Raw genomic sequence first — 121,896 nt, 5'->3', positions numbered from 1 at the left:
TCATGTGCTTCTTAGTAGTAGCAGTAGCACTAGAAGTAGTATGGTAATTCCTAGAGGTCAAAGCTAGATTCTATACTAAGACCTAGAGAAGAGATTATCTCTGTCTTGAAGGCTCAGAGATTTTATGCACAGTGGAGCAAAATATATAATTATATGGCATTTTGTCATAACCATGACAGTTTAAATACAACTAGCATGAAAAACAATAGCAATAATGATGTTCACTATCAATTTCAGCATCTACTAGTAACCTGGGCATGTGTCCAGGATCCTTCTAGAGATTTCACTGAAGCCTGTGCCATCATGCCTGCATTAATATTAGCTGGAGTTTGCCTTACTGTCCACAGGTGATTAAATCAAATGGATATGGAGAATACAAGAGTAAATATTAACTCATCAGCATGATGAAAGCGATCATAGAAAACCTGTTCACTAGATATTCTCATTTTGGTAGACATTTTGGCAGAAGAGTATTTCCGGGAGGGACCTAGGAAGGATAATATAGCAGTGTGATTGCATGCAGCTGGATTTGTTATTCAGACAAAATCTTTTTTTGGACTGTGACTCTCTGTAGGAGCCCTGTATACAACAATATATAAAAAAGAAAGACAACAAAAAAGCTTAAATCATTGAGTATAGAAAAACTAATGTTTTTAACAGTGAAGTTTCAAATTATATCTAAAGCAAAATACATTTTTCCACCTGTTAATGACATAAGGAGTCAGTCCTCTCAGTGTGACATTTGCTCTTGCACAGAGAACCAGAAGAATACATACGCAGTGCTTTAAAATCTTATTCTGGGCATACAATAGAACTAAATGTACATTTCACTGCCAGAAAAGAAATGTCATGATTCACTGGCCCTCATCGTTTCTGAGAAGTACAAATATAAGTCTGATCTCATCAGCTACGTCTCTGAATCAAACATGTTGCTACAGCCTCTGATTTTTTTCTTTCTCTATATTCAGCTTCTTCTGAAATAGATTTGTGCAGTTTGCTTCTACATTTTTAACCAGTCTGGGTATAAAGAAATTCCATCTCAAAATGCTTACAAATTTAGACTATCCCTTAGCAACAATCCATTGAAAGAATTGCTTTTTCCATATCATGATATTTGTTCTCCTAGTACTGTTGTTTACATGTGTTTTCCTCTAGAAACTGTCGAGCAGCCTATTGGAGATTTACCACATCTTCCATATGCAGCGAAAAAGAAATTTGGAGCATGAAGTTGGGCCTATCTTTTATTCGTAGCAGGTGTTGGCTCACTAGCACTTTTAAATTTAGTCCCTCCTGACTATGAGAACAAAATGTTTCTAATTGGCCTGGTTCTGGCTCTAAAAGCACTGTTTACATCTGAGATGGGAGATAAAACTAGGGGATTTTATGACTTTGAAATAAAACGAATGGCTTTCAAAGGTTTCAGGATGATATCTTCTGAGTCAATACTCATATGTCAATGGCACAGTGATGGGCAAATTATTGAGCACAGACAGTCATATTTCTTATCCCATTAAAACTTTCAAGACTTCAAAAATATTCCCATTTCTCATCCAGTTAAAAAAAAAAAAAAAAAAAAGAGGATTTTTATCTCCGTGTTTTCCACAAAGTAGTAGATGCAAACTGAGTCCAAACCTCTATGGTGATGGCATTCTGCATCCCCCATAATTGCTTTTGTCATTAGATTAATTGGTCTTCAGGACTTGGTTTTCCTTCCTCTCTTCTGTCTATCCCTCCCCTACAGCTTTAAACTTTTCCAGTGGAAGCTCGCTTCATTGCAAACATGATGGATTCAGTTTTTGATCAATCACTGTTTTATCAGCAGAAAACCTAGAACAGAAAACACTGAAAGAAATTCCTGGGTGTATGTACGTTGTAAAGCGGGCAGGGCTGGAGCGTGGCTCTGTGCATTGGACGTCGGTCGCCCGACCTGGGCAGGAGTCAGCCTGCTCCCTGGTTTGACTGCATCCCATACCAGTTAGCACTGGCTCAATTTTTTCTGGCAGTCCTGGACAACACTGATTTAGTCAGGGTAGTCCCCTGGTTACAAGGGCTCACATGGGACCCAAACAATCAGTAAAATCTTAGCAAAACAGGTTGGGAAGAAATGTTGTAAGAAAATGACTTGTAAAAGCAGGTCAGCTTTTCCATGTGGATGTGCTCTTATATCTACAGAGATGAATTTAGGTCACACAGTTTGTCATACCTTTTTCACAACATGCAGGCTTGTCTTTCTGGGTGTCAGTCTAATGAAAATGGTAACCAGTTGTGTCACATTAAATTTTGCTGTTTCCTGATTGCCTACTATCACTAGTAAAGTGATGTCTCATTTCAGCCTTTGGTTGGAAAACCTTTGAACAAAGTTAACTTAATAAAGAAAATCTGCTGAAGAGGTACTTGGGGGATGAAGTGGACATAATATCAGATATAAGCACCGCTGATGGTTTCCAGGAATGGGTTGAAACCGGGGCCTTTCTCTTTCTTCCTCTATACATCTCCACTTCTCCTTATTTCTGCCATCATCTTGTAAAGAAGGGCAGTCACTCCCCTACAAAACAGGAGAAATGTTTTAGTTAGATCTCAGAAGGGCAAAAGCCCAACAGCTGTTCTGTAGGCTGGAAAGGTGCCTGTAAAAGACAAGCTGTGATGTGAGCTAAACACTTTTAGGTTTTTCTTGGTTCTGTGGAAATTTGTTTTCAGTGGTTTAAAGTAGTTTAAAGTCTTGTTTAGATCCACTCTCAAAACATTGTAGTGTATTATTATACTATACTGCAATATAATAATACTATGATACTGGTTTATGCTATAAGCTATAGTATATAGTATGATAGCTCTGAATTCAGTGTATTCAGTAGCCTTAATTTTAAATGTCACTGATTCATAGGCTTGCCTATGATCTGTGGGAAGTTAATGTGATCTAGATTCCATGCTGAATTTGTCTTGAAAGCTGATTTTATGTTAGAACATTAAATTCTCCCACAAGGAAATAGCATAGCTCCTGCTAGTCATATAGATTGCCTTTAGACTTACTGACTAACATATATCATAACATACCCTGGAATCATCCTCCCTGACTACAGTAAAAAATATGACGGCTGCTGCTTGAAGAGTGAGATGTGAGATGTTATTGGAGTATCAGTACAGAAACTAGAAAAGGCTCTCACTTCTGTAGTACAGCCCTAATTTAAAACCCCAATATTTGCAGGCTCCTGCATAGCTTGAACATAGCCTCTGGATTTATGCAGATTTACATTTTTACTTAATTTACTTTTCAGATAGCTATAATGTTCTTATTTTAAATCTTAATACGACGTATTAAAATGATGACTAAAAATATAATAGAGAGTCCAAAATGTAAAAACGAAATATATAGATAGAAAAATGAATTGCTTTCATGTTAAACAGCAATACAGACACATACACAATTAGATAATACTGTTCTACAAAATGAAGACTAATGCTTTCAGCCAGGGTGAAAGGTTTAGTCTTGGAAGAGTCCCTTACAATAAATGCATTAACATGAGGAAGGCTAGCAGAATGGAGCCCATGATCAAATTAGACAACACTAGACTTAATAATGTTTGAAAAACCTTTTGAACACATGTGCTTTCTTCTCCTTTATGGACATTTGAAGGCAGTCAAATTAACACTATAATTACAAGTTGTAACTATTTTGTTTCCAAATGTAATTATTAAGCCACCAAACTGATTTTCATACGTCTGTAACTTCATACAATCTGATTTTAGAGGTTGACCTATTTTTGTGTGAAAGTTACATTGAGTCTAATTAAAACATAATGACTCCTTATATTTTATGACACAGTAACTTTAGAAATACCTTTTCTCTCAAAATGAGTCTCGTTGATAACTTTTTAGAGCTGGTTTTTAATGGTAAACTCTTCTGTACTAGAACAGAGATGAGCCATACTTCCAAAAGGAATACAAATGTGGCTTCCTTTGAATTGTGCAAATAAATCAATTTCCCTAAGTTTAATAGTTTTCCAAACACGCAAATAATTCAAACTATTCATGGTTATATCAGATTTATTTTCTCACATTCTGGCAGAACAGACTAAGAAGCAGAACAGTGATTTATCATTGTGAATAAATTTAACATCAGAAGATTTAGTATCAGATTGTTTGAACTTCAATTATACATGAAGTATTAAAAAAAGGAGTGATTCAGAATACAGTTTATTCTTAAACAGCATAAAATCAAAGACTGTAATTTAGATATATAGCAGATTGTCTTCATGTCTGAAAGAGAGGAATATGGCAACAGTTATTTCTTGGAAAATTATAACTGATATCAGATCTAGTTAGTAATTAACATTTTGAATGCACTGTAGCACTGAATATATAAAATTATAGGTAAAAAATTTGGTAAATAGTACTATATCAGCTTGGCTCAGTCACTGTATTGATTGGTCATTGACTTGCATAAATGTAGTATTGATGCAAATATTAGCAGTCCTCACTATTTACATCCACCAAAACATGACTTGCAGAGAAGAGAATTTTTTTATTAGACCAACTGATGCACTTGAAAAAACAAACAAGATATTTTGGCACAAACCCCCTTCTTTGGGTTTGAAATGGAGAAAAAAAAAAAGTCTTTAAATCAATGAAATATTGTCTCTTGTTTAGAACAGATACATTGCAATCATAAGGCTTTCATGTCTATCACAACTTTCTACAAGGCATTTTCAGAAGTAGTTTTGGAAGGTAGGCATGTTATTCTGTAGGCTTTATTCACAGGGTAGTGTAAGGCTCATAATGTTACATGATTTCCTAACATATGTTTTCAAAAGCAAAAGCACTTCTACCACGCTCTGATTCATGTCTCAGGCTCCCTTTACAGTAAACCATATAATATTATTCCTGAAAAAGAAAAGAGGACAATCAAAGGTTATTCAGTTTTGATATTAAAAATAAAACTCTTTCCTGATGGCTCCACAGCAGCTCGTATTTATTTGATCTCTGATTCTCATGTCCTTCCTACACATTCAACTAGTTGAGAGAATAGATTTGGATGAAAGCTAACTCGCTACATTTAGAAAAAAAAACCCTTCAGACTAAAAAAATCCTTTCTCACATTATGGTGAATTTAATCAGCTCATGGAGAGGGTCTAGTGATTGCTAGAGCTACTTCCAGGTGAAGAACAGAGGTTCTCATCTTGGAGATCAGGTGTGGGGAGATGGGATGAAGATCACCATCTCTCATAGAACAATATGCTATGTCAGAGCCATAAAGAACCTTGAAATAGACATGTATGCAAAGGGCCATTCATCATCTTAGCCAAACCATGAGTCCATGACCAAAACACTGTGGAACAGGTTAGACATGTAACAGGCAGATTAGCTATTTAAGCAAAACAGAATAAACTTTTTTTTTTTTTTTTTTAAATTAAACAAGCCCACTGATTGAGGTTTGTTTTGAGAAACACCAGTGGTAACATTCTCCTCTGCCGAAAAAAGCAATGGTTTCCTTCCTGTGGCAATCTTCCAGTGGAGAGCCTCTCATATTTGCTTTGTCTGGATGCCTGTCGTCTCCCAGCTTGGTGAATTGAATACAGCAAATAGAACAAATACTTACCTTCACTTACATGTCTTCACATAACTTGTCTTCTGACAAATAGGTTGCCAAAATGCCTAAAATTTCCCATTGATTTATTGAAATGAGCAAGGTCTAGTTCAAAATCAAAGACTTGATTTAGTTTGTAGCTATCTGTGAGAACAGAAGAGTTGTATTTACTCATAGGAGCTCATAAAATTTATCAGGAGTACCAATTTGAGTCCAGTTTTCAAATCATATCTTCTGAGATTGGATTTGTTTTTTTCTTATTGCAAATCTGTCAGTCCTTTGCCTCTGTAGGATTTAGTTTTAACCAGAGGCAAAATAAACAAAAAGGAAAGAGGTAACAAAATAAGCCTTATAAAGTATATCTTGAAAGAGGGAGCACGATGAAGATGTCTTCTGCAGCATGAATTATTAGTGTCAAAATGACAGCTAAAAACTCATCTGGCAGTAACCCAGACTTCCTAGAAATGTGAAGGCTTAGAGAGCTTCTGGTTGGTAGGAACTCTTACAAAGCATCATAACACATATGCATTGAGCTGACTACTGTGTAAATTATGGCTATTCATTTTTATCCAAAGAAAAAGCACAGAAAATGATGTTGTATTTACTGAAGGAATGCTACAGTAGAATATGTTGGTCACAATAACTGGAATTTCCTCAGGTAAACTATATCATTAAGACAAGAAGACATGGGTGTTGTTAGAATAGCATCCCTCAGTTGTGATATTGATATGGGGGGCAGGTCACTACACCAATCCCTGAAAAATGTCCTTTGACCTTGGCCTTAAAGGTTACCTGCTACAAAATGATAGATCCAGAAAAAAAACAAAACCAACAAACATATTTACATGGAGCTGTGTATGAAGCTGTCTGCTGCTGTGCCTTGTCCTGAAACAGTCTCAGATGACATTAAAAATCAAAGAAGAGTCTCTCTTAACTAACAGAGATCTGCAAGACATGACCAGTGATTGAGCTCATCACTGGATTTCCATGCCTACCTGGATGGAGTGTTGTTTATTTTCCTTTCTTAGAGAAGATTATCAGACTCTATGTTTTGAGTTCTGTTACTTTTAAAATATTCGGGGTTTAAAACTCACAGCAAGTCTATAGTTGAAAATGCTTGCATTTCTCAAGTATGTGTAGACTCAAATAAAATGGCTAAATATATCAAAAGAATTGGTTTTACAGGCTATAATCCATTACCCCTAAGAGTCATCATCTATCACAGCCAAAGGCAATTTATTAGTGTTAGAGAGAAATTGGCATTCCCCTTGTCAGGACAAAATCTGCACAGACTGTTACTCAACGAAAAAGCTATCATACTCCCCTTAATCAGCAGACAACAGTAAAAGAAGACAAAACCCAAAGATGTTTCTTTCTTTAGTCACAATTTCAGGAGAAACAAAAAGGCTACAGAATGTTAATATGGGACTTCAAGGGACACAGCACACAGGTGGATGCCAAATGCAGAGTGCAGCATTTGTTCTGTAGGCCTATGAGATAAAAGACACCACCAGAAATGAAGGACAACCAGTCCAATTGTAAATGGTAATATCTTATAAAGTCAAGAGTTTATCATTAGTATAATTAAAATTTTAACGATCTAATCCAAGAATCATCATTAGTCCAGGAGTAATTGTTGCAGAAAGAGAAAGAATACATCTATGCAGAAAAAGTTCCAGAAATTATAATAATTCAGTTAAACTTGTTATACATGCATTTCTTATTTTCTGTCCTTTTGCCTGATCTTCTGCTCGCTCTTCCTCTACTCCTCAGGGTCTTAAACTTGCTGGTTTCATCTTGGTGGTGGTGGTGGGGATGTTACAGGAAGCTGCCAGCATCTGGAGTCCTTTGCTGGGAGCAGTAGGATGCCCACATTGATGGTTTCTTCTTCCTCACTCTAGGATCCATTCAGGGTCATTTTTATATGTTTGCTAACATGCTTTAACACCACGATCTTTCTTGCCTGGTCTGCAGCTCTCTGTCTCATCTGAATTTATCATGGATGTTGCCTGTCACACATGTTAGATGCTACTTCTTTGATCTCTGTTACCCCCTAAAAACCTGTTTTGTTGAAATCCAATCCTACATTTCTGTAACTGACCACTGGTGAGTTGTTTATAGCCCAAAGGTCTCCAGTGTCAGCCTTTGCCCCGTCTCTTATCATCCCATTCCCCGACTCCCGCACGCTGCATCCTGCGCCTCCACTTCTCAAGGCCTCTGCTGTTGTATCTGGCCTGCATTTCTCCGCGCTGCAGGATGAAAGCCCAGATCTGCAAAAGATCTGGGAAAACCCCAATGATTGATCAATACTGACGCACTGCCAAGTTGCAGCTTAACAGTCAGATATCCGCCTTGGAACAGCCCTGAGCCTGTGCTAGTCGGTGGTGAGAAGAAGCAGTAGGATTAGGTCCCAACAACTTGTGTGTGCCCAGGAGTTCCTTCTGTTAAAGGAAAGGGATGGTGAGGAGGGGGACTCTGTCATCAGAAATCAGAATTACAGGCAGCAACCCCTGCCCCCTCTTTGCTAGCACACACTGATATCACGGGCCAGATGACACCCATGTTGGCAGAGAGGCTGGAGCTTAGGACTGGGACAGAGGAAATAGGAAAGAGATGGCTGCAAAACAGCCCTGCACAGAACCAGCAGAATGCCTCGGGTCAAGATTTTACTGTTTCCACACCCTGGAATTCAACAGAAAATACTCCATGGAGATTAAAAAGCAGAGAGACATCCTAAACGTGCTCTGTTTTGCATGCTTCTATTCCTTGGAGAGGGCAGGAGAGCTGAAAGAAGATAGCATGGAGTGCTGAGATATAAAAAAGCTGCAAAACTTTTTTTTTCTGGAAAAATTCACCATGCCAGTTATTGTGTACAGAGGACACAATACACTGTAAACTACTGACAAGCTTGTGAACCTGACTCTTGTGATGAAGCCCTTGTATTTCAAAGAATAAAAATCAGAGCACAGCAAGCACACAAATATTCGGAGTACTTCAGCAAAGAAACACTTTGTTAAGATTTGTTAAAGGTCATTAAGTAGCAGTGAGAGATTGCCAGGAAAAAGAATCAATTTCATGTTGAGGGGTTTTGGGAGATTAATATAAACTGAGAATTTGAATACACCTTTTTCTTGATTTCAGATCATTCCATAGAAAGAAAAGCAGCTTCGAGAAGGGTGAAAAAATTTGATATGCACCACCAGGTATAGCAGCAAAAATAAAGACTGGGTGTAGCTGAATCTTCTAGAGAGAGATGCTGGAAATTTCTGGTTATCGGTTGTCCTTCCCTTTTGCTCTCCTTTTCTCTACCTTCTTTCCATCCTTGTTCCTTTCTTCTTACTTCTTTGTCAGCAATTTGAAGAAGGCAACATTCGCCTGGAATCGCTGGCTGGTGGAAGCCAAGCATTATGAAAAATTCAGACTGGGACAGGGTTTTAAAAAAATTAATTTAAAGTGAGAAAAAAATCATGAAAAAAATGTTAATCAGCCCAAAGTGGGGACTTCTTTTTTTTTTTTTTCCATCAGAATTTTGTTTCATAAGACATGCTGACTTTATTTGGTCTTGTGCCAGTGTAGAAGAGAAAAAAAAAAAAATCCAATTGAATAATTTCCCACTAAGCTGGGAATCCACTTCTTTCCCATTTCTTCCTTAGGTTCAATTTATATTGGTCTAAAAACCAGCAAATCATCAGCTTGGAAGAACCAGCATTTTTATTCAAGAAGTCTCTTTATTTCTCAACACACCAAGAAATATGGTAGCTATTTTCTTCCTGACACTCTCACTCCTTCTTGTTTCATTATTTGTATTGTGTTGAATTTATGAGTGTTTTTAAGTTAAAGAACTTTGAACCATCTAAAAGCATCTGAGCAAAAACAATTAAAAAAGATCTGTATTGCAGCAGAAGCAGATTTTTTGAGTCCACAGGAATGTAATTTTAAAAAATAATTTTGTCTGAAATTTCATTATTCACCCTCTAGTAGAGGGTGTCCCTGCCTGCAGCAGGGGGGTTGGAACTAGATGATCTTTAAGGTCCCTTCCAACCCAAACCATTCTGTGATTCTATGATTCTATGATTATAAATACTGACATGATTCTCACACCTTCTGAACTCTGTTGCTTTTCAAAGTTTGCATTCTTAGTTTAATTTAAAACTAGTATCTTAAATGTAACAACCCAGGCTGTTTCTAGACAGTACAGGAGAGTTTTGCACAATATATGCATTTTGTATTCAAAAATTCAAATTCGTCTTTTTTTCTCTTTCTATTTAGGTTGCCTGTTAGTTTTTAATGGTGCAGTGGAGAAGTTCTAAGCACAGTATATTTTTTCATCAAAATCTATATGAAAGCTGACAACTAGAACAGGATAAGATTTGGGGAGATGGTTTCAACTTTTTCTATGAATAAATTACGAATTTGAATATAATTTAAACTATAAATGTGTCAGTTTCTCTAATTGTTTTAGCAAAAATAAATTTTTAAATTTTATAGTCAATTTTTTCAGATTCTCATTTCAAAATGGCATATTTTAAAATAAATGTAGTTATATATATTTAGAAAATGCTATGGAAAATATCTTCCTAGGCTCAATTTTAAACAATCATCAGAACTCTTACAAACTTTTTGTTAAATGATCTTTTAATGCTAAAATAATATTTCTTAAAGGATAAAAAAAAATCAATCCTTAGAAAATTATACTTTGTGTGTAATAATAATAATAATAATAATAATAATAGTAATAATATCCAAAGTGGGTACTAGTGGCCTAGGTTTTAGGGAAGGGATTACCATCATCAGCATTACCTGCTGGACTTTTTTTGTCCATGTATTTAAATTTCTAACAAACACCTTTTTTTCCATTTTTACTCATAGGCAACTTGTTTTATACTCTGAAGTTCAAAAACTTTCCCTAAAAGGTTTTTCCAGAATGCAGCTTATTTTGTAGATGAGATCGATTTGTAATAACAGAGCAGCCTAAGGTTACTTTGATCATTTGAGCCTGTTCTGAGAATTGAATGTATAAACTTTTGTCATCTAACAGTCTACACATTCCACTTTTCCAAGTTAATTCCTCAAGCTGTTGAATTTTTGTAAGAAATTGAGTTAACCTTTTAGGCAGAGTTCAAATGTGCCAGTTAAAAATTACAACTGATAAATCTCTGCTGGGTGTACGGTATACCATTTCCAGACCAAATAAAAATCACAAATGTTGACATAAAAATGGTCACTGAGACACAGGAGGATGTGAGTCATAGCAGAAAAGAGACCACTGCCAGGCAGAGGCTTCATCACCTTAAAAGAAAAAGAAGACCCAAGTCCTGATTGCAGTGCTTTGCAATGGGTGATTGTACTAAGGCAAATGGTGCTTTCTGATTACTGTAGCTGTTAAAATAATCTGGGAATAAAACCCTGCTCTTTAACAGTATAAAGATAAGGCAAAGATTCAGTGTGACAGGTTTCATACCTGAATATGCCAGTACAGCAGTGCAGTGACCTCACTAAGAGCACTCGAGCTCTGGCTTATGAAGAGTGGGGACTGCTGACACTGAGACAGCTGAACAACTTCGCTCCTCAGGTCCCCTTGCTGCCTCAGCTATACCGGTCGATTCTTGTGAAAGGGCTTCTCAAATGCCACGGTTTGGAGGGTGGTGTTACAAAATTTGTGCTGTTTAGCTTTAAAAATGGACTGTAAAATTCCACAGTAAAGGAACAGTTTTGGTAACAATCCAACTGTCTTTGTTAGGGTGGCAGAATGTCAGGTTGGAAACCCAAAGTCACCTGTGCTGCTGTGTCAGAACTATTCCCATGTATCTTATGAGTTAGGGACTTGACATTTTGCACTGCTATTTTTATACGTAGCATATTATAGGTCTGACTTTCTTCTATTCTTCAGAAAGTGTATGCGGGGCTTTGGATCATGTACAGTATACAGTAACATGAAAAATTGTGTTCATTAGGAGATTTGGCACACATTGACACTGCTTTGAATCTGGTTCTGTAACAAATCCTATGTAAACTCTCTTGTTCTGATGTTGATTACTTCTTAGTGGTCTTTTCCCTGTAATAGAGATGCACAATATTCCAGTTTGGATGATGTCTTATCATAAAGAAGATATTTAAACAACAAATACTGTTAGCTGCATGTCACAGGGTTTTCAGACACAGCAGGAAAAAAAGAAGAAAAAAAAGAAAAAAAAATACATTTCAAGGAAAATAGATATAATTGTCAAAAGTTAAGAATGTAAAAAATAAACACTGTATAGAGAAAATACAACCTAGTGATTTGTTGCCTCAGCTATTAAAAACTTATTCCAAATATCTACTTAGAAGATATGTGTTGTCCACGGGGACAGACATCCCAAAAAATTGATTGCCCTGCAGAAATGCCCCTAGCTGACCATATCAGTGTAGTGAATTTATTCAGTGTTTATGACTTACAAAGTTAGGGATTGTAGGAAAAAATTCAACTAAATCTATTTTGGCAGAAAATTCTAGTTCATTGAGCCTGAAATGTTTACTTTCTAACATGTCAGGTTGGAAATATTTTTGTCTGGATGCTTGATGATCTACCCTACAAAAAAGTTTGTGTTTTCAATGTTCCTAGATCTGTGGTAAGCAATTTGTCACTTTTGCTTTGGAAATGAAAATTAATTGCTTTAATTCCCTGGAAGCAGTGTGTTCCTAAACCTAAAACAGTCTGCCTGACAGAATGACAGGGTTTGTGACACTGGGATAGCTATGGATTATTCCAGGACCAACAGTTTTAGGATACTGAAGCATGAAGTTGCTCACTTGAAAAACATGGCGGAGTGGGGCGCTGAGCTCCAGCCTCACCTCGGGTCAGAGCCTTCAAGCACTACGGATCCTGGAACTGCTTCAAATTTGGTTTCCCAGGGAAAATTACACTTTTTTTTTTTTCTTTCTTCTTTCAGTTTCAGTGCTGCTATTCTCAGCTGTTAAAGGTGTTCAGTGGATGTGGGTTGTGCAACAAGCCATACATTAGGAATGGATGCAAAGGCACATGCTAAATGGTATTTCTGTTGTTCTTTTTCTTACCTGGTAAAATAAGACACCACCAAAAATAAGATAACACCTTCCATGACAGCAACCTTTTATCTACTTACCCAGTGCTGCTTTTCAGGATAAAAATGTCTGTGAAAGGAAAAACTAGCTATTATTTCACACAGCATGCCATGTTTCCTAGGATGGAAGGTCCTGTTGCTCAGACAAGGGGCTGACACACTCAGGTAACACAACTTGCAGAATGCTAAAGGTGATGGTTCTGGATGCAAAGCCTCGACCCCTGGTTGAATTGAATATTTCTGGATCATTTGAAAGCATTCCTTTGACTAATACGCTTACAAGAAACACCACTAACAAGCAATATGGACTGATACAAACTCTGCTATGGGATGTTCACAATTTGTCTCCTGCACTGTAAGTAATGCTCCCAGAGTCCCAAAAGTCTGATATCTTCTGTAATGCTTTTGTAATATAACAGCTTAGATTGAAGATAAAATAAACAAAGCCAGCAAGTTTCAATTATACTGTGCTAGATTGAAATACCAAAGCACAAGCCCTAAATTATGAAAGCCCTCCTGAACACAATAAAAAATTGCTCAGTGGATTGGATATGGGATAGAGAAAACCAAAAACCTTTCTTTTGCATATTACCCAGCCTGATCAGCCAGATTGGGTTTGCAGGCTGGCTGACACATGAATTTTCCTGTCTCTAGCTTCCTTCTCAGGAAACCTGTGGGTGAATGGTTCTGATTTGAGCCCACTTTTATGGGGGAAGAAACACCCACGCTAGCAAATATTTGGGATGTTTTGAGGTAATGTTTTAATGTACTGAGCAATTATGTTGGCACCACATGAAGAAAGAAACTGAGTAACCCTTTCTGGCTAGGTTACTACATACCTAACAGATTTCAGCCACCTACACCTTTACTGATGCACGGGATGAGAATTTTTAATGTGCCTGTAAAATATGTTGCTATCCCACCTTTCTCTTTTTACACTGTATTTTCTTGCTTAGCTACCCCTTGTTAGGAAGTTAGAAAAAAACCCCTCAAGCTCCTAGAATAGGTGACTTGAATTATCTTTCTAGTTTTTGTCCATGTTAAGTTAGGGAAAATGGCTCATTTTTAAACAAACAAAAAAGAATAAAGCTGAGGTAAAACAAAGGTGCCACAAAGATCCTGTGAAATGCATGATTGCATCTGAGCAGATAGATAATTAGGTTGTATGAGACCTTATTTTTTGAACATCTGAAGTGTAGGTGGATTTGAGGAAACAAAGCATTAAAGCTCAATTTAACATTTATTTTGTTGTCTTTGCACACTTGTCTCTGCTTCCTGTGGTGCCAGCCATCTGTCCAAGCCCATGTGCTTGATAGGACATGTCATGGCATATCACAAGGATCTTAGGTACCACTGTGTTTAATCCAGATCTCAAACTCTGAGTTCTGAATGTAATTCTCTGTTATATTTGTCTTATGCCTGGGCGTGAGTTCAAGTCAAATATAAAACATTAAGGCATGCTCTCCTTCAAGAAATGACAATCCTTTATATTTAAATTAAAGAAAGAGATAGTATCATGATGCCAAGCATTCAGCTAAAAAAAAAATAAAAAATAAATAGATATGTATAGAAAGTAGAAAGTGCTTCTCCATGAGGTTTCACGGGTCATTTTGGAGACTGAGATGCTGGCTGTTGGTATAGTAGAGAATTTTTTGTATGACAAGTATTAGGAAGAGGCTGTACTGCACAAAACAGGATAGCCTGCATGGTAAGCTGTCTTGGCAAGTCTGTAACAAAACTCAGAGCTATAAAGCAAGCAAACTAAAGATTTTGAAGTTAGGTGTAAATAATTAATTTGAGGTAATAACATCCTCACCCCCACCCCAAGTGAGTTAACCATATCATACATAGCATCCAGTGTGGATCAAATTCTGTTTTATCAGCTTAAAATTGATTTGAAAGTGAATCAGAAACAAAGCCTTTTGTAAATGCATTTGTATTTCTGTTGCTTGTTTTCAGAATGGGGACACTGCTGGATCTGAATGATCCCCAAATGGTGAGAAAGAACAGTATATTGAAAGCACTGGAGATCATGAGTTCGTGTCTAATTCTGCTGCACACGTCCTGTATGACCTTGGGCAAGTGACTGATCTTTGGAAGCTAAGAGCTTCTTTTAAACATTTTCAAAACTAAATGTATTCGCATCTATTAGGTCAACTTCATTGATTCACTGTTGTTTGAAAAACTCAGCTGAGGGTTCCCAGAAGAAAACAGTCTGGCTGTGTATAACATCAGCTGTGACATTTCACTGGATTTTTAGTTGAATTACACTTTTAAAAATGAGTATCGCATCCTAGTTTTAAACATTCAGTGTCAGGAAAATGCACTGGGAGCTAGTGTAAATTTTCTCAGTGAGTAATTAGGCTGAAAGCTGTAAAAGTATATCTTTATTTTAGCTTTAATTTGTCTAATCCAACTTCCAGTAGGGATTGGATCTTGTTATAACTTTGGCAGCTGGACTGAAGTACCCATTATCCATGTTTTACTCTCAGTATAGTTACTCAAAGGAGGTCTTTATCACTCTATCACTTATTGATACACTAAATAGCTTCAACTCCCAGGATGCCATTTCAAGGCAAGACTTTTGATTTCTCAGTTTCCAGGTTATCAACAACCCTTATAAATTGTGGCCAGCGTATGTGGATGGGGTGACAGTCACATCTCTGTCAGTACAAAGGAACTGTAGCCACGCAGGTCATACTTGGGACTGTATATTGGTCTTCCAGATATTCTGTAAGAGGTTCAGCTGTTGCTCCTCCATCACTCCAGAGTCTTCTTCAAGAGCATTGCCAACCAGAAGTTCTCCCGTGCTCTCAATAACACCTTTTTTCCAGATGTTTAACTTCCACTGACAGAATAAAAAAACATGTTGTTTGTTTCCATTCAGCAGACAAAGCAATTCATTTGTTCAGCCCTGGGGAACTTACCCTCTCCCTTCATACTTACTATTTTCCAAAAATATGTGCCATCAGCAAACTTTATCAGTGATTTTGCTTTATTCTAAGTTATTGAAAAGAATTGCATGTTTCATAAAGCTAAGAACCAACTCCTGCAGATCCTTCTGCTCTCTCAGAAACACATTGGCTGATTCTCTAATTATCTTTGAGATCTGTCATGGCTATTTTTAATGCATGCATTTGGTGCATCATGTTAATTTCAGATCATTTTAGTTCTTAATCAAAATGTCAAGCAATATTGAGTCATGATCATTACTGAAGTGGAGGTATGCTACACCAGCATCCACTACCTTTATTAACCAAACTAGGATCATTAAAAGAGCAAATTACTTGGAAAAGATCTAATGGTTTTCCATAAATCATTAATCATGCTCTTAATTGTTCATTAACAGAGTCTCAGCCATTAGCGTATTTACTCATGGTGGTCAGATTGGTCTGTTTTTAATCACAGTCTTGGGTTTGCGTGGCAAGGTTTTGGTAGCGGGGGGGCTACAGGGGTGGCTTCTGTGAGAAGCTGCTAGAAGCTTCCCCTGTGTCTGATAAAGCCAATGCCAACCAGCTCCAAGACGGACCCGCCGCTGGCCAAGGCCAAGCCAATCAGCGCCTCTGTGATAACATATTTAAGAAAGAGAAGAACAGCTAGAGAGAGCTTTTGCAGCCGGAGAGAGAGGAGTGAGAAGATGTAAGGAACTCTGCAGACACCAAGGTCAGTGCAGAAGGAGGGGCAGGAGGTGCTCCAGGCACCGGACCAGAGATCCCCCTGCAGCCTGTGGTGAAGACCATGGTGAAGCAGGCTGTCCTCCTGCAGCCCATGGAGGAAGGATGAGGGGGTGTAGAGATTCCACCTGCAGCCCGTGGAGGACCCCAGACCGGAGCAGGTGGAGGTACCTGAAGGAGGCTGTGGCCCTGTGGGAAGCCCAGGCTGGAGCAAGCTCCTGGCAGGACCTGTGGATCCGTGGAGAGAGGAGCCCACGCCGGAGCAGGTTTGCTGGCAGGACTTGTGACCCCGTGGGGGACCCACGCTGGAGCAGTTTGCTCCTGAAGGTCTGCACCCTGTGGGAGAGACTCACGTTGGAGCAGTTCGTGATGGACTGTCTCCCATGAGAGGGACTCCATGCTGGAGCAGGGGAACGATGAGAGGAGTCCTCCCCCTGAGGATGAAGAAGTGGCAGAAACAACGTGTGATGACCTGACCGTAACCCCCATTCCCCGTCCCCCTGTGCTGCTGAGGGAGGCGGAGGTTGAAGCTGGGAGTGAAGTTGAGCCCGGGAAGATGGGAGGCATGGGGGGAGGTCTTTTAAGATTTGATTCTATTTCTCATTCCTCTACTCTGTTTTGCTTAGTAATAAATTAGATAATTTTCTCTCAAAGTTCAGTCTGTTTTGCTCGTGACGATAATTAGTGAGTGATCTCTCCCTGTCCTTATCTCGACCCACAAGTTTTTTGTTATACTTTTTCTCCCCTGTCTAGAGAAGGAGGGGAGTGATAGAGCGGCTCTGGTGAGCACCTGGGCCCCAGCCAGGGTCACCCACCCCTCGCCTCTGTGAATCACATATTAAGAATTATCATTAAAATATACATTCAACACAAAAACTTCACAAACACTAATCACATTGACGAGGAAAAAGAAAAAAGAATTCCCCACACCAAAATCAAAACAACACTATCACAACACCAAACAAGAGCAGACAATCTACACACAAAATCTACCTCTAGTCCCTTCACCACTATTTCACTCTCAAGTTACGTTCAGTCAATGTTTTGCCCGTTACCTCTTCCAATTACTATCCTTATCTCGATTTTCTCGTGCCCCATGTTGGGCGCCAAAAAGGACTGTGGTGGGTTGACCCTGGCTGGGGGCCAGGTGCCCACCAGAGCTGCTCTATCACTCCCCTCCTTCTCTAGACAGGGGAGAAAAGGTATAACGAAAAGCTTGTGGGTCAAGATAAGGACAGGGAGAGATCATTCTCTAATTATCGTCAAGAGCAAAACAGACCGAACTTAGAGAGGGAATTAATCTAATTTATTGCTAAGCAAAACAGAGTAGAGGAATGAGAAATAGAATCAAATCTTAAAACACCTCCCCCCATGCCTCCCATCTTCCCGGGCTCAACTTCACTCCCAGCTTCAACCTCCGCCCCCCTCAGCAGCACAGGGGGACGGGGAATGGGGCTTACGGTCAGTTCATCACACGTTGTTTCTGCCGCTTCTTAATCCTCAGGGGGAGGACTCCTCTCATCATTCCCCTGCTCCAGCATGGAGTCCCTCTCATGGGAGACAGTCCATCACGAACTGCTCCAACGAGAGTCTCTCCCACGGGCTACAGTCCTTCATGAACTGCTCCAGCGTGAGTCTCTCCCACAGGGTGCAGACCTTCAGGAGCAAACTGCTCCAGCGTGGGGTCCCCCACGGGGTCACAAGTCCTGCCAGCAAACCTGCTCTAGCGTGGGCTCCTCTCTCCACGAGTCCACAGGTCCTGCCAGGAGCTTGCTCCAGCGTGGCCTTCTCACGGGCCACAGCCTCCTTCAGGTACCTCCACCTGCTCCGGTCTGGGGTCCTCCACGGGCTGCAGGTGGAATCTCTACACCCCCTCATCCTTCCTCCATGGGCTGCAGGGGGACAGCCTGCTTCACCATGGTCTTCACCACAGGCTGCAGGGGAATCTTGCTCCGGCACCTGGAGCACCTCCTGCCCCTCCTTCTGCACTGACCTTGGTGTCTGCAGAGTTCCTTACATCTTCTCACTCCTCTCTCTCTGGCTGCAAAAGCTCTCTCTAGCTGTTCTTCTCTTTCTTAAATATGTTATCACAGAGGCGCTGATTGGCTTGGCCTTGGCCAGCGGCGGGTCCGTCTTGGAGCTGGTTGGCATTGGCTTTATCAGACACAGAGGAAGCTTCTAGTAGCTTCTCACAGAAGCCACCCCTGTAGCCCCCCCGCTACCAAAACCTTGCCACGCAAAACCAACACAATCACTTTGTTTGAGCAACACTGCAATTGCAAGATTAGCCTATTTCAGTCTTTAGAAACCTTCCTGATACTGCAAGAAATATTTAAAACCAGTATTCAGTGAATAAAGACTACTTAGTCAAATCTTTTAAAATTCATCGGTGGAAATTTAAAATGTTTTTACTACTTGCTGCCTTACATTGTATTGAGTTACAGTTGATGTTTCTGGAAAAATTCTGGAAATGTAGAATTTTATATTTTTTTTTTAAAGAAAATTACTGGAAAAGTTAGAACTTCTTTAACAGCTTAAGGAAACTCCAGACAGAATGAATAAAGCACAAAGGAAGTGGAAACAAATTTTCATGTAGAGAAGAGAGGACAATGAATGATGCTGTCTTATTATATGAGCAATATAACTAATGTCAGTGGAACTGCCCTGTAAGTAACAATGTATGTAGATGAAGTATATTTAGAACTTGTTGTGAATTAAAGTTAAAACTGTAGCATGAATCTAATGATGAAATTGCAGTACTATGAAGAACTGAGTCACGCTGAGACAAAGACTAGTGTTAATTTACCATAACTTCAGCTATGTAAAATTGAGGCATTTATTCTAAACTAGCCATTTATGCCTTCTTTATAATTAATGGGAAGATATAAAATAATCTGGAATACAATTCATCCCATAGATGCTAAACAGCTGAGGATTGCTGAACTGTCTTTTGTGGGTACCCATCTGTCTCCAGGCGATCCAGGGAAATTAGATTAAACTAGATGAGTAACACTTATCTGGCTAAAGACAGGTGAGATGAATTCCATCCAACATGACAGACACAAGGAGATCTGTAGTGGAAAAAAAAATCCCACACCACTCCTCCCATCTTATACAAAAATACAATCATTCCACAATTCTTTCCAACTGAGATCAGAGTTTACTGAAATAGAATAAAAGTGTCAGTTTAAATGCAATTTGCATTTCAGACTTAGGAGTTTTTTATTGCCTTTTCATAGAAAGAAACCCTTAGAGAAATGCCAATTATTGTAAAGTACTTCTCTCTAATTGGAACAAATCCTCTCTCCTAAATAAAATATGGATACATTTATAATCATTGTATGACTCTTTGATTGTATGACTGCATGTCAGCCCTTTTACTGAAAGCAAAGAAGTACTCATTTGAAATTATTAACTGAATAGATTAGGTAGATGTAACTTGTGATTGATACTTTGCTCATACACAAAACAAAATTTTCCAGTTTAGACTTAAGTCTGCATGTGCTCAGTCAGAGACAGATTGTCCCTCAGAAAAAAGCCCGCATCTTTGAAAAGCCAAGTCTTCACTCTGTTCCTTCCTTGTTCCACGGCAAAACAGAAAATGGAGTCCCGCTTCCGAGGCTGACTTGCTTTCTTCCTCCTAGTCTCATGAAACCAAGCACACTGTCTAGCGCTTTGAGAAGAGAGAGAACAGTAAGACTGTGCCCATTTCACACCCAGTAAAGTGGAGAAGGGAGATGACATGCTTGATTAACCATCTCAGTACTGCTATCAACAATATAGAGCACCTGTGGAGAGGAGTGAAGTACCCATTTATGCCTCTCACTTGATGTACAGATTCACTTGATTCACAGATTCAGAATATGATCTGTGACGAGTAACGAGTAATGTTCAGTAATGAGGAGTGAATTTCTCCTCAGCCAAATGTCATCTGTTGACAAGAAATTAAAAAAAACCCAAAACCAAATCACTGAACAATCCCCACCCCCCCATCTTTCTGGCAGAGAAGAAACTGTGGATCTTTAAATAACTCAGTGTTATTAAAAAATTCAAAATCATAGAATCATAGAATGGTGTGGTTGGAAGGGACCTCAAAGATCATCTAGTTCCAATGCCCCTGCTGCGGGCAGGGACACCCTCCACTAGACCACGTTGCCCAAAGCCCCATCCAACCTGGCCTTGAACACTTCCAGGGATGGGGCATCCACAACCTCTCTGGGCAACCTCTTCCAGTGCCTCACCACTCTCACAGAGAAGAGTTTCTTCCTAACGTCTAATCTAAATCTACCCTCCTTCAGCTTAAACCCATTACCCCTTGTCCTGTCACTACACTCCCTGATAAACAGTCCCTCTCCATCTTTCCTGTAGGACCCTTCAGGTACTGGTAAGCCACAATTAGATCTCCCCAGAGCCGCCTTTTCTCCAGGCTGAACAATCCCAGCTCTTTCAGCCTGTCCTCATAGGCAAGGTGCTCCAGCCCTCTGATCAGCTTCGTGGCCTCCTCTGGACTCGCTCCAACAGCTCCATGTCTCTCCTGTACTGGGGCCCCCAGAGCTGGACGCAGTACTCCAGGTGGGGTCTCACAAGAGTGGAGTAGAGGGGCAGGATCACCTCCCTCGACCTGCTGGTCATGGTTGGCTTTCTGGGCTGCAAGCGCACACTGCTGGCTCATGTTGAGCTTCTCATCAATCAATACCCCCAAGTCCTTCTCCTCGGGGCTGCTTTCAATCCATTCCTCGCCCAGCCTATAGTCGTGCTTGGGATTGCACTGACCCATGTGCAGGACCTTGCACTTGGCCTTGTTGAACTTCATGCAGTTCACACAGGCCCACCTCTAAGGCCTGTCAAGGTCCCTCTGGATGGCATCCCTTCCCTCCACCGTGTTGACCACACCACACAGCTTAGTGTCATTGGCAAACTTGGTGAGGGTGCGCTCAATTCCACTGTCCACGTGGCTGACAAAAATGTTGAAGAGCGCTGGTCCCAATACCAGAACACCCTGAGGAACACCACTCATCACTGTTCTCCACTTGGACATCAAGCAGTTGGCTGCAGTTCTTTGAGTGCGACCATCCATCCAATTCTTTATCCACCAAGCGGTCCATCCATCAAATCAATGTCTCGTCAATTTAGAGACAAGGATGTCATGTGGGACAGTGTGAAATGCTTTGCACAAGTCCAGGTAGATGACTTCAGTTGCTCTTCCTTTGTCCACCAACACTGTAACCCCATCATAGAAGGCGATCCAATTTGTCAGGCACCATTTGCCCTTAGTGAAGCCATGTTGGCTGTCACTGATCACCTCCTTATTTTCTATGTGCCTGAGCATAGGTTCCAGGAGGATCTGCTCCATGATCTTGTCATGCCCAGAGACAAGATTGCCATCATCAATTATTGCGATGATTGACAATATTTCAACAACAGGGAAATGGTGACTGAGAACTCATCTGTGAAAACAGATGATGCTTGACACTTCTCTGGAAGAACCCGTCAGCCCCATTAGAAGACCTGGTCATCTAAATTAAAGGAAAAAAAGAGTATATGCTTGTACTAAAATGCTGACTACATAACTTTAAAAAAATAATTACCTGGAGAGCAGGTAACATTGTGCATTAATTGCCTAGGGAAGACTGAAGAGCCAGTTAAGGTGACATGGCAAACATGGCAGTCACGGCAGCCTATGGAAGGTGTAAGTGGTGCAGCAGTGTGGAGAAAGCCTTGTTCTGGACTCAGCTGGCACTTTACTAGATGCGGAGTATTGATGTGTTTTTGTAAGGGTCATTGCATACACATACAGATACACATACAGAAATATAGATGCTTATCTCTTTGACTGTTGGATAATGTACATTCATGTGTACATATTTGTGTACAGGTACGCATAGATAAACACATCAACATGCATATACTTCAGCAAAGAAGATAAGGATTAGCCTGAGTTGTCCTACAGGCATTTAGTGCTGTTTTAAATTTTATCTAAGATAGCTACTTGAAGATGACATATATTTACAGGCAACTTACAACTTTCTGGATCTTCAGCTGGAAGCTGGCAGGCTACCCCCACAGTACCTAAAATGACGGTAGACGCATATGTTTTCATGGCTGGATCCCACCTCACATACTACCGTGAGGAATGTAGACTGTCACTTACTGCTTTATGTATTCACCTTGTGACAGATGTCACGATGACCAAAAATCAGAAAACATAGCATTTTACCTATTCCCAAGTTTTACTTTATTATTGAGATGAGGTTCTCTCTCACTAATTTCATCTGGTCAAAGTGTGTGGCAGTCTGTGACTTTCACTGATGAGTCACCCTGTTTCCACGGCGGCTTGCTCACTCAAAGAAGTGTGTGAAGAGACTTGGCACATGCAGTAAATCCAGCTGGATTCATACACCAGCTTTGGTGTTTGAGGCTGTGAGTGAAAGAAACTCAAATTTATTTTTACTTTTACTTTTACTTTGCGCTTTTACAATGGGAAGGGACTATAAACCACTGTGGAAAACCAGATCTGACACCCCCTAAGGAAAAAAATCCTTCCTCTATTACAAATATGCATACACCTTCCTAAGGAAACACATAAAATAACTAAAGGAGCACTCAATGCTATGCTATAATACTACAGCTGTGATATTTCCTATCACACACGTACAACAAAAAATAAAAAGAGAATCATCTGATACAATTTCTCCATTGAAACAGTACCACTTTTCCCTATATTTTACAAAAAAAAAAAATCTATGCTGTTATGAACTTCCAAAAATAGTAGTATTCTAAATAATTTCCCTCTAGAAGTACCTTTAAAATGCTCAGTGATTGATTTTCTCCAACAGCTCAATCTAATGTATCCTTATAAGCATGTTCTTTATGCTTTGAAAGCTACTATTTTTGCACAGTGGTCCATGTTATCACATTGTCTGATTTGCAGAGGCAAGCATGCATTGTGTCCTTGACTGCAACTCTTTATTTTTCCTGTATAATTGACAATCTTGCTGTGGAAGTTTTTATAGGATCATTTATTAATCTACAGTTTTAAGAGTAACTCATTTTTTTTTCAGGAGTATCCTAGTCAGTCCACAGCTAAATAATGAAAGACTGGGACATGGTAATGTTCCTAGAACTCAGGGATAGGCTTGGTCCATTTTGTGACTTTAAATTTGGGATGAGAACTGGACATGTACTGTATGTTTCCTCTGCCTTGCTTTCCATTAGTTGTGAACTCTGACCATATTATCTGAAATTTCATTTGACCCATTTCAACAGCAGATCTAACTTTTGTCATGACTGTATCTTCAGAAAAGCATTTCTACATTTGCCACTGTCAGAGGTCAATACTTTCTGACTAGAAGAAGGGTTTAATGTTTATTATCGAATTTACTTATTTGGTATATTTGGGGTTTTGGTGTAGCATAGGAATGCAGCAATGTACTGAAAATACAACAGAAAAATAATATACCATTTGCAGTATACTGTTTGAATCACAGTACAAACATGTTTCTCATTACCGGTCTCTGTATGCTCACTGTCACGATGCTGGGCCTCCCCACTCCCACGCTTCTAGGAAGGAGTTGAAGCCAGGTCAAGCTCTCTTCCAAATTTGTTCTATTAGTTGATCAGATTTTATGTTTTATGTTGAGCTAAGCCATGTATATGTCCTTCCATCCCTTGCACGCTTGTCTGGGTAGCTCAGGAAGACATTATTCTATGTTAATTATGTCAGGGAACCTGATAGTTCAATGGTACAGTTGTCTTATCTAAAACCAATATTACCCTCCAATCTCCCTGGTGTTGAGATTAGTTCAGCCTTCTCTACGATACATTCTTCCCTGAGCTCACTGAGGTTTTTTTGCCCTTCTCCTCCGAGCTCTCCTCCACTGCGGAGGTGTGCTGGTTGGTCACAGCCACATGACAGCTGCTTTCTCCTATGTATAAATTCACAATATATTTTCCCAACAAATACATGCATGCAGTAGAAATATTGTACCTCAATGTTTTCTTCTGGAACAAAAGTGCACAGAAGATAGGAACAGTTTAACACAGTGCAAACTGCAGAACACAGTACCTACTCTCACCTGCTGACTCCTTTTAATCAAGTATGACTGTAGCAAGTTATTAGTTATAATTTACCTTCTGAAAAATCTTCTGAAATATACTTTATTGGGGATTATAGTCTACTTTGAAACACAATAATCTAAATACTATGAGAAGGTAGATACCTAAGAACTCATCAGCCCCATGATGCCTAGATTAACACTGAAGGAAGACAGGGAGTCAATACAGATATTTTGCTTGGAAACATCCTGCAAGAACTAATGTTTTTCCATAGTTGAGTCATATAGTGTAGAAAATCATGCAGAGAGGTCATTGCTCAGGTGAATCAAAGGACTAAGCATAAAAATTATGACTCCTCTCTTTTGCCCCTCAGATCAGATTTTTTATTCTTTCTCTTTTAAGTAATGAGTGGGGACAATAAAGGAAGTGTTGTTTTTCTAGTCTTTTTTTCTCAAGAAATCCTTTCTAAAGAAAGCATGCAATTTGAGAATGCAGCATTCTAAATAAGCCACTTCTACAAATTGTTTTTTAATTCATTCACATAATACAGTACAGGTTATGAGATAGGTTACAAGACTAATTCAGTGGAGGTATCGCTAGATTTACTCAAAGTATGTGTCCAGGTTTGCCTTTATGTGTAAGGCAATATCACTGCACTTTCTGAATAAGGCATAAACATACAAAATATGAAATACAGAGGAATTAAGGGACTCACTCAAACACAGTCACAGGTTGTGTCCATATCAGTAAATTGAATATGCCTGAGAATATTTTCAGACAAATCAGTATTTTTAGAATTGATTCAGTGACAGATTAGACAGTAGAGTTAGAGGTATAAAACAGATTTCTTTAGACTAACAGTTGTTCAGGATCCTAGTCTGGAACTGTACATCATATTGCTGAACCCCTGTTTTGACTCTAAGGCTAAACTCCATGACTGTCCACCTCACCCAGCTCTTGGAATGTCTTCCAAAAAGTCCCTTCATGGAAGAGTAGAGTGGGTATCTTGCAAGTACCTGTCTTCCCTGATTCCTTTCAAAACACTTCTACAGGCACTTTCAGAGATTACTAAGGATCATTATATAGGAACTGATTCTGAACCACAAAATCATCTCCCACCTGCTCACTGCTGAGTGACTGCTAATAGCATGATGCTTATTTTGGTTCTGGGTCATTATTGTTGGATCTTTCAAAGCCATTGAATTGGCTATTAAATTCCTATCCTTTTATTAACTAGAGAAATGACTTTAGTTGTCATACTGTTTTAAATTATTCAAACTTCTTGTTTCTATATTAATTTTCTTAATTTGCAGCTTAAAAGGGAGGTAGTGTTATGCTTGTATGTGAGAAATGACAATGATTGATACATCTTGGGGAGAGTTTTAACATTCTAGTTATTCTCTGGTCTTTCATTAATTTCCATAATTTACTTAACCGTAAGAAAAATCAGGTCTATCCTGGTTAGCTGTTCTCTTCATTGTTTATTTTCTCCTTCTAAATCAGGGAATATGTCAACCTACTTCTCTGATTAGATAACTTAAATTCTTTTCCTCTCCTTTCTATTTGGACAGCTAGTGAATCCCTTAGATTTATTTTTCAATCAGTTAAACTAAGGAGTCTTATATATATGTTCTGATGATGATAGTGGAGATGTCTTCAGATAGTATTTTATGTCTATGTTAAATGTAACATGCCAACTTCGATTGTTAGACCTCAGAGAAATACCTATAACTGTGTGATTATGGTATACAATAGTGTGTGAAAACTGGGATTTATTTCTCCTATTTTAGTTGCAGAGATCTATAGCTGGGCTAATCCTCTTATCAATATCCCATACTTGAGAGAAACCGGCACTTCTAAGAAGTGATTCATCTGACCTATTTTAAATGTCCACTTTAGGAAGAAATTAATTATGCCCTGCTAGAACTTATTTCTCTCCACTGACAACATGACTCTATTACTTCAGAGACAGGCATCTGCATGGTAGACATTGGCATTATATCAGACTCTTACTTCATATTATTTCTTAGCTGGAACTATAATATATACATATGTTGTCCAGGCCCAAGGTACCAGTAGATCCCAAAACAGGTTCCACTGTTTGTCTCCAAACTTGTGCTGATCTTGGGGATTTGTCCTGTTGCTATGCTAGCAAGGAAGAGCAAGAATATGATTGTCTAATAGAGAATTACAGTTTCCATATTGTATGTGTGCCTAACGACTGCCTTGTCTCTATTTTGCAGTCTTTTACCTGTCTTTGTAACTACAGGCTCTTGTAAATGTATTCTAAACATGAATATTTCTTAACTCCATATCCTCAATTTCAAAGTGTCTAATCTATGAGTCTGGTGCACAGCAAAAAAATTAAGTCTCCAAAGTGTGTATAAAAATTCTGCAAGAAAGATAAAAGCTTTAATTGTAATGATTTGAGTCAGCCCACATAAACTATCCCTCAAAGAAAAGATAGCACAGGTGCAAATTTGTTGCTTTGAGCAACAGTTTTTTACAGATTTGTTCTGATCAATGGAACAGATAGTTTTAGATGGATTTGTTTTGTTATCAACAATTTGTCACATTCTTATACACTGTGAACTGAAGGTTATCCTTTTTTTACCTCAGATGAGTGTATAACTCTATAATTAAATGCATAGTTATCTAGACTGTATTTTTTTTTAATCCAGATATTGTTTTAAAGATATACTCAGGGCAGTGTAAAGGCCCATTAAAATAAAACACAATTCCCCCTTTCTCTCAACTTCCCCAAGTATTGTGAGATACTTTAATTTAAAAAGATGTAGCTCAGGGTTTTAGTACCTGAAGCTGATTTGGTCATGTTGGGACTTTCTAAACATGCATTTAACTTTCTCTTCACAGGTAAAGCAAATAAATTTCTTATCATCCTTTTTAGAAAGAAAAGAAGACAGAAGAACAAAAGCAAATTCAATGAACAGTCATATTTAATGTTTAGCACCTCATCTGCCTTTTCTTTGTTGTTTTTTTTAATGAAGATTTCTGTCTGAAAGCTTTTATATTCCAAAGTCTTCCAACTTCATTCACAGTTTTGGCAAAATTAGTCTGTATGAAAGGCTGTAAGATTGAGCAGTTTACCAAAGCAGATCTTTTGGATCCTAGTATTTTGCTTAGTGTCCAACTTACTTGAGTTTGTGAAATATATGTTTAATCCAAGGGAAAAGCAAGACATTTTTATGCTGAGGATGACAGGAGAAGAGGTTAGAGTCACAGGAGAGGGGCCAGATGACTTTGTGAAACCCTCTTGACTCACTCCTGTAGAGGTTATTTCTGTAGAGCATAAAAACTATGCTGGATTTTAAGAAATCTCAGAAACTCACCTGCAGTTGCTGGTTCATCCAGGGCTGTCTAATTTCACTGTCATGCAATGGAGATGAACACCAGGATTATCAGGATCCTTCCTGGTTTCAAAAGTAGCAGCTAAATTTACTGCCTACTTACATAAGGGTAGTGCCACTCCTCTGTTTACAAGATGAATGTCTCTAATTGTGGTCAATAACCCTCAAACATGATCAGAAAATTTGTCATTTGAATTCCTTTAATTGTCTGTAGCAAAAAAAAAGCAAGTCTGCCCCTGAAAAACAGTTAGATTTCCGCAGCACATAAAAGGCATACTGTGTTGTATTCAGACCCACTGCTATCAGATGTCATTTATGTCTCATAGTTATTTGTCTCCATTGCTGCCTAGGAGTAAAACCCTAGCAACCAAGGATGAACTGAGTTAGACACTGCAAGTGTCATTATGTTTAAGGTAAATGCCAGGAGAAATAATATATACAAAACATTCAAATGCATCTAAAATGTCTATTGAAAATACAAAAATAGATGCAATGAGTTTACAGAGCTCTGAACTGCGACCTTCGGGAAATTCACTTTTAATGATTCCAGAAATTCCTGCCCCAAGCTGTCCTCGCTACTCTTCTGGTGAATGTTATCATACTTAGAGAATCAGAGAGACAAGTGAACATGTGCTGCTCATGACCCGAAAGAAAAACTTGTGATTAGATTAGATTTCTGCATCCTCTTTGCTAATATAATGATTAGTGAAATGGGAATAAACAGCATCCTGACACCTCAAATGCATCATGGAAGAAAGTCCTTCCTTACTAGATGTAAACATATACTTGGAAATTTCATATTCTTTTTGTTAAGAACTTGTCCTGGTTTTGGCTGAGACAGAGTTAATTTTCTTTCTAGCAGCTGGCATAGTGCTGTGTCTTGGAGTTAGGATGAGAATAATGTTGATAACACACTGATGTTTTAACTGTTGCCAAGCAGTCAAGGACTTTTCAGCTTCTCATATTGCCCTGCCAACGAGAAGGCTGGGGGTGCCCAAGAAGCTGGGAGGAGACACAGCCAGGATGGCTGACCCAAGCTGGCCAAAGGGGTATTCCATACCACATGACAACATGCTCAGTATGTAAGTGGGAAGTGGGATAGGAGGCAGTTCAGCTTGAGAACTGGTTGAGTATTGGCTTTGGTTGCTGTGCATCACTTGTTTTGTATATTATATTTTGTTTATTATCATTATTATTATTATTATTACTACTGCCACTACTCCTCTCTTCCTTTTATGTCCTATTAAACTGTCTTTATCTCAACCCACAAGTTTTACCTTTTTTTTTTTTTTTTTTTCCGATTCTCTCCTCCATCCCACTGCAGGGGGCAGGTAGTGAGTGAATGGCTGTGTGGTTGTTCTAGCTGCCTGCCGGGTTAAACCACGATAGAACTGTTTGGGTTTAACATGGATTTAAACAGTGACACTGACTGGATGATGGACAGGAACCTCTTTCTATTGTACATCAGCCTCCCTTGTGAGTGCTGAAGTAATGCAAGTGCTGGAATTTAATTAAAAAGTCTATTATGAAGATATCTCTATAAATATCTTGTCTTCAGTCTGATAGATATTTAATTTGTTTCAAAATCTTTGTTTTCACTGTGCAAAGTAGAGCTTTTTTCTTTTCAGGGATAAATTGAATAAAAATGAAATCCTCTCCTTTTGTTTTCTGGTGAAAGCATACTGCTGATAATGCTTTTAACTCAGGTTTTAACAGCCCACTGTTATCACCAGATATAAAAGCACAGAAATTCCACAGCATTTTCTTAGTCATCATGTTCAACCCTGTGTCACAGACAAACTGAACAAACTCACCTATAAATGTATTAAGTTCTGTTTAAAACAAGCTGCACTGATGCTTTGCATTACACTTGTGGAAAAGCAGGTCTAGAGCCTCACTTTTGGACTGCTAGAAGACTCCTTTTTCTAATTTCACATATAAACTTATTCACAGTCTGCCAGTACTGTTACATTTTGCAATAAAACTATACCTTACTTTTAGTACATGTTCTACTTGTCATTTTATTTACCTTGGTACTGGATTTGCAGCAAGCACTTACGTGTCTGCATTGCATTTATGTGGCAAGGTTTTGGTAGCAGGTGGCTGCAGGGGTGGCTTCTGTGAAAAGCCATCAGAACTGCCAATGTTGGACAGAGTCAGTTCCAGCCAGCTCCAAGACAGATCAGCTGCTGGTCAAAGTGATGTTGGTATCACCTCTGTGAATAACATATTTAAGAAGAAAAAAATTCTCATAGAGAGAAGTGAGAATATGTGAGAGGAACAACTCTGCAGACACCAAGGTCAGTGAAGAAGTAGGGGGAGGAGGTGCTCCAGGTGCCCAAGCAGAGATTCCCCTGCAGCCCATGGTGAAGACCATGGTGATGCACATTGTCACCCTGAACCCATGGAGGACTACAGTGGAGCAGATATCCACCTGCAGCCTGTGGTGGACACCATGCTGGAGCAGGTTGGTGTGTCCCGAAGGAAGCTGCTGCTCATGGAGACCCTGTACTGGAGCGGGGTCCTGGCAGGACCTGTGACCCCATGGGGGATCCACACTGGAGCAGTCTGTTCCTGAAGGACTGCACCCCGTGGAAAGGGTCCATGCTGGAGTAGTTCTTGAAGAACTGTAGCAGCCCATGGGAAGGACCTACGTTTGTACAGTTTGTGAAAGACTGTAACCCATGGGAGGGGCCCTCACACTGGAGTAGGTGAAGAGTGTGAGGAGGAAGGAGCAGCAGAGACAAAGTGTTATGAACTGACCACAACCCTCATTCCCTGTCCCCCTGTACCATTGAAGGGAAGGAGGTAGAGGAGTTGGCAGTGAAATTAAGCCCGGAAAGAAGGGAGGGGTGGGGGGAAGATGTTTTTAGATTTGTTGTTATTTCTCATTATCATAGTCTGTTTGATTGGCAATAAATTAATTTCCCTGAATCAAGTCTGGTTTGTTTTACCCATGGCATTAATTGCTGAGTGATCTACCTGTCCCTATCTTTACCCATGAGCTTTTGATTGTATTCACCACCACACACACACACACGCCCCCCCCTGCTCCTGCTGTTCTGTTGATGGAGGTGGAGTGACAGAGTGGCTTGGTGGGCACCTGTTGGCCAGCCAAAGTCAACCCACCACAGTCCTTTGTAGTGCGCAAAGTGGAGCTCTTTGGAATTTGCGATAAGTATAGTAATTGGGAGAGGTAATGGGCAATTCACCTGCATTCTGTTCCTTTTTTCCAGATCATTAGACAGTTCTGCCCCCATCTATTGAATGTAGATGTATCATCAACACCACAGTATGTTTAACATTTGAAATACTTTTTCTTCAGCAAAAGCTGAAAATTTACACCACTAACTTCACTTGAAGCACACCTTTTTTCCTCCCATGAATTAGTTGTTGATTGCAGAGGTGACTGGAAAACAGTATATTAAGAAAATTCAACCCAAACGTACAATGTATGTGTTCCTAAGACATTAAAGTTCAGGCCAAGGTCTCACAACAGTGCATACAAAGCCAACAAAGTATTTTCCCATGGTCCAGTTAAAAGACCAATAGCAATATTTTTTACTATTGCTTTTTCTTTGCCACACCGATATTCTGCTGGAACCATTTTTTTACAGGTGACTTTAGTGGGGCTGCCCTATTTTCTTTCTTCTTTTTTTTTCCTCATAGGCAATAATTCTCTAGTCATTATTATTTCTCATCTCTCACTGACACTATATCTTTCTTCTCAGCTTGGTCCCAACAATCCCATTGCACTTGCAGTGTTAGTGCTTTATTGTCATGCAGAATTCCAGTTAAATTACTGGAGTCCTTCCTAGAAGCAAAGGCTGGTTAATGTGAAGCCAGTTGTAAAACTCAAGTCCTAGTGTATAGGTAAATTAAATGGTGCCAGGCAACATTACTTGACTGTAGAAATCAATCCACTTTAGGTTGTTAGATGAGTCCATGCCATCAATTTGACCTCTGCCAATTAGCCAGCTCTCTCAGACAATACCTGGAATAGTCTGGGAGTCAGAGCAGACTGAGACAATTTCTAAAAGGCAATTGCCTATTTTTGGAGGGCATTTTGAGAATATGGAGACAGCTGTTCAATGCCAATTGGCCTTAGTACTGGAAGCCATTTTGACTATGTTTAATTTACTGTATTGACATATCCTGCATGTCTCATAGCATGATCTCCACTGGTGAAGTACCTAAAAGTTAAAAGTACTGCCTTACCATCTGTAGCAATCCAAGTGCTCATGGTGTGATAAGGATAACAGAAATCTCATGGTAGATTAGCACTGAACAAGGCTGTGGGTGGGAGTTGTGCTAGCTGGACGCTACTGGTCTTGTCTTGGCTGCTTGCTCTCTGCAGTGTATTACCACTGATGGCTACAGGGGTCTTACACAGACATTCCTACCACTGTACTCTAGATACACAATATGGAAAGGGTTCAGTGCTTCCATCTCAGCAAGCTCCTTTGGTACATGAATAAGCAAAATGGAGATGATGTATTCTTATTGCACAAGGAGCAGCAACAGCAAAGAAAATCTTTTTTTGCCTTTTTCTCACAAAGGTGTGAATGTGGTAATGTGAAGAATACCTTTCACATATCAGTGCCTGAGATCAAATCTACATGCTCATCCATGCCCCAGGTCATGTTCATCATCCCTCCTTTCAACTCTGTGTGGCTCCTACCATCATCAGCTATCATATCATCAGCTCCTACCATCATGTTTCCTGATCCTTTTTGTAGTTCTCCTGAAAGGAGGACCTTCCAACAGCATCCTCTGCCTTGATTCCACTGTAGCATCGTGTAGTAACTCTGCCAGAAAGCAAAATATGGAGTGTTTCAACCGGGCTGTAGAGACCATCTTGGATGATGAAAATGTGCATTGGAAAAACTGGAAAAATCTTTATGAGGCTATGTGATAATATTAAGTGAGGTAAACAGGAATGTGAGAACAGAGACCCAAAGGAAAAGCACTGCTATAACCTACCATGCTATATTTGCAGTAACATTGCACTCACTGTGCACGTGGAAAAGCAAAAGGCTTTCTTTCTTAACGTATCTAGAGAAATGACATTGTGATGATGAAAATCTAGAGAAAGATAGAGACATTTTATTTCTGGTTTTACTTCACTGGTAATACTAGTCTGGCTATAAGTGGAGTTCTCAGCTGAAAAATAAGAACACTGATTTTTTTCAGCATAGTGTATCTTAGTCGATATCCTGCATTAAAAATGGAAAGGAAAATCCATAAAACCATGTTTTTGGCATCTGATTGCACCAGTTAGGAACAGTATTTAGAACTGTAGCTATAATTTTACAAGTGAGATTAACTACGGCTATGTACTCACTTCCAAAATAAATGTTGACAGACTGTGCAGGTGCCTGTCATTTCTGCAGGTGGTTTGTTCTTCAAGGAGAGCCTCTGCCTAAGCTTTGCATAAAGATGAACTGACATTAAAAGAGGGAAAATAAGTTTCAGAGATTATTTTAAACATAGAATTCAAAACATAATTACTCAATTAAATCTCACATTTTGAATGAGGTCATTGTGTGGAATTTTGTTTCATTCATAACAAGACAAGAAAAATAATTAGGATTTTATCATATTACTTTTATCATCTGACTTTAAAATGTACTGAGCTTCTGCATGTTGGATTTTTTGGGGTACCTAAAACAAAACAAAACAAAACAATCATTTTTAGTTTTTACAAACCAAATTATACATTAAACTTAGGAAGATTATCTACTGCACCATTAATGAATTTAAATAAGGGCTGGATACCCACTATAAATGTATAACATGATGTAAAAAGAAGAAAAGCTAAAAAAGAAATTAAGAAAAAAATATATTATGCAAACGGTGACCTTATTGCTGAACCTGCATTTTTTTCAATAAGTACATGCAATTATTTCACCATTTTTGCCTTTTTAAAAAAGAATTCTCAAATCTTTAGAGTTGCTAAAATATAAACACAGTGGCACAATTGCATTTTCTTAAATGAGGTAGATCGAATAAGGAAAAAAAGCAACTGCCATGTAAAGTGTCGATTTGCGAAGAGAATATGGAGCAGGATAGATCCATGAGTTTAGAAGAGGGAGAAAGAGGTTCAGGGTGCTTCATGGGAGGATGGAGGAAAATCCTGGGATTCTGCTGTCTTTCACTGCAATATCTCTGGTTTGTCCAGTGTATAACATGTGTCCATCTTCTCCTTTCAGTGTTGTAAGGTGTTGGTGGCAAGATTTTGGTAGCAGGTGGGGGAGTTGCACCTGCAAGAAGAAGCCAGGGGCTGCCCCTTGCTGGATACAGCCAGTTCCAGATGGCTCCAAAAGAGACTCGCTGCAGGACACAGCTGCGCCTGTCAGCCAAGCTGGTGGCGCCTCTGGGAAAACACATTTAAGAAGGGGCAAAACGCCAGACAGCACTTATTTTGGAACTGTGCTTCTGTTTCAATTTATCTCACAGATTATCCTACCTAACAGATTACTGATGTTGATATTTCAATGCAAAGCTATTTAAAATATTATAAAACATTTTTTTTAAAAAGCGTTATATTATATCCTAGGAAAGCTTTGAGAAGTACTAGAATGGGCTATGCACTGAGATCTCTTCATCCCAAACCCCCCTTCCTGCAGAAGCGACAGCAGTTCCTTATGTAAAATTGGACGTGGCAGAAGACCGTATTCATGTGTGTGGAGAAAGGCCAGACTAAAACACACTATTGTTCCAGGGGCTGCAAATGTCCCAGAGACAAAAAAAAGGCTGAAGTTGAACATAGGCTTTGAGATAAACCTAAATCTGTTGAGGTGTGAAAAGTGAAAACTTGTTCCCATTGACCCCTGTGGCTAGACCTCTCCTGGTGTACGTGATGCTCACTGAGGTCTGCACCCCCTGATTCAGGGCAGTTCAGTGGTCTCCTATGCTGCCCAGCTGGACGTGAGTGGATCTCTTCCTGGGTTACCAAGTGGGTATACAAGTAATATTTCTTCAACAGGACACCATACATTTTGCAGGCTTCATTTGCATCTTATTTGCAGATATTACTGTGAGACTCAGATCCAAAGAAGCCCAGTTTCCTACGGATTTGTTATGCAGAGATGAGCACCTCTGCCTGTGTGACCTCTAATGCCAGACTCACACAACTCTTCCATAATGGGGGCATCAACAGAAACTCCCTTCTCTCCCCAGCCTGTTCCCACAAGGCTGGTATCTTTGAGAGCTCTGCCTGTCTGTCATACCTGGTCGAAACATATTTCCCATTACTTTATATTTAGGTAGCCTTTGGTTAAAAAGGGTCTGGTTTTTAGCATAAGAATGTGAAACTTAGATAAGACTCACAGACCACCGAACATGGAGAAAAGCTAGCTCTAGGGCCACTGGAACTAATGGAGCTTGGACTCTGGTGGGTTTGTATCTTATAGTTAAATTACCTCATATCTGCTAAGGTGTGAACTCAGATCAAAGCTTTCTCTGTAGCTGGAGTCATCATAAAATCTTCTTTCTAAGCACAATATTGGATGCGTAAACACAGATTAGCCCAGCTGCTACCCCTGCTTTAGCTGGGTACACAAATCTTTTCCTCTACCTAGTTTCCCATTTCTGTGAAAGCTGTAGAAGCATAACTTTCCTTTCCTCTGTGAAATTCAATTGAAATTGGTAAGACTCAACCATTAAGGTGGAAGAGGAAAAGGACTATTAGATAGACTGATACACCTCTATACACTTAAACAGCATTTCCTTGGAACACTTGGCTGAAAGGTGTCTACAAACACACACATGGAGTCACTGGACCTACACTAACAAGTCCTACCATGCTATTTAGCAGACAGCTAACCAACAACGTGATACCCTTGTAATGTGTGCACACTTGTCCTCCTTCTCTGAGGCCAGTGCATGCTGGACATGCTGTTTTAATGTCAGCAAGAGGTCTGATAGAGCGACCATCCCAGGGTTGCCCCTGCCATGTTGTTCAGAGGCCCAAGATAGCATATAAAAAAAAATTAAAATCTTCCCTCTGGTTTTGAGTATTTGAGTCCAAAGACTTTTTGATTTATTTCATAACTTTAAGGCACTTGCCAATCTTCCATCACTTCTCTTCTTATCCAAAATTTGGATGATAAACAGGCAGAATTCTCACATTGTGACAGACAGGGATTTTAGTTCTCCTCTGTCAGCCAGGCTTCTGATATGAAGTGGAACATTTTTCATTGCTGAAAGTGAGAACTTAGAAAATATGGATGATGCAAGAAGTTCATAAAAATGTGCTGGAGGCATTGACCAGTTCCTGAAATTAGTGTGGAAACTCTCTTATAAACATTCTTATAAAGATTGTCATAAAAACATTCTTATAAAGATTATCATAAAAATATGACATGAGCTAGACATGCTTCACTGTAGTGCAGGAACTTCCAGTAGAATCGCTTTGAGCTCTGTGTTTGTGCGTCCATGTGTGTGAAAGTGGGGTGAGAAGGGAAGGCTTAAATCAGGTGACATGACGGATGAACAAGTCCGTAACAGCAGAGAGACTACCACAGTGTATTTGGTTTATGTAGCAAGGTTTTGGTAGCATGGGGATTGCAAGGGTGGCCCCTGTGAGAAGAGACCAGAGTCTGCCCATGTTGGACACAGATGGTTCCAGCTCAAGCCAGCCAACCCACCACAGGATACAGCTGAGCCCATCAGTGATGCTGGAGGCATTTCTGACATAACATATTTAAGAAAGAGTAAAAATGTTGAGCAGCAGCTGTGAGAGAGGAGTGAGAGAAATGTGAGAGAAACAACCCTGCATACATGAAGGTCAGAGAAGAAGGATGGGGAGGAGGTGCTCCAGGTGCCAGAGCAGTGATTCCCCTGCAGCCTGTGAAGGACAATGTTGGAGCAGATATCCACATGGAGGACTCCATGCTGTGGCAGGTGGATATGCCCTGAAAAAAAGGTGCATCCTGTGGAGAAGCCATGCAAGAGCAGGCTCCTGGCAAGAACTGTGGCCCATGGGGGACCCTCACTGGAGCAATTTGTGAAAATTATCTCCTGTGGGAGGGACCCCACACTGGAGCAGGGGAAAAGTGTGAGGAGGAAAGAGCAGCAGAGAGGAGCTGTTGGGACCACAACCCCCATTCCCCATCCTCCTGTGCTACTCTGCATGGGAGGTTGAAGAGTTGAGAATGAAGGAGTGAAGTTGAACCTGGGAAAAAGCAGGAGCTAGGGGGAAGGGTTTTTTTAGTTTTGTCTTTGCTCCTCACCATCCTACACTCTTTTTAATTGGTAATAAATTAAATTAGTCTTCTCAAAGTTGAGTCTCTTTTGCCTGTGATGGTAATTGTTAAGTCATCTCCCTGTCTTTATCTTGACCCATGATCTTTTTTTCGTCTTATTTTCTCCCTCCATCCTGTTGAGGAGGGGGAGTGATAGAGCGGCTGGGTGGGCATCTGGCAGCCAGTCAAGGTCAAACTCAGTACACACAGCAAATTATGACTTAGTGGAATAAATAAGCTTTGATCACTTCCTCCTCTTCAGAAAACATTGCTGTAATTTGGTTGTCATCATCCCACTGCTCAGACCTGTGCATTTACAAAGATAGAGAGTGTAGCATATTTGGCAAATGCTGAAGGTTTCCAAAGAAGAGAAAGCTTCTTGTCACTGTGAACCCTCAAAGACAGATGTCTAAGCTGTGACCTCTGTCAAGGGTGCTTGGATTACTGCTTAAGGACAATTTATAAAGGTACAGAAAATAGGGTAGCTGCATAGTCATTATATCTGAAGTGGTGGTTATATACCACTAGGAGGGAAGTCAAGTCCTCCAAGTTAAACCAGCTGGGTGCAGTTTTGAAGTGTGATCTCAGACAGAAGTGCTGGCATAAGGCAAATTTTACAAGTAGAACTGTAGGACTAACTCTCACTCATGGTGAAGGTAATCTCAAAGCAAACAAAAGTAAAGAAATAAATAGCAATGTAGATAAAAATCAAGAAAAAAAACCCACAACATTTTCTTTTATTCTATAGCTCTTATCAGTATTGTCCCTGAAGAGATGTAAGAAACTTTACATCTTACATGTGCAAACACTGATGTACTTTCAGGAATCTTGCCAAGAACATATGTCTGCTCCTTCCTAAACATAACCAAAGCTGGGATCCATGGCTTTTTCCTGCTTATCACTTAATTCCCATTTGGGTTTAAAACTTGCCTACCCTGACTGCAGCAGTCCTTATGGCTCCAGCATAAGAAGAGTCATACTTCCCCATGCTTGATAAGGTTGGGCAAAAACTTGTCAACAACACATAAAAACAAACCAGAAATGAATCAAACATTTTCACTAAATTTTCCCTAGATTTTGAACACATTTAAATGTTTCCAAATGCAAAAGTAAATGAGAATGAAAAATATCTGACTGAAATGTTTGCAACATTTAGGTTTTTTTTTTTTTTCTGTTGGTTTGCAGCAAAAAATGAGTCCTTGTTACCACACAGTTACTTTGATTCAAGTGTCTGCAGGTGTCCCCAGGTCTATCTTGGCAAAGCTGCTTCTCATCAGTTGGACCCCAGCCTGCTTTGTTGCATGGAGTTGTTACAAAAGATACATCATTAACAAAACTCTGTCTGTTGCTGGACATTTTCATAGTATTACTATTATAGTTTTCAATTTCTTATACAAAGAATTGCACTTTTTTATTTCTTTTTCATAAGTAAGTCAATATATTGCACACATGTGGGAAATGCTATCATACCTATTTTTTCCAGGTAAAGCAACACAGAGGTCTGACAGTTTGTCCAAGATTATTCACCACATTTGGGAATTTTGGGAAAAGAATTAAATCTTTGTGATTCCTCATCCACAACTTCTTCTCTGAGACAGAAATTAAATAATTAACCAGAAAGGCACTATGTTAATAGCTGACTCCTGCCCAAATGTTAGTGAGAGATCTATCATTCATGGAAGAACTTGTATCCTTGTGGCAAAGGCGGCTAACAGTATCTTGGGCTTCCTTAGGCAAAGCATTGCTAGCAGGTCAAGGGAGGTCATCCTTCCCTCTGCTCAGCACTGGCGAGGCCACATCTGGAGTGCTGTGTCCAGTTCTGGGCGCATGAGAGACATGGAGTTACTGGAGAGAGTCCAGCAAAGGGTCATTAAGATGATGGAGGGACTACAGCATCTCTCATATGAGGACAGTCTGAGAGAGCTTGGACTGCTCGGCCTAAGGAAGAGAAGGCTCAGTGGGGATCTCATCAATATGTATAAATACCTGATGGAAGGGTATGATGAAGAGGGAGCCTGACTCTTTTCAGTGGTGCCCACTGACAGGACCAGAAGGAATGGGCACAAACTGAAACCCAGGAGGTTCCCTCTGAACATCAGGAAACACTTTTCACTGTGAGGATGACCGAGCATTGGCACAGGCTGCTCAGAGAGATTGTGGACTCTCCATCCTTGGAGATATTTAAAAGCTGCCTGGACACGGCCCTGGGCTGGAGCAGGTGTGTTGGACCAGATGACCTCCAGAGGCTCCTTCCAACCTCAACCCTTCTATGATTAACTCCTCAGAGATCGATCTTGATCTGCTGTATAGGCACTATTTTTATATCAGTGGCATGTGATTACTGAAAAGATGTAAGTAACTGTCCCAGACAAGGTGTGATAAGATTATTCTTTGTTAAGAGAAGGAAGAGAATCCTGGATCATGGATCTCTGAGCCATTTGCTTCTGTAGCTTTCACTCTACTAATGTGCGTTTCATTGACTTCCAGAACATTTTTCAAGATGAGTACACTGATTTTTGTATAATAGCAGCTTCACATTTACCATTGCTTCAATGTGAAGGTCCCTGAAAATTCAAATCTTCAATGAGCTGAAAATCATGTGAAGAAAATCATCATGAGCTAGTCAAACATTTTTCTCATTTTTTTCTCCCATTTCAACCACAGTAACAGCTCGCTCTTTCCCAGTGAGAACTGTAGTTCTGCTTCATTAGAAAATAAACACTTCCCTATGGCCATTACGGGATCTGTTCTTATTGCCTACTAATCAGGTTCTAACATAAACTGTGCATAAGTAATCGTAATTGTAGCCATAACTATTGCTTACCTCTAACCAGGGGAGTTTTGAACCACCTGCTTTAATATTCACAAGTAATAATTTTGTTTTTCTCTACAGCTGTTGAAGTCACTCATCCCAGTTTTATAATTTTGTGGAAATGGAGCTTTATTTTGGATCTCTCCCTGAAAACTAAAAATGAGTTTTTATAGATAAGTAAAATGACCATTTCTGTAAACTCATTAAAATAAGAAATTTTGGGGTAAACCATTAAAGAAATACAGGGAAATTTATCCATGTGTTAGAAATCATTGTAGCCTTGGGAAAAGAACATTTAATTTATTTTGGTATAAATGCCAGCCAGCTTCCAAGCCTATGAATTCACAGCTCTGCAAAACTGCATTTTTAGGATGCTCTCAGATCACCAGGGGTTAGAAAGAGTGGCATTACAGTGAAATCACAGTGCTGACTAATTAGAAATCAATGACTAACTGAATAAAAGGCTCCTCTGTCAAACACAGACTGAGTCAGTTCAGTTGGCCAAGTGATTTTTGAAGAAGGCAGAGATGAAGGACTAACAACAGCTTCCCCAGGGGTCTTCCTGGCCTTTCTGGTAGGTATGCAGCACCTAAACCTGGCTGACCATCGCTTGCTACAATGTCACTTCTCACAGGATTCCTCTGAATATACTGATCATACATGATCTTTTCTTTTTGTCTGGAAAGCATCCTTCAGGAGGACAAGAGGGTTCTTTGTACAGACAGTATGGCATTTAACACTGAAGTCAGTTATTTTTGTTGAAATAGTGGAAAACAACATCAACAAAAATCTTTAATCTCAGCTTTGTATCTTTTTCATGACTCTGTGCTTTATTCTGGTATTCAACCTGTGGCTGCTCTGATAAGTCTTACTTATGCCTTGTATCTATTGTACCGTCAGACAGAGAACAACACCAGGAGCATAATGACCATAGTGCCATCCAAAATCTCAGTATTCCCTATCTTTATATTGCTTTAGTTGTATGATTCAATATTTAGCATTGCACTTCAAAATCTATGGAGCCCTAGTTACATTTGATTTAAAGGGAAATGGAAATACAGGGGGAAAACACAAGCATCTTGACTCTTATTTGAACTGTTTCTAGTCCTCTGTTTCCTAAGATAACATCACAATGCAAGGCAATGTGAGTCAGGATTCCCTATTTACAAATGTCGAAAGAAGCTGGATTGCAGAGCTGGGCTTTGCTTTCGACAAATAAGTTTTTCTTTCTGCTTGGAACACTTGGTTTTATTTCTGTGGCAGGTTTACTGAAATGTACCAGTTCTACTTAATGTCTTGTCATAAGAACTTTAGAGTTTAGGGTGGTATAACAAAATAGTGAATCTGATCCTGCCCTCTGATTAGTCCATCTGCACAGGTCATGGAAGACCAAGGCCTGGTAAAATGAATAGTCAGAATTATTAATGCAAGGTCAAACCCAAGGCCAAGGGTTTGACCTTGCATTATATTATTCTTTAAGCTAGCACTCTGCTCAAGAGGTATAGTGAAACAGCAGGCTGCCAGTTCTCTCAGTTTTTCGTGATTCTCCAAAAGATGTTTTTGTCACAGTAAAAAATGCTATTTTATGTTTCTTAATTTGATGTCTTTGCAGGGAAAGAAACAATTTTTCTTCTTATTTCTCCTAGGCTCTTCTTCCTCAGAGAACCTGCCTGATGAAAAAAGTCAGCTGTTCCCAGCACAGACTTCATTTTGATATAACCACTTAACTTGCAAAGGTGTCCTCTCAAAATTCTCTCAAATGTCTAAACTTTTTTTGACTCTTTACAGTCCCTGTGAACAACAGCGTGGTAAGAGGGGAACACACTGGCAAGATTTTGGAAGGGTGGTTATGGAAAAGAGCAAAATAATGTTTCAGAGATGTGTCCAAAACTGCTAAGGATGAGTCAGATTCACAAACTACCTGCTTACAGTGAACAGAATGATAAAGCGTGATTAACTCCTTAGTTTTGTGGCTGGCAGACAGAGAGATGCTGAACACGTGACTGAACTTAATTCTTTTCACGGTGATGTGACTGGTATTTCCATGACTGCAGACATAGAATCATAGAATGGTTTGGGTTGGAAGGGACCTCAAAGATCATCCACTTCCAACCCCCCTGCCACGGGCAGGGACACCCTCCACTAGACCACGTTGCCCAAAGCCCCATCCAACCTGGCCTTAAACACTTCCAGGGAGGGGGCATCCACTGGAACCTGTTCCAGTGCCTCACCACCCTCACAGTGAAGAATTTCTTCCTAATATCTAATCTAAATCGACCCTCCTTCAGCTTAAACCCATTACCCCTTGTCTTGTCACTACACTCCCTCATAAACAGTCCCTCACCATCTTTCCTGTAGGCCCCTTCAGGTACTGGTAAGCCACAATTAGATCTCCCCAGAGCCGCCTTTTCTCCAGGCTGAACAACCCCAACTTTCTCAGCCTGTCCTCATAGGAGAGGTGCTCCAGCCCTCTGATCAGCTTCGTGACCCTCCTCTGGACTCGCTCCAACAGCTCCATGTCTCTCCTGTACTGGGGCCCCCAGAGCTGGACGCAGTACTCCAGCTGGGGTCTCAGGTGGAGTAGAGGGGCAGGATCACCTCCCTTGACCTGCTAGTCACACCTCTTTTGATGCAGCCCAGGACACAGTTGGCTTTCTGCGCTGCTAGCACGCACTGCCGGCTCATGCTGAGCTTCTCATCAATCAATACCTTGTCCTTCTCCTCAGGGCTGCTTTCAATCCATTCCTCACCTAGCCTATAGCCGTGCTTGGGATTGTGCTGACCCATGTGCAGGACCTTGCACTTGGCCTTGTTGAACTTCATGCAGTTTGCATGGGCCCACTTCTCCAGCCTGTCCAGGTCCCTCTGGATGGCGTCCTTTCCCTCCAGCATGTCAACTGCTCCACATAGCTTGGTATTATGCTAAAGAATGATAACATTCTACTATTGCAACCTCAACTACATTTTTAATATGAAAGGTACAAACTGGGCTTTCAGTTAATTTCCGGCTGCTGCTTTGTATTCTGCTGCCAGTATAATCCCAAAGCTCATGAAGCTCTCAACATGAGTCATTAATTTATGCAGCTGCTTTTTATTTGGCCAGTCCTGCAAGATGCAGTGCACAGTGGCTCGTGTACCTGCTAGCGTTTGTACTGAGGACCTCAAAGAGTGAGGAAGAGAGAGGGCCATAAGGATCTATATACCATGAGTTCACATCTTGTGAATAGTGTACAGGAATGGCTTAAGAATCTGTGTACCTATTAGAAGAGAAACACTCAGCATGTGTACTGAATACACTGGATTGCCATATAAATCTTTGCTTATTTCACATGTCAAATTGTTACTCTCATTCCATGTTCAATTTATTTCTGATCAATAATTCATTTGAGCAATTAGTTTAGAAACTTTGCTCTATTAGTGTAAGAACATTGGCTAAGCTACAAGGCGAACAATTTGTGTGGAGTGTGAGCTGAAATGAGTAAGAGAAGTACTATTATAGTAAAAAAGCTGAACGTGCCCATGCATATCTAATGAGAAGCCCATGAAGGTCAACTAATGAGCAGACAAGTGTCATTCCTTGTGGAAGACTAGAAATGCTATCAGATTTGCTATGTGATTTTGCATATATAACTTCAACTCAAAATAGACACATTTGAAATATCAGTGGCACTCTCGAGAATTAATCTAATATCCTTCCAGCATGTGGTTTAGCAATACATATAATTTCCACTGTTCTTAGAAAGTTGCTACAGTTTCTGTATACTAGCTAGACAGATGTACAAAAAACTTTTGAAGAGTCATTATTTGCATTTCCAAACAGATCACATCTGTCTATGTCTCCTTCCTATCTATCTCTTTGGAATAAAGAAGACTCACTCTCAGCATGAGAGTGAGGGGAATTGGATATGGCAGTTACAGTAGTTACTTGTTTATTTGCTTTGTGTGCAAATGATTGCAAAAACAGGCAGGCAGCAGTGCTAAGGGAATATAGGACATATTCTCTTTGCTATGATTTTAGAAAATCAGTATCTCAGACACTAAATGCTAAAGACTGTCATGATATCAAACAAAATGAAAAATAGCAATTCTGTTTTCTCCATAGCCTTTTCACCCACGTGTATCTCAGCCCTCCAAGTGCACAACTGCACTTAGCTCTGCAGGGAGGTCTGCAGGCATCCTCAGTTGTTTCCCTAGCAACAGGAGCCATGTGCCGGCTATCTGAACTGCTCTTCCTACACCAGGTTTCCTTGGCAGCAAGAAAAGTGTTTAGAAAGGAAAAAACCAAGACAAACCAATTCCAATACAGAGGTGAATTTCAGCAGTTCACCTGTGCAGCCCAGGCTGGAGAAAAAAAAAAAAAAAAAAAAAAAAAAGTTGTGCTCATTGAAATAAATTTTTTTAACCATCTTTATGAACCTGGGCTTTCCTCTGCTGAGTCTGACAAACAAGATGCAGGGATGGCCATGTGTGCCTGGCCCAGAAAGAGCATCATGCTGTCACAGCTGTCCACACACCAGACTCTCATCCCAAGGTTTGCATACCTGCAACAGCAGCATCTTTCCCTGCAGGTCAAGTGGACTTGGTGGCCCTGGGGAGACAGCTTGCACATAGAATGGGTTGTCACCCAGAGCTGGGTGCTGCCAGTGAGCTCAGGAGGACAGTCCAGCAATTTGTGAAGGGTACCGCTTAACTCAGTGAAGTTCCTCTAGCAGGAGATGACCTTCACTACCAACAACATGAACCATTTCATGACAAACCAATCCGCGCTCATGCTTATGAGATTAGGAAGAGAAAAGTAGATGCACCAGCCGTTGCTGTTCACTAGCTCTAAGCTCATCCACAGTGCAGTCTGAAGGCTAGTATACATCCATCCATCATGTAAATAACCAAGTAAGTTCAGCTCCTTGGCAAGGCAGATTAACCTCTGGATTGTTGTCTAGTACAGAGAATCAGGAAGAGATGTGCCAAGCCAGCTAGCCTAAAACATTTGGATATTTCTACATAAGACTGCATCTGAATTGTAAAGTGCTTCAGAGGTATTTTTCATTTTGTGATTTCAAGAGCATTAAACTTTCAATTTAATTAAAATCTAAACCACACACATTGCAGCATCTAACTATCGGATAATGAGACTTTACATTTTATTTCTTAAGTCAAACACAAAATAGAAAATGTAGTCTTTGTATTATGACTTAGGGCAACAATACTGTCTGAAAGATCAACTGACGAGGCAGCCTGGAAGAAAGAATAATGGAAGAAAGTTTTCTGGCAGCAGTTTCTTGCATCTGTATAGCATTTCAGTGGCTTTAGGGGCAATTGTGAGGCATTCATTTTTATAAATGAAGGAAAATGGATTTTATATATATAATGTATATTTATATATATTCAAACACACAATGCTCCAATGATCAATTATTTATATTAGAAAGAAAATATTAACTTGAAAATGAAGTGAGCTTAGAAAATTATATCAACAAACTCATATATTCCAAAAAAATGAGATCATTCTAACTGATTTTTTTAGAAGTCACAAAAGCTTGATAGGAGGTTTTACTACTGGTTTTTGATGAAGTTGAATCTGTTCCCATTGAATTCAGTGGACATGGATGAGATCATTAGTTCCCTCACACTTACACTGAAGATTTCTGTGATAGCCATTTTAGATTTTCCATCTGCCCCTTAATAATTACTTTCTGTCCTAGGCTATTGCTACCCTCCTCCTAATCACTTAAGCTTGCTCAAACCTCCAGGAATATTTCCAACATTTGAAAAGGTGCCTAAGGCAAGCAGGTGCAGAAGCAGCATTGCTAATCAGAGATGAGAGCGCTTAGCTGCTACAACTGAGGTTCTAGTTCAGTCAATCAGTACAGCTGCCTGAATAAGTTGGGTGCCACAGTCCTAAAAAAGGCACAGTCTTCATTAGATCCATTCATAAATTTGCTTTTCAAAACAATTTCTTGTAAGTGCATGTACTGTCTGTTGAGATACATCTTTTTGTCTCAGATTTTTGTTGGCCTAAATCACTGCACAATACTAATAATGATTTCTCTATGCCTCTGCAGGAGTTGATGCATTTCAGGGTCCTGTCAAAGTCCTGCAGCTATTAGATGGCTATATTGGGAACACTATTTACAGTGAAGCTTTTAAAATTCTTTCAGAGCCTCTCATGAAAATGTGCTAAGGAAAAAAGTGAATACATTTTCTTATTACACTGTCTCCTGCTTAACTGTCTCTAGCATTATTTGTTTTAATGTTTTATCCTTATTGAAAACTAATAGGAAGGCAGCACTGGAGGCACGTATAGCTATTTATCTTCAGGGTTCTATGATTGCATTTTATATGCACCCTGATGTGTAGGGATTATTTTGATCACCAAGAGAACTAGTGAGTGGGACTTTGAATGTACTGTCACTCACATCAAATTATAAAATCAGGAAATCAATAACAGAATTTCTGTGGTACATAAAAATAGTAAAGAGGAACTAAAGGTCAAGACTTCTGCCATAGAGTTATGGTCTCCGAAAATGTCCCTTCAGTCAAGAAAACCTTTGATTACCATGCAGAGTCAGCTATTTACCTCTTGCAGACTATTTTAAACTACTGCAAAATCTGTCTGCACAGCCTTGGACTAACGGTGGAAGAGGGATGTGATAGTGCCTAAGCCCACAGAGTGCAATTTGTAAATATATGTTAAAGTTTCTAAGTATAAAAATGGCATTCTGGAGAGAAGGATGAGTAAAGAACAAAATCCTTTAGACATAGCACATTGTTAAAGTAGGTGTTCAGATGTACAGTCAACAGCCACATTTTATTCATATTTTGAATATTAAAAGTTTATTGAAGTGCTGTATTTTGTTCTTTATTTAATTTACAAGCTTTGGGGTGAAACCAGAGGAACACAAGGAAGTTACTCCACAAGGAACAGCTCAGAGACCTGTCCATTTGCACTCCTTTGGAAGCCAATGTTACAGAGCTAATCCTGATCACTGACCTTTTTATTTTGCCAGGACCATAAATTAATGGCAATGGTGTTTCCTGATCTAGCAACTGACTTTGTTGAGCAAGCTTCATTTCCTAATGTGGTAGGGCTTTCCCAGTAAACCGAAGTTTTTAATGATGACTTTGGTGGAATTTTCTAATCCCATTATTACAATGTTACATGCTGGCTAGCAGCTTTGCAATATGACTTTGTTCCAGGCAGTAATAGTAAAATAAATAGAGATTTACAGAAGAACTGAGGTACTAATCTATGGTATTTCAATTTAAGATTTATCATTGTTCCTGTAGTACTACTCAAACACACTGCTTAGGGTCTTTCACCAGTACACTGCTACACAAATGGAAACACAATACTGCACTAAGTACAGTGTTTCTGAGCAGACTTCTTGAGGGGTTTTTTGTAAGAAGAACACCCCACTAACAGGATAGATTTTTAGAGACAATTTTCTTTGCATGAACTTATTATGAAAAGCAATATATATGGCATCAGGAAACCTAGTTCATGTTTTCTCCTTCAATGTGTCTGCTGCAACAGATCCAGTGGAAAGCTATCTATCTGATTTACTGTGGGTCAGGTATCTTGGGGTATCTTTGCTACACACAGAGAGCAGGTTTTTTTATGCATTTATCTATTTATTAGTATTAGTTATCATGGAATTCTCAAGACTGAATGCAGTCCTTATAGATATAAACAAGCCATGTGCTTTGGCACAGTTACCAGCCTGCTGAGATGCCTCATCAGATTCAAGCTGGGCAGGCAAATCCTTAATCAGGCAGAGAACAGCCATTGGCCCCTGCCCTTCTGTGCGGATTAGGGTAAATCTCACTGGCAACAACCAGCCACTCTCAAAACTGCTGTTTCCCTTTGCTATCAGCTGAATTGCTTGGTCTTCACTCTCTTGACAATAAGTGTTTCTCCATTCTTCACAGACACAGAATTGTCTACTTGTCTTCAGTATTTTATTTTGGTGGACCATGATGGGTACATGCTTCTTCCCTTAACAGATGATGCTGCTGACTGAAAGCTAGGTCAAACACAGCAATACTCAGGCAAAGGTGCTATCAGTGAGACAGCAGAGGTAGCTACAAGCCAGCCAGGATGTGGGTAGAAGTTTAGGGACAATATCGTGAACACGTTTATGCTGCTTATTTATGCACACAGGAACAAACCAGAAGGGCTATGGGTTGGAATACAAGACAGGAATGTACTGTCCATCTTTCAAATATAAATAATATTGACAGCTAATGAAGACATAATGCTAGGTTCTTTCATGGATGGTTTCTGCGTCAATCTTTTCTCCCCCACTATCCCTCTCAAATATAAAAGTCATGCTTAGCTGGAATTTGTGGCGATCTACTCTTTTCAGTCACAGATGAAGTGCTAATAGTAGAACCATCTATGATTTAGCAAATGAACTACATCTTTTCAAAATAGTTTTGGCATGTCTGCACCACACTAATTTCACAGTAACACTAGGTCTTAATTTTTCCTGGTATTAGACTACCTTGTTACTTCATTTCTGATAGGGGAAAAAAAAAAATCAGTGCTTCTCTAGAGACACTGTCATAGACTTCAAAATCCATTCTGATTGCCTTAACAATCAACTAATATCACCACTATATGTATATCAAAAAAATAAGGGGATCACTTAGTAGAAGTATCTGTGTATTTACAGCAATGCTTACAGAACAGAACCTGATCTCTAAGCTGTATGCAAGTGTACGAGTTGGTAGCCTGGAGTTTGGTTTAAAAGGAAATGTGGCTGGATTTAAAGATGTTATTTAATTATTTGTTATCTATACCATCCTAAATCTTAAGTCCCTTATTTTAAGGCAAACCTCTGCAGGCTACACTTACCGATAGCGTGGGGGAGATTTGTAGTAGCACTCTTTAATAAGACTGTCAGACGCTTACTACTGGCAATTTTCTATTGTGAGTAAGAATAAACCATTTGGGTTGATATTTCCAAGCTGAGTATCTCTGCACTGTGCTGATATTTTCAGCCAGATGTCTCAATCATTCTGAAGATGAACACATTAAGTATAGGAAAACTGCATAGGAGGGAACCTGCTGGATACTTGACTTCAACTCTGCTATCTCGGGCACATATGTCACAGAATGCTAAATTTTTTAAGGCTTTTTTCTTTCTTATCCCCTCCACCACTAACTCAAAAACCATTGAAGTTCTTGCAGCTGTAAACTTGGTATTGACTATCAGATTTATTTCCCTGTGTGTGCCAATATTGTTCTTAGCTTAAACAGCTCTCCTCTCTCCTCTGGTGTTTACTTTCCTGGTGTATTTACGGAGACCAATCATATCGCTTTCAGACTCCATTTCACTAGACTAAACAAGCTGAAATTGTACGCTCATAACAGCAAAAAATGTATGGATGAACAACTTAAAATAATTCATAACAAAATAATTTATTTCAAAGCACTGATTAGTGGAAATAAATTTTTAAAATGTTATTATATTTATAATGCTAAGTCTAGTCTTTCATATGTGGGAGTTCTAAGTCCTAGATCTGGGTGTGCACCACAACAGTATGTCAGATCGATACTGGGGCCAGACAGTGGTACAACCATCCACAGAAGGAAAGTGCATTGACCAAATCCTCCATGTAGTGATGGAAAGACATGTTACTGTCTTGTGGAAGTGAAGCCTGAATCAGCCAGGGATAGCTAACAATGGACTGTGCAAAATTATAAAATCAAATATTGTATCAAAATTAGCACTGGGCATACAAGAAGTTTTGTAAGAGCATTCCTGTTTGCTGAGCCTTGAATGCTTCTTTCAAAACATACCTGGCTCATTAGGCTTTACCCAAAGATCTCCAATGGAAACAGACGAGAATGTCAGTTTGTTGTTTCTGCTTCATAGAAAACTTAGGGAAAAAACCACTTTGGTCTGATTTGAATGAGAACTACATTTCAGAAGACAGCATATCCTGTGTACCAGCAATGCAGCTGTAATCACAGAGCATGGAAACACAAGACAGAACTGATTACAGACTCCACAAATAATTCTACTTCCCTCTTTTAATATCTAATGTTCAATTTTCAGTGCTTTTTTGTCACAGTTATAAGCATGCATGTATAGTTGAATTCATCTCACTATTCTGGCAAACAAGATGAAAGCCTCATTCTTCTCAGTTGTGCAAGATTAAGCAATGGAAGAATTTCAGATTTCAGTAGGGCAAGCAAAGGAGGAAGGAACCAATAGAGGTATTTAGGTAGAGGGCTGTGCTTCCACCCCCTGTTCTAGTTCCTAGGATAGACATGAGTATCTATGTGGGGCCAGGAAAGCAAAGGCATAGACCCCCATGCTTTCCAAACCTCCACTCTTCATGCTATCAGTGGATTCAAGTAGCACCTATATACTGTTCATCAACTGAAAAAAAATTTGACATTTCCTAGTAGGAAATCTGAATATGATCTCAGTGAATTTCTTAACATCTATGTCTCACAAGAGCTGCTGTTTTTACATAGGATTCAGGTAGACTCCCACCTTGACCTCTTTTTCCAGGACAACCGATGACTTTTTTTCTTATAACTGGAAACACAGGCAGAAGAGGTGTCAAGGGCAAAGCTGGCAAAGGGAGTTGGAATGCTTTTCAGTTGTGCTTCTCAGGGCTCCAGGACTACTCCCTGATGTGTCAGTCACTGAAGGAAAGGCAGAAGAAGGATACTTGCCCACACTTTCCTTCTTAATGGAAGGAAATGCCTCAATGGAAGATGCTCTAAACTAGGTACACAAGTGTGGTTTCAAATTTGGATCTGTAGGATGTCTTTCCAGTAAAACCAATGCAGTTCCTCCCTCCTGCCTCAGCATTGTCCTCCTTCATAGGCTGGTTCCCTTTAACAATTCAAGAGTGTCAAAGTCTCAGAAACATTAAAAAAAGATTGGAAGAGTAATAAGTATGATGGGAATGAAAATCCACCTCTATTGCCTAAACCACATCTAACAATAAATGTTACAACTATCCGAGAATATCTTCTTGCTAGCTCACAGTCTGGCGGGTTTGTGTGACTTCAGCAGTTTTGTAGAAGAGTCATCATGATGGGGGTGGGAAGACATAGCAAGCTTCTTAGTAGATGCATGGTGTGTTGCTGTTGGTTTGCTATTTGTTTACAAGCAAACAGAGGACTGACAGGAAGAATGTGAACTAATCCCTCTGCTCATTTCTGGTAGCTCTGTTGCTGTGTTTTAGCCTACTTCAGGTTGTCTCCAGAGAGGCTGCTGGTATCGAGGCTTGAACTTCAGTCTGGCCCTGTGCTGAAGTAATGGGTTCAGCTGTGCAAGGCAGGCAGAACAGAGAACGTGCCTGTGAGGTCTGATCCTTGACTAATAATGGTGTTATGGGTCTGGCAGTGGGAAAGGGCTGTATAGGGAACAGCCCTCAGCAATAGCCTCTGCCATACCCAGAGCAATGTTGACTGTAACAAAAATGTGATGTGCTAGCCATGGTCCCACTCCAGCACGGGGATCTTTCTAGAGGACAGAGCAGTAAACAAGGGATGTTTTAGTCAGGCTGAAATGCATCACAGCATCTATTGTCTTGTTCAAAGGGATTAATTAGAGTGTAAGGATATCTGCTTGCCAGGGCTCACAAAGGTGCCAGTACAGAAGGAGCAGGCAAAGTGCAGAACGAGCTAGAGGATCTGCTGGCATCTCTGAGGACCATGCAGGCCCTGCACAGATCCACAAGCACATGTAACAAAGCAATTTAAAACTAATATTTCTTGTGCTGAGGTGCCTAAACAAAAGCCTTGGGTAAAAATCAGAAAAAATGGATCTGCGATAAGGACTCAAATTATTTCAAGGCAGTGCAGTAGAGTGACAGGAAAGCAGCAAGAGACTGCAGAACAAGAAGTAGACAGTATTTGTATTTCAAATATTTGTTCTAATTATAGTGTGAAATAGGCAACGTGGGAGGTGTGCTCAGCTCCTGGTAGAAGCAGGTGGGCAGAAAGGATGATTTTTCATTTTCGTATGTCTGTGAAATGATGGCTTAAAACAGGAATTGGGGTGGGCAAGTGCCACTGGAGAGGACAAAAAAAGGAGCAGTTTACTGAAGGGCAGCTTTAAAACATGATCACTATCTTCAAGGTATGTTGGAGTGGGGAACGCATCAAAAGAGAACAAATGACTTGACTCAAACTGCTTGTGTTACTTTGAACGCAAAGATTCATTTTAAGGAAAAGTAACAGATTAGTGGGGCTGCCTCGAACTGGTGAGCACTCCTTATTAACTGTATTAATTTGCTAAACTCACAATTGTTTTGTGATGGAGTAGACATTGTGATGGAGTAGAGAGAAAGGTTTTTTCCGGTTTCTTGATCGTTATCCCAGAATTTATCTTACAGAGATACATGGCCAAATGGCCACCAAAAAATGTTTGCTGATAATAGACAGCTATGAAATATTCCCCTGAATGATTCTGCTGCTTTTTTATGGGTTTATTTTTGTTATTGAGGGGTGTTTGGTCCCTCCAGATTCTCCATCTATTGATTTTAGTAAAAATACTCATCAATAACGGCATACTTGTGTATGGTAGTATAGAACTCAGAAACTCAGAGGTATGAGGATTTTCAAGTGCTCTCAGAAGAAGATGTTTCTGTTTAGTTAATAAAAGGTTTCTTAAAGAAAACTTAAGAAAAAGGGGTTTGTTTAGTTAAGTAAGAATCTCTCTCACAGTGAGCCTTTCACAGTGTCATGCTCTTAGTAAGTGACAACCTGCAAGTGTGTGGAAGGAATGATGGAAGCACATGAAGGAAACCTTTGAAGGAAGAATTCGGAAAACAACCAGTGCAAATGCTGGTTGCAGTTGATATAACTCTGTAGGACTCTTAATCAGTTTTCTTCATAACAATGTGCTCACGTTTATAGTCCTGAGTACTTTCACACTTCTTGGAAGTCAGTACATGGTATAACCAAAGAAATCCGGAGTGTGGTGACTGAGAAACGATTCATTTGGTTTGAAAAAAAGTGACATCAGGGAAGATAGGTATTCTGTGGGTTAAAAGATTCATTCATATATCACTTCTCCTGCAGTAGGATCAGGCTTAAAATTGTACATGTACAAGGGCGTTTTTGCATTCCACTTTAAGTATCTGGGTTTCTTGCTAATATAAGATAAACTTCTAGAAGAAAAATGATGCATAAAACCCTGCATGAAAAGCTTTAAACAATGAAAACTGTCCACAGAAATGTGAGTTACCTACCAGTAGAATGTTCCTCTTCAGAGAACAGTCAATATTTTTATAACATGTCATTCATACCATTTTCTGAATTTTGAGGGTTGACAAGGCAAATTTATGCCTCGGGAACCTTCCCTTGCCCTAGGCAGGAGGGCACATGAAGCAGGGCCTCATCTGTAGCACTCTTTGGGTGCTAGGTTTCACTGTCCTTTTGAAAGGAAAGCCAAATTTTTGTGTTTTTCTGGTAAAAGAGGTGGAATCAGTTCAGGAATAAAGTTATATTCTTATTTGCATATTGATTGCAAGTGATGATAAATGTTAGCAAGCAGTAATCTGCAAATGATGACCACGAGGCCGTTCATTTCCCTTCTGGGCAGCTATATGACTGTGTACATGCAGAACCAACGTGCTAGGTTCCATGGTTGGAGACCTCGACGCTGTGGGTTGTAGAGGGAAAGATGCTGAGAGGCATTACTGCTTAGTTATAAAGGAAGCTCAATTACTTTTCTTGCAACAGAGACCATGCCAATACCACTACAGCATTTCTTCAGCCACTATTCAATATAAGCAGAATAAACAAGGAAAACACAGTCTTGACTGCAAAATGTGCTAAGTAAAGGAAAATAAACTTGCAGCAACTATTTGTTACAGCTTCTATATCACTGCCAGGGAGATCTGAGCTATGCTTTACATTTTGCCAAGTACATACCGAATACAACAGATTCAGTAGGTGTCTCAACAGATGACCTCCCAAATGGCCTCCCAAAAAACCTGAAATTTGGGCCTGTATTGGGTCTGGCTAGAATGGAGTTAACTTTCCCCATAGCAGCCCATACTGTGCTGTGTTTTCTATTTGTAGCTGGAATGGTCTTAACACGCAAACATTTTGGATTATTGCTATGCTCGCAGAGCATCAAGGCTGTCTCCAACCAGCCCATTGCCTCCAAAAGCCGGTAGGCTGGGGGTAGGCAAGATGTTGGGAAGGCATACAGCTGGGGCAGCTGACCCAAACTGACCAAAGGGATATTCCAAACATATGACGTCATGCTCAGCAATAAGACCTAAGAGAAAGGCAGTGGGCGATGGGGTCCATTTGTTATTAAGGCATTTTTCTTCCAAAGCAACTGCTATGTGTACTGAGGCCCTACTTCCCAGGAGGTGGCTGGACATCAGCTGCTCACCTGCTGATGGGAGGTAGTGAATATTTTTTTTTTTGCTTTGCTTCCGACTGCAGCCCTTTTTTTTTTTTTTTCCTAATAATTAAACTGCCTTTATCTTGATCCATGAGATTTTCATCTTATTTTCTCCCCCTTTTCTGCTGAAGGGGAGGAGGAAAAGAGCAGCTGGGTGGGTATGTGGCAGCCAGCCAAGGGCAACCCACCACAGGTCCCCTGACAAAGGATTCATTTGCCTCTGCTGAAGCATAGATTCAGTATGAATGATGATAAAATCCTAGGAAAATGGCTCATCTAATCTGTTTAATCAGCAGGCTTGATATAATGTAGTTTACGGATACTGAGCTCATTCATTAGCATACATTCCCCTTTGTGTTTCCTTTAATTCTGCTTCTAATTTCTATATGCTAATACAAAGAGAAGTTTTATTCACCTTGATGGTTTCCATCTAGCTTTTCCTTTTAATGCTTCAGCAGTTCCATTAAGAAACTATATGCCATACAAGAAAATTTTTCAGAGATGCTGAAAAGTTTCTCAAGCCTGAATCCTTGGTAGCAGTTAGATCCAACTGGCAGAGCTCAGCATGAGTCAGGTACTTAATGTCTTAGATGGCCTGAGTCTCAGCCCTTTCTGTGATACAACTTTCCAGTCCTGTGAACAAAAAGCAATAACCACTCACCAAAATGTAATACTGGTGGCAGAACAGAGAGAAAAGTAAAATAGTCAGTGGGCAGGCATCTGTTCTAATGTTAATGCTAGCTACTCTTATGAATTTTCATGGATATTTAATATAGCCAGTGGTGTCTGTTTGCTTTTCATTTTTACAAAGGCATATATGAAAATATTGGGAAGACAAATATTTATGCCCTTGTTTCACTTCTCTGTTTGTACTGGTCTTGTTTGACTTATTATCTATCTTAGATGTATTGGCACAATGCTGAAATATTTATAAGAAAAATTTCAGTTTCTACTCCAGACAGTACCTCCCAGAAGAGCAAGTTCTGGCAGATTCAAACCTGGAACATCCATCTCAAAAACACATATTTATTTTTGTCAGGTGTACAAACAAAATGTTCAGCTTAGCCAATTCTGTGAAATTAAATGTATCCTCTCTGAAGGTTCAAGAGGTATCTCATATATCTGTGAAACTGTAATGAAAAAATTTTCATATCTTGAGTTGACAGAAGAAACCTATTTTTAGGCCTACGACCACAAAGTTTCAAAAACCTATCAAATATTTCTTATAATATTTTAAATTCTAACCCAGTTATTCCATGATTGAAAGTCTCCATGAGTCTGGAAACCAGGTTAAAATTGTTTTCCTCAGTATTATGCAAAAAGAAGTTAAGAACTTGTATATAATTTTTGGTTCAACATAGTTGTAATAAAGTATAGGAAATGTGGGTATCTGTAATGTCATTATAAAAAGCTTGCATTGTGCCTACGCCCTTTCCTCTCACCACAGTGTTGGAGTGTCCCAAGCATCCTTTTGGCTCCAAATATACCATCATCATCATCACCCAAATTAATGACAATGAACAAAGATGGTTTAATCTACTTTTGATTGGATGTCTCCTTCTCTGACTGACTACTATCAGACTAAAGGAAACTTTCAGTCTGAAGATGTCATATAATACAGCTTGTTGGTTTGGGGTTGTGAGCCCCTGTGGTTTCAATTCTGGGGATCTGTTATCCAGTATTTTCTGAAACTCAAGCCCCATAAAGTTAATAACACTTTGGGGGATTTTTTTTCTGCAGAATCACAGAATTATAGCATAATTTACATGAGAAGGGACCTCTGGAAGTCATCTGGTCCAACCACCTGCTCAAAATAGAACAACTTGTCTCAGATTTCTCAAGTCTTGTCCAAGGATGGAGATTCTACACTGTCCCTGGGCACCTGTGCCAGTGTTTGACAATCCTAATCGAGATTTTTTTTCTTCCTCATGTCTAACTGGACATTCCTGTATTCTGATGTGGTTCATTTTCTCTTGTCCCACCACTGTGCAGCTCTGAGAAAAATCTCCTTCTGATTACATAGCTGTAGAGAGCAATTAGATCTCGCTTCAGTCTTCTCTTCTTAAGACTGCATAAATCCAGCTCTCTCAGTTTCTCCTCATGCACCATGTTTTCCATTCCCTGGACCACCTTGTTGTCTGTCTACTGGACTGTCTGTAAAATTTGTCAAAGACTTAGTTATACCGGAGAAATCAAAGCTGGGCAGTACTCCAGGATTGGTCTCACAAGCAATGAATGACAGAGGAGAATCACTTTCCCAGATCTGCTGGGTGCACACTTGATAGTCCTGCCCAGGATACTGTCAGCGTTCTTTGCCATGAAGGCACTCGGTTTAAATGTTTAAAGGGCAGACCAGCATGGGCAGCATTATGGTGTCTGCTACAGATTGCCTGATCAGGAAGAAGCAGATGATACCTTCAGACAACTGAAAAAAGTCTTCCATTTGCAGTCCTCATGGGAAACTTCAACCCAATATATACTGAAGGGACAACACAGCAGGGCACAAGAAATCCAGGAGGTTTCTGGAGTACACTGGTGACAACTTCCTGACACAGGTGAATGAAGATCCAATGAGGGAAGACACTTTGCTGAACCTAAGACTTACAGCCAAGGAAGAACTGATTGGCAATGAGAAGGTTGGGAGAAGCCTTAGCTGCAGTGAACATGAGATGGTGCTGTTCAGGATCCTGAGAGGAAGGAAAAAAAGCAAAAATCAAGATCACAACCCTGAACTTCAGGAGAGTAGACTTTGGCCTGTTCAGCTGCTTGAAGAATCACATGGCTTACAGTCCTGGAGAGAGGATGACTCAAGGAGATCTTGTTGATTTTCAAGGATCACCTCCTCCAGCCTCAAGAGTGGTCAGTCTCAACATGCAGAAAATCAAGCAAAGGCTTCAGGAGGCCTCCATGGATGAAGAACTATGTTTATGACAATATTCAAACATAAAAAGGAAGTATAAATGGGGATTGAGCAAGGTTACCCAGGAGAAATATGAGTGTGCAGAGATGGGCTAAGGCAGTCCAAAATCCATCTGGAATTGAATCTTGGGGTGAAATGTGAAGGGCAACAAAAAGAGCTTCTACAGGTGTATCAGTAGCAAAAGCAAGATCAGAGAAAACGTGCACCTGCTGCGTGGGGCAGGAGACCTGCTGACATAGGACATGGAAGAGGCTGAAAGCACAGAGAATGCCTTCTTCACCTTGGTCTTTACTAGCATGATTTGCCTTAAGGAATCTCAGTCACCGGCAGCCAGTGGAAAAATCTGGAGCAAGGAAGAGTTGCCCTCAGTAGAGGAAAATCAGGTTAGGGAACATTTAAACAAGCTGGACATAGAGAAGTACACAGGACCCGACAGCATGCACCCATGAGTGCTGAAGAAGCTGGCTGATGTCATTGCAAAGCCACTCTTGATTGTCCTTGAAAAGTTATGGGGGTTGGGGGAGGTTTCTGAGGCCTAGAAGAAACCAAATATCACTTTTATCTTCAAGAAGTGCAAGAAGGACGATCTGGGGAACTACCAGCTGGTCAGCCTCACCTCACTCCCCTGGAAGCTGATGGAGCAAGTAATTTTGGAAAGCATTTGCAAACATATGAAGGACAAGAAGCTGATGGGGCGTAGTCAGAATGAATCTACAAATGGGAAAACCTGTCTAACTAACCTGATAGTCTTCTGCAATGAGATGACTAGTTTAATGAATGAAGGGAGAACAGTGGATGTTGTATATCTCAGGTTTAGTAAGGCTTTTGATAGTGTCTCCCATAACATCCTCACTGACAATCTGATTAAGTATGGGCTAGGTAAGTGGACAGTGAGGTGCATTGAAAACTGTCTGAACTGACAGGCTCAAAGGGATGTGATGAGTGGACTGAAGTGCATCTAGAAGCCAGTCACCCTTGGTGTACCACAGGGGTTTATATGGGGGTAATAGTGTTCAACTTCATTAATAACGTGGATGATGGGACAAAGTACACCCTCAGCAAGTTCAGAGATGATAAAAAACTGTGAGGAGTGGTTGTCAGAGAAGAATGTTGTGATATCTTTCAGAGGGACTCCAATGGGCTGCAGAAATGTACAGACAGAGATCCTGCTAACTTCAGCAAAGGGAAGTGCCAAGTCCTGCATCTAAGGAGGAATAACTCTGGATGGCAGTTTGGCAGAGAAGGACTGTGGGGTCCTAGTGGACAACAAATAAACCATGGAGCAGCATAACCCCAGGCTGGTGGCTGACCAGTGGGCTGACAAAAATGGAGAAAATCTTTGCAGAGAAGGACCTGGAGGTCCTGGTTGACCACGCATTGAGAGAATTGAAGTCACAACTGACCCATGGTCAATTGAATGTGAATGGTTACATTGACATTGACCATAGGTCAGCAGTGTTCCCTTGTGGCAAACGAGGACAACAGCCTTCTGAGATGCATTAGGAAGACCTTTGCCAGCAGATCAGGGGAGGTGAACCTTCCCCTCTACTCAGCAATAGTGCGACACAGCTAGAGTGCTGGGTCCATTTCTGGGCTGGACAAGAAGAGACATGGACATACTGAGAGAGTACAGCGAAGTGTCATGAACACGATTAAAGAACTGGAGCATCTCTCATATGCGGAGAGGATGAGAGAGCTGGGATTGTTCAGCCTGAAGAAGAGAAGGCTCATGGAGATCTCATCAGTTTATAAATAACTGATGGTAGGGAGTGAAGAAGGCAGACTCAGAGAGTTCTCAGTGCTTCCCAGTGACAGGGCAAGAGGCAGTGAACACAAACAAAAATATAAGATATTTTGTCTGAACTTCCTCACTGTGAGGGCTGTCAATCAGTAGAAGAGGTTGCCTAGCAAGGTTGTTGAGTCTCCATCCTTGAGGGTATTCAAAACCTGGCTGAACATGGTCTTAGGCAACCAGCTCTAGGTGACCCTGTTTTGGAGAGGAGATTGGACTGGATGATCTCAAGATGTGACTTCCAGCCTTAGCTATTCTGTGATTCTCTGACTTTGTGTGCAAACTTATGGTCTCTCCCAAATGTTATTATAGAATAGAATCATAGAATGGTTAGGGTTGGAAGGGACCTCAAAGATCATCTAGTTCCAACCCCCCTGCCATGGGCAGGTAACCTACCTGTTATTATATGTAATATTGTTTGGAACTTCGGAATTTTTAAGATTCTTTTTTATATTGCAAATAGGAACTATTTGTATTGTTTTAGTTTAGTAAGTCCCAGTCCTGAAGTTGTTCTCTGCATGATAATACAGTTTGTATTCAAGGATAAGCATAAATATATTATTATTTACTGTCATTCTGCTATTCAGACATTGTGAATATGTCAGGCCAGCATGAGTTTGATATGTGGGCTAATGATACTGTTTGTATTACTCACACAAAAAGTTTTCAATTCTGCTTTTTTTTTTTTTTTTTTTTAAAATCAGAAGTGCTAACTTTAAAATTGCCATTAATCTACCATTACTAGAGCATTGAATTTAATAAAGTTTCCAGGGAGTACTGGAGAATATGTTTATTTTCTAATAATCAGCAGGACAAACAGAATCCAGACTTTTTACCACTTTTATACATACATGCATAGGCACATATATTATTCTTAACCCCCTCATTAAGGCAGAAAAAAAGGCATCATAAAAGCAAACATTAATTTCAGTTCTTTTAATTATCTTCTGAGGTAATTCTTCTATGTTTGAGAGGCAATTTGTGTTCATGCTATCAGCATAAGATAATTAGGAAGCCGCTTGATATTAACAAGGATTACAACTTTTACATTCCTAATTCTAGACTTTAAACATCCACATATTTTCTGCATTGAAATTTGATATCTTTATTCATTCATTAGCATGTGAAGTAAAAAACCCCAACCAAACAAATTTAAAAACCCCACCAAAATACTCATTTTTTTTGTTTCCGGTTTCCTATCAAAGATGTCTTCAGTTTGGTATACCATATTTATTCAACCTTCTAAAACCAGATTTGGAAGATACCCTCAGAAAGAAAAAAACAACCAGCTGTTATTTTAATTCTGTCTTATGTCTGCGATGTGGTGTAAGACTTCACTAAAACAGGCCTTGGCAATATTGAGCATTTCTGAAAGCCCCATTTTAGGTCCATTGCTGTTTTTCTTTCTTTTGTTTTTAGGTGACTTTTTGAGAAAATTTTATCATTATATTTGCCATTTTGCCTTTGTTTTAAGGCTTGGCAAATGCATAGTTCTTTCATTACATCTCTAATGTCCTCTTAGATCATCAGCAGAAATGCTTTTATAAAATATCAACTGCATCTGTGAAAAGATGGAATCTAGAGGCTTTAATATCTTAGTAGATTGAGTCAGATCATTAATTTTACGCATATATTATACTTCTTCAAAACCTAAATATTATTAAAGTCCAGTTTGTGCCAAACATCTTAGCATTCAGTCAAGAGGATATGGAAGGCATAAGTAAATATTTTATAAGAATTCAAATTTTTGTAGGATAAATAATACAAGGGTGTAAGATGAAGGACTTGAACAAGGAAGGGTCATGGGTCAAGACTAAAGAGTGAGAGATGTAGACTCATTTCTCTTATTGTTAGACACTGTACAGAGATCTGATATATAGGAGTCTGCTTCCTGTTCGGACTCCAGTGAATATGAAAAAGAAGGTCTAGAAAGCTATCTACAACCTTACTATGTAAATCTCTATGTATAAATAAGATTAGATCAGAAGTAAAAACAGGTGAAATAGCTGCCAGATATTGGGAGAGGACCTTGAAATAATTGATAGTACTTAGATATATTTGTGAAAATCTGCAGGATTTAGTAATGTTGCTCCTGGCATCTCCAGTGCTTTCTGTTTGAGAAGGTTCTTCAGAATATTGTGTGACTGTTACGCTTCCTGGTTTGTGCTGTGACGATAATTACTTTTTCAGTTCAGTGGCCTGTATGGTATCAGGTCATTTTCAGCCCCTCAGCTGAAGCAATCACCCATCCCTCATTTAATTTCAAGAGGCTATCTGTTATGTCTAGTCATCTCCTGCTGCTAGTCTCCATTGCCTATGCATTAGATTTGGCAGACCCACCTTGTGCTCTTTTGCTACTTCTTATCCTCACTTCCCATGTTAATATCTGCAAATTTATCTCAGTCATCTGAAGAAGAAGTTATAAGACTAAGAGAAGCTGACATGAAGCAAAAAAAAAGTGATGCTTTGATGCTGTGGCATAGAAAAGTCTGGTTCAAAAAAAAATAAAAAATTACCATTTTGGTCTTTCGGGTACTAGTATCTTGTGAATATCTCAGACCAATGTAAGGACTAATGATACTGTTGGCATTACTCAGACATGAAATATTTGATTCCACAATTTTATTTTATTTTTAAATCAGAAGTGTTAACTTTAAAATTGTCTTTCAGATTAAGTCCTGAAGTTCTCATTTACTGTGAGAAAACTTAACCAAGGTAATTAACTACAGCAGCCAGAGCATTTTCACAGCTGCCTGTCATACTGATCATATGGCCTCTCAGTTCTTTGTTCTCCCAGTCCAAGTGCATCAATCTATTCTCTGCTGTTAAAGACAAGTCCTGAGCTTTCAGGAACAGACAGCTCTTTTTGGTCTTTGCATATGATCTTTTGCTTGTCACAATGTGAATCTACTGGAAAGGCTATCTGAGTCCTTTCCTCCTGCTTGTGCCTCCTGATACTTGCTCATTGGCAAGACACTGGTTATGATTAGTGTTAACTTAAGAGTTACAAGAAATAATGAATGGCTGTTTCATCTTTTTATGGTCAGCAAGTCTAAAGCACTTTCTCATGGTTATTAACTGCCCACAGACCTTCCTACCTTTGTTACATCTAAACTGAATATGGTAAAATCCACTTCTTGGAGCAGCATCTACAGAATTTAAATTTCTGCCGAAGAACATTGTTTGCCTGTTACGGTTCTCTTGTCAAAGAAATAGATTCTACCTGTTTTCCAGAGTTCACACAGATTTCTCATTCCCTGTAATGTGGTATTAAAGGCACTAAGAGCTGCTGACCTGAAGCTCTGCATTAAAGTGATTTAAGTCTCTGTTATGCTTATTTCCTTATGTTGATGTCATGGAACCTGAGATCTTACAGAGTTAGGACAATCCCCATAGACTTTCTATGATTTTTTTTTTTTTACTTTTTTTTTTTTTTTAATGAAATGCAATGAGAATAAGTCCATAGTAAGACAATAGGCTCAATATGAGTCAGCAGTGTGCCCTGGCAGCCAAAAGGGAATGTCCTGCTGAGGTGTGAGAATCCTGTAGAAAGTGCTTCTGGTAGGAGGCTGGTAGACTACCCACTGCTTCAAACGAGCTAGTAGGGCTTTGAATACCTTACGTCTTTACCCTGTTACAGTTGTCTGTGAGAACTGAGGGGTTTGCTATCTTTCCTGAAAGAACGATTTGATTTTGGTTAAACTTCACTCTGTGCCATGCTTCAAGGAGAATGTTCTTGCTTTGCTGAAGGAGGAAAGTAGAGGCTGGTTGGGTATTGCTTCATGACTCCCTGCTCTGCTCTGATGCATGTGTTAGACAGGCCCGGGCTGTTTGATCGACAAATCTCTACTAGCCCAAACTAGCCAGAACTTTCTGCTCTCTGAACACTGTTTCTTTTCACTCCTTATAAACAGGGACTGGGTTTTGTGGGATGGTGCAAAACCTGTACCAAATTTCAGAGAGATTATGTAAAAGCTTATTCTTCCACTGCAGTTTGCGTATGTCATAACATCTCTTTGCCCTGTCTACTACTTTAAAGTTGTGGTTTGAAACTTCTGCAAAGGGCTTACCTAAGTATAAATAGCATGAAGAAAAATCTGTCTGAGGGTGCATTTTCTGTATGATAGGAGAGGTAATCATTCTGATCCTATTAACACCTAACAGGATTGTTTATAAAACCTTTCCTGTATCTACCAATTGCTTTAAAACTGCCTAGAAGGCTGCCTTTAAAAATCAGGAGACTTAATCCTACTCCCAGACAAAAGAAGCAGGATCCTAGCCACGGTTTGTAAGCAGAACTGAGTATAGCTCATGGAGGTGAGATATCTGCAAATGTAGGCAAATATTTGGCTGTGTTGTCAAAATTAATCTAAATGTGGAAATCCTTAATATTTCTATCACTTGAACTCACATGGCCAATTTTGTACTTGATAAAGAGAACTAGTCAGTGGGGTGCCACCAGGACTAAACTTAGAGAAAGATTTTGTTTAAGGATTAATAAACACTTTTTTTTTTTTTTTTAACGCTATGTATTAAGAGTAGAACATAGCCATCAAGCTAGGTTGTCACAGTTGAGCAACCTTGATGGCATTCATTTCAGAGCTTACTAAACATTGTACTCATATTACTCTCTATTTCTGCTCATTTTTTGTTTGTTTGATTGGGGGTTTTGCATTCTTTCGCACAGGTTTACACACAATAGCTCAAGATAAACTTTCAATCATTTGATGTTTAGACAGCTTTGAAACACAGTGAAATAAGACTCATTTGCCCTCTTCTGTTGCATACTACATCAATATCTTCTATTTAATCTTTTGAAGTAATTCTTTTGGACAGAAGATTTTAAGATGCTTTTTTATCTGGTGGCAAATACTTTGTGAACTTTAACTCCGCTCAACCTGTTTCATACTGAACTTGTAATAAATCTGATGCCCTCAATTCACCAGACCATTTGATTCTAGGTTCTCCTGGTTTCAAATCACAGAAGAAGATTGCATGATGGGTTAAAAAGAGCCATAAAAATTATGTTAAGACGGGAAAATTACATTTGGACTCTTTAAGAGCTTAAGCTATTTAGCTTAGAGGACTGAGAAGTTACTAGATTACAGCATGTAAACATTTTAAAAGGAGAAATTACCTTTGGCTCAGCTCTTTAATTCACTAGGGAGAGACATACAACATCAAAACATAGAACCAGGCAAATGCCAAATAGAAATTAGGTGTGAGTGTTTTTTAATAGCATAGTGTTAAACATAGCAAAAAGAAATATTTATCACAGGAAAAAAGTAGATTCCCCATATCTCATATCTTGAAATCAAAGCTAGATGGCTTTTCAGAAGTTGTGCTTTAGTCAATGGCAGTGAGGAGTGCACACAGCAAGTTCACTACCTTGGATTTCAGGAGAGCAGAGTTTGACCTCTTCAGGGACCTGCTAGGTAGCGTACCATGGGACAAAGCCCTGGAAGGAAGAGGGGCCCAAGACAGCTGGCTAATATTCAAGGCTCACCTCCTCCAAGTTCAGGAGCGATGCATGCCAACAAAGAATGAGACAGAAATGCACGCTTGCAGCCCAGAGAGCCAACCATACCCTGGACTGCATCAAAACCATATCGTGGGCTGCATCAAAAGAAGCGTGGCCAGCAGGTCGAAGGAGGTGATCCTGCCCCTCTACTCTGTTCTCATGAGACCCCACCTGGAGTACTGCATCCAGCTCTGGGGTCCCCAACATAAGAAGAACATGGAGCCGTTGGAGTGAGTCCAAAGAAGGGCCACGAAGATGATCAAAGGGCTGGAGCACCTCTCTTTGAGGACAGGCTGAGAAAGTTGTAGTTGTTCAACCAGGAGAAGAGAAAGCTCTAGGGAGACCTTCTAGCAGCCTTCCATTACTTAAAGGGGGCCTACAGGAAAGCTGGAGAGAGACTGTTTACAAAGGCATGGAGTGAGAGGAGAACACATAATGGCTTTAAGATTAAAGACAGCAGATTTAGATTACATATAAGGAAAAAAATCTTCACTCTGAGGGTGGTGAGGCACTGGAACAGGTTGCCCAGAGAGAGATTGTAGATGCCCCCTCCCTGGAAGTGTTCAAGGCCAGGTTGGATGGGGCTTTGGGCAACTTGGTCTAGTGGAGGGTGTCCCTGCCCATGGCAGGGAGAGTGGAACTAGATGTTTGAGGTCCCTTCCAACCCAAACCATTCCATGATTCTATGATTTAATAACTTAAATTCTAAAAGATTACATGGTATTTTTTATCCCACTCTGAGATTAGCAGGTTGCCTTCCTGAATCATAATCAAATTTCCTCCATATCTCAAGATCATATCCCAACCGACTGTTGTGTGATGGGAACTGTTTAAGAATGATAGCAACTTCTTCCTCCAACCCCAGCTAAAGCCATGCTTGAGTTCAGGCTACTCATCACTGCTCAGAATTGAGACCATACATAAATTTAAATCGTTACTCCTTTGGTGTGACAAACACCTTCATCAACACATTTTAAAAATAATGTGATGAAAACAACAAAATCTGTTGCTCACAAATTTAGATCATTTGGAGTGTTCACAAGTACCCAGAATCCTGTTCAAAGCCTCAAGACAATTTTTCCTTTCCAATATACATAACCCTTAAGAAATACTGACATCTGCTGTCAATATGGGACTGGAATCAGCTTGGTATGATCTTTCGGCTAATTTACTACATTTTCCACCTTAGATGACCCCAGGATTTTCTCTGTGCTTCAGAGTATCGATGATAATATTTCTTCCTGAAATAAAACATGCAAGCTGTTAGTAGAAGTGTGATTTTTGGGAACAATTTGGGAACAGTTTGGAACAATTTCCTTTGCTGTTGTTGACCTAGGACTAGCTGAGAATTGGTAATGAGCAGACATGATTTTGTTGTGATTGTTAGTTAATGGCTCATATAAAGAGATTTTGCCACTTGGATTTTGGAGTCTCTTTCTAGTCTAAAGTAAATGCCCACCCCGCCACATCCATAACAAGAAGTTATCACTAGGAAACAAGAACAGAATCCACATGCAGACTTCTCTAGCTTTTATACATTAAAATGAATGAATGAATGAGTAAATAAATAAATAAATAAATAAATAGAAAAGTTGGGGATATTGTCAGGACTCTGCTTTGAAAGCCTCCATTGCTGCTGATCAAAAAGTTATACTTTAAACTACTTATAAGTAAGAAACACTTTGAATCTTCTTGTGTAGCATCACTGCTCTTGTCTGCTTACTAAGCTTTGTGTGGGATTCATCTTTGGGCAGCTTGTTTAAGCATCTGATCAAAGGTCATCTAGGATTTCCTGATAGATGGTAGGGTAAGATAGACTGCTTTAGCATCTTAAGGTGTCCATGATAGAGCTGAGAGTCTCTTGCTGGATATGCCCAGGGTTTTCTCATTTGCTTATGCTGTCAATGCCTAAAATTAAGTGAAATGAGTTTTGAATAAAAACAGTCATTGTGGCTTGGCAATCTGAACATGTAACACTATCCAGAGGTTGAAACTGGATTGCTCTTTAAGGCTTGATCGCCAAGTGTCTCATAAAGACAAATATTTCTGTTTGATTACTGCTTTGCTTATCATTTAGACATTATACATTTCCTGTATTTAAAAATGTCCCTGAAAAGGTTTAGTTTTCTGAAAGATAAATATTTCCAAGTTATTTATAAACTCTTCAGGCACTCCTGTCAAATATACCTGTAGCCTTCACACATGTCATTAAGTGCAACATATTTCACTCTAGAAAGATGATCACTGTCCTGGTTCTGGCAAGGATAGAGTTCATTTCACAAGGAGCCAGGACAGGTGAGCCAAGCTGGCCGGGGCTATTCCATACCATGTGACATCATGCTCACCATAAAAGGGGGCTAGTCAGGCAGAGGCCGGTTCGGCGTGTTGGTGTGGCTCCAGGACGGGTCAAGCGTCCGGTTGGTCGGTTGTCGGATCGGTAAATCGTTCTCTGTTATCACCCATTGTTACTATCTGTTATCAGCACTGTTGTTGATTGTTTTCCCTCTCCCTTGCTGTCCCAGTAAACTGCCCTTATCCCAACCCTTGAGGCTTTGTCATTGTTTTTCCGTTCTCCTCCACATCCCGCTGGGGGAGGGGTGAGCGAGCGGCGCGTGGCACTTAGCTACCAGCTGGGGCTAAACCACGTCAGTCCTTTTTGGCGCCCAACGTGGGGCTCGAGGGGTTGTGATAATGACCAGTCTGACCCAAGTGTGTTAAAACAAAGTTGTTATAAGCATTTATAATGTTATTGAAACAGTCACTGGTCATAATGATGTTCTGTTTGGTCACATGGCTCTGGTTTGTAAACCCGTATGTACTCTATGTAATCCCTGCGGCGCTGTTTATCACCTCTGGGAGAGGGATTCATGTTCTCATGTTGTTGTATTGTGTGATAATGACTTATGATAAGATATCATTGACAGTCATGGTTCTAGGCTGGTATGTGTATGTAGCATTTCAGTCAGGCCCGTACCTCACTCAATATCTTTCAGAATTGATTAATAATTGGACCCAATCTATGGGGAAGACAGGGGGGGATACCATCTCCCACTCTTTCACCTCCTCTTTTCCCTTTTGGTTGGTGAGAACAATTTTTGAGAATTTTGAATACCTTTGGAATGTTCAGGCCAGTATATTCCTATTGCTAGGTCTCCTGAATGCTTTCCCACTCCTGTTCAGGGTTAGCAAAAATCTTTTCAAGAGTACCACCCAGGGATCTTCCCCAAGGCTGAATGGTCAGGGCTGGCATGGCATGTGGGAGAGTATGGGTGGGTATCTAGAGACCTTTTCACCCCCAATGGTTTGGAGCTTCACTCCTGAACAATTGCAAGACCCTGATAAAATGGTAGAATATTTGAAAGGAAAATGCTGTGGGGATTCTAAGGAGACACAACTTACTGCGCTGTGCTGGGCCCTGGCCACAATCTATCAAACACTGCTTGATAGTAGACAGCACCAGAGGGAGAGAGCGGACCCACAGGCACTGCAGCTGCCCAAACCCCCGCAGCAGGCACTGTAGTCGAGCCAAAAGATCAACCCACACCAGTATCAGTTGCCCCTATACACAAAAAGAAATACACAAGGAAATGGGTTCGCTTAGTTAAAGATGATGATGAACCGGGGCCATCACGAGAACAAGAAGAAGAGCCAGAACCAGAAGTGATTACTCGATCCCTGTCCTGAGTGAGCTGCGAGATATGCGGAAAGATTTCAGCTGCCTTCCAGGGGAGCACATCATTACCTGGCTGCTCCGCTGCTGGGATCACAGGGCCTGTAGCCTGGAACTGGAGGGCAGGGAGGCCAAGCAGCTAGGATCCTTGTCTAGGGAAGGGGGCATTGACAAAGCAATTGGGAAGAAGGCACAGGCCCTTAGCCTCTGGAGGCGCCTCCTGTCAAGTGTGAGGGAAAGGTATCCTTTCAGCGAAGATGTCGTATGTCGGCCAGGCAAGTGGACCACTATGGAGAGAGGTATTCAATATCTGAGGGAATTAGCTGTGCGGGAGATGGTTTATTATGATCCGGACAATGCACAGTTGCCCACAGACCCCGATGAAGTCCAGTGTACCCGACCCATGTGGCGAAAATTTGTGCGAAGTGCACCATCATCGTACGCCAACTCACTGGCGGTAATCGACTAGAAGAGTGAAGAGGGACCCACGGTGGACGAAGTGCCTGGCTGACTCCGGCAGTATGAAGAGAGCCTTTCTTTCTCCCTAGTCTCAGCTGTGGAGAAACTGTCTCAGGATGTCCAGCAACTCAAAGAGGATATATCGTACTCCCCACCTGCACAGACCCACATTTCAGCTGTTAGGAGTAAGTGTTTTTCTGCTCCAGAGAGGGGATATAGAGCATACACACCAAGAGGTATCCTGTGGTTTTTCCTGCGTGACCACGGAGAAGACATGAGGAAATGGGATGGAAAGCCCACCTCAACCCTGCGGGCACGCGTACATGAGCTACAAGGCAAGACAGCTGTAAAAAGGGACTCTTCCAGAAAGGATGCTGCTCCAGTTTCCACCGGGCAGCCCCCCAGACCAAGTGAAAGGCCAGATCGCACTTCTGATCCTCTTGAAGGGACTTCTAAGTCCTTTCTGCAAGAGATGAGCAGCGAATATGATGAGCAGGATTAGAGGGGCCCTGCCTCCAGCCAGGTGGAGGAAAGGGACAATAGGGTTTATTGGACTGTGTGGATCCGATGGCCTGGCACATCGAACCCACAAGAGTACAAGGCACTAGTGGACACGGGTGCACAGTGTACCCTAATGCCATCGAACTATGAAGGGGTGGAACCAATATCTATTTCTGGTGTGACGGGGGGATCCCAACAGTTGACTCTGTTGGAGGCTGAAGTAAGTCTAACTGGGAATGAGTGGCAAAAGCACCCCACTGTGACTGGGCCGGAGGCTCCATGCATCCTGGGCATAGACTACCTCCGGAAAGGGTATTTCAAAGACCCAAAAGGCTACCGGTGGGCTTTTGGAATAGGTGCCTTGGAAGCGGAGGAGATTGAACCATTGTCCAGTTTGCCTGGTCTCTCAGAGGACCCTTTTGTTGTAGGGTTGCTGAAGGTTGAAGAGCAACAGGTGCCGATTGCTACTACAACTGTGCACCGGCGGCAATACCGCACCAACTGAGACTCCCTGGTTCCCATCCACAAGCTAATTCATCAACTGGAGGGTCAGGGAGTGATCAGCAGAACACACTCACCCTTTAACAGTCCCATATGGCCAGTGCGGAAGTCCAATGGCGAGTGGAGGCTGACGGTAGACTATCGTGGCCTGAATGAAGTCACACCGCCGATGAGTGCTGCTGTGCCGGATATGCTGGAACTTCAATATGAACTGGAGTCAAAGGCAGCCAAATGGTATGCCACAACTGATATCGCTAATGCATTTTTCTCGATCCCTTTGGCAGCAGAGTGCAGAGGCCACAGTTTGCCTTCACTTGGAGGGGCGTCCAGTACACCTGGAATCGACTGCCCCAGGGGTGGAAACACAGCCCCACCATCTGCCATGGACTGATCCAGACTGCACTGGAAAAGGGTGAAGCCCCAGAGCACCTGCAATACATTGATGACATCATTGTATGGGGCAACTCATCAGAGGAAGTTTCTGAGAAAGGGAAGAAAATAATCCAAATCCTGCTGCAGGCTGGCTTTGCCATAAAACGAAGTAAGGTGAAGGGGCCTGCGCAGGAAATCCAATTTTTAGGAATAAGGTGGCATGATGGGCGGCGTCAGATCCCTATGGATATTATCAACAAAATAGCAGCCATGTCCCCACCAACCAACAAAAAGGCCTTCTTAGGTGTTGTGGGTTTCTGGCAAATGCACATTCCGAATTACAGTCTTATAGTAAGCCCTCTCTACCATGTAACCCGGAAGAAGAATGATTTCAAATGGGGCCCTGAGCAACGGCAAGCTTTCGAACAAATTAAACAAGAAATAGTTCATGCTGTAGCTCTTGGGCCAGTCCGGGCAGGACCAGATGTAAAAAATGTGCTGTACACCGCAGCTGGGGAGAATGGCCCTACCTGGAGTCTCTGGCAGAAAGCACCAGGGGAGACTCGAGGTTGACCCCTGGGGTTTTGGAGCCAGGGATATAGAGGATCTGAGGCCCGCTACACTCCAACGGAAAAGGAGATATTGGCAGCCTACGAAGGGGTTCGAGCTGCTTCAGAGGTGATTGGCACTGAAGCACAGCTCCTCTTGGCACCCCGACTCCCAGTGCTGGGTTGGATGTTCAAAGAGAGGGCTCCTTCTACACATCACACAAACGATGCTACATGGAGTAAGTGGGTTGCACTGATCACACAACAGGCTAGAATAGGAAGCCCCCATCGTCCAGGAATTCTGGAAGCGATCACAGACTGGCCAGAAGGGAAAGATTTCGGAGTGTCGCCAGAGGAGGAGGTAACACGTGCTGAAGAAGCCCCACCGTATAATAAACTAACAGAAGATGAGAAACCATATGCCCTCTTCACTGATGGGTCCTGTCGCATCGTGGGAAAGCATCGAAGGTGGAAGGCCGCTGTATGGAGTCCTACACGGCGAGTTGCGGAAGCTGCTGAAGGAGAAGGTGAATTGAGCCAATTTGCAGAGGTGAAAGCCATCCAGCTGGCTTTAGATATTGCTGAAAGAGAAAAGTGGCCAACGCTGTACCTCTACACTGACTCATGGATGGTGGCCAATGCCCTGTGGGGGTGGTTACAGCAGTGGAAGCGGAGCAACTGGCAACACAGAGGCAAACCCATCTGGGCTGCCCCACTGTGGCAAGATATTGCTGCCCGGCTAGAGAAGCTGGTTGTAAAGGTACGTCATGTAGATGCCCACGTACCCAAGAGTCGGGCCACTGAGGAACATCAGAACAACCAGCAGGTAGATCAGGCTGCCAAGATTGAAGTGGCTCAGGTGGATTTGGACTGGCAGCGTAAGGGTGAATTATTTCTAGCTCGGTGGGTCCATGACACCTCAGGCCATCAAGGAAGAGATGCGACATATAGATGGGCCCGTGATCAAGGGGTGGACTTGAGCATGGACGCCATCTCACAGGTCATCCATCAATGTGAAACATGCGCCGCAATCAAGCAAGCCAAGCAGGTAAAGCCTCTGTGGTATGGAGGACGATGGTTGAAATATAAATATGGGGAGGCATGGCAAATCGACTACATCATGCTCCCACAAACCTGCCAAGGCAAGCGTTATGTTCTTACAATGGTGGAAGCAACCACTGGATGGCTGGAAACGTATCCTGTGCCCCATGCCACTGCCCAGAACACTATTCTGGGTCTTGAAAAGCAAGTCCTGTGGCGACATGGCATCCCAGAGAGAATTGAGTCAGACAACGGGACTCATTTTCGGAACAACCTCATAGACACCTGGGCCAAAGAGCATGGTGTTGAGTGGGTGTATCACATCCCCTATCATGCACCAGCCTCTGGGAAAGTTGAAAGGTGCAATGGGCTGCTAAAAACTACCCTGAGGGCAATGGGTGGTGGGACTCTCAAACACTGGGACACACATTTAGCAAAGACCACCTGGTTAGTTAATGCTAGGGGATCTGCCAATCAAGCTGGCCCTGCCCAAGCAAAATTTCCACGCCCAGTAGAAGGAGATAAAGTTCCTGTAGTGCACATGAAAAATATGTTGGGTAAAACAGTTTGGGTTATCCCTGCTTCAGGCAAAAGCAAGCCCATCTGCGGGATTGCTTTTGCTCAGGGACCAGGGTGCACTTGGTGGGTGATGAGAAAAGATGGGGAAGTCCGGTGTGTACCCCAAGGGGATTTGATTTTGGGTGAAAATAGCCAATAAATTAAATTGCATGATATTAATAGCGATATACTGTATCAATGGTATGACCATAAGAATCACCCAAAACTAATCAAGGATGGACTTTGAAACTGAACAAAGTGCCACGATGATGGAACTAGAACTGCCTTCAACTGGTGCCCAGAAACTTCATCGAAAAATCACATCTTTGGCATCCAGACTGCAAGCATGGACCATACCAGATACACCGGCTGTGAAGACTCCGGATGCAGCGTGCAACAATCCAGCTGCATGCACCATTGCTCCTGCTCTGAGAGACTGTAATGGCAGATGGAACCCAAAACAATGGACTAAATGAACTCGACAGACATTTTAGAGCGATAGCCCATAGAGTAAGGCAATGAGTTCTGTAAAATAATCTGGGCATGACGTAGATGGTATGGAATAAGGGGTGGAAAATGTCCTGGTTCTGGCAAGGATAGAGTTAATTTCACAAGGAGCCAGGACAGGTGAGCCAAGCCTCATCACATTCCATACCATGTGATGTCATGCTTACCATAAAAGGGGGCTAGTCAGGCAGAGGCCGGTTCAGCATGTCGGTGTGGCTCCAGGACGGGTTGAGCGTCCGGTCAGTCGGTCATCGGATCGGTAAATCGTTCTCTGTTATCACCCATTGTTACTATCTGTTATCAGCACTGTTGTTGATTGTTTCCCTCTCCCTTGCTGTCCCAGTAAACTGCCCTTATCCCAACCCTTGAGGCTTTGCCGTTGTTTTTCCGTTCTTCTCCACATCCCGCTGGGGGAGGGGTGAGCGAGCGGCGCGTGGCACTTAGCTACCAGCTGGGGCTAAACCACGTCAATCACATAAGAGCAGATTCAGGTGCATTGGCAGTGGAGAGGCCAATAATTCTTATTATACTGTAAATATTCCAGATAATTTTGATAAGATCATAGAAGGGTAGCACAGATGCAATACATATGTAACAGTTGTGGGTTTTTTTAAGGATCATGAAAGTATGAACACCTATCTGAATGGTGTTCATTTTTTCTACTGTTTGAAAAATACCACGTCTTATAACTTTACCACGGCTTTCAGTTAAAGGAATTCCAGGTCCATTCTAGGTCAAAAAGAATCCAAGAATAATGCAAGATATGAAGGCACAGAACAAAAATATACAGCCACTGAGTTATATTCATCCCCTAGTCTATTCTTTCAATAATAATTACAATAAATCTTTTTAAAAATATTTGAACTGTAGTTTGATACATGCTACTAATATATGTGACATTATTTATGTTACATTATTTTTCTTGTCAGAAGAAAGACTGACTATACTGAAAAATAAATTAATCAATAAATCAGAGGCAACTGCAGCATTTTGTGACTTGTAGAGTGGAGTGAAATGCATGTGCACAATCATTTTTAGAAAAATGTGACATATTATAATTTAAAAAGCCAGCTTGTGATCTGCCTTTATTATTGCTGAAATAAGGATGCCACATGCCACAAAATACTACCACTCAAATTAAATCTTGATTGGTGTTGGCAGAACACCAAAGAGACAAAAAACTTAACACGAATGTTCTGGAAACCTCTCCTACACCCCTACTGACAGTATGACATCGGAAAATCTCCTCTTTCTGACTTTCTGTGTCTCCATCCTCTGTTTATTGCATGCCTCCATGTATGAAGTTCAGTTTTGGCCCATAAACTTCCACTTGAAGACAAAGATTTCTGTGTGCGCTTGCAGTCCAGAAAGCCAATCATATTCTGGGTTGCATTGAAAGAAGTATGGCCAGCATGCCAAGGGAGGTGATTCTGCACCACTATTCTGCTCTGGTAGGATCCCACCTGGAGCACATGGGTGCAGGCAATCCCAATCAAAACTACAGACCTGTCAGAGAATGGATTGAGCACAGCCCTGAGGAGAAGGACTTAGGGGTGTTGGCTGATAAGCTCAACATGACCCGGCAATGTGTGCTGGCAGCCCAGAAAGCCAACCGTATCCTGGGCTGCATCAAAAGCAGCATGACCAGCAGGTCGAGGGAGGTGATTCTGCCCCTCTACTTCACTCTCGTGAGACCCCACCTGGAGTACTGCATCCAGCTCTGGGTCCTCCAACGTAAGAAGAACATGGAGCTGTTGGAGCAAGTCCAGAAGAGGGCCATGAAGATGATCAGAGGGCTGGAGGACCTCTCCTGTGAAGACAGACTGAGAGAGTTGGGGTTGTTCAACCTGGAGAAAAGAAAGCTCTAGGGAGACCTTCTAGCAGCCTTCCAGTACTTAAAGGTGTCCTACAGGAAAGCTGGTAGAGGGACTCTCTATCAGGGCTTGTAGTGACAGGACAAGGGGTAATGGTTTTAAACTGAAGGAGAGTAGATTTAGATTAGATGTTAGGAAGAAACTCTTCTCTGTGAGGGTGGTGAGACACTGGAACAGGCTGCCCAGAGAAGCTGTGGATGCCCCCTCCCGGGAAGTGTTCAAGGCCAGGTTGGATGGGGCTTTGGGCAACGTGGTCTAGTGGAGGGTGTCCCTGCCCATGGCAGGGAGGGTGGAACTAGATGATCTTTAAAGGTCCCCTCCAACTCAAACCATTAGATGATTCTATGATTCTATGGTGAGTATTGTGTCCAGAGCTGGGTGTACCAGTACAAGAAAGACAGGAACTTTTTGGAGCTGGTCCAGAGGCACAAAAAAATGGTCAGAGGGGAGGAACACCTGTCATATGAGGGGATTATTCTGCCTGGAGAAGAGAAGGCTCTGGGAAGTGCTTATTGCAGCGTCTCACTATATAAAGGGGACTTGTAAGAAAGAGAGAGACTTTTTACCAGGGCCTGTAGTGACAGGACAAAGGGCAATGGGTTTAAACTGGAAGAGAGTAAGTTTAGATTGGACATAAGGAAAACATTTTTTTCCATTGAGGATGGTGAGACACTGGAACAAGTTGTTCAGAGAAGTTGTGGATGCCCCATCCCTGGAAGTGTTCAAAGTGAGGTTGCGTGGGGCTTTGGGCAACCTGATCCAGTGAAAGATGTCTGTGCCCATGGTGGGTGGGCCAGTTGGGCTCGATGATCTTCAAGGTCCCTTCCAGCCCAAACCATTCCATGATTCTATGAATATCTTGCTGGCAAGATGGAGGAAAATGAGACTGAGGAGATCATTTTGTCATCATGGAAAGACCCATGAAAATGTTACCTGGAGTGGTGGGCAGAACTCTACACAGCCATTAGCACAGTAAGAATAGGCCACTGCTGTGGAGTCTTTGGCATTAGCTCACTGAGGAAAGATGAGAATTTTTCATAACAAACAGACTTGTTTCACTGTCTCAGAAAGGTGTTTTCCATTAGATTTTTCTCCATTTCTTATGAAGTCTTTATCTTCTATGATATAGTATCGTGGTTTAACCCCAGCCTGTAAATATCACTCAGCCCCTCACTCAACCCTCCTCGCCACAAGGACAGTTTAATAGGATAACAGTAACAACAACAGCAACAACAATATTAATAATATATAAAACAAGTGATGCACAAATGTAATTGATCACCATATGAGGAAGAAAAAACCCCCCCAATGCCCAGTTTGTTTCCAAGCAGCAATCCTGCCTTCCAGCTAACTTCCCCAGTTATATGCTGAGCATGACGCTCTATGGTGGGTAATGTCCCTTTGGCCAGGCTGGGTCAGCTGTCCTGGCTGTGCTCTCCCAGCTCCCTGTGCACCTGGCAAGGCGTGAGAAGCTGAAAAGTCCTTGACATAGTGTAGACACTACAACTACCTTGCAACAACTAAAACCATCAGTGTGTTATCAACATTATTCTCATCTTAAACCCAAAACACAGCACTATACCAGCTACTAGAAAGAAAATTAACTCTATCCCAGCCAAAACCAGGACACAAAGGTAGCTACCATAATTCTATAACATATATATCCATATTCAATTATGCATCTCAATCGGGGACCACTAAGATAAAGAAATGGCCAGCAATGTCAAAGATAACTATTGAGAAGATGAAAATGGGAGAACAACTTCTTTGTAAACTGAGGAGAAAAAAGATAGAAAGAAGTGAGGAAAAAAAAATCATACGTATGTGGAAGTACAGTAAAAGAGTTGCATATGGCTGAAAAGAGTGAACTGACAAGAAAGGTGAGAAGAGATAAAGAGTTATACTAAGAGCACTGCAGAGAAAAAAAAATTAGTATTAGGGGGTAGAGGAGACAAATCATTGAGCATGAGTGGAAGAACAAAAAGTATTAGATTGATATTTACACAGGAATGTTGAGGATAAAAGAGGAAAAATACAGGTTACAAATGAGTAGTTGTCACAACCAGACAATCCCCAGGTCTTCTACGGTTACACATCTACTAGTAAATTAAACAGTGCTTAGAAACTTTCCTGGGTGCTATACTAGCAATAATAGTATATACTTTAAAATTATTCGAATTATCCTTGAAATGGCTTTCACGCATTTCTAAGTTCAGTAGCTTAGCAGGCAGCAAGCACTGTTCCCAGTAGGCTGTCTTCATGCACATGGCTTGTTTTGGAGATAAAAATATTTCATCAGATGCATATGAACTGCTTTGTTCCAGACTGTGATCCTGAGAACATTTCTTTTACCAGTTTAGATATAACTAATCCATCTTATTCCGAAGGGCAGCAGCGACTGAAAATCATTGTATTTCTTCCAAAGCCCTGAAACATTCTTATCAGCCACAGGTGGACATGTAAGAAATGGTCCATTAGAGATGTTCCCTGAGAAGCAACCAAATAATCATTGCATGCACACAGCAATCTGCTTTACCAAACAGTAAAAGAAAGAGTTGCAGCTTCCTGCAAGTCAGAGGGAAATGATGCGACTGTTCTGGTGTAAAGGCTATGCTGCTGTTTAGGTAGTTGGACAAAATACTTGTCTTTTCCAATGGAACTTCTCTGTTCTGTTCTGTTCTAATGGACACTGAAGAGGTAGTCCTAGTGTCATGCAAAGATCTTCTTCTACCCTAAGCAACTAAAATGTGGCTATCTTCCCTTCTTGTCATTCCAGAACTGAATTTCTTTCTAACCCTTGTATTTTATCACTGTAGGCAACTCCCATGCTGTGTGTACACTTGCAAGAGCCCTAGGAATAGGGGAATGTGCATGAGACCACTTTTTGCTTTATTCTTTCCTACTAAACTTCACCTGCAGTTTTCACGAGCTCTTTCACATAGTCATAAAGGGAGGCTGAGTCAAAGAATTAAATGCATTTCATTCTTCACAGCATGTAAAGCATGAGATTAGAAAGAAAAGGGCCTATCTGAGGTCACAGATTGCAGAAGAAAACAGCATTTACTCTCAGCCCACAAAAGGTCTTGATTTTGATTGACTTAATTTGAACCCCTAAGGTTCTGGGGGAGAAAGAGTTTTCAGTTTCCTTTGTTTTGTTTTGGGTTTTTTTTAAAGAGCTAGTTCCCACAGAGTAATTTTGAACATTACAGAGAAAAAGTTAAAAAGCCTTTTTCAAAGACTCTATTTGTTCCATAATGAAAACATTTTAGCATTCAAAGTTCAATCAGCTCTACACTTTAAAAATATTTTCTAAAGGGAATATTTACAAGAAGTAACGAAGCATGCTTCTCTTCCTATTTACACCAGGATTATCCTATTCATTTCAGGGAATTTACTCCCTAGGTATGTAGAAATAAACTAGAGGAGAATTTGAATTTAGCTGTTTACCCTAGATTACAAAATCCTGTGTTGCACAGAATCCTAGATCTCCCCATTTTGATAAGACAGGATAAGTAGGCGCATGCTTAAAATGTTCCGTAGTGCTTAAAAGAAAGTTAGGCAATGAGCCCCATATACTTGTTACCCTATATGTGCAGAATCAAAGAGATCAACTCAGAACAGTTAACACTGTAAGTGTTAGACAAGGCTGGTGGGGAACAATGAAGAAAAAACAGCTTTGCTCACAAACCTCAAGACTTTACAGTCATTCTTTACAGTCTTCTCCCCAAGTGTTGTATTTCTCATCATTCAGAAACATAGGCCCTTAGGACATCTATTCGATCAATCAGTTAAGTTACCTTATTAAGGTAATATAGTGATCAGTAAATGCTGGAATATTACAAATCAGATGATAATATGTACTGGAGCATCACCATCACTCGGGATCTCACTCCCTTTTCATACACAGTCACCCTGCACAAACAGCATCTCACCCCTGCCTTCCACAGCTGTGCTTACTACGGCTTGTGGTATCTAGCTGTTTCATACTACAAATACTCCGGTTTTGTTAATTTATTTCTCTGCTCACTCAAATGTCTCTGCAGGCTCAATGGTTAGTTTACAAATTGGGATTACACAGTCAGGTTATACATCTTCCTTCTTCTCTTATCAAAATCTCCCTAACTGACTCCACACCTCCAGTAAGCTGGGTTCAGGCATGCACGCGGTGTGACATACTTCATGGTAAAGCTCTGTAATGAGATTTATTTTAGTATTTATTTATTACATTCCCAAAACATATTAAATGTTGTAATGAAACAGAGAAGGTGAAGTCTCTGGAAGACATAATTTTAGACAGGAAGCAAAAAACAACCTGGGAGATTGAATTATTGTATCTTTTATAGTATGTCATTGGAACTTTTCTCTATAAAATAAGGACCATTTATCTCAATATGAAGAATAGACTTTTTAGATAGATTTGCCTCATTTTAAACTATTGCATTAATGGGAATCATGTTCTGTCATTCATGCCTTCCATTGCCTGGAACAGTGCTAAGGACAAATTGTAATGAGACATTTTGTGCTACGCACTTCTCCATAGGCATCAGTGGGATAGTTTACAAAGTAAGGAAAGCATAAGCAGACCAATGGCTTCTATGCTATGACTAAATGAATTTCTAGTCTAAGGATTTTAAAAGAATGAGGACAGCTGAGTCAATTTGCATTTGACAACGTACCCATTTATGCCCTTCCTTCAGTTCTTTGGTTAGAATGAGCCAGGCCAAGTCCTGATGTAAAACGAAACCAAACTGTGCTACTTGATTCAGAACATCCCACAGGTGATGACTGTGCTAAGCCCACAGTACTGGGAGGTTAATTAGAAGCTGAATCCAGCAAATACTAAGAGAGTCATAATTTCTCCATGAGAATCATGGGCTAGAGGGCTCAAAATAGCATGGATAAATGCTGTCTTCTGGATCAAAGAGATTTTTATCTATCTATCTAAACTGCTCCTCATTTATCAACCTTTGGAGATTTCCAGCTCTGTAGCTTTGCTGATATGAAGGACTGTATACAAGTATTTTCTAACATGCGCTAAACATGTCCAAAACAGCTTCCTTTTTTGCCTAATATGTTTCCCCAGCAGAGCTGTAGCAACAGCTATACCTAGGAAAGGGAATATGAAATATAGTGTAAGGTGGCAACATTTTAAATTGGCACTGATTTTTGGAAATAAACACCTACTGACCACTCAATAGGAGCACAGTGGGAACCATAAGATACAGTCTGCCTTAATCTTTCCTAGGAACCTGAATATATCAATACTTCATGTTCAACATATTCACTAATGACCTGGATGAAGGGACAGAGTGTACTCTCAGCAAGTTTGCTGATGATACAAAACTAGGAGTGGCTGACACACCAGAAGGCTGTGCTGCCATTCAGCAAGACCTGGACAGGCTAGAGAGTTGGATGGAGAGGAACTAAATGAAATTCAACAAGGGCAAGTGTAGGGTCCTCCACCTACAGAGGAATAACCCCAAGCACCAGTACAGGTCAGGAGCTGACCTGCTGGGAAGCAGCACTGCAGGAGTCCTGGTGGACAACAAGCTCTCCATGAGCCAGTAATGTGTCCTCATGGCCAAGAAGGCCAATGGTATCCCGGAGTGCATTAAGAAAAGCGTGGGCAGCAGGTCGAGGGAGGTTATCCTCCCCCTCTACTCTGCCCTGGTGAGGCCACATCTGGAGTACTGTGTCCAGTTCTGGACTCCCCAGTTCAAGAAAGACAGGGAACTACTGGAGAGAGTCGAGTGGAGGCCTACAAAGATGATTAAGGGACTTGAGCATCTCTGTTACGAGGAAAGGCTGAGAGAGCTGGGTCTGTTTAGCCTGGAGAAGACTGAGAGGGGGATCTTATCAATACTTATAAATATCTAAAGGGCTAGTGTCAAGAGGAAGGGGCCAGACTCTTTTCAGTGGTGCCCAGTGATAGGACAAGGGGCAACAGGCACAAACTGGAACACAGGAAGTTCCACCTGAATATGACGAAAAACTTCCTCACTCTGAGGGTGACTGAGAACTGGGAAAGGTTGCCTGGAGAGGTTGTGGAGTCTCCTCTGCAGATATTCAAAACTTGCCTGGACACAATCCTGTGTAACCTGCTCTAGGTGATCCTGCTTTAGCAGGGGGGTTGGACTAGGTGGTCTCCAGAGGTTCCTATTGATTAACAGCACTGGATTTGCATTTTTAGGAAAGGCAATGATAAAGTTTGAAAATACGCAATATTTGTTGTTTGCTTGGAGTCACTAAGAAGACATTAGTCCTAGGGAGGTATGCTTTATATTAAATCTGGAAGGAAAATACTGTAAAACTCTTTTGAAATGGCATTAAAGCCAAGGGTTTAATTTCCCTCTCTAGGTCTGCCAGGTAACTTCACACATTTTGTAAAATGCATATATATAGACTATATAAGTGAATGGTTTTCAATTGTGCAAGGGAGCAGAATGGTGAGTGCACTCCTGAGGTAGTTTGGAATCATGCTCTTAAAAATACAACTTTCTCATACATATGTTCTCTGAGGTACAATATTTGAAAAGTACTGAGAAGGGATTAAGAAAGAAAAAAAAATAATGCAAGTATCCCAACATGATTATTATCATGGACAAGACAAGCTGCTTGACACTGAAAAGCAACAAAATGATGACTTGTTTTAATTTTAAAATTTTCCTTTTAGGAAAGAAAGAAAGAAAAAAAACATCATTCACTTGAAAGAAATTCCTTTTTTAAAAAAAAAAAATTAAATCATTAAAGTGTAAATTTAACTATACATCTTGAAAAGAAGAATACCAATTTAAGTCAACTCCTTTCTGAGAAACACAGTTCACTCACTAGAAATGCACCCTCACTTTTATGTAAACTTGATTTAAAAAAAAAAGATTCTTTTGAAGAGGCTGGAGCTCAGAAGATTGTCTAGTGATGGCCAAGTCACATTGCCTTAAAATACAGACATAAGTCTTGGTGTAAAAGAGCATGGAAATTGTGGTGATACTACTGTATTAACTCTTACAAAGAAAAATTATTCTTTGTAGTGCAAAACATAGTAGGCATTGGTTATTGGGACAGTTGAAAAATGTGCAGTGAGAGAGAGAGAAACATTAAATTAATTTACAAAAAGGCAAGTCATTCATAGAACATGTACAGTAGTAGGAGGAAGAAATGAAAAAATACTAAATTGCTAAGGGGGTTTTAGAGCATTGTTGTGGTTTTGCCCCAGCCAGCAGCTGAGCACCACGCAGCCACTTTCTCACTCGCCCGTGGTGGGATGGTGGAGAGAACTGGAAGAGTGAAAGTGAGAAAACTCGTGGGTTGAGATAAAGACAGTTTAATAGGTAAAGCAAAAGCTGCGCACGCAAGCAAAGCAAAACAAGGAATTCATTCACCACTTCCCATGGGCAGGCAGGTGTTCAGCCGTCTCCAGGAAAGCAGGGCTCCATCACATGTAATGGGTACTTGGGAAGACAAACGCCATCACTCCGAATGTCCCCCTTCCTCCTTCTTCCCCCAGCTTTATATGCTGAACATGACATCATATGGTATGGAATATCCCTTTGGTCAGTTGAGGTCAGCTGTCCTGGCTGTGTGCTCTCCCAACTCCTTGTGCACCCCCAGCCATCCCGCTGGTGGGGTGGTGTGAGGAGCAGAAAAGGCCTTGGCTCTGGGTGAGCACTGCTCAACAATGGCTAAAACATCCCTGAGTTATCAACACTGTTTCCAGCACAAATCCAAAACACAGCCCCATACTAGCTACTATGAAGAAAATTAACTCTATCCCAGCCAAACCCAGCACAAATAGAACTTTCAGGACATCTATTAATTAACTGACTGATAGAAAAAAAAATTCTGTCATAGTGACTTGCCCATCCATTAAGAAATAAACATAGAATAATCATTTTAATTTTAGATCAAGGCTTGGAAGGATATGCACAGCATCTCCCTTGTATTCTCCAGGTGAAATTCTCGTTTTACTGGAGGCAGTAGAGTCAAGGTGTGGGTTTTCTAGGCTGGAATCAAAGTATATGAGCAGTGCAGTGCAAGTACAACCTTTTATGTGCTGTGCCTGCTGCATGCATAAATGTTGGTCATTGCCCCTGAGTTTCTGAAACCCACTCAAAGACTGCATTCATACTTTGACACACACTGTGTATGTGTATTTGCATCCTGTTGTCATCAGCAGAACTGAAATGCACACAGAAATAGTGCGTTATTATGCCCACTGTCAGAGTTCCTCCATGTCTCTGAAAATAAAATGTTTATAGCAAGCTCATAAGCACAGTACTGTCAGATGTTGAGCTAAACAACTTTTCATTTGTTTGTTTGTGTTTTAAACTAACACTTCATTTAGAGAAAAATGCTGGTTTTGTCAATTTAAACTATTCAAAGGTAATTTCAGGACTCACACAATCAATCACAGACCTAAACAGTCATTGCAGCTGACCTTTGCATGAATTGCCAATACATGGCTGAAACTGAGTGAGCAACCTCTTCACTGAACAGCCTATGCTAGGCATTGGGCAACTCCAAGGTTAGGGAAGACTTTCATTAATGTTAGTGCTCTGAAGAGGGGGGAAAAAAACAACTTAAATCTTTGTTTACCAATGGTCTATCATAATTAGGAAACCAGAATAGAGAAGGAATGATAAATCACTTTCTGCACACTTGGGATAGAGTCCCTTAGTTTTGTTCCAATATATGTAATTAAATACTTACTGAAATGTATACATGTGTTTTGAAAGACAATTCTGCATACAAGCTAAGTGTTGCTGTTATCAACATGATCCACCTGAGAGTTTAAATGGAAACACAGCATAAAATTGAGACAGAATATAATAAATTATTCTCAGCTGTAAGAATTTTTCTGCAAGTGTACACACCAAAAAGCTGGTGGTACCATAGCAAACATACTATTTAGCACTTCAAGATTCCTAAATTATTCAAACTATGCTGATTTAGTTTTATAATAGTCAATTATTCACAGAAATATTTCCACAAAAAGGGATGAGCAATACCCATATCAGATGACCTAGTTATCACCAGCTTTTCCAATATCCAATAACTTCCCAAGTAAAAAGGTAGCATTAATAAGATATGTGCTTTAGCCAACACTTCCAAAACTGAGTGTGTACAATTATGGATCTCCTTCAATATTTCAGTACCTCAGTAGAGGTAGCTTACTTTTAGATATGTTGAGTGATTTGTTTTTCCTAATGAAGTAAAAATCCAAACCATTTATTTGGTTGATTATGAATCTGTAGTGAAACCTGTGTCACCCAAGCTTGAACACAGGATGGGTTGATTATAAGACATGCTCAGCATCTGATGTTCTTTGGTGCCTACAGGAAGACCTGCATTTATGATAGCTGCCTACTCAGACAAATGTTGGAGGAATGTGAACAATTACTTATATTTAGATTTTAACTTTCAGCAGAAAAATGTGGGTGATACAAAGGAAAAGATATTCTAAACATAGCAGAGTATGAGTATAAATTGTCTGGTAAGTTTGGAGAATCTCTATCACCAAGTGTTAGATTTCTATCAGAAATGATTTAGACATATCCTGATGGGTTGGACTGGATTACCTGGAGTACCTGTATTCCCAGCAGTTTTATACTACAAATAGTAAAATAAATATTTGAGGTTGGGCTAGGAATAGAATCTTCCAGCTTCCTCAGCAAGACCAGGTAAAGTACCACAGCTAGAATATTCTTCTATCATTTAATGGTTTAATTTGGAAGTAAAAAGGCATTTACAAATAAAGATTTCATACACCTCATGGTATTTTTGTGGGTTTGGGCAAGAGTAATTCTTGCAAAAGAGGTTGGTAGAAGTGAAGTTCTGCCCAGAAAGGGAAATAAAAGAATATACTGCAAGATGCACATAAAAGGAGAAACAGAAAAATGATGATGATCATCATTATCATCATCATCAGAAAAAGGAATAGGAACAGTTTCTGAGAGAATATTCTATTAATCATTTTTGCTATGCATAGTGAGAAGTCAGCTTGTGAGTATCTTCATCTCCATCAACCTAATTTGAAAAGATCTAAATTATGTGGATTGTCCTTGCCACACTTGGCTTGTTTGTGGCACTCCTCAACAAACGGCTGCTCTGGGAATGTCTTTTCTCTAAACACTCTCCAGCATCTGCCAGTGGAAGAGACTGAGAACTTCCCAGCAGAACAGCTTCTACTCTGTGAGGAGAGAGGTCCAAGAAGAGAACAATAACAAATCCTCTGTATTTTTTTCCAGAATAATTAATTGTCTGATTGTTTTTCCTTTGCATCCTGTAGATCTCTTCCCTCCCTTTGACATGAAATACTTCCTTTTCCTCTTCCAAGGGAACAGCCTCGGGCAATGGCTACATGAGCTGTGTGGATGATAGTTCTGAGAACTTGAGAAATCCCCCACATTCTGTGCATGAGTCATGGCCCGCAGATAGTCAAGGACACACTCTCAGTCATTTTGTCTTGAGATTTTGGCTTGGCTGATTAGTGAGAATCGATAATTCACTCCCATCCAAGGTGATGAAAAGGAATCTGTCTGTGAGACCACTGTGCCATTAATTTCTTTCCACTGGTTTCACAGAAACAAGAACCAGAGAATCCAACCAGAAAGAACATGACCTGGGACATATGCATAGGTGAGCTTTTCCTCCTTCAGATATCTTGCAAATGCAGAGCTGTGAGAAATTTTTAATTGGTTTTCATGATGAAAGAGCCTTTATCTTGAATTTTCTGGCCTGGCATTCAAGCTTCTCTACATTCCTGTGCCCTGGAAGTGTCATCACTCATGACTAGCAATTAGAAAAGGATCACTTGATTTTAGATTGTTGAACAGAGTTCTATCTTTAAGAGCCACCTCTTTCATGCCTCCAGTTTCTTCTCTTTCTCCTGAGCTTCACCAGATTCAGGGAATAAGCGAAAAATGAGTGAGGTAATAGGAGTAAGTTTAAGAAATACCTTTTTTAAAAAAAATCCTCTGTCTCAAATTACTATTATCTGTGCTCAAGACATATTCAGTTGAGTGCAGGTCTCACAAGGCCATACTGTCAGCATCCACTGGAAGGGATGAACCTTACCCTGCAGATTTTGTCGAGTGAAGAAGAAAAGGAGGGATAGGGGAAACTGAGACACAGACTGGGAATGACTTACCCAAGTCATTTCTTATGGCAGTAGCAGAGCTCATTTCTGTGCCAGTGGCCTGCATCTAAGACCTTAAAAAGCTTAAATTACCTGTGTCTGATATTGCCAGCTTTTTACTCACATCTTTTCTCAACTGTTTGTTTGATATAATGAGGAATTTGCTGCTGCAGCTGAGTGCACGTAAGTCTATGGGATTCATCCCAGGGTACTGGAAGAGTTGGCCAATGTTAATGCTCAGTTATTTGTCAATGGTCTTGGGAATCTGGAGAGGTCCCAATTGACTGGACACTAGGAAATGTTATTCCAATTTTCAAGAGGGCAATGAAGACGACTCTGGTAATTATAGGTAAATATACTGTTAGTCTCATTTCAGTGCCTGGTAAAGTTATGGAGAAGATTATTCTGGGAGTTATTGAAAAACACTCGAAAGACAATGCAGTCATTGGTCAAAGCCAATATGGGTTCATGAAGGAAAAGTCATGCCTAACTAACTTAATTTCCTGTTATGACAAGTTTACATGCCTAATGGATGAAGGGCAGGCAGTGGACGTGGGTTTTTTTTCTTTTTATTTTAACAAAGCTTTTGATACTGTCTTTCACAATATCCTTCTGGACAAAATGTCCATCATGCAGCTAGACATGTACACAATACATTGTATGAACAATTGGATGAAGGGTCAGGCTCAAAGAGTTGTAGTAAATGCAGTAACATCAGGCTGGCAGCCAGTCACTAGTGGTGTTCCCCAGGCCTCAATTTTAGGGCCAGTTCAATGTTTTTATTGATGATCTGGACACCGGAGTTGAATGCGCACCAAGTTTATCAACTATACAAAATTAGGAGGACCCATTGACTCCCATTGATAGGTTAGAGTGCTGAGCAATCACCAATCATATGAAATTTAATGAGGACAAATGCCAGATTCTGCACCTGGGACAGTGTAATCCTGGATGTTTGTATACATGGGGGGACAAAAGGCTGGAGGGCAGCCCTACAGAAAGAGAGGTTTTGGTTGATGGTAAGTTCAATATGAGTCAACAATGTGTCCTGCTGGCCAAAAGGGCCAACTCTATCCTCAGGTGCGTTAGGCACGGTATAGCTGACCAGTCAAAAGCAGCAATTGTGCCATTATACACAGCATTGGTGCATCCTTAACTCAAGTACTGTGTGCAGTTTGGACTCCACAATATAAGCAGGATAGAAAAATATTAGAATGTGTCCAAAGGAGGGCAACAAAGATGGTGAATGGACTAGAGGGCAAGACGTATGAGGGGTGGCTGGTTTGTTTGGCTTAGAGAAGAGGAGACTGAGGAGTAACCTCATTGCTTTCTAGAACTTCCTCATGCGGGGGAGTGGAGAGGGAGGTGCTGATCTGTTCTCTCCAGTGTCCAGTGAAAGGACACGAGGGAATGGCTTAAAGCTGCATCACAGGAAGTTCATATTGGATATTAGGAAAAAATTCTTCATTGAGAGGGTGGTCAAGCACTGAAACAAGCTCCCCAGGGAAGTGGTCATGGCCCCATGCCTGTTGGTGTTCAAGAAGCATTTGGACAAATGCTTCTTAGATAAATGGTTTATCTTTTAGGTTGCCCTGCATAGAGTCAATGATCCTTGTGGGTGCCTTCCTACTCAGGATACACTATGATTCTATAAACCCTGGAAATTGGGGTAGGAGAGGAAGCATTTGTCCAGGAAACATAGAAAATAATAAATTTTTTAAATGACAAGAAATAATTGCATTTTGAAACAAATAATATAGTTTCTCACCTGAGTTTTTCACTTAGTAATTTTAAGAATTTCAAACATTCAGAAAAATGCATTTATCAAATGTTTAAATGTGCTAATTAAGCACCTCTTCCAGCCTGACATTGTGAGATTGATATGAACTATTTCAACAAATCGGGACGCAATGGAAATCTAATTAAAATTAAAAGAAAAACAATTAAAATACTTCACTTTTTCTCTACGAATAGTAAGTTCAATATATATCTCTGTTTTAGAACAGATTGCACTTTATCCCTCATAGTTTGAATCTCTTATACAAAGAATTATAATAGATTTTATTATTCAGTTTATATTTGACAGCATTTATTCTCAAAATGCATTTTATTCTTTTCCCCTAGATGAAATTTAGGGTTGTGGTTTACTTTCAAATTCATTATTTAGTATTTTGAGCTTTGTAGTGTAATGTTGTAGAATTTACATCAAAACATTTATTACGTTGACTGCACTGTATTTTCATCAGTATTAGGTATTTCAAACTATTTTTAAGTATGTACGAATGTTGTACGTAAAACCTTTAAAAATATTCTTTTGTGCTTTCTTACTTGACAAGGGTTTCTTATGAAATCTTCCATTTAGCTGACTGAAAGTGATTTTAAGGAAGAAGTGATTTATTTATACTCATAAAAAAGCAGCACTTCTTTTTTAAAAAAAATCAATTATATTTTCCAGTCCACCCACTTTTGGGATAAGAAGAAAGACTTTTGAGCAGTATATTTCTTGCTATTTTCTTATTTAGCTTTACTTTTGGGCTACCCTACCGAGTTCTAGTTATAGTGTAACATGTATTTTCGAAACCATGTGAATAAATTATACATCAAACTAAAATGTCATATTTGATTAAAAAAAAACCTATTCAGACATTATGACTTGTACCCCTTAGCGTGCAAGCAAAGGTTGGAATTGCCATTGTGTTTGCTTTTAACTAAAGGTGCAGAATAGAGTCTTTAATTAAACTGTTAGGATAGGTTTAGCATTGACAAGCTATAGAAAACACAGTTACCCAATGATATTTCACTGAAGTGAACAAAGATACTCCCTTCTATGAAAAAGGAGGCTCTAGAGAACGTTACAGTGAGAAAGCTTGATGATTAATGATTACCATTAAGATATACCCATTATCTGTATGTTGGCCGTCTTTATAGGATTCTTCTAGTTGACCTTCAAGGCCTTTTCAACCCACATGCACATATTCTCAAACAAATCTATTTGTAACTTAAAGGTAATAAATTTCCAGACAATAGCAACAAACTGATTCCCTAGCAGACAGGCAGGAGCGAGCTTGGGAGATAATTCAGCAGCTTCTATACATCACCATTAATTTATCACACCCTAGTGGTCCCTTTTCTTGATACAAATGAACCAACCTGCCAGCTTAGAAATGGTTTATTCCTTTTTCTCATTCTTAGAGGCGTTCTCTATTTGTGACACAGTTTATTTTCCCACATACACCTCAGATCCAACTAGGCTAATGAATACCCCAAATGTCTAGCACTACAAAAAGCCCTTTTTGGACATTATGTTCAAAGTGACTTTACAGATGAAAACCCCTTAAAACTATATTCATGAATACTTGGATATTCAGTAGCCCTGTCTGTGAAAATCCCAGTTCTATCATCTCCTCTTTTTCACAACTCATCTTATCCTTCCACCATTATGATTCTCAGGAAACGTAAGATGGAAAGAAAATAATTCTTTCCCTCCCAGAAAATTCACTGCATTACTGCAGTCAGGGTATTCCAAAAAACAAACCTATGTGGTAGACACTCCAGAGGAATAACTGCCTAGGTATTGACAACCACTTTAGCTGTTTTACCTCTCCATGTAGCCTGGGTGGTAAAAGGTGCATAAAACTGAGCACAGTAGAGCACAAGACTCAGTAAGGATAAGAAAACTCCCTTTACAGTAATTGTGCAGCTACAACAGAGGTCTGTTGTACCCACAAATGTACAACACTGTGCAGACTTTAATATTAGCTTGTTTTGGACCCAAAGACAAGCATGCTTATATAACATAACTGTACAAGCTAGTAAGACCAGTATTGCCATGTTAGTAACAGACCTTATGCTAACTGTGCTTTATGCTAATTTTGCAAGGCTTGTATCCTGGACTTCTAGTCTTGTTCCCAACTTGTTATAAGAAGTTGCTGTGGGAGGGAGACCTTGATACGAGGTTTTCCTTGTGAAGATGTACAGTTTAAGCCTAGGAAAACAGCAAAGGACTTGAAGATATGGGCACAGGTTGCAAGGAGATGCCTGAGAATAACAACTTGCTAATGATCAGCTATCAGAACACTGAAAAAGCACAGAGAAAAAATACATTTGTTTTTGAAAAAGCAACAATCAATGGAAATAGAACAGCTCACATCAGAATGAAGCATCTGTTGTGACCTGGGAAAATTATTCCCTCTGCCTCAAGTATTATGCAGCATGTAGTCCAGGGCAGAGGCCAAAGGCTGGGAACACTCAAGAAAGTTAAATATCTCACAAAGATCCCAAATTTGAGAGGGTTAAAAAAATTTGAACGCCCACCTATGTATTTACTGAATTCAATTCTGGCTTCTTTTATTGATGTGCCTGTGAACCTGATCATCTTGACCTCAGCAACTAAGACCATCAAGGGTGTTGTGGTTTCACCCGGCAGCTAAAACAACCACCCAGCCATTCTCTCACACCCCCACCCCACAGTGAAACTCATGTGTTGAGATAAAGACAGTTTAATAGGACAGAAAAGGAAGAGAATGATTGATGATGATGGTGATGATGAAGAAGAAGAAAATAAAAGAATATACAAAACAAGTGATGCACAGCACAATTGTTCACCACCCTAAGCCAATGCTCAGCTGGTTCCCAAGCCACACTATCTCCCAGTCCACCCCCCCAGTTATATACTGAGCATGATGTCATGTGGTATGGAATACCCCTTTGGCCAGTTTGGGTCAGCTGTCCTGGCTGTATCTCCTCCCAGCTTCTTGGGCACTCGCCGCCTTCTCATTGGCAGGGCAATATGAGAAGCTGAAAAGTCCTTTACTGCTTGGCAACAACTAAAACATCAATGTGTTATCAACATTATTCTCATCCTAACTCCAAAACACATCACTATGCCAGCTACTAGAAAGAAAATTAACTCTGTCCCAGCCAAAACCAGGACAAAGGGCTGTAGCCATCAGTGCTAACAATATGGGATTAGACCCAAGGTGTTGTAGGATTTGATTGGTAAGGGCTTACTGCTTTGACTACATAGCAATAATGACTGAAAATGAGTAAGAACCATTAGCGTAGAGTATGTTGTTAAGGAATTTCAGTCTTGCAAAGGTTTATTTTAGAGTTCAAAACTACTTTGATCTATCAGTCTTCTAATCATTCCCATCACAAAGAACTCTAATTCCCTAGCTGATATATATATACACATGTATACATACATACATACATATCTAACTACAACAGTTTAATCTCCATGAACTACAGTCAAACTGATTTTTTTCAATGTTCTAACTCAATAAACTGTAGAGAGCTGGGCATATTTGATCACAGAACTCTAAGACTATCTTATCTCTGAAAATTTGAGGCCAAGAAACCTTAATATTTAAATATAATGCTTTGCTCAGCCATTCCCAAGTGTGGCAAACTAGGACTTAATGGGAAACTGCCTAATAAACTCTTTTTCTTTTACTTGGGTGTATTTTCATTTTATCTGTCAAGGTATTGTCATTCTGTATTTGTGAACTAGCACTCTGAATTAATCTATTTCTTTCAAATGGACAAGTGATGACTGCTTTTGAGGAAGTGCATTATAGTTTTGTCTTTTTTGCATAAATTTGCATGGCATGCTCATATATATACATTTGTGTTGTGTATTATGAGACATTCTGTAAAGATTTTATTTAATATTGCTTAGATTTGCAGTAAGGCTTTAGCAGCAGTCAGAAATTCATTCATCTCACTGACTTCACTGCATAGCAGTACAGCTTCAGGAAAAGGCACCTACACTTTAGAGGTAATTCAAATATTAGAATTGCATTCTTTATACTCATCTGTCATCATCTACCATCACCTCTGTACCTGTAGTGCTTTGTGAAATGCCCCTTGCCATCCAGATGTTTGCTAGGCTGAATGCTTAAGAAATAACAAACTGATTTAAAAATACTTTTGGGATTTATTTATTGTAATATTCACACAAAGTGGCAACAGAGGAGAGGAAGAAAGGAAATTAAGTGATTAATTATGTGCACTTTAGAGGTGAAAGCTCTTATATTCATCATCTAATTGTTGTTCCCATACAGTTAGAAAAAGGCTTTTAAACTGGATTTATACAAAGAGACATTTATGACTAGATGAATCTGTGGTCTTTCTGATATTTTATGCTTTTCTATCATGCTAAGTAGTCCAGTGTTCATGGGTGTAGCATGCCTAGGCTGGAATTTGGGCATCTCTCTTGCATAGATGGGTGCAGAGACACTTAATTTTAAATATCTGTGAAGCAGATGTTGAAACCTTGGGTAGTCTTCCTAAATTTCCTGAATTACCTGTATAGCCAAAGGATAGGCAGTAATTTCATTCTAACTTAAAAGTTTTAAACAGGTCAGATAGCCAGCACCCTTCATAGGCCTATTTCTCTGTATTGGAAACATTATGTTGATTAAGTAAGATATCTATGCTGCAGGTAATTTTGTCCGAATGTAGGTGAGATGATTGTTACCCTACCTGTCAACAAAAGTGCACCTTACCAATGCTAAGTTCATCACAGATCTATTTCTCCTTTTTTGTACATTCCAGAGCTGATGCTTCCAGTACCATCTAGCCTACAATGTTTCTGCTGCCTTTTTCTGCATTTTGCTGCTGTCCAGCCCTCAGTTACTGGCTTAGGTAAAATATTTAATCTACTGTGACACATATTGGACAGGCAAAATGGAACTAGTGGTTTGATTCACATCATTTGTATATTTTTCACAAATGAATTAGGCCTGTGAAAACTGATATGGAAGCTGGAGAGAACTCCATTAATGGAGGGGTACAGGAGAGTAGAGTGGGGAAAAGCACTTTGAAATAAAACTGATTTGTTCCTGATAAATCTGTTGTGACAAGGGGCCATTTCGAAGTCATCTGGCATGCAGTTCTGATTGCCAAGGACTTTAGATAGACAAACTGCAACAAAAATATAGTAGAAAGGCTCATTTTCTGCATACTTGTATCTCTGTTTATTTCCTTAGGAAATGGTATAGCCACCTTGTACACATTCACCATTACCTCTGAAGTTTGTTAGGCACTGAAAGAATTGGGAGTTTGGATAAAAGTCCTTGAAAAAGCATGTCAAATTTCTTGCAGTTACATTATGATTAAAATCCAGAAGAAACAGAATGTTCTTTGAGGTCAGCTTGACTAAGGAAGAAAAAAGTGCCATTGAGAAGAAGGGTTAACATGAAACAGCACTCTGCTTTTACAGGTTCAGTTAAAGAACAGACCCCAGGTGAACCAAGACAAAGCTCTGAATCAACACTTGCCATTAGATCCTAGATGAAAGGGCAGTGGAAAAACAACATTCTGATCTTTTCAATGCCAAAAAAATGAAGGTTCCTAACCAATAAACTAGGATTTTGCACCCACATGGGCGTTTGGGTGCTCTCTACAGTTAGTTGGATCTGACAGCCTTAGAACTGGCAGGTGGGCCACCAATTTTCCTGCCCAACCTGTGGTAGTCAGGACTATGAGCAAACATTTTATTTGCCTCAGTATTCACCCTTGGACCTTTCTTGTGGAGCTTGAAGTGTACTCCCTTCCTTTTCAAATGAATCAAAGGTCGCTCTTTTAAAACCTGATCTGAAATGTCGCGGCTGCCTTTTCCACAGTCGCTCCGGTGTTACAGTGCTCAGGCAAGATGGGCAGAGCAGCATGGATTCCCCCTGCTCTCTGAGATATTTTCAGTCCACTTTTCTTACCTCCTCACTGACTGATCTCCTCGTCAGGCTACCTGGCCCAGGAGCACTTTTCTCACTTTCCTCTGAAACTGAGACACTACTTGAAAACATGACTAGGGACAGAGAAAAGAGCATGAGGAAACATTATCCTCTGACTCAGGTGCTTCCCCTGAAAGAGAGGCATGTGTTATTTTCCTATCCAGAAGAGTTTAGAGACATTTTATGATGCAGACACCATGTAGTAAGCATGAGTTAAGCACTTAACGGCACAGCAACTCTGGCCCTACAGTATCATGTGAAACATAATGTTCAAAAAAGGCAGTAATAATAATATAGTTTTTAAGCATTCTAGGGTTAAGCAGATGCTGCTTAGCAGTTCTCAGGATCACTAGGGGTCTAAATTTTGCCAAGTCTTTCTTAAGGCACATGAGTCCTTTTTTGGATCTGTCCCTTAGCTTCATCCAGCTTTCTTTCAATGCTAATTTATTTATAGCTGTCCATTATGACATATGACATACTGCATAAACATCAAGTCACCCAGATGGGCATATGCTACATATTTTCCCACTTTGACTTGAGGAGGAGAGAGTAGCTCAAAATTTACAAGTTTGTAAAAGTTGCAGGCAAAGTAGAATTTATGTGATATACAGGAAAAACTCCCAATGGGTTTTTGCTTCCATACACTTTAAAGGCCTAATTTGATAGAAATACTCTATTGCCCATTTCTAGGAAATTCTTCCTAGGAATTAATTTTTGAATGTTGAAGAAATTAGGTTTATATAAATTTTAAAAATACTGAGCTTAAAAATAGTCGTATATATTCAGACCTGTAATGTGGAAATACTGGTTGCTGTTGCTTTGTTAACTTTTATTATAATAAAGTGTTTGATTTAGCCAGTTCAATACAATTTTCAATTGTTCAATACAATTTCAATACAGTTCAACATTGCCTTGCAGTATTTGTAGCCAGAAAGGAACCATATTATACCAGTTAGAGAGAATGTTCAGAATGGAAAGTGAGTAGTTTATTTTCAGAACCCATACTTAACAAAATTTAAATGTATAGATATCATAAATAATTAACATTATAGGTGTTTCAGATTTTCAGCTTTAAGCACATTTTTCTAAATTCTATAAAATCCAGATAAAAAATACGCTTATTAGATTTGTCATGAGACAAGAGGAATCTCATCCATAATGTCAATCTCTCCCCTCTTCTCCCAAACCCTGGTGGAGTATATCCTTTAAGTCAACTAATTTTTAACCTCAGTTTCAATAATATGCATTACAAATCAAGATTAAAAAATTAATCCTTCATTTCACCTTTTTAAATGAGCTGCCTCTTTTAAGATATTTGCCAGATAATTTTTACAACCGCCTCTACATATGGAAGGTGCTCTTTCTCTTGCATAGGCCAGGCCCATAACTGCTCATTTTCCAGGGCCCTTAAACAAAATGCAGCTGTTCCACATTCTGAAGTGATCACAGAGTAAGAAGTGATCAGGATAATGGCACTACAAAGTTGGGATACCATTAAGCTATACAAAGAAGTTAATGCCACTTTGAAACAAATACACAGATTAAATAATGGAATATATGTAAGGCCCGGAGAAATTATTTGTGTAGCAGAAATTACTGAAAATATCACCATGCACTTGAATAAACATCAGATATTTGTCATCTAATTTCTGCCTTACGTATTGTTTATTTGAGTGTCACCAGTACAAAGCATTCTCTTCCAGCTGTTTTACGGTCCACAGTCATTTCTTCCAGTGATCATTCTTATGGCACAATAGGGTTTTTCAACCTCATAGAAATTCTGTTCTGCATTTTTTTTTTTCACCCACCCTTCCCTGGTAACAAACTGCACAGCAGCCCACTCTCAGCAGCTCTCTTCACAGATGCAATATAGATCTTGTAATAGCACTACAGTTCCACTTCCCTTCTATGTCTCATTTATGCATCTGAAAACTTTACTGAAGTCATTATCAGCATCTTCAGTTTTACACTGAAGAAAGAAAATATCTGTATTTAGATGGTCAGTTTCTCTTGATTTTACTGATCTATGCCTTTTCTAGATGGGGGACATCACCTTATAGGAGTTGTCTATCCTCTAAGTTACTTCTAGTACATAACAACTGAGTACAGGGTTTTTTCTTAAATTGCCTAAGAACCAATATTCAAAAGCACACATACATCATCTGATTAAGCACTTCTTGAGATCAGTGCTAAAGTGCTTATTTTAGAATACAGAGGGAACAAAGTTAGACCAAAGAAAAACACTTGTGAAGATTTTAACCTCATTTTTTTTCAATACACTGTCTTGAAAAGACAGGTTATTTCTAAAACACAGGTAAAGTAGGAAAATTCTCTCCTACTTTCCCTTCCAAAAAACTTCCACGAACCAACCCAAAAATTTTGAAAATAACTGCTTCCAGGCAATTTCTGAAGCTTCATGGAACCTTCCATGAGATATGTTATTGCAAGGATTACTTCCTTGTAATCCCAGTGCATCCCTACATACTGTTTCACATCCGTCATATGTAAGTCTGAATCACAACACGTAGCAGTAAAATGACCTACCACAATCTAAAAAGATTGTTTTTCATGGGATGTTTGGGTTATACGTCAAAAATGTTTAATCATATCATATATCCAGAATAAACACTAGACTGTACCTTCAAGATATAAGATAGAGGAGATGAAAGGTCCACTGTAACCAAATGTACAGAGTTTAGCAAGAGCCAATCAGTAAATCATGAAATACAAACTTTCATAAGCCATTCAGTACAATTATTTTTCAAAGAAATATTTGTGCAAAGTATTACATAGGACTTCTATTTATATAGATAGATTTTATTTCTACAAGCGATTCTTTTTGTCATGCTGGGGTGTGTTTGTTTAAACACCCATTTCTCACTAAGATGTTTTAAATCAAAGTTTGTGTCAAAGCAAAATTCACTTCTCACTATAGAGCACATGTTTTACTACATAATACACTCATTTCCATTTTGGCCAGATTAAAGAAGTCCAAGCACACTGCTATTTATAGGGGACATAAATTCAATAATCTAAAGACCATACTCAACTTATTCATGACAGTACCTAAAATGGATTTCTGTGATTTTTGTGGTGTCTAAATTCAGAACAGTGATTCAAACCAGATATTTCCAAAAGGTGCAGTTTCTGGCTCCATATACATTCAATGCAAAGTTAATAATCAGACTTTGGTCACAATATTTACTGATTTTTTAATATTTCAGTACTTAAAATAACAAATCCATTCTTCTCTTGGTGAGTCAAAATATGGGGGAGCAGAGTGTCAAAATTTTCCAAATCACTTTGCTTATCTTGCTCCGTGAAATTTTATGGGTCAGATGGTCAGCTGATGAAAAAGGTGTTCCAGGACACATTTCACATAATTCAAGACACAAACCTTTGTTCTGTGATTCCTGTTTCTTGCAAAGCCGTGTAAAACACTTGCCCCCCTGCTCTCTCCCTGTAAACAGAACCCACAGCTGTCTGAATCACAGGGCTGTCCTATTTTCATAATCAAACTGGAAAAATGAAGGAAAAAAAGATATTTGGGTTTATATCAGATGTTTCCATGCACTACTGGATATCTTAGTCTCCTGTCTTTTTAAAAAATACAGTAAAACATAAAGTAAAATAAAAACTTGGTCAATCTTCAAATGAAAATGCTAATTCCAGAAAAATAAAAATAAAAAGTTAAGAAATACAAAGCGTGAACAAGATATTCTGACTTTTTTTTTTCCAGGTTTTGAGATTATTTTATGAATAATTGTAATTCCAAATATTACCAAGAGAAAAATATACTTCGCTCCTCTCCTAAAATTTTTAGTGTTCCTCACGGAAATGAAAGGGGCTCAGTAAATAATTAGATACTATATCCCCAGACCATGCCCAGATAGCCATACATGTGCAACCAGGGTCACACAGAATGGAGGCTGCACACCACTGTCATTTGACTTTGAGAGCATCACAGCAGAAGTCATAAAGAAAAGGCAATAGCATTCATTAACTGACTGCATTGTGTCTTCTCCTGGATGCATAGATATGCACTAAAAGACCAAATTGCTGGATTAGGCCCAAGTATATAATGAAACAAAATCCCAGAAGATTTTGTGCTAGGTTTCAGTCCTTTTTTTTTTTTTTTTCTTTTTTTTTTTCTTTAATAGCTGTTCTGGCTTTTTCTAAATCCATCATACTTACATGCCAGGATTTATTCTCTCTAATTTTCATCATCATTCCGACCAAGCATCTTACACTCTTTGTCAGACAAAAGCAGCAAGAGCATCTTAGACAATAAGGTGGAATAAGAACAGGCAGACAGAGAGGATCAAGCCGAAAACCTGAGGGTGAAAATCTTGGATATAATGCAAAAAAATATATTTGATTCATTAAAGCTTTGGAGCTTATTCTGGTAGCAGATGCTTGACTAGACAGGAAGGAACAGGAGCACTGGGAGGCCAATGATGAGTAATGAAGGACTTTTAGAAAATCCACCCTGGTTCACCTCTTGCTTTGGTGTGTATATCAGAAACATTTCACTGTAGGTGATGGAGCAGTCTCATTGAAATCTGTGTGAGATCAGTGTGTTCTCTTCCATATTACCTTCTGGGTTTGTAAAACACATGTAAACCACAAGCCTTAAAAAAACAAGATACTCCATAAATTCATTGCAAATATTTTTTTTCAGAGAAATCCATTCATTTCTCAGCTGCTGAGAATCTACAATCTGTTATGATTTGTGAAAGTTCAGTTCCTGTTAAAAGAATTCATATTCCACTAGGAACTTAAATATTGATTTAAGAATGCAAATTTCACCTTTAAGGATTGAAAATCCTTGTCTAGAAGGATGATTGATCAAAACACTGGACTTTAACTAGTAATTTTGAATAGACTGGAAAAACAAGTTTTATAGATACTTCAGAGCTAAATGACTTAAATGACTTAAAAAGAGTTATATAATTTTATTTTATCTTTGGCCAGAGATATGACTGTCATAAGGAGAGACTAATTATGGGAGTCAGAATGATTACACTCTGGTATATTTACAAAGATGTGACTTTTTTTCTCGAATAACTGTGTCCTTTTTTAAAAAAAAACAGAGTTTTACAATAAGGATTTCATAATTTTTAAGCAATTGGGAGAGTCATTCTCATGGACACTAGGCCTGTCGGAGTTGGGGGCATAGTTGTAGAACTGCTGGCTTTTTTCTAAAGATGGACAGATGAATAAAAGAAAATTAAGCATGGAAATTTTACGTCTCTATGGCCAAATATGCTCACTGAAACTGTGTGGGGTTTTTTAATTTTTTTTTTCCCTTCAGACTTCATTCTGACTACATTCCAGCAGATTAGTGGTCAGTGGGCTTGCTCCCTAGTGACAGAATAGCACAATGTAATAGATGTATCTTTGAATATGAAACTATTTCCATATTAGATCTAAAACTGATTTCACTTGGGGAAAAAAAAGGATATTTGCCTTTGACTTCAAGAGATACTTTCTAGCTCTAACAATTTTCTTGTGGATACACACCCAGCAATCTAATAAACCACACAAACACACTACTATCCTCAACTATTTGATATCTTCCTACTTCAGACCAGTTCTATAATTTATAAAGGAATTCAGTTCATTACAGACAGTAGGCATATCAGTTTTGCATATCAGATCAGTAATTACATGTCAGAAAGGAACATCATTTTCAGGATAGATATCATCACCAACGATAACATGTCAGTGACAGAATATGTTGACAGCGGCATATCCCCGGAAGTCTATTTTTCAGTCACTATTCATTAAATCACATTCAACAGTTCATTAAATAGAGGCAAACGTAACTTATAGCTGTTAATAGGAAAGCATATGTCTTTGTGTGTAGAGAGGCATGTTTTTAAAGCATAAATGGAACTTGAAGAAAAAGATACATGATTGTGGTTATTGCATAATATAAGGCTTATTTTGAGGTATTTCATTTTAGCATAAAACCAATTATCAATGGAATGTTTCATTTATTAAATGCAGAACAGCAAAAATTGCATTCACAATGCAAACATTTATAGTATGACGTACTGTACTTTCAACTGTACTTTAAATCAGTTTCCTTCAAATTCGTGTCATGTTATTACCAGAGACATTGTGAACCCTTCAGACATTATTTAGAAACATTTATATGCAAAAAAAAATTTATATTTCTCTAGTTCTAAGCATGATGCAACATTGCTATTAGTGTAAGTGGCAATATACTAAGCAAAATATAATGCAGGGAAAGTTTGAGAAGCAGTGTCTCAATGCAGCATGCAATGGCACAGTCATTTGTACATATTTGCATTATCCAAATTGTTTGCAAATAGTATGAAGCAGAGCTAAGCTTAATTTAATTATCCTTTAATTTCTCCAGAAGCTTATCAAACACCTAATTTAGCTTACTGAAGCTCTGCTTCTGTTTCTCATTCTCCACCTACTTCAAATGTAGAAGATTCCCTGAACCAGGTATATCAAAAAGGATTCATCTCACATTTAATTCTGGAAGAAACATAATTTCACCTGGGATTTATTGTGATGTAGAATCCCAAACTACCTGACCTGACTGAAACCCAACCCTTCAGCCAATATGAATTGCAGTGTCTCTGTTTACTTCAATGAAACAAAGCAGGGGCTCTAGCCTGGAGATCTCTGTGCTGCCTAGTACTGTAAAGACTGGTTTCTTGTGGGCTGCTACTCTCTTGCTAACTTAGTAGGAGGGAGGGGATGATGTATGCAAAACAATGAAAAGTCTTTATTCTTTTGCAATGTTCGAAGTCCTGTTATTCACACAGCCGCCTTTGCAGATTAAAGCCTGAATGGTGGGTAGAAATGTCATTGGTATTTTCTCTGTTAGCAGATGTAAAGTGAGCACACATTCTGCTTTTAGTCTGATTTACTGACTTTCTGTAAGATTTTATTCCTTGAAATCATCAGCAGAAGGAGCTGAAAAGGGTTAGCCAGGACATATGAACAAAGCTGTGTCTTCTCGTCAGGGCTGCCAAAGCAAACTGCATTTCTTTTGCATCACTACAGTCTTCCTCTGATTTGATGTGAAAGGGTAGTCTCAGGACAGTTTGATTTGACAGCGATGTCATGAGTGACAGAGCATATGTTCTTTCTCACCTGTTCCTAATGTTGCAGCATCTTCCTTTTTGTGTTCCAGGTTTCATAGTTGTGCTGACCGGAGAAGAACTGCGTTTTAAAAAAGAAAAAAAGAAATGCTTAAAATGTAATTCCTGCTAAAAGAAACAGAATCGAAACCAAATAAAATCCATAGAAGAGTGGTTATTAAGGCAATTTAAAAAAAAAAAATCTCCACTTTATTTCTTAACACTTTAAATCCAGGTTCTCTATATGCTTTTCTTGTAGGATTTAGAGACACAAGGGAATTATTTTATATAATTTCAGATTCTGCTGACTGTAGACTGTTGCATATATGACCTTCAGTTAAACACAGCAAGATCAGTGAGTTATGACCTTGCAATATTAAATTAGTTTCCCTGTCCAGATCTGGTCAGAGACACAGAGATAATATGCCTTCTGGCACTGCTTTGTCCCTTAAGTGGTAAAGCTCATTTCTGATTTTTTTTTTTTTTTTTTTTTTGACTCAGTAGATAGATCTGTGTTTTTATGTTAGAGTCTTGCCCTCTCTACCACCTGAGCTGTTAACAGAGAAAGAGCTTAAATATCAGCTGGCCATGCATGCATAATGTCCTTGTTTCTAGTTGAGCCAGGTTTGTGGGTGGTGACCAGTCATAAATATGATGGCAATATCTCAGTCCTACCAAGATCTGCTAAGGCAATATTTTCACTGTCTTTTGGTGAACAATTTACTACCTCTGTGAGAGGCAGAAAAGGTAAGGTGCCCTTCACTATCTCTCAGACATAGAAAACTTTTAGTACTGTCATCCTACTAAAAAGACATTCCTAACCTCATCTCTTCCAAAACTCTTGGGTCTCTGATGTCCTGACTACCTAGGTGTTTTGAAACTTGTACAATGACTGAACAAGTGAGGCCAAGGGCTGAGGGGAAAGAATTTACAGCAGCATCCAAAATCCTTAGATCTGGGATGGAGGAAGTAAGACCAACGCTGAGATTCACCGCAGCAGTAAGGATCAGCACTGGGATGACAACAGTATGGGAACTGAGAAGAACTAGCATTGATCCCTTGCAGGACTGTGGTGCCTACCTCGAGGACACTGTCTATTTTTCTGTCAATAAAGGCACATTCATTCATGAGGGGCTTACCTGACACTCACTCCAAATTTTATTTGTTTATCCTAAGGCTTCCTCTTCAAAGGAGGGAGGAGAGCTACCTGCTGAGATTTTTTGTGAGTAGGGATCATAGTGGTTAGGGCACTTCCCTGGAAATGTGGGCACTGAGACTTATGACCATGTCAGTCTGAAAGCATGTAATTTGTATAGTTCTCATGATGTGACCGAGTACCTTGGTCACCATGGGACAGTGAGCTGCAGTAGTGGAGCTGCTCTGGAGGAGAAGGCAGGCCTGGAGCTGAGGGGCAACAAGGCAGGCAGGGCAGTGGCCCTCGGACAAAGGCCCCATCCCATAATACCCAAGGAAGAGGAGCAGAGTAGGTCTGGTGATGATAACCAGCACCAGCCAATGACCCTGATTGCCAGACAAGTCTGTGGTGGTGGAGCATGTCTGTGGTGATGGGAAGACAAGTCAACAACAGGTCAGCATGGCACAAGGCTGGGCACAGGCTGTAGCATGGGCAAGGACTGTGAGACAGGTCTGAGTGCAAATGCAGCTCCTGAGCCTGGGAGAAGCCCACAGTAAACCTTCTCCTGGCTGTTTCTCACACAGCTCTTTCCCAGCAGCTGGACCCAAGGTTACACCTATACTGTGCCAGAGCTGGTCTTGAGCACCCACAGCCAAAGCATGGGAGGTGGGAAGAGTCTGCAGAACCTCTTCGTAGGTTTTTGGGAATGACTTGGTACAAACAGTCACTACTCATTCTGTTCTGCCTCTCTCCAGCTAAAAGTTAAAGAAATGACATAAAAAATCATGGAACAAGGAGGAAAACAACCTGATCCTGACGTTATAAGCTTGAGGCACTCAGCAAACAATGCGTGGAGATGCACTTCCAGGACACCTTACAGATTTTATATTGCCACTCAGTGGAGAAATCTAAAAGTTAATCAAGGATTTGGGATGCCCACTGCTTTTCCTGTGTGAGCTGGATTCCAGGACAAAGCCCTGTTAAAAGCCCTGACCACTAAGGTTTGATATGAAAAGTCTAAGCATTGTCATCCCTACCCATGCTAGTTTGCACTCAGGAGAGGAAGAGGTGAGGAACCCTCCATCACTAATAGGGGAGGCATCTAGAGAGCCAACCAACAAAATGCCAGCCCTACAGGCATAGACGGTAACACACCTGAGCAGGTCAGTAAGGGTCCTCCTGGAGCATCCTCCTCAAATTAAGCAGTTGAGTCCCTATGTGACACTTAGTAGGGTTGCAACCCTTCTTGAGAATACTTGCTGTGGACTCAAGCACACATAAATCTCTCAGTGTCCTTGGTTGCTCAAGGCCAGTTCAACATTTGGGACAAATATGTTTCACTGAGTGGGAGTTCAGGTCCCCATCTACTCAGCAAGAATGGCGTTGGAGTTTGCTGCTGAAGTCTGATTCTTCTTTCAGGCCTTTAACTAGACCTTTAATTAAGTAAAATGATTAAGTCTGATGTGTTCAGGTGTTTGCTTTTTGGCCTGCCTACACATTTCATCCCTTTCTTCTAAGTTAATCTACAAAGTAATGATAGTGTTTCTGATTTCCAGGTATTGCTTTCTTTTGATGTCTCACATGACTGCTTGTATGTATGTCTTCTGTGTGTAACAGCATTGATTCACTCTGTTTCAGGTCCTACTACAGATCAATACAACAGACCATCTTTTCTTGAAAAACCTGTCTGTGAATTGACAGACGGTGGAAAAGGGTGAGAAGTTTACAGACTTATTGACATTTAAAATGGCAAACAGCTGCATGTGTAATTGGGTAGCTAGCATATCATTACCTAGTCTAAAAATATCTTTTTTAAAGTTCATTTGTAACAAAGAATAAATATTTTATTATCATACACTTAGCCAAACCATCAGACTGAAGGCCAAATCAGTGCCAAGAAATCATTTTTTTATAGTTACTAAACACACCACAGAGATGCAGTTTAAATTTAAAGTACCTAACTCCTAAGTCAGAGTAAATTTTTTACTCGTGGAAGATTCTTTTTTTATTCTATTTTTTCAGAATGTTCAGAAAAGTTCTTGCTTGAACAACCTTGAATCCTTTTGATATCCAGTAAGTGCAGAACTTTTTCTTCCCAAAATTAAATTGCATTGTTTCCAAAGCCTGTTCTGAAGCTTGGCCCCACAGGTGTTTGACCACAGCTTTCTGGGAAGTCTACTCTGCATCCTCTGTGGTGCCTGCATTTGGTGATGTGATTCAAAATAATTCTTGTTCTGAAAAGATTGATTACCCCCATGAAAGAGTTCTGGTGCCTGCACACTCCACTCTGGCAAGCATCAGTTCACCAGTATTGCAAGACTGGAGGGTGCTTTTTGTTTTGCTTCACTAAATGTTGAATGGCCAAATGAATTTCTTAAAGGCAAATATAAAAATCACATGCCATGAGCAAACTATTGACTTAACAGCCCTTTGCAAGCCTAATTTGGAAAGAATAGAGATTTTAGGGACTAATTCTTGAGTCTGTGGAATGTTTTAATCAATATAAGAAGCTGACATGTATGTCTATACATGAAAGATTTACTCCTAACATAAACATGGGAATTCTAAAGATTTTTACGTAGATTATGTTTATATACAGGGGCATATTTTGTGAGAAGCAGACCCCCAAAAGACCCTGTAGCCTCAAATGTAACAAAATTAAATAACAGACATATATACTATGTCTAGATATGTTCCTTGAATGTTGTGCTTTAGTTTGCAATATTCATTTCCAGTGCTGAAAATTAATTAATCACAACTTTTAACTAAATAAGTTAGTTGCTACTCATGATTTGCAAAGGTCTGGGCCACCCAGAATACTTATTCATGGCAATTAAAGACGGAAAGGACATGTTAAAGAATGCCTTTATTTAAATTAAATAGAATATTAAATCAAATCCATCTTCACATAGGAAAAGTACCATGTATAAATAATTCTTGAATTTAAGATTATTACGAAGTTCATATGCTCCTATTCTGATATTTTATATGTACTCTGTGTGTGTGCACATGTGCATGGAATATACTGTCAAAGAGAACACATGACTGCACATTGCTATCACTATTTTTATGCACCCAAGTTAAATATTAATATGAATTATACATTAATCAGTCAGGAGTGATTTAGGCTTTTGACCTGATGGATGGTCTGGAAGGGCTCTCAGTATGATTTTCATTATTATTTTTTATGACATTTATGATATTACTTTTAGCAAATCTGTGCTTCTCAAAAGGTACCACATGGCAAGGCCAGTTTCTGAAAATGATGTTCTAGATCTAGAAGTAGGAGAGGAATCAGGGATGCACACAAAAATGGAAGCAGTCACAGGCAAAGACCAAAAGATGTTTCAGAATCTTAGAAAATAATGCTAGTAATAGGAACTCTGTAACTGGCTTCCCAGCACCCTTACATGTGCTGATATAAGCAGAAAATGGAAAGGGTCCTGGATAACAGCCTGCCATCTATCTACTCAAGAGTCTACTTCATGGTACCGCAGTCAGCTGCTCAACAGTCCACTCAGTCCTAGCTACAGATACACCTCCCCCTGGCTATAACTGAATGGTTACAGCTGCAGTGATGCTGAAATGACTAGCCAAGTCATTTTATGAACAACCTAGAAGTTTCTGAAAAATTACAGTTCCCTCATGATCACAGCACTTTCCCTGCCATCACACTTTACTATGCTTTCAATTATTGTCAGTAATACTAATTGTTCTCTTCCCATAGAAAAATTAATCACATATTAATTATATGACAAAGATCTAAAGCAGCACAAAGGAGTGATTCACAGTATTCATCTCATTTTCCTCTTTGTTCTATCCAGCCACCCTCCACAATAGAGTATTTAGTAAACACAGGGCTTCTGTACCCCTGTCTCCAGGGATAGTAACTAGTGTACATAGGACTTCTATATTCCTATGTATATTGCTTTGATTTATAGCCTATTAGCCTATGATTTGGTTCAAGAGTACCATCAGGAAGCATAATGGCACTTTTAAATCTTGACTGGTTACTAGCTAATCAAGCTGCCTATTGTCTATGAAGAAGTGTTCTTGGCATCAGGCTTCGAACAAGTCAAGGTGCAGAACTGTTTGATTTTTTATAAGAGGTGCAAAACTGTGCAAGCAGATACCCTAAAATGATTCAATGTATGATCAAGAGTGTTATCTTGTAGCTGATTTTGAGTAAAGCCTTAACAGGTGGAATAAATCTTTAACAAGTCCTAGAATCTAGGATCAGGTCATTAACTTTTAATGTATATTAAATCATTAATACAATCTCTGAATACAATCTCTGCATATGAGAAGGAAACCATTGGAGAGAATAGCAGTTATCCACAACCTGCTGCCAAGATATGAAGGTTTCTGTAATTTGAGCACTTGTGATCTTTGATGTCTTGGAATAATTTCTGTCACTTTTGAACCTGAAATTTTAAGTGGTTGGCAGCTGGAAGGAGCCTCACAGTTTTGTTTGGTTTACAACGGTCTGCCCAGGAAAAAAGCTTACATATTGACAAGATCCCACTTTACAAGATACATTACGTTAAAATATTTTTGGCAAGCTTTGTAAACAGAAAAAAGGCTTTTGCCAGAGACAAGAGGAAGAAAATTCATCATTAAAAGGAAAAAGGATACTGTATCCCAGGGCAGGGAATAACAACCATGCATATATTACATAGGATAGATGCTAAAATTAAGCACTGGCAGTGTAGTTATCTACAACAGAGAGAAAGATGCCCTTAAAAGGAGTGAATCATTTCTTCCTAAAATGGACACTGAAAGTAGCTAGAGTAATATACTTCTACTTCCTATAGAAAGTAAAGGCAGTCAAGGCAAGATGGCCAGATGTAGATATTTATATTTTCAGATGTACATGTGTACGGTCAAATAAGAGGAACCCCATCCACAGTATCACATGAAGTTTGACACCTTTTACCTAAACCAATAGATACATTACATTTAACACAAAAGGTAAATGAAATTGTTAAAAGTAGAAAAGCATGAGTATTGTAAGAGCTAGGACAGATATGCAAGCTCAAGGCAGATGGAGTAGCCACCATGTTCATTGTTCTATTAAAAAAAAAAAAAAGGAGAAATCTAGTGACTTAAGTGATAAATGATGGAGGTTAATATTTTCAAAGGAGCTTCAAGGTTCCTTGTAGATTCCTAGATTTTATGGCAGTGTTAGAGGAAGGCATGTCAAATCCTACCTTACCAATGATGGAAATTGGTACTTAAGTCCCCTACTATGGCATTTTCAAAGGAGCTTAAATCAGTACAGTAGCACAGACCAGCAGACGACATTTCTACCACTGTTTTTTTAAGAGGCATTTCCTAGAAAAGTTGCCTTTGCACAAAGCCTGAATCAAAGTCTACTCCAATCAATTGTGCGGGGGTACTCGTAATTTTGGAGTTTCAGTTTCACAAAAGTGAAAGACTTGAGTATCTCAAAGTCTATTTCTTCACATAAATTAAATACTTCTTTTCCACCAGCTCAAAATATGTCTAGGCACAGATTCAACACAGCATTTTACTCTTAGCATTGCTACCATGAATTTCAATGCCTAAAATAAATTCTTATGGAAAATGTCAAAGGATTTAGGACTGTAAACACTCTGTTGGCCTCTAGTCCTCATATGTTTCACTACATTTGTAATACATAAAATACTTTAAATGCATGCACCATAGAGGTTAACCTACCTAATTTGAAAGGGAAGCAAAACTGCAAATCCTGATGATTCTACTTCAGGAAGGGTCAGCTTCCTGAAACCTGTTACATCTCTGAGACTGGTGCAATACGGTGCTCTATAAAAGCAAAATATTTACTCTTCCAAAGTGGTGCTTAAGCCCAAGATATTGCTGCCAGAATTTCAAAATATTTAGAAAGAGTTTAATTCCATGGCAGGAATCTTTTTTAATGTGATTTCTCACCAATGGGAGAAATCTCAGCAGGGGACAAGGAAGACAATACCTCCAGCAATGTGATTTCTTGAAAAAGAAGAGTGAGTTGCAGTAAGGTAGGCAACCCAAAAGCTGCTTTAGAAATCCTCAAGCTTAAGATATCTGAACCCTTCTTCTTTCCTTCTACCCTTCACCCAACTTTCCACTGGCACATGCTACAGATATTTAGCTTGCATCTTAGAGTTAATATTCAGGGGGTGGGGAGAAGGAAATCCATTCACAAGGCTATGGATCAAAGCCTGAAATTTCATGACATACAGTCATCTTATCAGAGATCGCTGACTCAATTTTTAAAGCATGCAGACAGTCCGTGGGCTTTCTGGCTCTCATTTATACACATATTTCTAAGTGAGTGAAGTCAATCCTTAGAGATTTTTCATGAGTCATTCCCCATCTAAATATTCTTTCTTGGTACTAGGCTGATTCATAAGCAGGGAATCAAGACTCCAGTTTCTTCAAGTTGATCTATGTGTTTTCTAGGCCTTTAGTTTAAAATTGTTGATTTAAGTCAGTGCATAAAAGCCTTATTAGATGATTAGAAACAATTTTGCCTCATTGCTGTAACTATTGGCCAATTTAATCAATAGATTACTCAAAAAAGCTTTGAATCACCATCTGGTTGGTTCTCCTTTGTATGATTTTAAAACTAGTTTTATGAGAATAGATCTGTATAGACATAGAAAACTGCTAAAAACCAAAAATAGAACAGTTTTACTAAGGGACTAATACCCCGTCTCATGTTCCAGGACTTTACTGAATTATTGCCATCAGAACTCTGTAACATGAAGCTATTCCTTTATCATGTGCTTGCTCCCATTATGATTACATGTAAAGTTACATGATCTTTTCAACCTCCCCCCTTTTTTTTTCATGTTCCAGGAAAGAATTTCACGGACAGGATGGAATTGCCTACAGACATGTATTTTTAGAATAGCTATGCACAGTGATATTATATAAACCTCAGTGAAATGAAATATTCCTTTTAGCTTTGTACCAGGAACTTGCAGATGTTCTGTGGATAGGATATGCAGATGCGTGATTTGAAAGATCATCTTACGCTTATGGCTTCCCCTATCATTGCCTTTTTGTCCTACTGAATTTAGAAAAAGTCTTGCTGATATTCCATCAAACAGCAGGACATTTAAAATTGTTGTGGTGCAATTTATTCACTGAGTTGTTAGCATGGAAACAGGCCTTATTTCCTCTATGCTTTATAGCACAAATATGCATTCGGGGATCCCTGGCAGTTGCAGACTATTTCTGGAAGATATAAAAGGTCACTAAAAACAAGCTCAGTGTCAGTACATTTACATCTGCTTTAGTAGGAGGAAAGTGTAGAGGTCTTTAAATTTAATGCATCCAAAACCCAGTCAAAGTTCTAAGTCCACATGACGCCAATATACACAAAGAGTTGCGTATCACTGTTTTTAATGGTATGTAAATGGATGGTAACTGAGGACAAGAAAACCCTGAGACAGCTGTCAGAATGAGGACTGGCAGAAGAACATGTTCAGGCCACTGCGGACCAATGGTCAGGTCCATGAAAGGACAGATGGAAGACCTGTGTATCTAAGTCGTCTACCTCTGTGTGGGTAAAAACTTCATCTGGCAGGGCAAATTAGCCCATGTAGAAACAAGGGCTACAGCTGCTAGAGTTCTTGTTCATGAACTATGCTGCATTGTACCATGCATTACAGACATGACCTAAGTCTGCATACCACCTGTCTAATGTAAAAGGCACCTCAGCCAACAGCAAGGTTTCCTACGTGTATACAGCTCTATCTTTCTGTTCCTTCAGTCTTGTCTTTCCTAGGTAGACAAATAGTGTAAGCTTAGAATTTTTTTTCTTTTAACAAAATAACTTGCAAAGATTTCCAGAAAGTTTCAGTAGATCTTTAATGCTGCTATTAACAGGCAGATTTTCTTGGTTTGAAAATATTATTTGCTGCTTTCCAAAAGTGCTCTCTCTTGTTTTGCTAGAGTTCTTTTGATCTATATATCTCATTTCCAGTTCAGTACAGCAAAGCCAAAGATTTCAGAGGAGATAGCAATGTCCCCGTACTCTGCAGGTTCTATTTACTAAATAAGGAACAAAGAGCAGAGGAAGCTTTGCCAAAGCTAGTTCTGTCTGGGTTCTGATCCTAATTGAATTCATAAAACTTAAGGAAACTCCTTCAACTCTGGAGACAAAATCCTGAAGCATCAATATGAAATACTGGTTCTGATTTCAGAAGGAAAATAAGCTTGCCTATTACAGGTATTGAGTTTAGAATCAAGAAGTCCATAAAGCAATTTTTTGGACAAACTGTACAATGGCTGCTTTGAACTCCAGCCTAAATCATTCACCCAGAACTGAAAAGAAGGTGCAACATTTATTATTTTACAAATTTTGAGGGACTTTAATTGGGTACAAGTAGGTGTGGATTCTGCAAAGCACAGTGTTATCTTCATAAAACAACTGCCCTCTGTTATCTCTTTAGAGTGTCACTGTCGTGCTGACAGGATACATAAGTTATCGGAAATCACATTTTTATTGTTCAGCAGCATGGTTGGAATTCCTAAGTTAAGTAGACATTTATAAGGTAGCTGCATATAGGGTGATTCTGGATAGAAAAAACATAAGAGGTTTGATTCACAATGCTGCCTGAACTGGGGCTGAAGTGGAATTTAGAAGTCTTAATCCAAGCATTAGATTCTCTAACACCACAGATAGATACCCTTTTTTATCCAGTAAAATTCCCTAAAGTTCTTGCCTAAAAACTCTCCCAGGCAGTTCAGCAACTGTATCATGCTCAGGCCCTCACTGGGTGTCCTGTTTAGGTCCTTGTTTATTTATAAGCCCTGAAAAGTACAAACCAGTAAGCAAAATTAGAATTTAATCCCTCCCCCTCTTCTTTTTACAAACATCTAATCTGCAAATACACGTTGCTTAAGTATAGCAATGGTTATGTGCTGCTCCTGTACAATTTCTCAGTTGTTAGAGTAACTCTCTCCAGATGCAGAAGGCTCAGGTTCAATAACCTCCTCGGCTTGTGGGAGCGCCAGAGTTACAGTTCATAGAATCATAGAACCATCTAGGTTGGAAAAGACCCTTACGATCATCAAGTCCAACTCTTAACCTGCCAAGTCCACCACTAAACCATACCCCTAAGCACCACGGACATGTAGATGTGGTGCTTAGGGACATGGTTTAGTGGTGGACTTGGCAGTCTTAGGTTAATAGGTTAATGGTTTAATGTGGCACAATTTGAGACCATTTCCCCTTGTCCTGTCACTTGTTACTTGGGAGAAGAGACCAACACCCACCTGGCTACAACCTCCTTTCAGGGAGTTGTAGAGAGCAAGAAGGTCTCCCCTCAGCCTCCTTTTCTCCAAGCTAAACAACCCCAGTTCCCTCAGCCACTCCTTATATACCTGTTCTCTAGACCCTTCACTAGCTCTCCTTTGGACTTCATTGTTTTTCTTTCCCACCTCCTAGAAATGGGAAGTACTGGAAAGGTGACTCTGTTCTGATGTGGAGGCTTCTTTCCCTTTCCTACTGAACCTCCTACCCTGTGAGTAGCAGAAGTAAAGATTTGTTGGCCCAGACATAAGGAGTGAGTGGGACCTTGGTTTTCTAGGAAGGTGAGCAGGATGCTACTGCACCAGAGAGGGGAAACATGAGTTCTAGTCCCTGCTAAGCAGACCATTTTTTTGTGTACTTCATATTAATCAAAACCAGGATAAGATTCATACATCTTTCCCTAGATATAAGCAGAACTACTGCCTTCATGGAATTGTAACATGTACTGTATTTCTCCTCATGAGATTCAAAGCCTTTCATATCCTGCAATTCCACTCATGCTGTAAAGAAGCACAGAGCACACAGTGATTTCTTGAGAGACAGTTGTTCTCATTTTGGAAAAGAGCAGTTATGTTGACCATTTGTTACTTTGAGAATTCTTTTGTCCTTTGGGGGCAAAGCAGATGGAAATGTGAACAAAATCCGAAAGACCTCATCAAAAAAAAAAGCACACCCAGATCCATATCTGCAACAAATATTGCAAATGCTTAGACCATCTAATTTAGCTGCTCTATTTGCTGCTGCCTGCTCACTCACCCATCCTTATGGAAATTTGAAAGGGCTCATTTTTCTGCTTTATGTTTCCCTATTTATTGGGCTGAAGTATGACTGACAGTCATCTGGGGATGGTTCTGTGTATTACATCGCCTTTCTGCTTCTCGCTGTTGCTTATAGCAATACATAACTGAAGAAGATAAAACACGGAGTCATTAGAAGCAGATCCTGTCAGCCATTTCTTACCTGAGCAGTAGTCCTTGTGTGTGTGTGTGTGTGTTGTACCATTCATTACAAAAGCAGTATTTGGTGACTGCTTATGGGAGAGTTTGTTTCCAGATAATATAACTATTTAGACTGTTTTTCCAAAGAAACAAGGTTTAGGCAATCATCCCATTTTAACCCGTGTGTATGCTTACACTTTCTACTTACTTCTGCCCAGCTTCAGCCAAATTTGACACTGTGCGAAAGGTCTCACAGTTTCTACAAATTTCATGTACAGAAACAACTGCATAGAAAAGCACTTTGTGTACCTTGGCAGGGAGCAAGGTGCAGCTGGAGGTCTCTGCTTATCCTGCATTGATCACATGGATCCCAAGCCCTCTGAACAGGTTAATTCGCAGTGCTGATAGAGTTAGACAACCACAAAGCCAACCACTGCACATAAATATATAACAAGCAAAGCTTCAATAATTCTACCACTCATGTAAAGGCTTGTTAATCTTTTTTCTCTGAAGTCCTGTCCAAACTAAGGAGATTAAATACTACCTAATTATCATTAATATAGTCCTTGGCTAACATTAGCATTAGCAGTATTTAAAGAAACAAGAGTAGTAACAAACAAGCTAATAGTTTTGAACTATATCTTATTTTCCTAATCTAGACAAAACCTAAATAAATTGCCAGAGAATCATAGAATACCAGGTTGGAAGGGACCTCAAGGATCATCTGGTCCAAACTTTCTTGGCAAAAGCTCCATCTAGACAAAAGCACTGTCTAAACAAGGTGGCCCAGCACCCTGTCCAGCTCAATATTCAAAGCATCCACTGTTGGGGAATCCACCACTTCCCTGGGGAGATTATTCCAATGCCTGATTTTTCTCATGGTGAAAAATTTTCCTCTTGTGTCCAGTCGGAATCTCCCCAGTAGTAACTTGCATCCATTACCCCTCATCTTTTCCATGTGACTCACTGTAAGAAGGGAGTCTTCATCTTCTTTGTAGCCATCCTTTAATTACTGGAACACAGTGATGAGGTCTCCCCTAAGACTACTTTTCTCAAGGCTAAACAAACCCAACTCTCTCAGCCTTTCCTCATATGGCAGGCTTCCCAGTCCTTTGATCATCTTCGTGGCCCTTCTCTGGACCCTCTCCAGCCTGTCCACATCTTTTTTATATAGTGGAAACCAAAACTGAACACAGTATTCCAGATGTGGCCTGACAAGTGCTGAGTAGAGTGGGAGGATATATAGTATCCTATCCTGCATGGGATATATTCTATCCTATACAGGGGTCAGTACACCACCTTCAGTTCTATAGCAGTCCTAAAGGAGGTAATTTTCAGCCAAACTGAAGCAAGTACTATAGAGAGGTAGATTTCTCCCAGTGTTCAGGATTCTTTTGGGATATTAATAACTTGAATGACAATACAGTCTATTTTCACATTAGAAGATATAAGCATTTTGCACCAAGAATATGCTGTTTGGCAGATCTGTTAACTATGAGTCAGCCAGATTATTGTACATCAACAATGTCTGTCAGGGCTGTCTGTTTGGAAAGACAGTCTTTAAGAGAGTGCAATGCAAGTTTCTCAGCTGGTGAAAATCAACAGAGACCCCTGAGGTCTCAGAGCGCTATACACAATTCAACTTGTAGTTGTGGTTCTCAGTAAATCCCAAATCACCTCCTTCTTTAATGCATATACCAAAACTTCATATCTCACTAATCAATTCAGTATTGGCACATACAATGTCAGAGCTCAGAAGCAGTTGATCTAGTCCAACATATCACAATAGCAGTTCCATATGCTGTCTGTTAATCCACAATTAGCCTAAGAACATCAGTAGGTGAGACAAAATAAGCATCCAGTTTGTCTCCAGATTTCTCAAACCTGCACACAGTAAACCATTTGTGGTTTCTTTGCTCCTGTTGAAACCCATTCAGTTGCCCATTCAGACTGAAAAACCTGATTCCTACTTCTGTTCCATCGATAAAGTCAACGCAGTCTGGGAAATTATACAGGTGACCAAGTGTAGGTGCCAATTCTAGGCTAAAAGTTTTCTCCCCTCAGCAAACTTCTTACCAAATATCATCTACTATGGAAGGTGAGACACGTGTGGTCATCTCCACTATAAACACTTACACATAGGTGTCCGAATCTAAACTATCCCCTCCAAGCCAAGTCAAAAGATGTGTTCAGTGTAGTGACAGAAGTGAGAAGCTCCCCTTGGAAAGGGAAAGCTTTCGTCATGTCCATGGCATGTATGGGTAGAGAACTGTAAGAGAAGACTCAGATGCTTGGTAGGACAAGTGTGATAGTGAGAGAACAGCCAGACTGCAGTAATCAACAACAGAGTGTTCCTTGGTGCCCTCTGAAAACCTTTGAGGAAATATGAAATATTGGAGGTGTGCGCTGAAGGTGTGCAAGAACTACCACTTCGCAGAATGAGTATCAGTAGAGTTCTGCCACGGGGAAGCAGAAACAGATAAGGGAGCAGTGGTTGCAGTTGGTTACACTGTTATGCAGGAGTTAATAAGGACATAAGGTCAAAGACAGCATGGGTGTGTTTTACGTAGTAGTAACGGAGCTGGAACAAAGAGTATTAAGTGATGCAGAAGATAAAGCAACAAGGGTATATGGCAGTCCACTGCCAGGGATCTTCCTCTGTTCTGTCATTTCTGGTTGTGGTACTGGAAGAATTAAGATTACTGTGGTGCAGTCATGCTGTAGGCAGCCTGTGCAAGCAGGAGAAAAAAATGAATCAGTCAGTTACTTCTCACATAGCAAGATGGGATTTCATGTTAGCACTAATATTCATGCAGTATTATAAAACCACACAGTGCTTTCCAAAGTACTATGACCTATAACAGATGCAGAGAGCTTATAACCTAGCACAAAAATAGAATACCCAGCTAGGATATGCTATGCAAAAGTTACTGCTGAGGCTAATACTGCGAAGAAATTAGTTTAAAGGAAGAATGTGTGAAAGAGATGAGGGAGTCTTGCAGGTCAGAACTGTGATGTTATTAGGTTATTATGACTGACTTCATAGCATAGGCACTAAAACAAGCAAGAGCAGCAAAAGCACTGTTAAGGAAAGGAATTAGAGCAGGAAGAGGAACAGAGATACAGGACCAAGTATAGTGCTTGTCAGTTCAGATGCAGCACGGAGGCATGGGGATTTCTATGGACCAGTGGATATATATTAGGCAGGACTGGGAATGGATTGCATTATCTGTCCTTCTCCTTCCTAGTCTGAGCAGAAAGACAGGTGAGTGATGGCATGAAGGGATTTTAATGAGAAGCTCTTCCATGAAAGCCACATCTACCTTTCTGGCAAGTGATAAGCTACTAGGCAAGGATCTTGAAGTATCTCTATTTTCATGTAACATAAGTCACCCTTAAACTGCAAGAAAGGTGTTAAAAAATGAGCCTATATGACCATCACAATGCATGTATATCACTCCTTGTTCTTGAAAGGTTGTTCTACGAGATTTAAATATAGTCTTACTTAACCGTTCTTTTGAGGTGTGATTCCAACAATGCAGTTATATTTCTCTCTATGTCAGTCTTAACAACTTTGCTATACCCCAAATATTATTGTGCTATAAAAATGAGTTGCTAGTGCATTCCTACACAACTCAGAATATCTGACTACCATCAGATCAATCATGCTATTGTGTGTGCGTGGCCCTTTTTTCAAGCATTATTCATTTGTCATGAACTTCTCTGTCAAGATATTTTGATAAGGCAAAAATATCAATGCTTTCCAGTCATCAATTTGCATTCTGAGCAAGTGTCAGATGAAAACTCATTCATTCATATTTCCAAAGGCATCAACTGATTTGTATGCTAAAGAGGCCTAAACTTTTCTGATAGCAGGCTACTTTATTTTGGTCATTGTTTCCCTCAGCAGATGCTAGCACATAAGTTGTCAAAACTTTACAGTCTAAACAAGCAGGTTGTTTTGCTAAATTGCATGTAAGAGCTTGGAAACAGGGCATGAAAATGAATATTTTAAAGGCAGAAAGCAAGAATAATGAATATAAAGTGATTGGAGAGGGAAAAATAAAAACAACTTGCTCACAAAGAGAGGCAGCTACCTGTGAAAGATGGACAGCTGACACAAATCTTTCAAAAGTGCAGTTTCACCAACTGTGTATTTGATATCAGAATGAGAATTAACAGGGTAGCTCTTATTATGCCAGAAATTTTCAAAGAACAGAGGAGAGGAGTATTTTGTGTGGACTAACGCAACAGCCAGCCATTGTTCCAGCAACGCTGATCTCCAGTGCTGTCTCACATTAGCATATTTGACCCAAAAGCTGCCAACTCTGAACAGACAAGACAAACAGCAAGATCCTGCTTTAAGAGGGTAACTCTAGAATGTAAGTAAACAGCACAGGTTATACCAAAAAATATTACAAATCCAGCTCCCACAGTGCACATCATTAAAATTCCTCCCCCTTCCAGCCCTACCCCCAAACTGGAATAATTCTGACATGAGCGGTTTTGAGGCCATATATGGAGCTCAGAAGATAGATTCTCAGATCCAGTCTCTCAGCTATGAACAAGGATAGTTTATCTTAAAGCAACTGTAATGCATCGTACCCTGAGCTATCAGCAAGGGCAGTTCAGCAGCTCATTTACAGAATGACTATCAAAGAAATCCAAAACCAGCACCCCTTTACTTTAATATACAAGGTTGAAAACTGTGGTAGGTCAGTTCTTGCTTCACAACTGGTTTATCCAACCCTGTAAGAAAAGTGTTGATGTCTGAACACAGAGCTGCACTAATCATCCTCACCTGTGAACACAGAAACAGTGTTTCTTGATATCTCTGAGAGACTAAATAAGTGATTCAGACTCCTTGAGGTCTGCGTACAACTGGTAAGAATACATCTTTGCAACACCTACATTCAGCAATGATCATAACCTGTGTGAAGACATCCTGGCCTACCTTACAATAGAAATAGAAATAAACAAATAAACAGAGAACAATGAGTTGTTTGGAATTAAGAGAAAAATATTTCTTTAAATCAAGAGCCAAACTAAATGTTAAACCCTTTTCTTACTGATTCCCAAAGGTATTTCTGCCCCTGGTATGTCTCTCTGCAGCATTCTCCTGCTACAGCCACCTACACAGTTCTGTAATTCCCATTTTTCCACCTCTTTATGCTCTGCCTCTGAGGGAGGCTCTGCAAGCCATTAACCAGCAGCTCAACTCAAACTTGCAAATGTTAGACATGCTGAGAGGGCAAGGGTAGGAGGAAGGAAGACAGAAGGAAAACAGTCACATGAGAGATGCTTCATCACAATAATACCTGCCAGCCTTTCTCCTAAGGACTATGCTGTTTCTTTCCTCCTCCTTCCACCACACCAGCCTTTCAAATGCCACCGTACACCACTGGAGAACAGCCAAAGCTGTTGGACCTTAAAGAAGCAGGAATGTGATTGCTTTTAATGTGTCCTGTGCGACCCAGCTGGCCCCTGACACTGAAGAAGGGGAGGCAGGAGGACCTGGGTTTGGTTTTCTTCACTGCCTTGGTGGTGTCCACCCAGCAAACATCATCCACTCAGCAGTGGCAATATCCCAACTCTTGAGGTGGCCCTAGATGGGGTCCCTTCCTGTAGTGACTTCAGTGACTGTCTTTCCTAGGACCCTGACTTTTATTTTCTGAGGGCTTTTTTTGGAACTGCAACCATGTAGCACAACTAAGACAGCCTTGCACACGTTTGGGCAACCTCACCAGCAATGAACTGGATGAGGAACAGCAAGTCTGGGTCGAGATCAGGCCCAATCGACGTTAGAAGCTGACCAGTGATGTCCCATCAAGACTGCAGTGTTGAGGCAGGCCTTGGGGAGCCAAGCCTGCAGGTCTGGGTCAGCATCAAGGAGGCAGGAGGCCAGGTGCAGACACAACTGCTGCACAACTGGTCCTGGCTCATGCTGCATCACCTTGGCTTAAAAGCAGCTCCAGAGGCAGAGAAAGGGCACACCATCATTTCTACCGTGCCCCACAATGGCTCATGTCAGAGAGGAGCTGACCCTGCTCTCAACCCGCTCAACTCCCTAACTCTGCCAGCAGCACTCCGAGGAGGAGGATGTGCTCGGGGCCCCAGCACCAACTGCCTGGAGACATAAATCCCTTTTCTTTCTGGCTAGCTAACAAGATAAAACAGGGCAAAACATCTGTCTACAAATCACTCACAACAGCCGCCTGTGCCATTGCTGCTCTCTCTGGGGAGAAAAGGTGGGAGGCAGAGACAGAAAGAAATATCATCAAAATGCTATTAAAAACTGTTGTTTTTTTCTTCTGCTCTTGTCCTTAAATCTTCCTTATTCTGAAAGTGAATATGTATGTGCATTTACGTAAAGATATATAGCCTCTTCTCTCACTGCTTGTAGGAGGGATAATGCAGGACATCCTCAGCTACTCATCCTTCTGCTGACAAGGGATTGGGATGATTTTTTTAAATTTAAAAATTAAATGAAAGGCTGGCCCCACCCATTAATATAAACAGAAGTCTTGCTATTTGCCACACTAATCCTGGGATTTCATCCTGTGAAATATAATTGTTCTCGCAGTTACACTGGATATGTAAGAAATCATTTAATATAGATTAAAGGTGAAATTAAACTTTCTCTTATCTTCCCTGCAATAAAAAAAAAACAAAAAGACAAGATCTCTTGGTAAGTGCTACTGGGCAGAAGATTTAGGAAAAGTCACATGCAAAATCCCATGGTTACTGATCACTGCAATCCTAAAAAAAAAAAAAAAAAAAAAATAAAATTATTTAAATGCATATGTCCTAGTTTCGGCTGGGATAGAGTTAATTTTCTTCCTAGCAGCTGGCATAGTGCTGTGTCTTGGATTTAGGATGAGAATAAGTTGATAACACACTGATGTTTTAACTGTTGCAAAGCAGTCAAGGACTTTTCAGCTTCTCATATTGCCCTGCCAACGAGAAGGCTGGGGGTGCCCAAGAAGCTGGGAGGAGACACAGCCAGGACAGCTGACCCAAACTGGCCAAAGGGGTATTCCATACCACATGACGTCATGCTCCATATAGAACTAAATGTGGGCCAGGAGGTGGCATGGCTCAGGAAGTAGCTGAGCATCAGCTTCAGGTGGTGAGCAATTGTGCTGTGCATCACTTGTTTTGTATATTATTATTATTATTACCATCATCATCATCATCTTCCTTTTCTGTCCTATTGAATGGTCTTTATCTCAACCGATGAGTTTTACCATTTTTCTTTTCAATTCTCTCCCCCCTTCCCACTGGGTGGGAGGGAGTGAGCAAATGGCTATGTGGTTATTTTAGCTCCCTGATAGGTTAAACCATGACAGCATCCACATGGATTTTATTTAAATGCATCCAAAATTAAAAACTGTTACTCCCCTGCCCTTACTGATTCCAAGCTATGCATGGAAAATATAATGTAAATTACCAGATTTTTTAATTTTTTTTATATCTTTGAGAAATTCCAGATCTCCTGATTTGGAAATGACGAAAGTAAGACACTACCTGCTCTTTATTTGGTCATTAAAAAAACCCAACCAACAAAACAAAAACCTTCCAGCAGATCAGGATCAATCACTATTACAAGGAAAACTAGTTTATAAACAGTCATTGTAATGTAAACCTTTTAAATCATTGCCCATTAGTAGTATTCCTGCTTGCTAGATATCAATTGATTACCAGCCACTTAACTCACTGGCAGGGTGTCAAATGTAGTCTTTTGACAAGTGATTCAATTAATGACCAAGAAGATGCTCGGACAACCCAAGCAGACTGTATTAGAAGACTCTAATTGTTCAGTGCTGAGAGAGAGAGAGAGAGAGAGAAAGGAGAGGAGAGGAGAGGAGAGGAGAGGAGAGGAGAGGAGAGGAGAGGAGAGGAGAGGAGAGGAGAGGAGAGGAGAGGAGAGGAGAGGAGAGGAGAGGAGAGGAAAGGAAAGGAAAGGAAAGGAAAGGAAAGGAAAGGAAAGGAAAGGAAAGGAAAGGAAAGGAAAGGAAAGGAAAGGAAAGGAAAGGAAAGGAAAGGAAAGGAAAGGAAAGGAAAGGAAAGGAAAGGAAAGGAAAGGAAAGGAAAGGAAAGGAAAGGAAAGGAAAGGAAAGGAAAGGAAAGGAAAGGAAAGGAAAGGAAAGGAAAGGAAAGGAAAGGAAAGGAAAGGAAAGGAAAGGAAAGGAAAGGAAAGGAAAGGAAAGGAAAGGAAAGGAAAGGAAAGGAAAGGAAGGGAAATAGCATGTAGAAATTTCTCTGTCACTCTTATTTTACTTCTAGAGAGACAAAGCTATGTGGATGACTTCTTTTCCAAAGGACTTAATTTCTATAGAGGATGTGTTACCCTTGAAAAACTAATGGAAATTTTGAAAAATCTGGTGTTGAGTGATATGATGTGAGGCCAAGAGGAATCTTTGTGTGATACACACATTTCAACATCAGACATGATTAATAAAAATTAAAGCATTAAATTCACTGAAACACAATTGAATATTTAAAAACTGAAAATAACCACCATTAAGACTGAGTTTCCTCAGATCCCTTTTTACTTTTTACAAGGCATTGACTTGAGTCAAATGTCTTTATTTTGTGCTTAGTCTTCATGGATAAAATGTCCATTTGTCTTTCTATGTTCTCCTAATGACCAGCCTCACTTTAACACCTAGTTTTTTGTCTCAGAAGTGCCCTGCATTGGAAGAGTGATCTGGAACACTAATGGCACATGACAGCCCCCAGAAGATAATGTATTATACTTAAATAAGTATTGATCTCAATAGGCTTAAGGGTGAACTTACAACACTTTTGCATCCTAGAATATGGGAAAATGCAAGCTTGCTAAACTCTTCTTCCCTGCCTTGAAATGTCTTTGAAAGGAAGGCATTGAGAGCATGCACTCAACACTTGCTATCTCCAGACTAAAGCCTGAGAAGAAGTCTAGATCTCACAACCATAGCACAGTACAAAAGATTGAGCACATTCCTTTTCCACCAGGCTTGGGAAAGAGATTCTTCATTTAGTGGAAATTTTAATTTCAGATTTTCCTCCTTTGCAAAGAAATTTTTTAAGGACAGTTGCAAAGGTATATAGGCATCCCAAAAATTCTCCTAATTTCTCACTGGAAAATATGCAGATCATGAAGAAAGATGTACAGCTTTATAGAGAGTTGACTCCTGCCACTTTTAGAGGCTGCACAGATGGTTTCTTGTTTAACATTAACACTATTAAGGTCATCAAGGTGGTGGTGTTTCCTGCTGCAAAGAAAGCTTTTATATACAATCAGATCTTGTTAAAAGAAATAAAAATGGGAGTGGGTTAGGATAGGTGACAGTGACCAGGTTGCCCAGCTTCTTTGCATCTTGTGTGGCTTTGAGCAAGCTACTTATCCTTTCTCTTTTCACCCAGCATTTTGTCCATCCATAAAGTGTATTACGACTGCAGCTAAGAGAAAGCAACTCTGGCAATCGCTTGTTGCTAAGTTTGATTTTATTTTCTTAAATGTATACAGCAGCCCTTGAGAGTCCCGCCAGCAATGAGATTAGTAATTTCATAATCCCAGAGCAGCATCCAAAGTGTATGATTTTGTTCAACTGATTTCTGCAGAAGCAGGAACATACAGTAATGGCATTTCATCTGAGAAAAAACACATGCACACAATTTTCCTTATAAGCCTTACCAAAAGTGGTTTGTTTTCTCATAGCAAGTCCTAGAGTTCCACATATATGGGCTATTTCTGGGCAACAGTAGAGATATGTGCACAAATAAACATCATTATCCTCAGAAAGGAATGATCTGGGGAAAAAATGCTACACATTGGAGACAGCCCTTCTGCTTGCCGTTTTTTTCTTTGTGGAAGCGTGGTTTTGCAGGCTTCTACTCTGTTTAGTGTACAACTGTATAGATTCCTTCACAGAGTGACTGAAGCTCAGTTAAGCATTGGTGAGCCACTCCCCTTCTCCTGGAAGAGAAGAGCCTCCTCGGGGAGCAAACAGGCAGTCAAATCAAGCTGGTCCCATTCTGACAAGCCGAGCTGCTGCCAGCTGAGCAT

The 121,896-nt window shown here is 40.0% G+C and overlaps 1 long non-coding RNA gene across 2 annotated transcripts; it reads right to left on the bottom strand.

The window, feature by feature from the left end:
- Positions 1 to 2,339: 2,339 nt before the first annotated feature.
- LOC142599899 (uncharacterized) lies at positions 2,340 to 107,519 on the bottom strand. 2 transcript variants are annotated; one of them, XR_012833349.1, is made up of 3 exons: positions 107,300 to 107,519; positions 100,482 to 100,535; positions 2,340 to 2,545 (listed from the first exon to the last, which is right to left on the bottom strand). It is a non-coding gene; the product is annotated as an uncharacterized LOC142599899 (long non-coding RNA). The 2 variants fall into 2 exon arrangements; XR_012833348.1 differs by lacking the exon at positions 2,340 to 2,545 and adding an exon at positions 96,757 to 96,862.
- Positions 107,520 to 121,896: the final 14,377 nt, after the last annotated feature.

The sequence above is a fragment of the Balearica regulorum genome, chromosome 1 (assembly GCF_011004875.1).
Source record: "Balearica regulorum gibbericeps isolate bBalReg1 chromosome 1, bBalReg1.pri, whole genome shotgun sequence".
Lineage (NCBI taxonomy): Eukaryota > Metazoa > Chordata > Aves > Gruiformes > Gruidae > Balearica > Balearica regulorum.
Note: the sequence above shows the minus strand (reverse complement) of the source record. Positions and strands in the feature narration are given on the sequence as shown.